This window comes from Alternaria novae-zelandiae (genome assembly GCF_023758075.1).
Source record: "Alternaria novae-zelandiae strain BMP 2774 chromosome Unknown scaffold_14, whole genome shotgun sequence".
Classification (NCBI taxonomy): Eukaryota; Fungi; Ascomycota; class Dothideomycetes; order Pleosporales; family Pleosporaceae; genus Alternaria; species Alternaria novae-zelandiae.
Genome location: NW_026056974.1, coordinates 7,464 through 116,811, shown reverse-complemented (window position 1 = coordinate 116,811; position 109,348 = coordinate 7,464). Strand labels below are relative to the sequence as shown.

Sequence of the window (109,348 nt, the reverse complement as noted above, 5' to 3'; positions counted from 1 at the left end):
CCGTCATCTTTTGGGCATCAGATGGTTCGTAAGGGACAGGAAATTGAGGAAGCTGGCGCTTAGTCAGAGGCCATGAGAGCTATCTTCCAAGTAGACACGTAACAGCATCGCAGAAGATACCTGAGCATAGTGGCTATGAAGATGCTGATCTCGATGACTAAGTCTGCTGACTGCACGAGACGCGGCTACTGCAGACATACCTTGTTTACGCATGTTGAGAGAACTACGAGCTCTTGCAGACCTATCGCACTTATATCTTCAACCACGGCGTCCTTTAGCAGCTCATCAACCATGACGTCTCAATACGCGTATTGTCTTCCGTAGTTGGCTGCCACCTCGAATTGAAGTCATAAAACAGTCTATCCAACAGCATTCTTTTCTATTGTCTCCGATTGACCGTCATGCTCCTTCACTTCCAACCTGCGTTTGCTCATCGCTCCTATTCTTCTCCCTCACCAGATACACAGTCACCACGTTTTGAACACAGCTTGGCGGCACGATAACTCAACTCTAGATCTCATGATATCTCAAAAGTTTGCTTCACAAACCCATCCACCTCATTCAAAAAGAAGCCGCATTACCAAATCCTCTCTCCTCTTCATATCCCCACCAAACACCCTACAATGTCGACCTCAACCCCCCACCCCTATGCCCAAATCGCCTCCCTCAACAACCGTCTCACCGCGCTAAAAATGCTCATTCTAGACTACCGCAAGCTAATCGAGCGAACCCTCCTCCCCATAGCCCACGACACCATCTCCGACGCCAACAAAGCCCAAGCGGACACCGAAGCCCATCTCGACGAAGCTCCAAACCGGAAAGAAACGCTCGAAGAAACCGCTGTGTGGATGGATGGCCGCACCCACGCCAAAGCCCTCCTCACCCGCTTCGAAGAGCAGATGCAGGCGTTGGAGGCATATCAGAAAGCGCAGCTAGATGACTTTTACGCTACTGATATGGGGTTTGGTATGCTGAAAGCTGACATTGCGCCGCATATGATTACCCAGGAGGAGACGGCGGTTGTGTTAAAGGTGCGTCAGGCTGGTAGGCAGCTGTATGAGTTGGCGAAGAAGGCGGATGAGGTGTTGGTGAAGGAGATGGTGGAGGAGAATAAGGTTTGGAAGGAGATCTTTAGTAAAGAGGAGAAGGAGGGGTTTGCGAGGGAGTTTATTGAGGTGGTGGCGAGGTGGAGTGGGGTGAATCCTTGAGGGGTTGAGATGCAAGGTAATTTCCTGATGGCCTTGTTAAGTATCTATGCGCTGAAGGAGGGTTCTATATGCCTCTCGGTGTCTTTTCTGTCATTTTGAGGGGACCTTTTGTCTTCAAACCTGCTGCAAAGTAGGTCAGATATTTTGCCTTCTATCTATTTCCACGATTATGTAAACGTGTGTACATGTTTGATATCGCTAGATCTTGCTATTTCAAATGTTTGAGCCATTCAAGAAGCTGAAAGAAAGCCCATCTTGTATTAACCATACCACTTTACCCATCCAATACGTATAGTCTACCCAAAGCCATCTAACCCAGTAAATAAGCGCCTTAATGACATGAATCCCTTTAACTGAACCTCTCTAATTGAACCCCTCAATCCCGCTAGCCCCCAATCCACCTAACCTTGCAGACCTAAGTCTCATACTCCGTACCACGTCTTCTCTCCTGGGAACTCCAACTCCTAACCGGCGGTTTATACGGCGGGTTCGCGTCTCGGGGGACTCGGCAAACAGGGCAAACGTACACACCATCGACACGCTCACATGAATTGATTGCGCGGCAGTCTCGGTTAGGGCAGATCCAGTCTCCCTTCATCTTCGGACAATCGAAGTAAGCATTCTGGCATTTTTCGGTGTTGGTCTTGTAGTTGAGGTAGTCGCACAGGCCGCATCGGTAGTGTTCGCTGTGAGGCATGGTGTATGTTGGCTGTTCGTGCGGTTGAGATAGGACTTGGTGGTCGTGATTGGGTATTGGTAGATTTGTGTGCGAATGTACTGTCCAGTGAACTCATGGCTTGGTTAGCTGGGCAATCTATTGTTGTTAGAGGATGACTTACGAGTTCGAAGTAGACTATTAATAGGGGTTACGGTTGTAGACCTGCTGACAACCAAGGAGGATAGATGATGGATATTCGTTGTTGTTGATAGTCTTGAGTGTTGTGTTGTATGCGTTGTATTGTATATTAATAGAGGCAGCCAGCGAAGTCTTTTATGCCAATGAAGATTCACATATCGTACTGAGAGGTGATAACCGCACTTCATAAGACACAAACGAGACGTGAAGTATGCCATCAATTAATGGCGGATGGAATGATATCTCGACGTCACAGTCGATTGCACCTGGCTCATCACATCATTCAGTGCAATCGAAACATCGAATCAACCTAGTATTTCAACGGTGTCACGACCTGCAGGGCATACTTCTGGCTTCAATGTCGTCAAAGTAACGCAAACCGTTTTTACAAGGAGGACTGGGTTCTTTACTCTTCACTTCTTTTCCAGTTCAAAACACAATTGTTTAACCATTATTACCATTATTACAACCAGTTAAAAGACCGTCATGTATGATACATACTACCTCCTCCGTTGACCAAGATGTATAAGGTACCCATATTCCGTCTAGTCCAACGCGGAGATACCCAACCGAAATGAATGACCTTGGCCGATATCTCCAACTCCTCTGCACCTTAATCTTTCCACCTCCGCCCACTCTGTTATTGTATTCAGATATTTGGCGGTCCTGATTGACCAGGAGGGTGCGAGGTGAAGGTGGACTTCCCGTGCCTGTCTATAGCACCAAAATGTCCAGGCGGCCAGTCCGGTTTGTGCGGGTTGTCCTTGTCTTCACGGGTACCACAACCGCAAACACCGAATTCATCGTCTGCACGTCGGTGGTCGGACCGTACGATGTTCTTGCAAGACGTGCAAACCCAGTCATACTTCGTTGCGGAACAGCTTTTCATGATAGGGTTCATACATTTTCCCTTGTGAGAGTCCGGATTGGAGTAATTGCACCAAGCGCAAGCCCATGTCAGTTCCCCGGGCATGTTTGGGTTTTCTTGCTGGGGGATTTGAGGAGACTTGGAGGACGAGGTAACGTGGTGGTAGCTTTGGGTGATGCGATGGCGTTTTCAGGATTTACTTCGTGAAGTGATAGGTCGCCTTCTGTTTTTGATTGAGGGATGCTCAGTCGAGAGCAGTAGTTTTGACAGGACGAATCAATGTCGCTACCTTGCTCGATGCAAATTGTAAGAGTGTATAGATGCTCGTGGTTGATAAGCAACTTCTGCTGCTGCGATGCACCTAGATAGAAGGCGCGCAAGAAACGCAATTTATACCGGTGAAGACTCACACATTTTGTATACTCACAACCACATCTGGCTCATCAAACTACTCATTACAGTCAAAAGATTGACTCTATCGAGGGTTTCGATGGAGTCGTTGCATTTAAGTCACCGACTGATGATAACGTCTGAGTGAACATGGCGGGGCTGTACTACCTACAACACAACCAAAGTGATGAACCCAAAAGACTCATAGATATAACACGTGTTGTATATAGATAACGCCTCGTTTCTATCCCGCTAGTTGGTCCGTGATGTCGCACTGACCGAAATGTCACTCATTGCTGTTGATGCGATCTATCATGCCCTTCTAAGTTGCCCCTTATGAACTCCGTATAATCCAATCCAAACTAGTACTGCACGGCTTCGTCGTGTACGTGTTTGGCGTTCGCAGCTTCGACGCTGGATAGCCCTTCCCTGCGCACTTAAGCGAGCCGTCTCCTGGACCCTGACTTCGTCATATTACGAAATGTTCCTTTGAATCCTTCGCATCCTTCGTACCGTTACGCCATGACTGCTCATCTCTCCCACTATATCCTCCAACACCACTACCACCACCACCACCACCACCACCACTCCTCTTGCTTTCAACCCCACGTCACTCACCCAAACACACCTATGAGAACAATCTTCAACCCATCCCCGCGTCTTCACCTCCCCTCATACTCCGTCCCCTTCTTCCTCTCCGCCGAGCTCCAACTCCTCACCGGCGGCGTATACTTGTACTTCGCATCAAACGCCGCGCCGCACTGATCACACCTATACACACCGTCCTTATCGCAGCCCAGTGTGATGCGCACAATGTTTGGGCATTTGGCGCAGAACCAGTCGCCTTTTGATTTGGGGCAGTAGGCGATGTTGTTGAGGCAGGCGCCGCTGTGAGAGGCCGGGTTGGGGAAGTCGCAGCCGGAGCAGCGGTAGGGGGTCGCTGATGGCATAGTTGAGTTGGCGATTAAGACTTGGAGGAGTAAAGTATGTAGGTAAAGGGACGCTGTTGGGTCGAAGTTGCGGGTCGGAGTTTAGCGGTGGTTTGATCTCTCGAGGTTAGTTGTTGTGTACGTGATGAATGTAATCGGTGTGTAGACTTGAAAGTGTGGACTGAGTGAGTGAGTGTGGATGTGCTCGAAAGTATCTCCTCTAACACCAGCGTCGGAACATCCAGTATTTACACTCTCAGACCTTCGAATTCGGATAACCCAATGGTTCTTTTGACCAAAGTTCTTTCTTTCGGGCTGTGTTCCGTCGTATTTCCATACGTATAGCGAGCGAGAAGAAGGTTTGTGCGCCGTGGGGTGTTCGGCGAGGACGAACAACTGCTAAACTACCTAGGTACCTAACCAAGACGCCGTCTCATCATGAACTACCCATCTAGCCAGCCATCCATTCCCATATTCCCTACCACACTCATCTCCTTCAGTACCCTGTTGCTTCTCATACTCGTTCTTCCATCTCATCATCCTGATGCAAGTACTTATCATGACTCGCGAGATTATACCTGCAGCGCAACTCCGACTCACTCCCCTCTACCCCATTCGCCACTTTTTTTCCATCTCATTCTGGAAACCAGCCTCAGCCTCACGCAGAGCCCGAAGACTCGGTCGCTGAAACACCTTTTTCTACCGCACCGTTCCTTGATGTTCCTTGATATTCACCTAGCGCCTCCAACCTGGACCTACCATTGGCTCTTGGCTTCAAAAAGCAACTCCAGCGCTGACGTGCACGCCGCTAGTACACGTGTACTAACCGCAACAAAGCCTACAACAGGTCTATCATTACATCTTGGCTTGTTTCCGCGAAGCTGGTTTTGTTCCCGGCCACGTTGTTTATGTTCCGTTCCACGTGGAATCTTCCATGTGGCAACCATGGCGCATGCAGATCTCAACGTAGAATGACAAATAGAATAGGTGTGGAAGGGGAGGAAGGTTCGAGAAATGAGGCGGTGGAGGTTGTTGTTTTTGTGTCATGTTGATGGGTGAGGATGGGGGTTGAGTAATCTTAATGATGCGGCCCAAGGTATTATGGAGGCTGTTATGGTGCGGTGGTTGGAATTTAGAAGGCACTTTGCGTACTTGTATCCATGAAACGCTTATGGGTACTCGCAATTGTGATCTCATCAGACCCTTGTCGAGTCTCCTACGTGAACCACTCTACCAACGACGAGAACTGCACCCTTACATGGTGTACCAAAACGCTGGAAGACTTTTGGTGCAATGCCAAACTATGATTTTCGGTACCAACGGAGCCAATGTAGATGGGAAGCTCCAAGGTGAATCTGGTCCGGGATGTACCCCAAGCCATAGATGGGCGTCTCCTTCTCCCCGACAGTGATGGGCAGAGGCGCCGGATCACCAAATTGAAGAGGCACCGAAACAGCGGTCTGGAGAGCGAGACGGGCGTGCCGAGGTTGGTCGGCAAAACAGTGAGGACACTTTGGGTCGCAAAGTGATCCGGGGTAGAAGCTTGAAAAGAATAGTTATAAACTAAGACGAAGGAAACGAAACCATTGCGAAGACCATCATCTCCAGACCCATGCATCAACAACCAAGCCACCTACACGTTGTTGTCGCCGACTACTTCTGATGCGTATGATCGCTCCGCGCCCCAGTAACTCCAATGTTGAAGTCCTCGCGTATCCTCGAAAGCGCACTCTGTTCCTCTTCATCCGCAACTTCATCGTCGACTTCAACTTCAGCAATGCTATGTCTGCTATCCGAGCCATCGCTACCATCAGCGTTGACCAACGCCTCCTGCTCCTCCTCATTATCGGACTCGTCATCTGTATCGTCGTCGTCGGCTTTATTCGATTCGCGAGGATCGCGGCCAAGCTCCGGTTTCGTCTTGCGTTCAAAGTCCTCAGCGTGGGCGTCGCGGAAGATTTCGCCGACATGAGTGAACGCGCGCTGGAGAGGAGAGGGGCGGAAGTCGTCTTGAGGGCCGCGGCGCTTGCGCGTATTTGATTGGGAGTGTTCGAGGTCTGCTCCTGAAGCTGTAGCTGGGCGGCGGACTTGGTTATTGTTCTCGGTTGGAGTGTAGGGACGAGCCTCGTCGGGCTGTTCTTCGTCGATGAGGGTAGGTGCTCGAGGGATACCAGAGGTGTGATCCTCTTCCTCCTCTGCGTCCAGGGGGAGGTAGTACGGCAGTGGTACATCTCTGCTTGCGCGGAATCGACCGACGTTCGTACAGTGCTCGTTCTCGACACGGAATACGGACCACATGCCTCTTCTGAAGATCTCACTGAGGGAGACACAGAATGAAGTAGTCGCTGAGTGCTGAAGCTGCAGGGGTGTGACAAGGTACATAACCCAGTTGTTCCGCAAGATTGGATCAATGCACATAGCAGTGTAGTACCACCACACTTTCTTGTATCCCAGCTCCTTGCGCAGGAAGGGATGCTTGGCATGTGGGTCACCGAGACTCCAGTCGTAGTAGATGTCCCAGAAGCTCGTGTAGATGCCGTTGATGGTTGCGAACAGTATGAAAACTGCCTTGGTAGATGGTTTCTGGTCCATGCGGTAGATGCTGGTGGAAACATAGAACAGGATGGTTGCGATGTACTTTCCGCCGTTCAGCAGATGAGGGAACTTGTTTCCGGTGTCTTTGTATCGTCGCAGACATTGCATCAATCGCCATATACCCGGCAACGTCGTCATAACCCCGGTAACGCGTAGGTGAGACGAGTTGCACTGGTTGGGATTGTCCCAGCCGTGCGCGTAGAGACAGAAAAACAGTGCGATGCCCTAGACGGGTCAGTGATTTGTAGCAGAGATGGGTTCGGCGGACTTACACTCATGCTGTAGGTCAGAGAACAGAACATATCGCCCAAGTAGAAGTCTCGCCATTCGACAGGGTATATACCGGCGAGCAACAGGCGCCACTGGCGAGCCATTAGCAGTGGTTTCGCATGAGTTGATCAACAAACTTACCAGGGAATACAGCAGCCACATGCGAGTACGGAAGTACATTATCCTCAGAGGATTGAACAAAAGCGCGACCGATATACCAATAAGAATGACGGGGTAGTAGAGATAGAGTCGATCTCCCCCAACCTGATGAAAGTTGATTTGCATAAACAGACCAAGCATAAACAAAGTCCAACAAGGAAGCTATGATACGTCAGTGTCGGTGTGCCAGATACGGAATGAGTACTAACCTCCGCAAGTTGCCTCCAGTCCAAGTGGTGGCGGGTATCATATTCGAAGATGAAGACGTAGTTGATCTTGTGCTCGTGCCAGGTCCGACACGCCAGAGTGAATAGGAGAAGAAGGAAGTTGATGAGGAAGTAGCCGGCATATATCTGAAAACATTAGCTTTGCCCTATCCATGGTTTGGATGACTCACCTGCAACAGATAGCTCGTGTTCACTGCGAACTCGTTCCCGTCAGTATTGTGCAGATCTGCAATAGTGTTTGCTTTGATGAGACCCTGGATGCCAAGTATGACGCCCGCCGACAATAGCAGACCGTTACGGAATGTATTGTCTGTGTAATCGCCTGCTCGTGCGATCTTGATGCGTAGCTTCCCGATGGCGACTTTGTGGTTGCCCTTCTCGAAGTATCTCGCGTATAGGTCCTCCGTTGCTCGAATGTGCCCTTCGATTACGTCGCTGTTCACGAACCAGGCTTGGTTGACCTTCTCATTCATGTACCGCGACGACGGTCGCGCGTTGACGGTCTTGTCATACTTCTTGTTGATTTTCCGGAAGGCAGTCCGGTTCAACAACGCGTAGGACTTGAGAAGCTCAAGCCCTCTGTAGTACTCCTGCAGTGCCACCTTGAGCTTGCGCTTCGCTGTCTGGTATGGCACGTCGGGCAGATCTGGCCGTCTAGCAAAGTCGCGACGGCTATCGGGATGGTCCTTGGGCTGAAGAGCCGCTGGGGTCGCAAGCTGTGTTATATTCTTGGTGCTCTTCCCGTACTTGCCCGCGTTAATAGCGTCCAACGCGGCGTCTATGGGGTTTAGGAAAGTGTCCTTGAGAGTGTTTCCAATATTCCCATTCCCGTTGGCCTGCTGATTTTCGTCGCCCGAGCTGCTGTTCTGACCGTTGCTCAGCACATGGTGCCCGTCGTGTTTCTTGTGGGCCTTCGCATTGATCTTGTCCGTTTGACGCTTGATGACCTCGTCGATACGTCGGTCTCGCATGATGTGGAGTTGGTCGCGTAGCACGTTCAGGCGCTTGGTAGCCTCGTCTTCCTTGTGCTTGTAGAACGACTCGATCTTATCCAGCTCGCCATCGAGGAAGTTGAAGAACTCGGCTTGTCGGAAGTCAAGGTCGCGGTAGGCTTCGAGGGGGACGTCGCCTGGGCTGTCCGGGGGAGTCTTGCTGCTCAGTGAGAATAGACGGCGTACCGATGGGCGCGACTTGTGCTCGGTGATAGGGCCGGGCAGCGAGTTCATGCGCTTGGGGGTGAAGACGCTCTTGTATCGGTTGGGCAGCGAGCTGTGATGCTTGTGGGGCGACACCGTCTTCCCAACCTCGAAAGCATTGTCGTTGTCGTTCTCTGCTGGCGGAGGAAGCGTGACTGTCTTCTGCTTTCGCAGCGATGCGCCAGACGCCGCTCCTCCTTGAGGGGAAGGGTTCTCAGGGTCGAGCGCAGCCCCAGGCAGCTTCAAGGACGGCGGTGCCCGGGACTTGTCTGCAGAGGTGCCTGTCTTGGTGGCGCCATCAGATGTGCTTCCCTCAAAGCTGCCGTAGTTGTGTGCCCAGTCTCGGCGGTTCGTTTCGCTCTGTGCCAATGGCTCTTCTTCGGGCGTGCGGCCGCTCTGGTTGCTGTTCGCCCTCTGGCGCAGGCTGTGCTGGCTGCGGCTGTTCGTGATAGCAATCGCCCTCAGGTCCTCGGGGTCTCTGGCGCTGCCCGTCTGGTCGCGGTTGAGGTACGTGTACTTGGGCGCGGCGTCGAAGGGCGAGGGCAGGATCTGGGTGCCGCGTCGGCGGAGGCGTGGGGTCGATTCGACATTGCGGAGGGCGCGACTGATGGCCTTGAGCTTCTTCTTGCCCACCTGAGGTCTCGTCAGTCGTCTGTGGTATTAAGCGTCGGCTAGCGGAAGTCGGCATCACCTTGTAGTCTAAGTACTTGAGCCGCCACTCCGGTACCAGATCGCGCTCTAGCTCTCTACTGCAGTCAGTCCCATGGCCGGAGTTATTTAGGTGCGTCGTCTCACTTTGCGAACTTCATGACCGTCTCGTCGGCGCGTCAATACCCAAACACGATCAATGGGGGGCACAAAAGCGCGTTCGCGTTTCTCGTCGATGCATGAGGTTCCGCGCAGACACACTGTAAAATGTTTCACGGGCGCGATAAGGGTTAGTAAATGCGAAGATGGTCGTGTGCTACCTCCAGCAGTTAAACCGTGGTTGCGAGGGCCGTCACGATGAGATTGAGTATACCGCGGAGGAGATTTGCACGAATCATGTTCCCCTTGGCAGCTATTGGCGCATTGGCGACAACGTCATACCTAGGGATCCTGTATTCTGCAGGTGTGGAAGCCCCTCAGAAGCCTCCAGCACAAGACCGGATAAACACACACGTCGATAGAGACATACAGCTGCCACTGTTCACGAAACACGTTGACGATACCGAGGGGCTGGCCAGAGCACTGGTCTCAAAAGGATTGAGCTAGTCCTTCATTGGATTCTTGGTTGCTTCTATGGGTCTGACCAATCATAGCCGTCTCTCCTCCGCTACCACCCGCGCCTCTCAAACTTCTCTGGGCGACCATACTGCTGGGGGTCGTACTGGTCCGCGCCATGGTTGTCGATGTAGTGCTCGTCGTACATGCGCTCTGCATGATGCTCTGCGTCGCGCTTGGCCTTCTCGCGGTCGAACCAGTCCTCGCCCTTGGTCTCGGCGAGCTTGTCAACCTACAGACGTCCAATTAGCCGCCATCCCATACACCGTCACACGGTGATGCTTACCTCAGCGCCTGCGAAGCCGGCAAGAAGCTCTTTGGCGAACTGATGGGATACCGGCTTGCCTAAGACGACGTCAGTGTGCGATAAGATCAAGTATGTGAAGATACATACCTTCTTTGCGCTGGTGGTCTTCAAATGCCTTGAAGCCTGCGAAAGCAGCTCCTCCAGCGATCATCTCGTGTCCCAGACTTGACTTGTTCTCTTCGAAGTTGTCATTCTCGTATACCTGCTGGTAGTTGTCTTCGTTCCTGTCTGTAATGGAGTCAGTGGGAGACATCTTCGATAAGTGAGACAGACGAACCCCAGAAACCCATTTTGATAGTTGATGATGTGAAGACGAAAAGATGAGGGGTGAGATTGGACTTGTCTGTAGTTCAGCAATGGTAGTTGAGTGTAGTGTCCATTTTAGAGGCGTACTTTGTCAGCCTTTAAGTATCTCTCCTCGGACAACCGCTGCCACGCGGCGTCATAATCGGCCAGCATTCATGCATCTGTTGGCAGTAACAAATCACTCATCGAGGCCGATCGTACCCCTCTCTTCTCGCGCTCAGCCATCCAGGGACCACTTGTGGCTCAGCTGTGAAGCACATGCAGGGTCCTTGAGCTCATTCTTGCGCCACTTTACGCACCAGACCGCTGACATCTTGATCTGAGTGGCTCATACTTCGTGTCGGCACGTTTGAAAGTATATTGACGAACCTGTTGTGGTATAGACGCGTGCGTAATGGGCCAGGATGTGGACGTCAGATCAACGGGACGCTCGGCACAGTCAAACAAGCTTCCTTGGTAAAGCTTAGCCTCGCATGACGGAGCGTCTAGGCTCGGGAGCTGAGGGGCTGCGCCTGCAAGAGGTTCCAAATACTCATTGAACAGTACCACAGGATGCGAAACGAAAGTTGAGTTCTCTTGCCAATACTGTAGCTTGGCCTCAGGTAGGATACCTAGGTAGTTGGGGTTGTTGCTTGTTCCGTGGTAGAAAGCTTGGCTAGTTAGCGCGCGATCATCTCCCGTGCGACTCTCAGGTGCTCCAACTCCACCATGTACTCAGCCACAACCCCATCTTCACGACAACATGCCGGGCCGACTCCCCACGAAAGCTGACTTTCCATCGTCGGTGACCTTGAGCATCACGCCACGTACGTCGCAATCTCCAGAGTCGCTCTTACCCTCGCTAACTCGTGCAGCGCCGGCTTCGCAACCACCCACGAACATCTTGATCCTCCTACACGGCCTCGGCGACACGAATGCGTCCTTCACGAAGCTCGGCGAGCAGCTGAACCTCCCAGAAACAGCATGCATTGCGATACAGGCGCCGAACCCTCTGCCGTTCGATCTCGGTGGAATGCACTGGGGTGAAGACATGATCTTTGACTCCACCACGGGCGAAATGGATATGGATACCGGCGTCCAGAAGTCCACACTTCTGGTCCTAGATCAAGTCATTCGCGAAGGTCTCATCGGCAAATGCGGCTACAAAGCACGCGAGATCATGATCTTTGGGTTCGCGCAAGGCGGCATGGTCGCACTGCAGGCTGCTGCCCAGCTTGAGGAAGAACTAGGCGGGGTAATCAGTATCGGAGGACCTCTATCACAATCAGTGCCGCTGAAGGCTTTGGAGAAGAAGAGCAAGACCCCGGTGCTAATCTGTAAAGCAGACAAGAAGTCTGCAGTCACCGACAGTGCGACTATGAAGCTAAAGGATGCTTTCCAATATATCGAGTTCAAAGAATGGAAGAAGAACGGCGATGGCATGCCGAGCAGCCGCGACGAGATGCTGCCCATCATGCAGTTTTTTGCTCGTCGGCTACGGAGTACTAGAGGAGTTCCGGCAGGTAGCGTCGAGATTGCATAGGCACGTCACTGAGGATATCGCGAAATGTCTTGTCGAGGTCAGTCAAAGCCCCCTTGGGCCACTACGCGCATGCGGCGCCTTTCCAAGTGCTGGGTAGGTAGCAAAGCAAGGACACCAAAGAATATAATCGGCTCCCCAAGCATCACGCGATCTGGACTTGAAAAATCTTACACCCACACACATTCAACGTCGCTTTCCCCACCACATTCCTGTCATCGTGCCTTCCTGCCCTCGTGATGCACGTGGCGTGGTCCGAGCGCCTTCTACGTCACTTCCATTCTTGAACACCATTCGCTCATCGTCTTCCACCTCCCGAAACCTACACACGCTTCACCGCTAAACACAGCCATGGCGGTGCCGAGGAATTCTTTGCGAGCCTTTCTCACACACGCGAGAGGCGCTCTCCGGAGCGCCATTGAAACTAGTCAGAAGATTACATTCGTCATTGGCAATGAGTCTGCGGGTGAGCATGACTCCTGCTCCACAATGGCGCTGCATACTCATGAAATGCAGACCTTGATTCGATGTCATGTTCCATTTTGTACGCATACCTCCGGTCCATGTCGCCGCCCAAGAATGCCTTTAGCCCACTTTACGTACCAATCACAAATATTCCAGCGTCCGATATTCAGCTACGACCGGAATACTTGGCCGTGTTCAAGCACGCCAATATTGAGTCAAAGCACTTGATCACGTTGGATGACCTTCCTGCTTTGTCAGACATACAGTCGAAGCTCGCGCCTGAAAATACCAAATGGATCTTGGTAGACCACAATGCGCTGCAGGGCCAATTGGGCAAGATCTATGCAGAGCGTGTCGCTGGTGTCATTGATCATCATGACGATGAGAAAAAAGTACCGGAAGACACAGGCGACGAGCCGAGGATAATCGAGAAGTGTGGCAGCTGCACTAGCTTGATTGCAAACTACTGCCAGCCATCATGGGACATGGCTTCCGCGTCTGGCTTGTCTTCGGGGGCAGCCCATGCGCAGGGTGACAGCATGTCCAACGACGCTGCCTTTGTCAAGCGCTGGGATGCAGACGTCGCCCAGTTGGGACTGGCCAGCATTCTCATCGATACGGCCGATCTCCACGACGAGAACAAAACGACCGAGCATGACCGTAAGGCTGTCGAGTACCTGGAAGCTAAGATCATGCTCTGTCCCCCGCTGGCTGCAAGCTTCGACCGCGCCAGCTTCTACAAGGAGATCAACGCAGCAAAGAAGGACATTGGAAGCCTAAAGCTGCAAGACATACTTCGGAAGGATTATAAGCAATGGGACCAGGGTAGCCGAAAGCTCGGTGTCAGTTCTGTTGTCAAGCCTATAGAGTTTCTCCAGAAGAAAGCTGGCGACGAAGCAGGTGCTCAGGCATCCGACGCGTTCCTCAAAGCGTTGGAGGACTTTGCAAGGGAGCGTGAATTGGACATGTATTCCCTGATGACCACGTCGTCGGGTGCAGATGGGCAATTCCAGAGAGAACTGTTACTATGGGCCTTCAACGACGGCGCCGTGTCGGCTGCCAAAACATTTGCCACGAATTCAAAAGATGAGTTGGGATTGGAGGACTGGCAGGGCTCCGACGACATTGACAGCACGAGCGAGTGGAGAAAGACTTGGTGGCAGCGACAAGTGCAGCACAGTCGGAAACGTGTCGCTCCTCTACTCAGGGAAGCCATGCCTTGACTATGGGTTCTGGGCAAGCTGTGATGGAGTCGCGGAGGCAGCGATCGGGTACAATGGTGCCGGTAGAGCGCTACGCTGGCGCGTTGGTGTCGGATTAGCGGGGATCGCCACGATTTCGCATGTCTTGCATTGTAGATAGGCGCTTAGCAGCGATTGGGCAGGGCGACCGTCAGCCCAAATGCCGTTGGGTAGAGTACGTGGAATGGCCATGGGTACCTGAAGAAGGAGCGGTCTGTATGCGGCAATCGTGTGGCGGGGTATTACACGCGACCGGCAGATGGTCGACGATCTCCGATAGCCAGCTGGAAACGAAACATGTTCAGTGTAACATTTCAACGCCCACGCAGGATATTCTTATCTCGTAATATTACGATCGCGATTGAGTTGCCATGCACCAGGATATAGCGGCAGACGCACTGCGACTGCAAACATGCAAAAGGAACGAAGCTCCGCAGCGACTGCAGCGATAGCCCCAAGCAGGAGATGCTGCAGAGAGTTTAGTATGTGGTGTGACGGTGCGGCTCATTGGATGGCGACTGGATATGCATGGCGGAGTGATGAATGATGTCGAGGATTGCGAGGCACTAGGCATGCACTGGGAGATGAATGGGAAAACATGGGTTCACAGCGGTGCAGCGCGATGCTTTGGCGTGCAGCATGTTGCATGGCATGGTCCTTTTTGACAGCCATGCGCTGGCAGCGCAGGGGAAGAGGGCGACTCCACTCGCCGGCCGTCACGTCAGGAGGGCGAGCAGAGCTGCGCGCAGGCGATTAGCTGAGGGGCGTCGTCTGTATTGGCGCTGCAGCTGCAGCGGCGAAGCGTGTTTGAGAGTTTACGAGTTGCGCTGCTCGTGAGGGCAGTGTGCCGTGGTGAAGGGAGGAGGGGTAGCGTTGAGGGGCGGTCGCAGAGGCGGCCAGCGATACCGCCTAGTCTCTCTATGGCGACATCAACACGGCCAGCACCAGCGGCGGGAGAGCGTCGCCGAAACTTCTACCAGAGCGACGACGGCGCCGATCCAAAGCGTGCGTTGTCGACGAGTCTCTGTGCGAGGCGGGGATGGCTGGTGTGGGAAGGCGAGGGTCTGAGCTGAGGCATTCGGCGGGCTGGTCCTCATTCGTCCCACTGCGATGTGCTGTTCCTGCAAGTCATCGCCTGGACGGCTCCATGGCGACATGGAGGCCGTGGGCAAGTCTGGCGGTCTGGCACGGCCACCAATCTGAAGCAGCTCCCCCGCTGTATTTCGCACACGGTAGGCTCTCTAGGCGGCTGGCGGCTTAGCAGTAGTATGGGATTAGTCGGGGGCCGTTGAGCTGCAGTCGTGACTTGTTACAGGGACTCGAGGACGAGGCCCAATCACGCTTCTTTTGCCTCGCTTCTGTATCATTACCACCTAAAGAGTCAAGACGCGCCAGCGCATACGTCGAGCGCGGTGGAGAGGGCGCGCCCAAAGCAGTTCTTCTTCTCCCAAGACTACCGCCCCATCTGGCAATGCCGTAGGGGATCTCTGCCACCTTTCTTGAGGTCCGCACCTTCCGTAGGGCTTCCATGGGGCTCTCTCATGGCGACATGATGCGACGAACCCAACTCACAGCCTCGCCGGCGCAGGCTGGCAGCACTCCGCGTAGGTGCCCATCTCCCTCCCCGTGCTCTGCTATCCCCCCCGTGCGCGAGCGCGTCTCCGGCCAATAGCTGGCGCGGGCATCAATGCGCTGCTCTGTGCATGTACGATGAGCTGGCAGGCGAGCCGACGCTGACTTTCTCGTAGCCGTGTCGCCCACCGTCACCCATGTGTCGTCCAGATGCCACACGCCCTCGCACACTACTTCTCAAGTCGACGACCCGCCCGCTGAGGCTCCGCCTAGGTCTCACAGCCCGCCCAGGTCGCCCTCACCTCGCGCTCCCAAACCACCACCGGCCACCATGGGCAGCCGACCTGGCGGAACTCCAGACGTCCACGCCGACCGCCATGGCCACCAGCAACTCCAGCGCCCCCAGATACCCGCCTCCATGTCTGCCCCCGCCGGCCGCCTGCCGCGCCTGCTGCCCGCGGATCTCTCCTCCTACACCGACTCGTACCTGCCGACTGCAGCCATCCCACCGTCCGCGACTTCCCTCGCCGAGCTCGCCCACCTGATCCGCCTCCAGGGCTACCAGGAGCAGCGCAAGACGCATGCCCGCGTGCGCCTGCACCGCTGGCTGGTCTCGAGCGCCCTCTCCGCACGTCTGGTACACTGCGGCGAGCTGGCCTACCGCACGCTGGTCGACAACTTCCGCTCCGACGACAAGAAGTCGTTCGCCTCCCTCTACAACGCCCTCAACGACGTCCGCAACTCGTGCGATGCCACGCGGCAATATGCCCTCTTGGAGCCGGATCTGGAGTTTGGCAAGTCCAAGAACTTCCGGAGCGAGAAGCCCCTCTCTGCATCCACTTTCCTCAATGAAGTCCCGTCCAAGATTCTGGACAACCTTCTCGATTTCATTTCCGAAATCCGTACGAACCCAGAATTTCTTGCTGCTCGTATTTCCAGTCTTTCGCAGCAAGAGCTCACTTCTCTTACGTCTTTCCGTCAGACCATGGACCCGATTGACTCGGTCATGTTTGCAAACGCCCGTAGCCGCAACGCTCCCTCGCAGAAGGCCCAACAGCAAGGGACAAGCCCGGTAGAACGCCTCCTATCTTTCCAGCGCCACGATCCGCTGTCTGCCCTCGTCTACACCATCTTCGCTAATTCATCCGGACCCGACTCGGCAGAGGACCTTCGCCGCACAGATGTATGGGCCACTGTTTGTGCCAAGCTCATCAAGAACAACAACCCTAACTTCATCCGCACTGTGCTCGATGTCTGGGCCGGCATGCGAGAATGGCCCGGAAAGACCAACTTGGAGCTCTATCTTATGCAGACCCTCCAGGATGGCCAGTTTCTGCTCGAGAAGCCCGAGGAGCAGGCCGCACGACCCGGAATGCAAGCGACCCCGCGCTCCAGCAAGGACACCATTGCAGCAGACGAGTTCTTTGACAAGGCTGTCAAGCGTCTGTTCGAGGTCGTTGACGATGAGCCCAGTGCCGGTGGCATTCCAGAAGGAGTCTTGGAGATTGGAAATGCCATCCTTCGCAAATTGGAGGACGAGAAGAGCCTGCGCAGGGCTTCGCAAAATTTCTTTGTCTCGCGTTGGCTCTTCTCTACCTTCCTCATGAACGCCATCATCCATCCCGAGGCATGTCTACCCTTTCTGACGCAAGAATTGCGAAACTAACACCCAACAGACCCATGGCATCATGATTGGCCACCACATCAGTGAGCATGCTCGCATCAAGATTCTGAAAGAGGTCGCCATCCGAGCGCAGAAATATGTCGTGAACATGACCTACAACTGGTATGGCGATATGCTGTAGTACCCTCTGGCTATCAGCTAACAAAATTGTAGGAAGCAGAAAAACGAAATCCTTCCTGAAATCCGCACACACATCGAGAACATCCTCGCTCGGTTTAAGCACACCAAAACACCCTCGAAGCCAATTTTGCTTCCTGCAAAGGCTATAACATCACCCAGAGAGACTGTGGAAGTTCAGCCATTCATTGTCTTGTCACCAGCCGACATTGTCACCCTGGTCAACGCTCTGTTCCCGGAGCGACGTCCGTCGTCCAGCCACATGGACAATGACAGCCAGCGCCGTACTGGTCTGGCTTCCTCTGCTTCTTCCATGTCTGGGATGTCGGTTCCATTCCGCAATGCCGCCGCTTCTGTGACTGACGCAAGCTCTATCCTGAGTGCCAGTGCTTCTTCAATGACCAGCGACCAGACCTCGCGTGAGCCACTTCTGGACAGCAACTTGGTATCCGGCGAATCACCGACAGAGATGAAGCCTGCACCAACAGAGCAATACGGAAGACAGCTGCGAATGGCATGTTCTGAGATGACTCGCCTCCTAGGTTTCGAAGCCACATCAGGCTCTTGCCATCCATGCGCAGAGCGATGGGCTGTCCTTTACATCTCCGCCGATGGAAAGCAGCTAAAGCCGCGTATGCGCAAAGACTTTGATGATGAGGATGAGCACGACGAGGACTCACCAGACAGCGACAGCAGCGACGATGAAGAGGGCGGAAACAGGTTCGATCTTGGCAACGACTACCACCAGCTGAAAGAGGCAATCGCCAAGCTGGTGGAGGAGTACGAGATTCCCAAGGATCTTGCGCCCGACAGCGAATCGAAGAACTTCAGCAACAGAATGACGACCCGCAAAAGCACTCGTGGACGTGGCCCAGTACGCAACGTCAGCGAAAATCTCGGATCACGCAACCCATACAACTCGACTCAGAGCCAGAGCCAGCTTACCAACATGATTGCCAGCCAAAGAAACGTCTCATCACGGCGCTCACCACAATTTCCTAGGAGTCACAGCAACCCTCAAGTCGGCGAGAAGCAAGAGAACAACTCAGTTCTGGTCACCATGCTTGAGACCGCCATGTACCAGTGTCAAGCACGATCCGATTTCGTCAATGCGCATATGTATTACAAGACATTGCAGAGTCTGAAAAGACTCAGCTCTCCGACACTGGTCAAGAACGGCTACGCAGCCCTTCTCAACTACTTCTCTCGCAGCCCGCGCGACCTCCTCAGCAAGGCAGCCAATGCCATTGAAGAGTTCGAGGCCTGGTTCGTGTGGCTCAAGCAGTCCCAGGAACGGTCAGATGGTATGGTCGAAGAGATGATGCTCACGTTCAGGAATCTTCGAGACAAGATGTGGTACATCACAGATGTCCGCACTTCCAAGCCATACGAGGACGCCAGGAACGTTGCGCTTGCTCTTAAGATCATGGACCAACAGTCAAAGATGCTTAATGTCAGAGGTCCGTCCGGTTCTCAACCGCGAAACAGCAACAGCTTCTTACGCCAGAACGAAGCTCAGCTGGTTGACCTAATGTCAGCTTCTCAAGATTTCGGTGGCCCGAACAAGCTGTCAGACGAGCAGTCGCAAATCACGCTGAAATGGCTTATGCAATACAGCGTGGAGAACTTCTGTAAAGGCGAAGAGCGGATACATCGTTTCTGTCTCGAAGTCGACAAGTGCGTCACCAAGGTCATTGGCGAGGGCGTTCTCGACGGGCCCGTGCTCTGGGCCAGCGATCTCTACAAACGCGACCAGCAGATTCTGGAGAGTGGACGGCAGAAGGGCGACCTGTTCTTGACTGGTGTTGGCACTCTTTCCATCGCCGGTGACGAGGAGTACGAGACCCACGGCCGACCTGGTTCTCGTAGCCATGACTTCTCACAACGACCAAGCCAAGGTAGTCTGCGTGCCGCAGCTAACCGCAATGGATCTTCCAGTTTCGACCAGAGCCCCTGGGGAAGAAACCCCATGGACGCCCCCGACTACTTCGGCGGGTCTTCACCCGTTCATGCAATCGACTCTATGGCTACTTTCTGGTCACCGTTCCAGACCCAAGCGCAGTCTCCTACCAACGCCACAAGCATCCGACCACGTACCGCATCATCATCGAAGGGTACGGTGATGCTGAAGCAATCTGCAATGGTCAACGAAGACAAGCGCCGCTTCATGCTCGATCTCAAGCAAACACTCACAGGCCTGCTTCTGAGTGACCTCGGAACAATGGTCTTCGCCAACGGTAGCGAGACCGACTCATGGTTCGGTGGTGATTTGCTAGACGACTGCTTCGAACGTAGAGATGAAGAAGAACGGAAACGCAAAAAGCAGCTCGCCAAGAAGAGCATGAAGAACATCCGGAAGCAGACCCTGCCCGATTCACGCAACTTGCCGCTGGAGACGCTCGGCCGCAACGAGCGTGGAACAGCGGCCCCGCCTGTTGCAACTTTCCAACACGCCAGTGCATCCGACGCTCACCAATCTGCCGGCGAGCAATCCTCGGCTTCCAGCGACGCGACTTCGCGTTCGGTTGGCAATGCCACAGCGAAGAAGGCTGGGCTACTCGAGTTCCCATACAACGTTGCTTTCCGACGGCTGTTGGGCAGGTTCCAGACACATCCCAACCCATACTCTAAACTGCATGCACTGTATGAGCTAGAGCTGCTCATCATAGCATCACTCTCTTCTCGAACGGGCCGCTCGTACAACAACCGTCGGGAGACTCTTCCCCCAGTTCCTCAATCACCCACCCTTGGCACCATGCCAGAGCTCAGTTCTCGCGAGCCAGCTACTCAAACTTCGCGTGCACAAAACCTCGAGGAAGCCATCGCCAACTGCGAGGAGCGCCGCTCCCACAGCATGAGCGTGGAACGCGTGAGCAACGCTTCCCCCCTGCCTCGCAACGGTGCACGCTCCCCAGTTGGACCACCAAGCACAGACATGATCGTCGAAGTCATCCAAGGCCTCTTCCGCGACGCTAACATCCGACCAAAGACCCTGTTCCGAGACCTGCAGTACATTGCATCCTTTGTGCCTGCGCAGATGCTGGACAAGACTGCACGAGGCAAGGCATTCTGGGATGTCGGTCTCGCTGCTCTTGGCCTCAAGCAAGATGTCTGCCGGATCATGGTAGAGCTCGTCGATGAGGTCATTACCCAGAACTCGAAGCGCGATGCAGGCAAAGTCAGCAGTGGAGCTGCTATCGAGAAAGCTGGTGCATCGTCCACTACACCAGCTCCGGTTGATGAGCCGCTATCCAAGTACACCATGGAGGATGCCGGACGCATGCTCCTTATCACTGCCAAGGAAGGCGATGCTGTAGCTGAGCGTGAGCTTGCTATCTTCTACCTCACCTCACCCGAGCTTGTCCATCGCACAGTCCTGCCGCTCACCAGGCCCAGCGAGGTCTTCAAGACTGAGCTTCTCAACCGTGAGAGGAAGGCGTCGCAAGACCCCGCCCGCAGCGACCCAATGACCATGTGTGTCGCGCAACACTGGATGGAGCAGTCCATGAAGGGCGGCGACCAGCTTGCCGCCAAGTACTTGCGCCAGCGCAGCGAGCTGGAGAACATCAACCCGAGCAGGGCATAGTATGTCTTTTTCCGCATTTGGTGTTCGACTCTGCATTGATACCCCCGACCCGTCGACCTATTCTTCATTACCAGCGATACTGCGCGAACCTTTATTCATGCATTTCCGCCATGCGCACAACATCTTTACGGCCTATATACAACCATGACGGCCGGTCAAGCATAGCGAGGAGTTTCCCCATTTTATGTCTTTCACATTACCATCAAGGTTTTCGACTTTAAGCAAGCATGATTCCCCCTGTCGCCTTGATCTTCTTCTATTCGCGTTCTAGTTCATGTCTTCATCATCTTATAACTTTACTCTTGTTTTTTTCCTCAAACCCGGCGCAAACATGAAGGCTTCGACGATATATGACGCTTGTAGATCCACAAGGAAAGGGTACAACGGATGGGGATACCAAATATACCAGGGCTCTTCTTCGGGAACATTTATGGAGCTCGCGCATGGCCAGTGCTCCATTACTTGTCTTCTCCTCGGATTGTTTTCCACCGATGGGCTTTCTATATGCATGAGAATAGGCTTCCTTCAAGGATACGACAACGAATCTCCTTGGACATGAACAATATCCCTTTTTTTGGGCTGGTATCTGAATGTTTACATACCATATAGCGTAGATTTCTCTAGCTCTGCTGGGTAGTATCGGCATTGGAATGGATAAATTGTGCAAAAGTACTGGACTGTGTGAGTTTGTTGATGTGAGCGTGATGGAGCGAATGTGATGGACAGTAAGATGGTGTTGCAGTGAGTTGGATGCCTGGTATAGTACATGCTGATGATGGAATATATTGACTATCCTACTCGACAAAGCATAGCTACCACAACAACCCCAATCCCGTTACCAACATCTCAATCTCCTCGATACTAGTACACATATCACTCAAGACATCAACTCTTCAAAAACATCCATCCACGAACCACCGGGAGCTGGACGAGGCGAACTCTCCGTGCTATCATCCGGGCTATCCTCCGCATGCGCCTGATGCGGGGTTATCCCACACACACGGTGCGTGGAGTCTTCGACACCAGTTTCGTAGCTAGAAGATCTGGCAGCTTCCTTTGGGCGCATGGGTAGACGAGTGGGTTCTTGGAATGACAGATTGCGGTGAGTGTCTGGTTTGGCGGCGAGGGTTGTACGGGGTGGGTTTGTAGCGATGGAGCGGGCGGTCTTGGGAATGAAGATCCTGGTGGTCTTCTTGGAAGGGTTTACAACGGGGGGCGGGAACAGAGGTCGAGATGAGGATGACGGTTGTTGCGCAGCTTTGGTGGATTGGGCTAGGATGTCTAGAAGCTTCTGGTCCTCAGCCGAGTACGCAGCGTTCTTCTTGTTCTTGCTCCTGTTCGCGTGCGCAGCGTTCTCCAAGTTCTCGCGCGCACGCTCCAGTGCAGCTTCCACTTCTCGGACATAGGCCTTCTTCAGTGGCTCCCTGCTCTCCCAAGCAGGGAGTTTCCTGGAAGCTTGGTAGTACTCATCGGCCAGGTTTTGGTACTCATCAGGCAGGTTCTGGTCGTCGATAATTTTGTTCCTGGTTGCGTGATCGAGTCCTCGGCCGTAGAAGCGGAAGGGATCGAGTTCGTCCCATGCCACAGAGTGGCTCAACCAGGCAGGACGAGAGCTGGGGTGTATATCCATGAGAGTGTCGAGCGTAGCCCGGGCTTTCGAGTGTGTTTTGGTTGTTTCATTCCGTGCCTCGTGTGCAGGTTCCCGGCCGTAGAAGCGGAAGGGGTCGAGCTCGGCGGCCACTGTCTGCTTGGGTGGTGATCCTACGCGCTTGAAGCTCAACTTCTGCTCTTGGCGCGGTTGCTTTCCTTGCTTTGCAGGGTTCTCTTGGAAGAAAACAATGGGTTTTGATCCTTGGTCTTCTTGGTGAATGATCACATTACGGCTTGGAGGATTAGCTGTGTAAGTGTGGGTTTGAGCAGGTTGTAGGTCTTCTCGGTAGATAACCATATGACTGCAACGATGATCAGCTGGGGATGCTTGAATCTGACCAGGTCCTACACGAAACCGGCCGAAGTGTTGCTGTTGCGATTGCTCGACCGGAGAATTGGAAGAAGGCGTGTCGGACCCGTGAGGAGTGCGGCCTGTGGGAGCGGAGTCATGATGTTCTTCGGCATGACCTTGTGCGTAAAGCTCAGCAGAATCGTTGATATATTCGACATAACGGCCGACCAACTCCTCACCTCCCTCAAAATCGATGACATCCCACAGCCACTCGAAATCGACCGGAAGGCCGAATTCATCATCGAATGTCGGAAAGCCATGACCAGACTCCCACGCGTACATCTCCATGTCGTCAAGGTACTGGGAGCCTTGGAGCCAGTCGCTGATGAGACCTCGCACGGCAAGGCTATTCTGGTAAATGGGATCGTCGGGTCCTTCTGAAAGATGTAGTTGAGTCCGTTCTAGGTATGCAGCAAGGGCTTCGAGATCTTGCGGCGGCATGGGTCGTTGGGTGTCCAAATCGATCGGTAGTGTGAAGAAGAGTTCGGAGCCGCTTGGAAGACGCACACAGTGCCCATTTGGATGCATGATGAACTCAGCGCAGCGCCTATCGCTAGTACGTAGGAAGAAAGGCATGTTCTGGAAGGTCGATAGTGAGATGTACTTGATAAAAAGTGCTCTTGTTAAGTTGCTGGTGTTTTGATGATGTGAGGGCTTAGTGGATGTGGTAGATTAGTAGAGGAACAGAGGACTTATATACCTACTGTATGTGACAGTTACTCTCGTGAAATTTGCACTCTTGAAGCCCGGTAGCTTACGTATCTAACTATGGTGTTTGAATCCAGCGCACCAAACCGTCGAAGACGTACTGTAATCACTCGTGGGGCTCTGCGCTGGCATGACAGATTCTACAGACATAGCTAGTGATCGAAGTATGGGTACTGTCAGTCGTGTATTCAGGATGTTGACGAGTCTTTTCATTCAACGGAGTAACTTTACATGGGTAGGACATGAATTTCAGACGTTATGAGTGGCTCATCAGCTCTACGTTCAGTATCTACCTGCGCAATTTCGCTTTCCTACTCTGCCACATGCGCTCTTCCCGCGTTGACGTTCTTTCGTGGAGCCTCGTTGACATCGCAAACGAGGTGTGTAGGCGCGACATACACATGTGAGATCACCTCTGACGCGTGCGCACCTGCAAGGCTTTGTGTAAAGACAGTCTCATTTACAATTATCTCCGGTTTGGTGGTTCTTGTGAGACTACTAATTCAACATTTCCAACATCTCCACCATCGTGCGAAAACTCTGGATCCGATTTTGCGCGACGATACCCTCGTCGGTTTTGCAGCGGATTCGGCGGATTGAGCCAAGTTCGTGTACTGGTGCGCATGCGTCCTTGCTCGAAGAAAGGAGTCTCCTCGTTGCTATGCTCCTCGTTGCTATGCTCCTCGTTGCTATGCTCCTCGTTGCTATGCTCCTCATTGCTATGCTCCTCGTTGCTCATTGGGTCCTCTACTTCATGTTGCTGGTGCTCTTGTAATGCCGTCGGGATAAAAGGTGTCGAAGAGTCATCACTTATACGCGAACCACTGGGCACGCTGAGTGGTACGACCGGGGCGTTGCTTTCGTTGTGTATTCCACGTGGTGTGATTGCTGGCGAGGATGAGGAGTGTGCTGTAGCGGATGTATCGAGCACAGCATTATGCGTTCCAGCGATGTTGCGCGTCCGCTCGAACGGGAATGTGGGGTGCCTATAGCTATTGTTTCTTGCATATGCAGAATCTGCGCGAGAGAGGACTGGTTTCTTTGTGGTATCCCAGGTCCACATGAGCGTTTTCCGTGGCTTTTTATCGGCACCGACCACGTTAATCAGTTTACCGATAGCGAAACCGAGTTTTCCTAGTTGAGCCAATGTGGCACGGGATATGCGGCGAGCGTGCATTGTCCGCAATCGATATTTGCGGGTCAATCGTAAACCTTCCATGGCGTCGTCGTAGTCTTCGGTTGAGAGGTGAGACTGCTGACACCATTCTACCGTGATATAGAACATAGATAGACCCATGACTGACGCGGTCAATGAGGTACCCGATACCCAGGTCAAGGTAATACCGTAGCCGTTCGACGTGAATTGTTGACTGAAATCAAGGTAGCCACCACCACCCGCCCAGTTACTGGTTATGCAGTTACAGGTTCTGTACAGCCCAGTAACCTGCGCCATGACGATATACATCTGTGAAAAAGTAGTCAGTAATGTACTTCTTACTCAGAGAACACAGGGGTAACTTACTAGCCATATGGTGTTGAATAACTCTATGGGTCGGAAGAAGACAAGGTCCCACTTTGCCTGCGTCTTCTCTAGGGACTTTTCGACTCTCTCTCTCCTACCTTCCCTGTGTCCCCATGGCCATTTGAGACAAATAGAGACTATACAACAAACAAGCAGGTCTCCCATGGTTTCGCACACATTGGAAAAGCCTTTTCCTAGTCTTTCCCATGTCGGCTGTGCATGCATCGTCCAATAATTGGAAATGCCATGTTTATGCAGGTAACCCTTAAGGAGGGTTAGCCAACGCGGAGTAATCTCATATGGCGAAAAGTACATCCAGACGGCCATTTCGACGATAAGCAGGCCCGTTGCGACGCTGAAGAATATGGTGTACCCTCCGCTACGACAACCGAGACCGATAGTGGGCGTGAAGTAGCTCAAGATAAATGCGCCTCCGCAACTTCCACCGACGATGACGATAGCACTGAAGATTTGCCAGAACTCTCGGAAATCGAACCAAACCAAACCCTCGTCGTTGACGGCACCCAATACCAGATAGGCTCGTGCTTCGTGTTCGATTGCCAGCCAGTCACGGCCCTTCTTTTGAATATAGCAATCCTCGATGTCACACAAAATGGCATGTGCGGCACCATAATGCCACCTAACGCGTGCTTGACCAGCGAAATCCACAAAAAATTCGTCCATGCACCGTTCTTTCTTCGCTACATTCTCGATCCTGTCTTCCAAATCAGGGTAGTTTTCCTCTCCTTGGTAGAGTTTAAGGTACTCCCTACGATTCGGCGGGTCACGTAAAGAAATGCGAACGTGGTCGACCAAGGTGTTCAGTTTCTTGCGGATCGCTTCTGCTGCGATTGGGTTGCGGTCTACGATAGAGCTCATGATGAGGACGGGGAACCAAGCCAGCAGACAGCCCAACGCTAGATCGTGAGCAGTGGTATTGGCTCCTAGTTCACTAAAAGCATCCTGGATGGAAAGTGCGAAAGCAAACAAGAACCACAAGATGGAAATAAAGACTATGATACTAGTGAGCGCGTGCGATCATATCGGATAAAAGTGATTACCTGGTACAGTGCCTCTTCTTCTCGTTTCGCGCACCTCTTGCGCCAGTATACGTCTCATCTCACGAAGCGTCTTGTCAGCATCTTTTAATATGAGGTCTCTGCTGAAGAGCGTGATGCGCAACAAGCACTCCGCCTCTTTATGATTATCCTTCGACATGACTGTTGAATTCAGTGTGTACTGGTTCAGGACCAGCAAGAGGTACATCGAGTCTCGCATGCTGGCAAAGTCGGTCGTGCGATGGTTCGCACAATGAGCCGTACAATTGGTCGTGCAGTCTCTTGTACAGTTGATCTTACAATCGAGCGTACAATCGAGCTCCTCGTATTCGGGCGTCTTGTCGTCGTATTTAACAGCCATGTCGACCATCAAGGCAGCTTTGGCGGAGACCTTGATGTTCCAAAGTACGTAGGACAGCGATGCGATAGGCGAGCCCACCCATCGCGTGATGGCCAGCACTGTTCTTCGAGCTGCGTTGCTCTCAAAGGGTGCTTGCAGGAGTATACCGATGGTCGGTAGTACCCATGTGGTTATTACTCCAGAAATATCTCTCCATGCGTAAAGATCTGCTTCGGAGCCACACACGTGTATGCACCCTTCTCTGGATATCTGGGTCATGTTATTGTACACAATGCCAAAGATGGTACCATTCCATCCCCATTGTCTGCGAAGTAACTCTCCATCGGGGGTGTTGGCTGTGAAGCGCGCTTCACATTCCGTGAAGTTGGTCATATCGACTGGAAGGCGCGCAAGGCAGAACTCGCTGTGGAGTTTACATGGCGGGTGGGCATGTCTTTTATCGGAACAATAGAATGGGCCTTTGACTCAGAATGCGGTCTGGTCCTGGTGGCAGGACTCACCGTGGAGTTGACATGGCGGGTACATATCGCCTTCATCGCCCAGTGCGGTTGCCAGGCTGCAACGCCACCCTGTGGTCCCCAAAGTGAATGCCTGTCGATAACAAGGTATCCAGTAGAATGGTACGGATATCGAGCCTCATTGTGAACCGGTGAGCGTTTGAGTATTGATGTCAGCTCTTGTACCACCTCACCTACCGTTCAGGTGGCTTGAATTTAGCCCAACCCGTGTCAGCCACGCATGGAGGGCGTGACGTGGTAGCTAATCCAGGCAAGTGGGCAACAGCTTTTTCCCGGGTTTGAACAGCTTGATATGTTATACCATCAATGTACTGGCGATGGCGCAGAAGTTATTGGTGGTAGGACGTTGAGACGTCCGTTGATTTTGTGGCATGAGGATGAGACCGCACGGGCAGCGGGTGTAACGCAACAGATTCCTAGAGCCGAGGTAAATAAGCGCACGTTAATTTGTAGACTGTAGTATGCTATCGACATCGCCATGGTTGGCGCGCGTAAAGAGTAACATGGATATGTCTCTGTACGGGTGCGATACTTCTCTCGTTCGTCCTAGCGGATGGGCCGTATGGAAAGCGGAAGTTCTGATTGCCTCGGCGTCTCCGGGCCTCCTCTGGGTCATCGCAGTACTATAGGATGACGGTGGCGCAAAGAAGGCGTACAGGCAATAGAGATAACGCTGAGATGAAGACACGATGGGGTGGTTGGGTGGGGGGCGGTTTATTATCCCAACGACGCGTTCGTGATTTCGCGGCGGCAACCGCGCCCGGCAAAGCGCGCCTGCCCGTCACTGCCCATCACGTGCTTCTAAACAATCGATCCACGAATCAACAATTCGCTTCCGATTCGAGCAACAACTCCAAAAAATACTCAATCAATGGGGTCAGTACTACCGCTTCGTCATCGATTGAAGAGACGGAGTAAAGTTTCAATTACGGCTCTTACAGGCCTCGGGATGAAGCCACACCAGATATACGGTATATCACATTTGTGACTTCTCTCAATTGTGAGAGTATCTTTTCGTCTAGGTCGTCGATGGTGCGGAATTTGTGAGTGGCAGCGCGAGATGGAATCATGGTAATATCAGCTGAAATCAACAGACCCTGAATAAACAAGTGAGGTCAGCACGGACTGGAATAGGCGGAGTAGTAGTACATCACGTGTCGATTATGAGCCCCCTAAGAATGGCTTCAGCTGCTTCTCAATTCTCGGACACATTGGACATCGCGCAGATTTACATATGTATATCAATGACGTAGATATTTGATAAGACAAGCTTCGTAAGCGTGGTGCTCATAATGCTCATAATACATAAATAGGGTATCGTTTCCCTTGGTACAGCAGGTATATACAACAAAGATTTTCCCCATGTCCAACAATGCCAAAAACACCATGCGATGCAAATATTCCATGCAAAAACCCATGAACACGCCGGCAACATCAGTTCAGACATGCGCCTTCTTCCTCCCCCTCTTCTCACCCTCCTTCCTCATGCGACCCAACCTGGTCCCGCTACCAGGTTGGCTCGCCCTCCACCACGTCAGGGGTTTAATCTTGACATGCCAACCGCATTCCTCCACCGATTCGATTCTTTGTTTCGAAACGATGTTGCGGATCTGTTCCGTCGCAACGAGGGGCATGTAATGTCCTGGTGCGAAGAAGTCGCGTTCGGCGTCGCCCCGAAGCGCGGGACTTAGTCATGAGAAGAAGTACTTCGATTCGCGGAGACGAGATACGTCCCAGCCGCCCTTTTGCGGAACGGGCGGGAAGCTGAGTGGGATCCATACTTGGATCGTGCCCTGATCATATGCGACACGGGATGCAGATTTCTTCTTTGTCGCGTAGCGACCGCCTTGGGGATCTTGCTGGGGATCTTTTGCAAGATCCTCGGCGTCCTCTTCCACAATGTCCATGGTGGATTCAGTGGTGGTGACGGCATCCTCCTCTTCGCCCAAGGCCTCGTCCTTAACCTGTGTTTCCCTGTCGGCTGACTTCTTATCTTTGGTCTCCCCAAGAAGACTAAGCCTGTACGAGTGGAGTGCCTTGGGATCCTGATTCTCAAGCCAGATGCTGGTAGGTGTGACCATCTCTTCACCTTGCTTCCTCTTCTCGGGATCTTGACTATTTAGAAGCTCTTGCCGCTTGGCCTCGAGCGCTACTTCCTCGAACGAAGCATCTCCGTGCCGTGAGCCATTAGCTTTCGAAAGAATGCCCTTAGCTTGACGGCGCTCATGTCTCCACAGGGTAATCTTCCGACTAACGTCCGCGCCGATATGAAGGGTGGCACGGTACATAGCCCCTGCATAACGCGCAGTGAACTCTGCGGCGAGACGGTCGACGATGTCTTCGGTGTGCATTCGTACGAAGGCATCGCGAAGAATGACGTTGAGGTTGGGGATGTCGGAAGCGTGTGTCCAGAAACTGTCGTGTACGGCGGCGAAGTCAAGACCCATCTCGCTAGCCTTCAATGCCGAAAGCAGCATGTGGCTCGCATCGAGAGAGTGGATGAAGTTGGGCGGAAACGCTTGAAGCTGTTTGCGTTTGTCGACTTCATCCTGCTGAGACTTCTTGGCGACTGTAATGTCTTGAATCTTGGTCTTGATCTTTTGAAATCCATCTTTCCGGTAGGGCTGCACAATGGGCATCTTCAGTGGGGTAGTCCAGATAATGCTAGTCGTAAAACTCTCCATAGCCTTGTTGAGTTGCTTTAGTTGACCTGCAGAGACCTTTTGTGGCGCCTTAAATTTCGGATCGTAGAGTGCTCCAGAAGGGTCTGCGCCATCGAAGCGGTCTTTGATCCGTTTGATCTGCTCAGCAGTGATTGATGTCGTTATGCGCTCGCCACATTCGCCAAGCCAGTATTGGATTTCCTGAGCACCGTTGAAGATCTTACCCAAAGCGTCAAAGATTTTGTAGGCAATGTACAACGCGACGCTTCCGAGCGAAGAAACCTGTTTTGTGGGCTCGAAGTTAGGGAACAAGTTGCGTAGCTCGTCTTGCACCTGCTGCTTCGCACCCATGAAGGTAACTCCATAAACATTAGTCATGACTGTTCGCTTCACAACTTTGCGTGTAATGTGGCCGTTGATGAAGCAAGCTTGTGCTAGACCTTTCTCGGCGTCTTTTGCGACCATCTCTTTGACAAGTTCAGCAACACCAGTGTAAATATCCTGTGGTCTGTCGGAAGGCTCAAGATTGACCTGACGAGCACCGGCGTAGTCACCACCGAGCGCTGCGTAATGTTGGAGTCCGTTACATGTTCCATCCTGATGAACAGGTAATTGTGAAACAAAACGGGTCGGATCAGGCAGATCATGGGCGTTCTTCAGCTCCATGCAGCAAGACAAGCATTGCCATGGGTCTTCCGCCTGAGTCCACCACCGTCTGCCGCCCAAAGGATTTGTCGCAGAGTCGTAGATCTCTTCCAAGTTATCCATGGTGAACTGTTCACGTTCTCGCAGACTAGCCTTATCGTAGCCGTAAAGGTTGGCAAGATGGATCTTGAGCCACTGTAAGCCGACAGTACCGAGCTCTTTGCCATTCGCGAACTTGAGAAGTCCTCTCGAAATATCGGATCCGATATGATTGAGAATAGGCGGGATTGGATAGGCACGACCTCGGAAGTCGACGCTGTGCGGGAAGAATATCTGCTTTTCGTTCACGTATGCTCGTGCCGTTTCTAGCTGGAAGTTTTGGAAACACCGCTGCGAATGCAGACCACCCACGCTGTTCTCATATTCCTTTAGAGCCCTGCCCCACTTCGCCCGTTCCTGTAATGTGGCATCTCCAGAAGGTTCTTTGGGACGTTTGAGGTTAGTAACAGAGTCTTCTCCTACAAGAGACCCAATACTCTCGCCAGAGTTCCACGCCTGAGCCATGACCTCGAAGACAGGAGTGTTGATCTGCCAAGGTACACGACCGAGCACGTCCAGACCAGCCATGACTTTGTTCATGTCACCGTTTTCGATGGCTGACTTGGCATAAGCACGCTGTGCGCTATCACCCGCCTTTTGGCGCACGACCTTCTGCGGGATGGTGTAGTACCCTCCATCTTCAAAACTGGACCATGGTTTGGGTTCTACTACCATTGGTAGCCTGACTGAATGGATGGCATGCACAGAATCGGTTCGTAACTTGGTGACGAGCTCATGGTGAGGCACGAGTAAGCCGAGCTTTTTGCCTTGATGATATCCGACTGCATGATGGAAGGCGGCCATATTACGGGACAGCGTCTTGCCAGTTCTGGGGTCGTTTGCGGTCACAGTAAGGGTTGCGCTTTGAAGCAAAAGCTCTAGACAGAGAGCCCCAATCCGGGTTCGTACGGATAGTGGTATGTCGGCCTTTTCGATTTGATAGCTCATTTTCGGAGGTGCTGGTGTAGAAGAAGCCCCTTCGGTATCTTTAGTCTCTTTGGAAAGTTTCTCAACCAAATTCATCCTGGTCTGCTTGCGCTGCTTGCGGAGGAAAGCATCACGTCTCGTTTGTGACTCGGCGTTGAGGTAGTCTTGGACGTCAGTACCGATGGAAACAGACAGAGCGGCGACTTTATAGGCGGAGTTGTCTTCGTCTTTGCCCTTTACTGCAGCCTGAGTAGCGCGAGCAACCGTGATTGCGGCCAACTTTTCAGGCCTGCATCTCTCCAGCCAAACACCGTAGGAAAGGGCTTCATCACGCGTCTTGACCTTTTCGGGATCGGACAAGGTGTCCTTGACGTTTGCAATGCGCTGCTTGAACAGCGGTACGAGGGCCAAGTACCAGCCGTACATGATGGCCTGTATGGGCTTGGAGTTCATAACGCCATATATGCCAATCTCTTGCATCTTCTCATCTTCTTGCTTCCATCTCTCAACAGCAGCTTCTACTCCATCTTGTTCTATCTTCAGTTGTCGTGCGTATGCGTAGGCCCTGTCCTTGTCTTCTTGGGTCCCAGGCATATCATGAGGGTAGGGCACGCTCGACCCGTCGTCGAACATGGTGAGGGCTTGCTTCAGCGAGTCGAGACCCATGCCCTTCTGCCTCACAGGCTTGATGGGCTGTGCTGGATTGGACACCAGGCCGTGGTCTATAAGATTCTTGCGACCGGAGGGAGTGGCGACGTGGAGATCCTGGACCTCTTCGACCGAGGGGGGTTCGTTGAATGACTCCGGTTGCAGGCGGATCAATAAGTCCCACTCCTCGTCGGAGAATTCGGGAGAGGCGTTGATCTGGTCGAGAACATGGTCGCCGTGTCTGCGTGCGGTTGCAATGTATTCCCGTACTGCGTTTTCCTGCGTGCCCTCTTCTAGGAAGCTCATAGCCGCCCGGATCAGGGTAACAAAAGTCTGCGCATTGGGCTGGATGCGCTTGGCGACCATATTGTTCTTATACCAGTCTTGGACCTTCTGCATGCCCTCGGCACTTGGGTCCATCTGATTGCTTTCGAGCAGCGTCTGCAGATAGACATTGTTGGCATCCAAGAGCTCTGCAGCTTCGGGATTGAAGACGGAGGCGAGGCGGGCGATGATGCTGGCAGCGCGGTCCAGGCGGCCAACCCGCAGACAGGCGTAGAGATTCTGGTGTAGCTCGATCGGGTCGGCACCGAGGCCGTAGACAGAACGCATCGGTGGGGATGCCGCTAACGTGTCACGCACGACGAGAGGATTTGTGGCGTCCCATGGCTGGAGCCGCGACAGCTCGGGCGATTGGAACTGGCGTCCCAGCGACAGCGCAAACGGGTCGAAGGGGAGGGCCGAGGGCGGTGGGGGTTGCATCTGCGCAGACGTGGCGAGGGAGCGTGTCTCGTGCCGTGACGACAGTGAAGTCGGCCGTTGCCGCTGCCGTTGCCGTTGGCTCGCATCATGTGGTGTGTGTGAAGTCTTGCGGGAGAGCGCTGGGCAGAGCCATGGCAGCGTCAATTGCTGCGACAGCGTCGAGGGCGTCGTGTAGGCATTTCTGCGGATGTTCCGCCCTAACGCTCGTGAGAGCATGTCGTGGGAAGGAGCGTGGCGCGTGCAAGTCTATGGGGTATTAAACAGATAAGAAAGAAAGAAAACCTAGACTGCGCAACGCCAGAAGACAAGTGGAAGGGACGATGCAGTGAATCGGGGGTATCAACTGGACGTCGAGTTGCCTCGCAGTTGAAGTTTCTCTCTCATGGAAATTTTGGCCGACCATCAGATCCATGCCCGCGTCATCACCGAAACGGCATCGCCCCACCTTGGCGCCTTCCTCGCCACCCGAGCCACTAGCCACGGCCCTGCGCCTCTAGTCAGAGATGATTACATAACACGTCAATCATTCGCATCAGTACCAGGTGAAAGTGGTATTATACAAAGATTCATTCGAAATGGACTCATCGTGCTTCTACACTTTCAGCTGTAGGTCTCGTGATCGTCCTCTCCCTCGTCGACGTCGCAATAGGTAGCGCATCCTCGATCAACTTCTCCAACTCATCATCGATAGGCGCATCAAACATTTCCACCTCTCTCGTCTCATCATCCACCCAGTCACTACCGTCCTCGTCTCCAAAGCAGAACAAATCGCTAGCTTCACCCGCAACAACCTTCTTATGCTTGCCTTTGGGTATCTTACAGCCTCCAATTTCCGCGCGGAACAAGTCGGCATATTCTTTCGCCACGGTAGATATGTTTGCGAGAGCAATCAGTTTCCCGTCATAGAGAAGGTGGGGTAGGTGAGGTATCTCGGGGAGGTCGCCTTTGAAAGGCAGCGCTTGGTGGAGGGGCACTGAGCCTGGGATGACTGGCGGTTCGGGGTTTTGGGGTGGCTTGGGTGGTGCGTCGGCACGCAGGAACGGTGCATCTGTCTCCTTTGGTACGGCTGAACCTTCTTTCCCATCCTCAGATGGCGTCGCGGAGAATTCCTCGGGGATGTGATACAACTCGTTGTGGATGGTGACCAGTGCATTGTCCATCGCCGCAGGATACAGGAGCGAATAGCCCCGCGCGCGCATAAACTCGAGCATGTACTCTGTCCATGCCGGAAGGGTCTCAGACACCAGCTTTCCCCGAGATGTTGACTTGGTCGACTGCTGATGTTTCACAACACGGTTGCTGAGGAATGAATGCCACTCTGCCCATTTGTCCCCCAAGAACAACACCGCGTGACTGTTCGGAGCTTGCCACATGTAAGGCACGCTTTTAGCGTCAGGATACAATTTCTTGTACCGATCCGTGTGCATGTCGCTAGTCGAAGGAGCCTCCAGCTTTGTCTTGCCATCTAAAAGCGTTGGTGGTAACTCCAGGCTCATGCCCATGAGCTTTTCGTTATCTTCTGCGCCATAAGTGGAGTACTTGTATTCCAACAACGCATACTTCACGAAGTGGAAGTATTGTGGCGATAGCTGAGCCTGCGGTGAGAGCAGCAGCACATGCGAGTTGGCTGTGCTTGCAGGGTAGAACAATTCCAAGAAACGTATCGCCGCTTCCTCTTGATCATGGCGATGGGTTGAGATGCGGCGTCTGATGCTGAGACCGCTTCCGCTCGTTGGGTTGTCACTCTTTGGGGGCCATTTGAACTTTTCAACGTGCTCTTTGACTGATACATCGAGCTCGGCTGGTAGCTCGATCGTGATGCGGGGCAGTGTCAGACCGCTGTAATCAGCATCTTTGATCGACTCTAGCAGCCGAAGAACACTGGATGAGCCCGACGGGACTTGGATCAGAATGTCTACGGTGGGATCGTGCCAGTGCTTGAGCGAGCCGGCGTCAAGTCGCGAGACCCAGGCGAAGTCCTCTAATCTGTCCTTTGGTACTTCGACAAGAGGCATCTTTAGCGCACCAGTTTTACTTCGCATGCCTCGCACGAAGAATGCGTCTTCAGACATCCAGTCGTCGATAATGACTGCTTGTGGGTGCAGGAAACTGTTGATGTGCGACATGGCTCCTGTCACCGCTGTCTCAGCGCGTACATCGGTACTGTACCTATAAGCAGATTCTGATTAGCCCCGGCTATTTTGAAATAATAAACGTGATCCAGACATGTGCTTCCCACTACGACATTCATTTCATGCTTGGGCGAGTGTACATACTCTGTATAATCCGGTCGCGCATCATGCCACACCGCAGGACACTTAACCTTGTCTATCCCATTTATCTCTAGCAAATCTTCTATTGGTATATCCTCCCTCCCCATGAAAGTCGCGTGTACGTGGTTCCTGTTCCATTGCGACATGTCGCACACTATCGGCAAAAGCGTCGAGACGCTCTTCAGATTCGACATGGCAAACAGTATATTCCTATTCTTCTTCTCGTAGCCACCCGTTGCCGAAGCAGACGAGCGCAGCGAGCTAGCGAGACGGAAGAAGCGGATCTGCCCATCGTATGTATGCGGGATTGGGTCCCCGCGTCTGGGTTTTTGTATGCCCAGGGGCGATCCCGTAGGTTCGTCGTCGTTGCCGGTCGCGCCCGGCTTCTGATATGTCGATGAGATGGGTCGTCCGCGATATCGCTGTTCGACCACGGGGTCTTCGAGATCGTCCGAGCTGCCATGAAAGGTGTAATACAAGAGGCATAAGGCTACTATCGCGAGTAGTATCCTTCTCCGTCGCCAGCGGAGTGTGTGGTTCCACATCGACCAGCTAGACTGGCGCGCGGGCTTGTATCGGTGGTCATCGTCTTTCTTGCCCAGCTCTTCATCGCCTGGGAGCGTCGTCTTTCGATACATGGCGCCGCCAATGGAGTTCCGCTGTAACAACGCGTTTTAAAAAGCTTATCTCTCCGCTAGTATTCATCCATGGCGATATCGGAGTGAATGTCGCGTGCGATTCTACGTGCGGGCGGTGGAAGCTGTGTGAGCACGCGACGGGTTGCTGACCTCAGCTATGGGGGTAATACGGAGGGTTCCAAGTCGAGAGAAACGGATGCGCGTATCCTGGTATCATGAAAACAACATAACGGGCGGTGTGAGGTCCCTTCAAAGGCGTGTCGGAGGCAAGGGAAGAGGACATCTGGAGTTGCGATAACCTCGATTCATTGTCCTCTCGGAAAGCACATCCCTGCAACGCATCATCCCGCTCGCTTGCAGCTGCCGCCACGTGCCGTCTACGCTACTGCGAACCCTCTCCTGCTTCCCTCGCAACTGCCATCTCGTCCCGAAATCACGCGTGAGCTGCCACTTCATCGCTTCCTCGACTGTCTGTATAGACGCGCTGCATACGATCATCACGCCAATTCGCAACACAGCTGTGGAGCTTTACGGACGCCAAAAGCCATTTAGATTAATCAATACGCCCACACCGGACCAATCTATCCATCCACTACTCACACCTTCTCATGCTCAGCCAATCGCTCATCTGCCGCCTTCAGAGCCTCACGCAGAACTTTCTCATTCCGCGGCTTGAAAAGAATTTGGTAAGGCCGGCACATAGTCACCAGACTGGTAGGGTCCGAGCTGCCCCGGACAGGGTGCACGTCTACCTCCGACTCCGATACAAGCTCAAAGCTGTTCAGCATGCGCAGGAAAACGAGATACAGCTCGCGATTGGCCAACAATGAGCCTGCGCACATCCTGTAACCCAGCCCGTATGTGTGCAAAGGTGCATCCGGTTGCTCGAGCCAGCGCTCTGGGCGGAACTCGTCTGGGTCGCTCCAGACTTCGGGATCTGTGGGTCAGTCAGTATCGCTGTTCCTAGTGTAGATGGAGAAGATTGAGAATGGCTTACCCATGTTGCACGCCCACGCGTTCAGGTATATCGTGCTACCAGCTGGGATGAGCTTGCCCTCATACATGACATCCTTGATAGTCGCACGGGGCAGCGCCAGACGTAGTACAGTATAGTAGCGCAGACACTCTCTGACCAGTGCGACGATATATCCGCACTTCTGGTCGTCATACGCATCCGCGAGCGGCTCGTCCTCCGAGTAAAACTTGCGGATCTCCCTGATGGCTTTTTCTTGGATATCCGGTCTTTGAGCCAGCAACGCGACACTCCACTGCACAAGGGTCGTGATTGTGTCTAGACCGCCAGACAACATTGTCAGACTGATGGACGTCAACTCCTCCTTGTTCAGCGCGGCTTCTTTGTCCTGGATGATATTCGCCTGGATACATGTCTTGTGGGTGCCTTTTTCCATGCGTTCGTCTAGCTCGCGATTCAGCTTGGTCAGATACACATCCCTTCGGCGACGATGCTCTTTCGCAGACTTTGTGCCAGAGCTGAAGGGGTTGAGTCTCAGCAGTGGAATGTAGTCCTGCAAGTTTCCAGTCGTACTACGGAACTTCGAGATGGCAGCTTCAACTTCGCATATCTCATGGAACATGGGGTCGTGACGACTGCTCATCCTCGTTCCCCAATTGAGAGTCAGCGCAAGAGAAAGAGAGAGGCGCTCGATCATGGGCATTGGGTTTACTCCAACGGTACCGGCCTGTCCTGACTCGAATCCGTCTTTTACAAACTCCTTCGTTTCAAGATCTAGGTGGTCGATGTATGTCGCAATCGAGGGCTTGTTCAGTGCGGCAGCCGCGCCCTTTCTCCTTCGCTTGAGCGAATCGTTGAAGGGTGAAGTTCCGATGGTCGTACCAGCAGTGTTTGAAAGAACCTGACATCTATCAGAGACATGTCAACATTCCCGTTTCTCTCCACTCACCTTATGGAACGTCCAAAAGACCGGCCTTGAACTCAGCGCCTGGCTATTCCCACCAAAGATCTTCCTTGCAGCCTCAGCGCTGTTCACCACGATCACCGGCTCGTTCCCCAGCTGTATCTGGTATACCGCGCCAAACGTCTTACTCCATTCTCGGTACTTCTCCGCCGCATTGTACTTGATATCCGGGATATTACCAACCAAAGGCCAGTTCGTCGGCCCAGTAAAACCCTTGATGCGCCGCGAGTATCGCACATATTCGTTTCCGACAAGATAAGATATCGGAAAAAGTATCAACAAAACAAACAGAGTGCGAACTGGATGATCTGCAAACTGCGATGATAGCAGCGGGAGGATAGTGGAGATCATGGTGTTCGCTAGTGGCTCCTTGCAGCGCTTGCCGAAACCAACGAGATGGTCAAAAGTTGGTGGTGGGCCACGACGCGATAGTGGCCTTTTACTAGCAAGAGCCGGTCATTCTATATATCTACCGTTTCTCGATCATGGCGGCTTCCCCGGGCTTGATGTGGGTGAGGCCGGCTAATGCGGGGAAGAAGGTCCGCTGTTGGGGCCGCGGAATTAGGCGACTGGAGTGCGGAACTAGTGCGCGAAGGCGCTACCACGCCATTGTCTGTTGCTCTCAACATTTTCGGGGACAGGTTGAAGTTATCGCTTTCGCAATCCGGGACGGAGGTTATGTTTTCGAGCGCTCTACACGCTCGTGTTGGGTCTACGTCACTGCTGTCTGCACTCAAGCTTCGCCCAAGGACCACTTCCCACATCTCCGCCTCTCGTGGTCGCATCACACCATGACAGCTCCACAGTCATCTTCGCGCAACTCCTGCAGAGCAAGCTGTTGTTATGAATCACTCGACTCGCACATTGACGCAGCTGAGTCGCCCTGACGGCACACACGGCTCAGCGTCAGTGCGCGACGATGCCGTTGCCGTCCATTACTCGATATGGCCACTGTTGGACTTCACGGACTCACCAACATGACGAGCCAACATCTCTGACCAGCATGATGATCCATCATCCTTTCGACTTCTGACTCTAACATGTATTTTGTGGTAATCTGGGTAGACACATTGCGAGAGCCTCAGCTCTTATGCCCACTATGCGACTCACGAACGGGAGATACCCGTGGGCATGTGGGTATCGTAATGAGTCCTGCCAGAAAATTGATTCATCGGCTAACCATCTGTTGCTCATTCTTTGGAGTCATGGACTGGTATAAATTGCTTTGGCTCTCGTGGTGTTGTTCGAAATCACAAACCACTCAAACCCCAATCAGTATTTCAACAAGCCCTTACTTTTACCACTTCAAACCATGGATCTTTCCAAAATGATGAACCCGAAGGATGACACCCCTCCCACCGAAGTGGGGAATCCGGAGGAGAGTACTCCTCCCACCGGGAAATCATACGAGGAAATAGCGAAATGGCTCGTTATCGATCGCCACGAAGTCCAATTTGCGAACGACGCCACATTTTGGTTGATCGAGTTCAGAGATAATATAGTCATTGACAAGGTGCTCCAACAGTCGGGTATCGGCTGGGGTCTTGACAAGAGCAAGGCAATCTTTTGCGGGAAAAATTTGTACGAGCGTGCCTCGGGTCAGATTTACCGTTGGGTCCCTCGAAGTTATAAGTTGCAAAAAGAGGATCTCGACAGGGTGATAAAACAGTGTGAAAAACACCCCAAACGTTTTGGGGGGAAGTTGAACACGGAGACGTTGATGAGCGAGGATTGTAAGTCGTTCTGAGCTATGAAGCATTCATCCGCCCATAAACCCAATCGTTTTTCTTACCAGAATGCAGTGGGAGAAAAGTTTCTCGGGCCAACTCCTCGATTCAACCCAGAGGGCGAGGAACTCAAAAAGCACTTCTTGCAGTGGACACCGAAATCGAGCGGCTCTGTAGACAACCTCGCCAATCTGCTAGATAGCCGTGCCAATTTCTGGGTGATTAAGGCTGAGGCATGGCCCACTTGGCAGGAATCAATAAACCAGACGAGAGGTCATAGAACCTATTTCCGGACTAATTGGATTTGTACTACAAATAGAGAGTCGGCTGCATTGGCGTTGCGTCCGTTCTCCGGGACAGAGGCGCTGGCAGAATTCAGGTTCGATAGCGACTGGGAATTTTACGACTTTACGCAAAAATACGCCGACAACCAAGGTCATCCCAAAGACGGTCCAAATTGTCTACATTGGTTCCAAGGAATCAAGTCTTTCGAAGCTCCCAAAGATAAAGATACTATAGAGCCAATCAAGGGTGTTGACTATTACAGCGGCAATTGTAAGTCAATTAGGAAGCCGTTCTTGCATTAATTAACGAATGTGTAGTTCAGAACTGGTACACGATATTGATAGATGCCTCGTGGTCGATCACAGCGGAGCCAGTATCGGGAGCAGAGGTCGAGCGAAGATATGAGGCTGAGTCTGCCGAAGACAACAAGCGTAGGATATCTCGCGAGGCGTAGTCTTGGTATAATACCGGTGGCCCCGAACATCCTGTTTCATTCGTTTTATACATACACTCTTTGTAGCTGCAATGTCTTTATGAGTTTTCTTGTCAAATTTTCGAATAGCTAGAATCTCCTGCATGCTGAAGATCTAAATACACATCTTAGATACTAGCATTCGTTAATTGGCTCCTGTGATAGTTCTGCTCAATTAGAAGCAAGAATGATTGATCATGTCGTCAGTTGCTAAATCAAGGAGATGTACTCTGCCTCTCGTTTAACTGCATTAACGATGCATGGGAACAGTTGAGCTTTTTTCAACGTCGTAATATGCACCAGACGGTCTGTAGAGTATCACAACTAGCCAATTTGTCCGGGGGAAGCAATGCGAGTGCAGTTCCCTATGCGAGCTGTTACACGTAGCAAAACAGCTGATATTCGTTCTGGTACGACGGACTCTTGCGAGCCTTCATTTTCTTCTATTATATAGTTGAGCGACACACATCTGCATCGAAGCCGCATGGACTAGATCAGGACTTCGTGATGGATAACATCTGCCTTAAAGAAGACAGTTCGGATTATAAACCACTGAAAGTGTTACTTAATTTGCCTATCCGCGATTTAGGCATGATGGTAATGACGTTGGAGTTCGCGCGATGCGATGACTTTGTAAACCACGCTACAGAAGATAACCTTACAACAAGATGATCAGCTTGATGCCCTGTCGCTGACTTTACTGAGATTTACTACTAGACTCCACACAGTTGCCGAAATTTTTGTGTCATCTTCGAATGAGCAGCAGTCTTCCGCAAGATTACTTCACGTGAGGATGCACACAGGCCGTGCGGGATTGTCACCGCAGCGACTATGGCGACATATGACCTAGCAATGAACAGTCACACCCAGTTCATTCCAGACTTGTATAGCCCCAGAGATGGTTCCGTGTCACATCAAGGCTATGCAAAGGTGAATACCATAGCTGAACAGTCCCACGCAACTGACGAAGAGTCAAAGAGACGGAGAAGACGACCGGAGACAATCACAGCGAATCACAAGAGCCTCGTTGCTAAGTCTGGACAATGGCATCGCCGCTCCGATGCGCGGCCCGCGACACGTGAGCATCGCGGCACCGGAACGAGCTGATGTTCAAACACGTACCTGAGCTGCACATGGCACATGCAACAAACGTGTGGGGGTTTGAAGTCCCCGTCACGAACGCATTCCACATCTCCAGTAACCCCACGAGCTCCCAACGCACAGCCTGATCACAAGGCATCGCGAAAGGCCATGAGCATCAACGGGTATTTTGAGCGACGGACCGACACAGCGGTTGCGGTGAGCGTTCGTTCAATGTATAAAGCCCGGCTCTTCACGATACGTGAAGGTACATTCCCAGTCCTTCTTCACATTATCCCCGATCACATATTCTTGCATATCAGCACCAATACCCCCTCGATTTCTTCTCTTCAAACCCTACATCACACTCAACACTCTGTACCTGCGAGAAGCATCAGCACTTACATGAAGGAATCTCCGCGCCAGGCGGAGAAGTCACTCCGCCAGAGCGAACACGAACCTGGCGATACCTTTGCCGAACGGCATGTCTATACCCCGCTTGACATCGAAGGCAATCGCAGCTACTTGAGAGAGGCCACACACAGTCCCCAGAACGCGGGATCCTCGCATGGATCCCGCGGGCCTCCCGGCCAACGCTACGGTCATGCAAACGATTTCAGCCAATCTTATATGTCGGATACCGGATTCGAAGCGGCCACAACCGTATCGCGCGATCCACGTATTGCCATGCAGACATCGCGATTTGTTCCCCACAGCGACAACAACCATCTGCGTGGCGTCCATAGCTACGTTGATCTGACCAGCCCGAGCTGTCGGGACAGCGAACTCATGAGCAAAGGTCCCGCGCATGCATACTCGATACATCAGCGGTCTATCTCCAGGGAAGGTCCTTCGCTCGCGCCTATGCCGTCGACAGAACGTTCTAGCATGGCACCGCAGGCGGCACATCAGCTTTACGAACCGTTCCGGGGCCTTTTCAATGACTCCGGGCACGCGAAGGAGTACCGACAGAACAAGATGCGATTCAACCGTGAGCCATGGAGGGATCCTGCCACTGACCCGACTATCGAGATGGTTGAACGTGATCGCGACCGCAACGTAGAGCGCATCTACAATGCGATGGTCAGCGGCGATCATGCTAGAGACAACCCCAAATCAACCGCGCGGAAGAGATGGATCGAAGAGCCACATTACCAGTCCGACTTGGTGGAAGCATACGCGCACAAGGTGTTTGACTGCCTGCTCGAGCAGGTAAGGAAAGGATTCCGCGGTTGGCAGCAGAACGACTATGTCAACGATGAGCGCAAGGGCGAGGACGAGGACAAAGACACCGACTGTGCCGGCCGGCTAGATAACATCGTCACCGCCCTCGCACAGGAGAAGTGCATTTGCGAGAATGTCATGTGCTCAGCGTGGCAGATCCGCATGTTTGTCAACGCACCCAAGGCGTATTCGAAGCGTAAGGACCAGAACCGGGTGGGAAATAGCAAGAGGCCGAACGCGAAAGGTCACAGTGTACCTGATGACAATCCGCGCGCATCGAAGAGGGCTCGCACCAGCGCTGCTCCACGGACCGGACAGGCGCGTGGTCACTCTTCACCAGCTTCCGAGCTGCCGTTGTCACGTGGAAACACACCGCAAGAGTCCTCGGGACCGACAGGCTCACCGTACTTCACTACGCCAGTAGCCCAGCGAATGACGGCCTTCAGTCCTCCGTCTAGGTTTCTAGCACCTCAGGCCCCGGCTATGCGTCCTCCACCTCGATCGTATCATACCTCATTCGACCAACGTCTTATCTCCGCATCGTCGCCTCCTATGCAATCATCATTCACACAAGCGCAGACTCCACAAGTTCAGCCTCTCTCGCCAATCACCTCAATCTCACCTACCCAGCATTCGCCCTTCCCACCTCCGCCGCTGCCACGGAGCAGGTTCTCAGCTTCTGCCAGTCCCGATGACGTTAAGCCACCGAACAGGAACACAGACCCGTTCTTCAGTCCTTGGGGACATGCAATTCGGTCAGATGCAGTCTCTCCTGACGTGTTCGCACACTTGGATCCAGTCGGCAGCTCGGATTTCCCAGGAGTTGAGGACTGGCAGCATGGTGTGGAACCGTTCCCGCCAGACGACGCGTCAAGCAATGCCAATCTCTTCGCGCAACATCCCGAGATGGGTGTCTGCCTTGCCGATATGGAGCTTTTGCCCTCGTTCACCGTCAACGATGTTGTAGGTGGGAACGTCTTCGACCCCTGGCAGCACCAGGACAGTGGGCACTGAGTGTAAGGTACCCCCAGCAGCTGTCAGAATCAGGCCTTATACCATGAGCACATGTCAACCTAGGAAGAACTTGAACAGACCTGGAGCCTACATCGACGTTCGGTTACCTACTTTCCTTGTTTCCATGGTTGATATAGGCTACAGATTTGTTCAGTCTTTTTCTTGTATAAGATGGGTGTGTACTTTCCGGATGGCGGGGCGACGTACCTTTGCATTCGCAAGCGCTAGGAGACGTACTTGAACTTGCAGTGGTTCTTTCCTCCCTTCCTTCCTCTACTTGTTGACCACCTGGGTAGTGTGGCAACTGGTCCCGATCGATTCTTTCCCAGTATACGTTGGCGCTCTACGAATTTGTGGTACTGCTTGCAATTGTTGTTCTATACATTATCCTTTGTAGTCGAGAGTCGTTCGGTAATGAAGATGGGAAGTTTTGGCGGCGCTGTAGTTAGAGTGTGGACTTCGGTCTTGGAGACGTCATTCGCGGAGCTGTGGAAGCTCTATTCTTATGTTGTAATCTATTGTTAGCCCGTAGTTTAATGAATCATCAATACTATATCATTCGTTCCGCAGCCATACGATGATATATTTGGATAGTGGATGCGCATGCGAGAAGGGTGGTGGATTTAACAAGTACCTAGGTGGCCGACACGCCGGAGACGCGTCGCGTGTTCTCGGTGATGGTGACGTCATTGGCGGAACCGCGAAGCCGATAACTCTGTTGCCCTACCTCCCCATTCTTCTTAAGGACAAAGCAAAGCAGCCAAGTCTGATCACCGTTCGCGAAGCTGCAAACCTCCAATTTGTCACCGATAATCACGAATCTCAGAAGGTTAGTAAGAGATGAAGTAGAGGGCACATCACAAGCAGCACGTTTCGACAAGGTTTATAGCGCCGCGCAAGGCGAGCAAATATGTGCATCATTGAATTGTATATTTACAACAGAATCGAACAGTAACTCTAGCCATCTTCTCCTCCCTACACAATAAGTTTTGTATGCCGTACCGATCGTACAAGGCGTCCGTCTAAGCGATTTAGACGCGGAAAGCACGGGGGTGAGCGCGCTGGGCAGCTACCACGCGGCGGACCTTGTCAGCGACACCGGTGCCAGCGTTGGCGCGGAGCCAGGTGATGAAGGTTTCCATGGTGAAGGACTCAGGGAGGCTGGAGTCGGAGCCAGAGTCGGAACCACCAGTGGCGACAGGGGTAGCGGCCTCCTCAGCGGCGGTAGGAGTGGGGGTGGCAGTGGCCTCAGGGACGGTGCTGGAGGGAGCAGCAGAGCTGGCAGCCGGGGCGGAAGCAGCAGGAGCGCTGGGCTTGGGAGAAGCTGAAGGCGCGGGAGCAGAGCCGTTGCCGGAGCCGGAGCCACCACCCATGGTGAAGTCAATGCAAGACTCGTAGGTCTGGTCGATCTTGGGGGCGTCCCAGAACCACTGAATGACACAGTCACCCTTGTTGGCGCACTCCTTGCTGACATCGGGCATAGTGATGTCGAACGAGGTCCAGTCGGGGTGAGCAGACATGGGAGACGAGGTGAGGGCGTATTCGTCCCAGCTGATGAGAGGCTCGCCGATGACCTTGTCGGTAGCGATGTTGACGATGGAAACGTTGGCGACACCGTCGTGAGGAGCACGGATCTCAACCTTCATGGGGATGACCTGTCCGGCGGTGTACTCGAAGATCTCACCAGCATCGGAGAATGGCACACCCTTGCACTGCCACGGGCGGCAGTCGGGGTGGTCACCCTGTCCGAGGTTCTGGAGAGCACCCTGGACGTTGCCGTAGTGGTCAGACGACTGGGTGTTGTAGAACTGGTCACCACAGGCAGCCTTGAGGCCATCACCGGGCATACGAGGAGCGGGCTCGCTGATGAAGCCGTGGGCGGCGACGGAAGAGGCAAAGCCAGCAATGGCGGCGGCGACAGTGTAGGACTTCATTGTGATTGTTGTTGGGTTGTTTGAGAAGAGCGAGAGTTGCTGTATAGATCGACGGAAGACTAGCTTCGTGAACGAGTGTGATGAATGAATGTGGTGTTGAAAAGAACGTGAGGTCTCGGACCTAAGATGCACAAGGAAGCTGTGGTTGGAAGTGAAGAAACTGTTGTTTGATGGAGGAAACCCAAGAGTACCAAGATACCTATATACGATACGGCGGCATGGCACTATTCCTGTTCACCACTCAATCTGTGGGCCGTGTCATTAAACATGCGAAACAAGTGACCGATGGATTGCAGCCTCGAACAGCGCTTACTGTGCCCCCGATTCAAACGACTCCCACGCCCTGCCTGTTCCTGAGATGTCAGACGTGGCGTGGGTCCTCTTGTCATGCTTGAACCGGTTCATCCACCAGTCACAGGAAGCCCTGTCGTGACTAAGATCGCAGGGCGCCGTTCGATACTGCAGGCCAAGCAAACAAGTTCCCGCGACAGCGGCCACCATGCCTGTTGACAGGAAACCAACCGGTTCTCGTAAGTGGCTAACCCTAGACGGCAGTATAGACGAACCGTCCTACCTGGTAGAAGCGCCCATGATCCTGGGTTGAAACGGTCGCGAGCGTACGGTGGGTTTCAGGTGCTCCGAGGCTTAATGCATGCGATTGTGGCGCTCCCCACCGACCTGGTCGGCCATATTGCAGGATCTTCAACTGCGTCATGTGTATCGATACCGCGCGCTACCTTTTCTGCGATGCATTGAACGCCATATGAAGAGTTCGAAGAGTTGTTGTCCTGCGTTGGATGAAATCAGACTGAACCGGTGGCAGTGGCTTGATCGAAAGGCGGCTTCGGTGCGCGCTAGCCCTCGGAAATTGGTGGAGCCGCTCAATCTCGCGTGCGATGATGCTGAGTCGCCTCGATCCTTCGTCAACACCACGAGTTTATCTCCGAGGTTATGAAAAGCTCAGTGAGTGGAGATCGGTGTCCGGTCCAGGTGTCAGTGCTGTGTGTGTCCGGTCGATGCGAAGTGCTCGCATGTATTGCATAGCGGATCTGGGTCATTCCCATGCATCCTTCTTGCCTTTTCGCGGCGCCGGAGACCGAATAACTTCGCGGTAATTAGACGGTGCCACATTACTTTGGAATAGCGTTTATTGCACAGCATGGCTCTGTAAGAGTACTGCTAAGGGTGGACCGGATGCCGTAAAGAAGGTCGCTTGATCTAGTGTTTGATACAGAGTGGCTCCTAATGCGAAGGTCTCGCACGCGGTCGGCCACAAGCTACCCCTCTTCATGAAGGCCACACAAGCTCTGCGCTCTTCGAATAGCTTGTCTGCTCGTAGATTTCTCAAAGACATGGGGGATACCGTTGCCGAGAAAGCTTAGCCATATCTCATTATAGCCTTGGGCATTCGAATATACCCTCAACTTCCATCTAAATGTGAGTAGTGTAGCGATCATCGTGCGGGTTCGATTAGCTTCCGCGTGCACTTGTACAGACCTGGACAACGACTGGTGATCGTAGCGATGCCGAGGCACCTGCATACGAACAATGGGGAGAGAGAGACAGGCAGCGTGAAAGACACAGCCCGTGGCACCTGGTCGCAAAGCGCATTGTTTGAAATTTTCACTCGTTCATGTATTCTTGACTGGTGTTGGGGTCAGAGATGCCCACAGTCGAATGCCCAGTGATCAAAGCGCGCTAGCGGCTCGTTTCGGTAAGCGCGTCATGCCCACTTGGGCAGCCATTCGGCCACAGGCCAACTGCTCAGCTGTCTCTTCACGCTCTCCACCCGACTTGCAGGTACACAGGAGATGATGGCAGACTGTTCATTACTGTACTAACTATGCGTCGCTGACACGCCAGACAAGACGCTCCATGCTCGCTTCTTTGCGTCTCAGCATGTCCATCGCCTTCTGCGCCCTCTCCAGCAGCGTCGCGCCCTCAACGATCCTTTGCTTTTGCGGCGTCACGACTCCATCCTTCAACAAAGTGGGCATGATGTCGGGCTGAAGATGGTGTTTGAAGAACTCATTCTGGGGAGTGTTAGCTGCGTTGCTCTGACAGGAAACCAGGATGACTCAATTCTTGGTAGAAATGTGTTCGAACGCCTCTTATATCGACCCCGTCGTTCCACTTGGCCACTTTGCCTACGTCCATTTCATACTCTGGATCCTCGGTGTCGGTCGAGTCACGAATAACCACGGGTAGGAGTATGGCGACCTTGGAACCCTTCTTCGCCAGTTTGGCGATTGGTGCGATGCTACCCTTCAGGCTGCCGATGCAGTCATAGACTACTGGAACTCTGTGGTCACCACCAGCCTTCAGGATAGACTCGACGACATCTGGATTGTTGTAGTCGAAGACCTTGTGCGCGCCAAGGACGTGTAGCTTCTCGTGGTGTTTCTGAGACGCTGTCGCCAGAATGTTATTGTAACCGTAGTAGCGCAGAATCTGGATGGCGAATTGACCCACTGACGAGGAGCCACCCCAGACCAATATCGCAGAGTCGGCATTGTCAGGCACATAGTCCTCGGGTTTCGGCCAGGGTGTTTCGAGGCCCAGATCTGTCGTAAGAGAGTGGAACACAGTTACGAAGTTATTAGGAAGCGTCACAGCCTCCATCGGAGTGAAGCCTTCAGGTAACTACAACACCTCAGCATTTACCTGACAAATCGACAAGATGGGGTGTAGCTTACCTTGGCCAGAAGCCATTCGTCTGTAGTACAGAAATCCTGATAGGCCTTTTGAGCTTGGGTCTTCCAGGTAAAGCCGAACACTTTGTCTCCAACCCTGAGTCTCTTGGTTCCCGCTCCTACTTCGACCACGGTACCAGCGACACTGTCGCCAAGGACCTGAGGGTGCTTTACGAGTAAGGCTCCGTCGTTTTGATGTAGATCGAGGGGCGTGGAAGCAGTCCACTCAACACGAAGGCGGACCTGCTGCGCTTCCGGAGTTTTAGTGGGAACTTGGATGATCTCAAGAGGCGCTTTCTTAGCCACTGTTGCAACGGCGGAGTGTGTAGACATGGTGAGCTGATGACAAGACTTGGCTTTTAACTGAACGTAGAAGGTTGTTAGGGAAGATCAGAGGATAGGAACGACTGTTCTGCGAAATGCAATTCTGCAGTCCGTACCTTTACTTATACTCTCTCGAAGTTCTCGTGCGCATCTTGAGTATTACAAATGCTAGTCGCATCTACAGACGCTAGCAAATATTTCCAAATTGGGGTTAGTTCCCATTCCTCGGCGAGATCGCACCAATCACGATAAAGGAAGATGATACGAATCATAACAGGAACAACTGATGCTGCAATCCGAGGTTCTGGTGGATGGAAATCGATGATATTACTTTTTCTGGTCCATAGTTCCAGCTCATTGGTACGCGGCGTTGTTGGGTATGTTCAGCAACCATGGTCCACACCTCGCTTCCGCAACATGAACTTTGTCCAGCACTTCATCAAGTCCAACTATATAAACCGGTCTCTCTCTCCCTATAGAGATCTCTCATACTACCCAACTCAAATAGCCATACTAAAGAGATTCAGCCACAGAAATCACCACCGCCATACCAGCCATCATGAAGTACTTCACACAACATCTTCCCATTGAAAGCCACGCCTATACTCTTCCAACCAAAACTCAAAACGACATCTCAACTGGGCTTCAAGGACCTATAGGCACCTCTAACCGCCCTTCTTGCCAAACGCCCACCAAACAAAGCGACGACGCATACATCAAGCGCATCGAAGACAGAGTCGCCGGTGAAGCTGGTGAAATAAGCACCACGCGCCACTGCCTTGATCAAGCAATGTGGAAACGCCTCAAGAAGCTGGCAAAGAAGACATCGCACTGCCTTCAAAAGGAGCCGGATACCGCTAAGCAAGCGAAGAAGCCAAAGCAAAGTGCTCCGGCATACGGCGAATACTCGATGCCATACATTTTCTGTTAGATTCCAATTCCGATCATATCCAACGCTTGGGGTGTCGTCCATTACCGAACGCCACATACTACCACGGCCTATTTGATCCTGGAGATACAACCATTCGGGCTTAGCGTGCGGTATTTCTCTACAACCATAACGCAACTGGAAAGGAATTGGTGGACGCCGTCTTTGAGGCATATATTGGTCATGAGCTGGAGAGCCCCTCTGGTTCCTGTTTGCATTTTGGATTCGCGCTCGACTTTCGTGTGTTGCTGTTTTTGCGTTCAAAAGGCCGATTGCTTTGGTATGGGCTCGCCGTCTGAGCAACTTTACGGCAGTCATGGATCTATTTACCATGATTTCGGGGGAGAGGAAGAGTCTGGTAGTGACGGGGCTGTTGTATCGTCAAGCGGCGACGAAATCTCCGCTCGCGGTGAAGTGCCTAGCCACTTTTGCAACGCACACAAGTCATCACAACAAAGAAGAAGAGCGGCGCGAGAACACCTTTACGCTGATCAAGCGACACAAACACCTCTTTCTTATTCGAAGACGCCACATATTTGTTCAACACTCACGCCGTCCATTTACTCAACATTACCATCCGCTATCGCAACCTCCTTAAGCACCACCCATGTCGACAACAACACTCCTTACAAAACCCAAAAGTCAGACTCGACCGTGCCACACAGCCGACTGAATTCGTTGAAGTCGTGCACACGAACCGACAGCGTCATAGAACTACACACCTTCATGCCTGCGCATTCGAGTCGCTATCCACCCGGCATCGTGGTCATCAAAAGACTTGACGAACAAGGCAATGAAGTAACCGAATTGACGGATCTGACGCATCAGATTACACCGTTCACCGATCTGAAATCTACAGTAACTATAAGGGTCGAGCAAACTGGTGTTGTGCAAAGCACAAAAAGAGTTGGATTAATGGAGAGGGCCTGGGAGAGGATAGCCTATGCATTGGCGAGGGGAGATGAATGACGTGGTGAATATGTGAAGCATAGTATCGGAAACGCGTTTATTGTGCTGATTTTAGGATAATAGTAGGATCTCTAGAGACAATTCCACCATTGATAACTCATCCACTCATTCTCCTGCCCACCCTCTCCTGCCCACCCTCTGTGTCCACTCAACCTAATGTGATCCGAAGCCTGCGCACCTAATCGTGCATCTCCAGCACAACTCCGTGTGGACCTCCATCGTTGGCACCGTAGTTCAGCTCAAACCAGTAGAGCTCCAAGTCTCTCTTGCTAGCCGGATGAATGACGAATTGCGCGGCCTTCTTCATGGGACACTCAAACCATTTGCTGACTACCTCGGATGCGCCGTTCGCCGTCAGAGTGTAGGCATCGTAGTGTTCGGTGATGGCGGGCTTGTTGTTCCAGGTACTGCGGCCGTTGACGAGCTTGGCTTCGATGCGAGAGATGCTGATAGCCATAGGAGCTTCGCCCTTGAGGGTAAGTGGAGCGTTTTTGAAGGGGTCGACATTGATGAGGAAGCGCAGGCGGCAGATCTTGACGTTGTCAATTTGGGGGACGTCGAAGTTGATTGCTGTCCATTGTTCGGTGTCTGTCTTGTTCTGACCGACGGGTCAGTAGCTGGCACGCTCATGTTGTGGGTCTTGTAGACACTTACATTGCGGCTGACGGTCGCGTCATCCTGGGTATAGAAAGCGGTGTCCGGCTGAGAGCTTTTCATGGGCAGGAGCAATGTCGGGAACTTGGTTTCGACAAGGTCCGCAAAGGCTGGAAGGCCGAAGAGGACGGGAAGGAGAGCGAAGATGCGCATTTTGATGTTTGAGGGGTCGATGATTGGGTGGAAGATGCTGATGTGTGAAAGCTGAAGCTGTCGATGCTGAAGTAGTGATGCTTCGCAGTGATGCTCTTATACTTGGGGAAGAAGTGCAGTGGTATTGAGGTGGGACGCTTGGGTGATGCTGGCTAACAAGCTAAGATGACGGCTGTGCCGTCCTTGCAGATTTTCTTGTGCGAGGCAAGTGACTGCCTACCAGCAGCTAGGAAGTCGCATTGGCTGTGCCTGGGGAAGTCGCGGTCTGCAACACACCGAGCAGTACCAAAACAAGATCCACCCAAGAAGGCAAGAGCGACTCCAAGACCAAGTAGCACGATTACGTGGTCGTTTTGCTCAACAGGGCAGCGATGAGTCCACTTTTGGAAACAGTACAAAGTACGACGAACCTGTCATTCGCGTGTCGGCAGGGCACGCTGGTATTGGCGACCGTGATGTGGGTATTGTCGGGGCACCAGACGGGTAGCTACAGCAATTGATCGATCGCATTTGGTGGGTTGCCAAAGATGCTGTCTTGGGCGGATGTCTCTGCTTCTCCAGATGCGCAAGCTTGTTTCTGCTAACTGTGAGGACGTCCGTTAGCTCTTGGGGGCTGTCAGCGACTAGGCCCGACAAGCTCCATGTTGGGGTAGCTGTGCAGATCTGTATTCTCATACCACTTCCTCTGAGTATCAAATTAAGCTGTCCTACCTGAATCCTCATTATCATAGTAATAGAGGATGAAGATGACGCAGAAGAGCGTGATGTGGGCGTGAGTGATGGTAATGCAGCTCTTTAGTCTGTTCACACCGCTCTGTCAGGGCGCACGATGCTGATTGAAGTGTATTGGCTTGTGGTTTGATTAGATCGTACTAGAGTATTGCATTCGTATGGTCAATTGTCGCTGGTGTTCCCGGGCTCCGGGCGGGGAAGATATCACGAGACCATGATATGGTTCCAGCTGGTAGGTTCGTCTGAAACCCATTCGATCGTTCCTGGATATAGTGCAAAAGCAAACCACCGGCCTAGCATTGGTGTAGCAGCCTACGGCCATTCGCAGACTAAGCTTTCGGCGCGGAGCTATTGCAAAGAAGAAGTACTCTAAACGCGTGAGATGTAGTAGTACGGTAACGTGGGACGAAGGCGGGGATGAAGGCGACAGTACACGGAGGCAGGTAGTTGCTCCTGGAAAGCGTCCTGATGCTCTTCACAGTAAGGGGGGGTGACAATCCGGAAATAGCGCGGCTTTAGAGCCTCGGCAAGTGGGGCTGTCGTCATCGCTATGGCTGCAGCATCTAAACCTCAGAATCGCACCACGCGTTGACCCTACGCGTCGTTGTCTGATTAACTCAATGTCCTCTTCGGGCCTGCTAGAATGGCTTCCAGCTGGCGAACGCGACCCGCCTTGAGGCTTGGTGCTACTGGACGCCCCTCGTTCCGTGCCCGAGCTGTACCCTTCCGACGAAACCTCTACCTCGCGCCGCCTTACCTACTGGACGAGTATATACCGCGCTATCAGCTGCTCTCCTCAGTAGAAGCCGCCAAAAAGCGATCACTGGCGTATGCTCACCTGCGCGAATGCAATCTCTGCCCCCGACAATGCGGTGTCAACCGTTACGAGACGACAGGCACGTGTCTGATAGGAGCCGAGACGGTCAAGGTCAACACCATCGCTCCTCACTTTGGTGGTGGGTTGAAGTCGGCAAATTTTTGGCGTGTTCGTGCTGACACCGATCAGAGGAGCCCTGTTTCCAGGGACACAATGGCAGTGGGTCTGTCTTCTTCTCTGGGTGCAACCTGAGATGCGTGTTCTGCCAGGTATGCTGCCTTGCTCTTTGTCGTAGCATGCGCACTAACGCCGTGTCCAGAACCATGATATAGCCCACCAGCGCAATGGCTTCGACCTGACACCAGAGCAACTTGCCGAGTGGTTCATGAAGCTGCAGGACGTGGGCCGCGTCCACAACATCAACCTCGTTACACCCGAACATGTCGTACCCCAGGTCTGCCTATCGATTCTGCACGCGCGAGATCTCGGTCTGCACATACCCATCATCTACAACACGTCGTCGTTCGATTCGCTCGAGAGCATACAATTGATGGATGGCTTGGTAGACATTTACCTCCCCGACTTCAAGGTGTGGCGTGACGCGACGAGCCGTCGGTTACTCAAAGCAGACGGATACACAAAGGTGGCCATGGAGAGCATCAAGGCCATGCACGAGCAGGTGGGCGACCTTTGCTTCACTCCTGACGGCATCGCCAAGAAGGGAGTGCTAGTGCGACACCTGGTGATGCCCGGCATGGAGGACGAGGGACGAGAGATCGTGAAGTGGCTTGCCGAGAACGTGAGCAAAGACATCATGGTGCACATCATGGAGCAGTATTTCCCAAGAGCTCACGTGGGCAAGGAGCGACGCGGCCGTGCAAGCCAGGGCGTTGTTGAGCCAGGCGGTGTTGAAGCCTCACCGTCGACTAAGAAAGACGTGCGATATAGTGAGATTAATCGCGCTGTAGACCTGGATGAAGTCGCATCAGTCAAAAGAGCAGCCCAAGAAGCTGGCTTATGGAGGTTCGTCGAAGCATCGAGGCATGGCGGCTTCAATATCTGACGACGCCTGGCGCAACTTACAGTATGCGGGTTCCAGGGAAGGCGTGACCAGGACCCATCCACCGCGCCTGCTCTTCGTAGGTTGCGCTTGCTCTAAACATCACCTAGGCACCAACTCGTCTGTAGCCGAGCCAACAGTTACATCCACCCCGTCATTTTGGACACCACCACAAACATATTGATTCGTGCATTCCTACGATGCCGCCGATCAGCATGGAACAAATCTCCGAAATCGAACGCATCGTCCATGACCTCAAGGTCGACCGAGATACCTGGCAGGCTGTGGCGCTCCAATACAAAGCGGCCTTCGAAGCTCAGACATCCCGCCTACACGAGCTGCAAAACGTGTGCTTTGCTACGCAAGCCGAGTTGGAAAACGAGCGGGCTCAACAACAACGTCTCCAGACAATCTCTGGCGAGCGCGAGAACCACCGTCCTGCTACCTTCGACGGTACTGAGGACCTTCACGTCAACTTCACTTTTGGTACCGCCACTGTATGCTTACCGAAAGAGATCGAGCCAACTCACTTGCGACGGCCCTCCGAAGAGTGCACCCACCCCTTGTTCAAGCGCGCACAAGAGTGTACCGCTCAGCGTAACTACGGCACTGCCCTGGTCGAGGTTGAGCGACTCCTGAAAGGCCCGCTTAGCTACAAGGCTCGCGCCGAAGGCTTACTCTTGAAGAGCAATATTCTAAGGGCCTCTGGCCCCGATGAGCTCCTTGACGCGCTAGCCACGTGCAGCGAGGCCGTAGAGCTCTGCGACCGTCTCTCCGAACTTCAGAACTTTTTGCCGCGCATACAATACCAGCGTAGTCTGTTGTATTATGAGCTGCGTCAACTCCACCAAGCCCGAGAAGCCTTCAGCACCGTTTGCGACGACGACCTCTCCGCTAAAGCCAGGGAGTTTCGCAAGTCTTACGATGACGAGCTGGATCTGCTGCGCTGTACCAAGCGTCGGTCGGGCTTTGATGAGAATCGCACTATGGAAGGCTTGCTCGCCCAACTGGAGGATAAGGGCACAGAGGTAACGCAGCGTCGATCCAAACACCCTACAGCATACTGACCTCTCCTAGAACAAGCGCCGTCGAACCAGTGCGCAACTTAGGCAGCGCGCCGCCGCGAAAGCGAGACGAATGTCGTTGCCCTACCGCTGGGTCAAATCAAAGAGCGACGAACATCACCGCGAGTAATACTACCATGTCACACTGGTCTGTCATCCTGGGAAGTCATGGCAGCACTCCGCCGTTCAGGGGATGAACTTTTGGTACCGCGCTTCTTTGTTCGCACAGACATGGCGGCTCAGCCACCACTTGAGGGGCCGTGCCATTCTTTGTGTTGACGTTTTCCGCTTTCTCGCAAGGCTGCAGGAATTGAACAAAGAGTTATCGTAGACAACGTTATGTCAAATGCGGCGCGGCTTGAGACATCCCCAAAGCACGAACATCTTTAGTCGGAAAGTTGATAGTTCTATGCCATCGCAAGACACATTTGCCTGAGATTACTAGGAGCTTTGTTCTTCTGATTATCTCATCGCGATGTTCGCAAACGTTCAGCAGCCCCTAGAGGTCGCTGCCCTCGGCCATGAGTCCCTTAACGGCGTCGCGAATCGTACTAACGATGTATCTGCATACATCAACAGTCTCCCAACTCCCCCCAAACACGACAAATCTTCCGACTGCGCATCGCCATTAAGTCAACCCCTTCGAGAAAGAGATCAACACATCAGCAACGAAACCCATTCGGATGTCACGCCTGAATCCATCGCGAATGGCGTCCCCATTGAAGAAAAATCCAGCAACGAATTTAGGCTAGCCATGGGTCTGATCCAATGCCAAACGTACCTCAATCGTTGCGTAGTTTTGCAGTCAATCATCAACTCCATGGAGCGGACACCCCGGGCACAACAGTCTGAGGCTGAGGCCGAGGCAATCGTACGGTCCTACTACAAGAGAATTCATAGGTTTGCTGTCGAAGCATACCAACTTGCCGAAGCTAGATCTAGCCGCAGCCTACTCGCACGTTCCGAATACTGGTGTGGCCGTGGCTGTGGTGGTTTGCGCGAATGGGATGCAGCTGTGAGCCACTTCACGTCTGCTGTGAACATGGATTTGTCAGACGTCTATTTCAAGGGTTTGCCACGTCAGCAAAGAGGTCTACTGAAGAGTGAGAGGGAGGACGTCGACTTCCTACTCCAGAGCGTAACACAACGTTGCAACGAATGGATTCTAAACGGAGGAGCGCACAAGACTGTTGATGATAAAGAAGCAAGCCCCAGTCCTACCGATGTGATCCGAAAAGAAGCATTGAAGGGACCGCGTTGGAGGCCACATCAAGAACGCTTGGTCTATCTGGCAGAGCAGCAATGTAGTACAGAAGGGTCTTCCGACAGACAGCTCAGCCACCTTCGATCGAGTGAACACGCAGGTGTCTCCTTGAATGAGAAGGACGTGGCAGCTGCTGAGGAAAGGCTGAGTCTGAAGGATGATAAACAAGGGATTCGAAATACATTCAACGCTGATGAGTGGTACTATGTCCTCCGCGGCCACAAGCCCACCAAGAAGCGTACGGATCGCACCGAGCATAGCAGAGTTAGTGATCGAGGTCGCCAACACCATAAATCATCCCAAATTCTACCATCCGTCGCGTCAACTCAATCCGGAAGACGCTCTCCACCTGGGCTCTCTCATGACCTACGCAACGCACTCGACACCGCCGGCTACGAAAGCAGCGGAGCGCCACCATCGCTCGTCGGAAGTGGCGTGTCGCCCTCATCTGAGGGAGAGCGCGGACTGCCATCACCTACGGCAGGGTATTCCCAAGGCCGTCGCAACATGAAGCTGCCTGCTATAAATACGAGCGCGATTCGGAAAGATGCTAGACTTGGCGAGGCGGTCCTTGGCTACACTTCGCCCACAACTTTGGAGGAAGACGACCCCCATAACGAGGATGAGACAGGGGAGGTTGGGTCCGGCAACAGCATGGTCACATCGGCGGGGAGGGATTTGTCGGCAACTTATTAGTGGAGGATCGAGCGAGGGTGGAGATGTAAGGTCCTCTATGGGCGTGGGTGGGAACTGAGGATCGCGCTGCCTGTAGGAGGTGCAAATGGTTCACATACCCCGGGCGGATGCGTTCATCAGGCTAGTGATTTGGGTTGTATACATATTCAATCATCTTCTCATTTTGGCGTTACTGTTCTCATGTGCTATCACGCATTTGAAGCATGTTTTGCACTAACATTGGAAGGGATGATCAGTGTGTACAACGCTTTTCTCAGTAGACCTTTGTCCATTTGTCCCGATCATCAAAGAATGTCCGCGCATTCATCTTACCTTTGTCTGCCCACGTTCACATAAGACGCCTAATCCGTATGTGCTATGGTGTCAGACCTTCGAAGAACACAACCAAATACCGCAATCCCATTAGCAAATCTACATACACATCTCGTTATCAGCTTGAAGCAGCCATGTCATACATACCACCATCAGTACCGTCAGAAACCGCCCCACCAACCCTCGTCGACCTCTGGCTCACCGAAAAGCACACCTTCGTACACAGCAACGCATGGCGTTGGACCGACACCGGTTTCCTTATTCTCTTCATCCTCCTCTTCCTCTTCATAATCGGCCTCGTCTGCCAAGACGCAGATCTAACAGCTGAGCTCATAGAGCTCAAAGAAGGCACATATGCAAAGCACATCGGAGGCACAGTCATGGCATACTTTGATGAGGGCATTCGCAACGACCTCTTGCAAAAGTACATCAGGACAGGGCTCGCGAGAAGTAAGATGAGATTGAAGCGCGAGATCACGGCTGAATTGATCGACGCATACCGGAAACGACAGCGGAAAGACGATACTAAGAACGATCCGCACGGCGAACGTCCTGTACCACGGGATGGGGAGGAGGCCGGTGAATATGCTGAGCGCTTGAGGGAATGGACAGAGGAGGATTTACGGCGTGAGACGGATGCGAGGGTGAGCCTTTGGTTGAGGAGGCCAACGGGGGAAACTGTTGGGTTGTCGAAAGAAGAGGCTAGGGTTATTGCTCAAGCTGCTGGTGGTAGTGCGTGAGATGTTGGGGCTTCTTTATCTGAGTCGGATTGGCTGGCGAACTAGAACACAACGAACCAGATCTGAATAATTCAGATTATGTATCTGTTCAAGACGCATGCATTTCGATCTCAGTTATTCCTTCGACCCCAGCCGCTGTTTTGAGTGGTATGTCACTCGCCCCGTTGTTGGTCATGCTTGAGCTCCTGCTTTCTCCTTCCGCAGGCCGCCAGTATACATGGCTGGGTCCACTGTTGTCCGGAGATGGAGGTTTGTTTCCAAAATAGTAATGATAAACAGATCGAGAGAGCGCGAGATTAGTGGCTATAATGCCAAGGCACAACTCAGTCATGGCCCAAATGGCTACGGCAGAGTACTCGTCTAGTCAATCTTAGTCAGTACGGCTTTGATGCAGCGCAAGAAACTTCACGTACAGGCAATATCCTTTGCTTTCGAATTAAGTGTTTCCGCCCTGACAGCAGAACATGCTGTGCAGATCAGTCCGAGAGCCATCAGCACCCAAATCGATACCTTCCTTCTTGTGGGCAACTGGATATCCCGCGTAATGATGATAGGAAGCAAGGAGCATATGAGATCGGTGATGATCGATATACCTAGGTGTGAAGTAAGCTTTTCGATCAGGAATTGGCTTTCGTATGCCTTACCAGCTTGTGCATAGATTGAGTAGATTCGTACTTCTGTAGGCCAGCACGTGCCTGGTCCCGGGCGCCAGTAAAGGCTAATAGGTTGACATTGGGCCAACAGGACGATGATGACCTCAAGGGCAGCAATAACTAGAACAGAGATGATGCAGCCAGCAAGCCATTTCATCTGGCTGGAGTGTTTGATTCGAGTCATGAGCAGGCAGACCGAGATCTTGACCGAAGCCATAGCAGCAAAGAGAACAAGCTGGGCGTACCAGCTGTACATGTTGATAAATTCCTTGTCGCTCTTTGAAAGCGACACACTGGGTCTTCCCTTGCCTCTCGTCACTGCCGTGATGGTAATTGCGGCCTCAATGACCGTGAGCATCATCGCGACTGTGATGGTGTGGTCATCCCAGCCGAGGGCTCGGCGCTTCCTGCGAACCCAGAGCCGGAGAACGGTGGTGAAGAAGGCAATTGTTGTAAATAGCACCGAGGCGGTGATCAATGCCGGACCTCTGTCTGCGATCATCGGGAATGGCCCTTGAGGCTCAAGTGACGAAATGGATCCAAGATAGTCACTGTCATAGGGGTACTTGCAACTTATCTGTGGCACGACCAGACCAGCTTTGAATCCTTCTGGACAGCAACTTCAGACGCATGATCCACAGTGCTTTCCGCAAAAATCACCAACAAGTACGAGCTCAGACTCTGCACCAAAGTTACGCCCCGATCTATTGCGAAACCTCGTATGGCGAATAGCTTCGCTTTCAAAGGATTGGGTCAACGCTGAGAACGCACCGCGCGGCCGAAGAATCGCCCAGCTGCAGGGGTCGACTGGGAATAATCGTTCTTGTTGGCTCGCTTCGCACCGTCCATAGCCGCGACGCCGGCGGTTTACCTTTGTTTGAGAGCTCATGGATCTCGATGTACCATTGCACGACGGCTCAGCATGACCATATCGACACATGACAATGGCGGTGTTATGATGTTTTGATGTCAATCAGCAGGTGGCGTAGCCATTGGGAAGACATGGCTACAAACACGGGGAGTGTAGCAATCGCGCTCCCGAGGCGAGCCCGGTAACGCTGCTGATTTGGGCATACAAGGTATCTGGTATGGACAGCGTTACCGGGGATCGAACCAAACGGTCTTCCCGCCTTGGCGCAGGAAAGGATTCGTATCCATGCGAGCGATATGCAGGCGCATGCATACCGGCTGTATTCATGCGAGGCGTTGACCAATTGAAGGGCCAAACAGATCTCGTCAGACAATCCTTCCCTGACTGGATAAGACGCCTTACAATCTCAACATCTTGTGTGGACTATCTCCGTGACACGGCAGCGGTTCTCCGAAGGATCAATCTGAGCTCCATTGCCGTGTCTGTAAGGCGCATACTGAGCCGTCTTCGCTGGCCAATAATGGATCAAAGTGGGCCTGGCTGAACAGTGGCCAATACAGGCTTGCTCTGAACAGTCGTGCAGTATTTCGGAATCTTATGCACCAGGCCTCCCGCTTTCTTTATTCCTAAAGGATTCTCGTCTGAGGCGTTCAATACGCGGGAGTATCATTGCAACGACTTCTCTTGTATACGAGAGCTGAGCACCGATGTGGCTCATCTCAGCTCTGCTCTCCGCGGTCGTGCTGGGTCTCGTACCTGCAGCGAGTGCGGGGACATGCCAGGTACCTGATGGCAGCTTCGACTTCGTATGTAGCTTCCAGGCCGCGATATTGAACTTATAACGGAGCTGACTTTGTGTTTAGGTCATCATCGGAGGCGGAACAGCCGGCCTTGCACTTGCTACGAGACTCAGCGATGCTCTTCCAAACCGTTGTATTCTAGTCATCGAAGCTGGACCGGATGGACGCGACGAGCAACGAATCTATATCCCTGGACTGAGAGGCTCGACCTTTGGTTCCTCGTACGATTGGAGTCTTCCCACTGTGCCACAGGCTGAAGCAAACAATCGGACTATAGGCCATAACCGCGGCAAGGTCCTTGGTGGTACTTCAGCCCTGAACCTGCTTGTTTGGAACCGTGCCACTGTCAAGGAATACGATGCTTGGGAAGAGCTTGGGAACCCAGGTTGGAACTGGCAAAATATGTTTCCAAGCATGCTGAAAGCGGAAAACTTCCAACGACAGAATGGCTCCCCACAGTACGGCGTCGATGGTGTTGGATATGGAGGCCCGATCCAAGTTGCTCTAACTGAGAATCCGCCGCCCCAACTCCAGGCTTGTATTCCAACGTTGACCAATCTTGGCGTGCAAGAGAATCTCGAATCGTTGAATGGAACGAATCTTGGCGTCATGTATCAACCGGCTACATATCGCGTATCCAATCACACGCGCTCCTATTCCGTGGACTATCTTCCAGAAGCTGGTGACAACTTAGTTTTCATGTTCAACACTACCGTCCAAAAGATACAAATCGATGAGGATGGGTCGAAGGCTACTGGCGTCATTCTCATGGACGGCACATTGATCCAAGCCAGGAGCGAGGTAGTTGTTTCCGCCGGAAGCCTGCTTTCTCCAAAGATTTTGGAGCTTTCTGGGATAGGTCAAAAGTCCGTGTTGGGAAACGCCGGTGTCGAGCACATCGTTGATCTTCCCGGCGTCGGAGAGAACCTACAGGACCATCTCCGCATTCAGACCACGTATGAGCTCAAACCCGACATTCTCGGAGTGGATATCCTAAAGTATAACACGACGTTGGCGGCCAGTGAATTGGATCTGTGGAAGCGCGGCCGTACTTCGCTCTACCAATACGCCGGAAGCTGCTACGGCTTCGTGAAGTGGAGGCAGGCTCTTGGTGACGACAGCAAGCTCATTCAGCTGGCAACGCAATCCGCGAACCAGTCGAATCCTGTCGACCGAAAGAAGCTTGAACTACTTGCTGGTCCGGACTCCGAAGCACCAGATCTGGAGGTCGTCTTCAGTGACGGTTATATAGGAACAACCGGCTACCCCAAGAATGGCACGGCTGGCTACGGTAAGCAGTATGCAACGCTTCTGGCTGGTGTACAACACCCGCTTTCTAGGGGATCAGTCCACATCAACGGATCCGATCCAGTCAACAAGCCCCTCATTGATCCGAGGTATCTTGGTACGCCGTACGATCTAGAGTCTTTAATTCAGGCCGCAAGGTACACACGAAAGATGGCCATGACCGCGCCCTTCAGGGACGTGTGGGTATCCGAGTTCGATCCTGGCATGAGCACCGAGACAGACGCAGAGTGGGAAACGTACATCAGGAACAACGTCTTCACTTTCTACCACCCACTAGGAACCTGCGCGATGTTGCCGAAGAAAGACGGTGGTGTGGTCGACCCCCAACTGAGGGTTTACGGCGTAGATAATCTCAGGGTGGTGGACGCGAGCGTCATTCCGATGATCATTTCAGCGCATATCCAGACAGCCATTTATGGCATCGCGGAGAGAGCTGCAGAGATGATGGCGACGAAGTACCGCCGAGGAAACGCGCTGGGTGTCGCGTCATGTGCGGAGGCTGGGAAGCCGAGGCCCATCCCGATTAGGAATAGCTGAACGCGTCGCGTGTCGTCATGAGGCTCTCAAACCTCATCGTTGCTTCTCTATCAGCATCCAACTATCGTCTTCCGCGCTTGACTACTTCACGTATAAAAACACGATGTCATCGCGATTTCAGGCCTCGTGGTTCGATCAATGACATGATTATTCTCCAATTGGAACGCAGCCAGAATCAAGCAAGTGTGCATGAACGGCATACCCATCCCGATACCAAGATCTCGGCAGTACCTGCATCGCAGCATTAAATGCCCAAACTCCTAAACATGAAGAAGCGCGATATTGAATGGCACCCCTGCCGGCACCCTCGATGGGTCACAATCAAGTCTGGGAACGGATCAAACGCAAGACGAATGGACTAAAGCAAACTCCGCCAACTCCAAGCTCCCCGTTTCCCTCATCAGGTAAACTTGTGACCCCAATTCGTTCTCAAGAAGAGTGGCTTCTTAAACTCAGTTTTCAGTAGATGCATGGAGAGCCTGTATTGATGTGTCGAATTCCTGATGGTTTCAGGAATAGAACTCAACCGTGAGACAACGAGACGGTTGGGCGTCTACTTACCGCACACTCGGCAGTAAGGTAACCTGTGCGCATAGCACAGTTCAGGCTCTGAGTACGCCGGCGGATGAACGTGGAGCCGCTGCACCGGTGCAAGCACTTGTCGAGTCTGCGGAACTGGTGTTGTGTACGCTGGAAACTGGCCGTTCGCACGCATCTGGCCAAGCATGCGCTGGTGGTTGTTCATTGCAGTGGTCAACATGATGCCATACGCGCCCAACATTCCCTCAAGGTCATCCGGCTGCATGTCCACCGTGCGTTGCTGGAATCCATTGTCGGCTTCTTGATGCAGGGTACGCATGTTACTGAGTAGACCGACTGCTTCCCTGCGTCTTGCGGCACGATAGGCTTCACGCTGCTCCAAAGCTTGAACGCGGTCGGCGATGTCGACAATCCTCTTCGCGAAGTCCTTGAGATCTGCGTTCTCTTGCTCCAACTTGGCGATGCGCTCTGCCTGTTCCTGCTGCGCTTCTTGTACGGCTCGGAGCTGCGCTGCAAAGCCCAAAGGCACGATCATTTGAGCACATCCTTGGCTTGGAGTTTGCGCAGATTCCCGGCTAGGCTGCGGAGTGAAATCTGGGGTTGTCATCGTTGGAGGAGGGTTTCCAGTGCATGCGCTATTGGTATTTTGACAGTCGCCCATCGTAGCTTTCGTGTATGGTGTAGTTCCTTGCTGTTGCGCGGCACGCCAGAGTCGATCAGCGCGTAGAACAAGACAGAAAACAGACGAGCTGAGCAAGGGAAAGCTGATGGAGCTTTGCGTTTGCGCGCAACTAGCAATTGTTCGAGCAAACGATCTGTCGCAAATACACAGAAAGGGCCTAGCGGCGGTGAAGTGCCGCGGTGAGCGATGAAAGGTGCGTTGACAGGCGTCTACAGTGTTTGCGGAGCACGGCAAACGAACGGCCGTCTTGATTCACTCCCGCGTTCGAATTTATGATCGCTTTTGGACCACTTGATACTCAAATGGGACAGCTGGGATGGGATATACTCACCATCCTCGCCCACACGACGGGCGTAGACGAAACTACGCACACGCCATACAAGCTCTCTTGTGGGGCACACTCAAAGACAGCTCGGTCGAATGATACGTTGACCGCCTTCCAGACGATTGCTTCGGCGCTACATCAGGCCAATGATCTTTTCACAACTTTGTAGGATATGACCAGTCATGTTTGGCAGGAGGACAGTATTATTGGACTAGGCTAAGATTAAGACATCTAGGATCGTATCCTACTCCAAGAAGAAAGTAGTCATACTCCTGGGCGGAACACTAGCTACAAACACCGACCCATTAACCCCATACGTCCCAACCATCGTGTTATTGTGATCATTATCCGCCAAATACGCATTCGCGACACCCATCGTAAGATTACAGCCTTTAACACTAACCTCAACCTGTCTTTCATAGTGCGCCTCATTGATAACAGGGATAGCCAGCGTACCATTCGTGTTCTCAAATGCTGTGACCTTGAGGTTCTCAGCAGGACTGATAGCATCGATACGAACAGATCCCGGACGTGCGAAACGGAAGTAGCCGGCAAAGGCCCAGAGGCGGCGGGATACTTCGAAGGTGTTACCTCGGAGACGTACGAGGATGGCGTCGCTGCCGGTTGTGTTTCCGGGGTTGTCTTGCGCGCACCACCAGTGGAGGTAGCCGGATGTGTCGCTGTAGACGAAGGCTTGGTGCCTTTTTGCACAGTCAGTTGGGTGTGTCAAAAGGGAATGCAACGTTTATGACTTACATATAGATCGCCCATTGTAGACCCTCTGCCAGCTGGCCCGTCGTATCCCAGGTAGTGTTGAAAGGACCGCTACCGTCTGACCACTCAGTCTCCATGTTTGGCTGACCATGCGTATTGAAAGGTCGCTCAGGCATGCTTTGATAATTGTGCCATGTCGCCACATCGTACATCTTGCCGCCACCAGCTTGGTCCAGTTCGTAAAGCAGGTTACGTTCCTGACGAGCACCAGTAGCGTCGCAGCAGGACACCTTCAAGTCCTCGCGATACTTCTTGACAGTGGGATAGAGGACCTTGAGGAAGTCGGCAGCCTGGTATCCGTCGGAGTCCATGCTAGCGTAGGTAACGGGATTGAAGTCGGGCTCGTTGTAAGCACCGATCAGGTTGACATTGATACCCTTCTCTTCATACAATCTGACGTACTCCACGAGGTAGTCAGCATATGCTTGTCGCCAGTCGTGCGTGCAGTTGGTTCCGCGCACGCCGCAGATCAGGCCGCCGTTGATGTCCGTGGCATCGGTCTTGAAGCAACCCGGAGCAGACCAAGCGTCTGCATAGATGAACAGATCCGGGTTAGCTGTCAAAGCTTGTTGTGTGAGCTTGAGCTGGCAACTGTCGGCGGTGGAATCGTTCGTTCCCAAGCCTGAGTAATTGGCAGGTGCGGATGGGCTTGTAGGACAGCTGCCGAGGATGCCGTCTGTAGGGCTTGAGCCAACGCGGTTGCGCAAAACAGAAAGACCTCCAAGATTTTCATTGAATAAATAGTCGCTGACGAGCTGTTGGTTTGAAGGCGAGAGACCTCGAGATCCGGTTTGATCGCAGGCGACACCAAAGGCTCCTGAGCAGCCACCTCCGATCATCGTTTGATGTCGAACCGTAGCGTCAACGGTGACCTTAACGGGTGGCTCATTTTGTGTGTATGCCCACGGCACGGGAACATACTGAGCACACGCTCCACCGGCATAGAGCAGTGGTAGTAGGAATGTTGTCGCCATCGTCGCTATGTTCGAATGGCTAAGCCAATAAACGCCTGATCAAAGCCTTTCAGGCAGCTTCTTTTATACATCATAATCATCTGCTAATTGAAGCTCCTAACACAAAACCAGACAATCACGACTGCATTCCCATCAATGACGACGCAATGATCACGACACACATCTCATTTACCCAGCCGGTATGAGCTAGGGTAAACTCACTAGGGACGTTGTAGTTTCCAGCCCGTCAATATTGCGGAGTGACGTGAGTATCCCTCGGGTCTCGGACGTAAGCCTTCGAATGAGACGATGCGCTAGACCAACATGTCGGAGAAGGTGGGGCTGAATTCAAGCTTTGCGGGATGGTTAGCGGGGAAGGACTTGGAGATAAGCGCGGATCGGCTGAACTATGAAGGCATGGAGATATTAGCCGGTCGACTTCTACCAGAAACTCGGTATTGTCGAACGACCGGGTCGCGCGGACGGGCGACGGATATTTGGATGTGGTAGTGTATGAGATGTATTGAGGCCTTTCGTTCGTTAATACGCGACCAAGACGAGGGCATTGCGACGGCTTAATCTCCTGGGCCATGTCCATAATATATCTCGTCATCTCTCAATGTACTCGACACAACCCTATAACTTGGACTTGACAGGCGCAAATGTGCTTCCCTGTCCACCGCCGAGAGCTTCAACAAGCTCATCGACCTTCTCCAGCACCCATGTGCATCCTTCATCGCTGACTAGCCATTTGATCCCCTCCTCTTCTCCCGCCTCAGGCTCTTGTTTCCAGGTGCCGTCTTCCCAAGCCTTCCTCAGCCCGAAGACATGACTGAGGACCTGTGGTCCAACTCCTTGTTGTGCCCTTAAGCATGTGATGGCAATCAGGCTGGTTGTTATGCGGCCCACGGTCGCTCCTTCCTTGCGGGGAGGGTCGGTGAACAGACCGCCGTATTCGCTGTTGATGATGAAGACGGGCAGATCGGGGTGTGCCTCGCCGAGTTTGTGTTCGAGTTTGGTTTCTAATGGGCGGTAGATGGCATTCCAAAGAGCGCGGCCGCGGTTGTTGATGTGCTCGACGTTGGAGGGATCGGGAAAGCGCGTAGGTTTGGTGTTTAGCTTGGAAGCGATTGACGAAGGAAGTTCGGCGCGGAAGGCGTTGAGCATGTTGATCGTGCGTGGGATCTGTATGATGTCTTAGTACGCGACGCTGTTTCCCTTGTAAGACTGGCTACTCACGCCATTGAAGCCTATGCACTTGAGACCAATTTCGCGCATGAACTCCGCTGTCGCAACGCCTTCACTCTCGGGTCTGGACGCAGTCGAGCTGTTGTATAAGGCGACCATGGACTCGGGCGAGTTCATCGTCATGGTTGCGGCCGTAGAAATGCCCAGCCATGATGGTCGCCCGAGTTTGCGCTCTGTGGCCTCTTCTTCTATCCGTTTGTACACAGCCTGGATCCTCGGTGGTGCTGGTACGGGGCCTGGGCGCGAGTGCGCGGCGTTGATGAGCGACTTGAGCGTCGGCGACAGCTTCGACATGGTGTGCAGATGGCCAATGACGCAAGAATAAAAGATAATGCGCAAAGATCACGAGACGAAGGATAAATGCTACGCAAACATCAATGGGTATCAAGGTGCAGTGCGCCGTTGACAAGGCCAGAGTATTTAACGTCGACGAACATGCCATGACGCGAAGCCGACGCCGTTCCGAGGCTCCACGTTCGGCATTTCTTCAAGTCCCGGCCATCAGGTGTTGCCCGCCAAGCCATGCTCTAGAACTCACGCCACCAACGAGCAAACCGTCGCCGTGCCTAGGGACGTTTGAGAATAATATAATAAATCAACAGAAGACATGAGAGACGAGTGAGAACTCTTCAAAGGTGTGGCGACTCAACAAAAGTGTTGGGAAGGTATCTAATTCTTGCAATTGCAATTGCAATTGCATATAGCTAAGCAATTAACTACCCAGGTCTATGGACGCAGCGCAGAAGAATGTTTCAAGGAGTGAGGGTAAGCGCTCCAGATACTGACAGCCCAGCAATCAAATACTCTCTTCCGCATTAGTTACCCCCGCCAGAGATGGTAGCATCGAACGGCTCAGCAATAGAGACCTGTCCAGCAGCCGCAGTATCCTGATCAATGTTGTTCTGGAGCTTCGTCATTTCCTCCGCAAGCTTGTCGGCAACCGTGTCATCTCCCTGAGCTTGCTGAGCCTGAAGCTTAATAACAGTAGCCATGAGCTTCAAAACCTTGTTCTTGATCTTTCCGGCCTGTAATAGTATTAGCTTTGTAGCGCAGTTTGTGTAAAAGAACACATACCTGGATCTGATCGGCTTCATCGCCAGTAGCAGCCTCGACCGCTGGATTGAAAGCCTCCTTCTCCGCATCGTTGGCGACTTGGTTGACTTCATTAAGGAAGGTGAGGTCTGCCGGGTCGATGTTTCCTGGGTTCTGCAAGTCGAGTGCTGAGAAGGCTGCCATAGCTTCTGCCTGCGCGTTTCCAGCCTGTCCGCCAGAGATCGAGATGTCGTTGTAAGTCGTGTCGGCGAGGACAGGGCCGGCCTGGCGGGCAACCACTGCGCGCTTGTTGGAAGTAGGTGCGGCGACAGAGAACGCAGCGAGCGAAAGGATGGCGAAAGATTGGAAGTACATGGTGAATATGTATGTATAGATTATTCGAGAGAAGAGTAAAAGTGATGGTAGGTACAGCGCAGCTGTTACGGTAGTAGAAAGAGGGTATGAGAAGTGAATCTACAGCGTCAAGCTGGATATTGTTTAAAGTACTTAAAGATGATTGAAAACGCTTGATGATAGTAGGAAACTTAAGACGGCGGGTTTGCAATGCGTTCTTATACAATCGCTCGACGAAGCGCAGCTGTAGGCCAGACACACCCAAAGCAGCATCTCCGATCCTGAGGTTTCGTTCATGCCGAGCTGTTCCGCCTGAGCGCCTCTCTCAGGCGCCATCTGGTACACGATCTCGGGCGTGGGGCTCTATGCGCCGACCGCCAAAACACATCGACTCAGCGCCAGGTGGAATCTTCCCACGAGTAGGAGAAATCGGCCTGAAAGTTACAAACGTTGCGCGTCGCCAAACGATGGATCGCGCAACCCTGCCAGGCCTGAGCGAAATGTTCGTTCCTGAACGGCGAGGCTGTGAAACCCTTTGGACGTCAGAACCTGCGACTGAGGCACCGCCGCGCATGAGCTTGGCAAAAGCTTAGCATGTACAGTACCTGTCACATTGCCAGAGGGAGTTTGGCGTCCGCGGTTTGACAGCAAAGAACGGCGCGCAGAGAAGCGATGATTACTGATGTTGGTGTTTGAGCGTGGTCCGTGTTTGAGGCAGGAACGGTTGGTGTGGGGCATTGCTCCCAGCTCCATGGCTTCCGCCATCAGAGTGATTTATTGATTACTTAACAACGGCCAGAGGGACGCGAGCTTCATGCTCCGCCGTCACGTCCGCTGAGCATCGCTCCCCTCTTGCGCATACGCTCCTCGATCATCCTCTTGCTGTAGCCCGTCTCATTTACACTTGAACCAGCACTGAACAGGCTCTCAGCCTTGCTATAAACCGCCTCTGTGTACTCAATGCTCGGCGCTGAGAAGTCCATGGTGAACACACTGACACTAACACCGCCGCCAGCCACAACCCAAGTCTCGCCCGGCAGGCTTGTATCGCCATTGTACGCGGCATTGATTCCAGCAGCCAAGGGGTCGACGTTATCCCACGTGAAGAGGCCGCTTGTCTCGTTGTAGACTGCCACGTCTGTGTTGGCCTCGCCTGTGAGCCTGGTCTTGACCACTGGGGGCATGGTGCTGTTGACAAGATCGGGAATGTTGACGTTGACACCATAACCCAGAGGCAGCACTTTCTGTCCTTCTGGTGTGTTCTTGATGAACTCGTTCACTACCTCGAAGGAGACCTTGGCAGCCAATGCGGCGGGGTCCGAGGCGCTTGTTACGTTGAAGTAAGGCACCGCCTTGTTACTTGCGCTGGTGGCGATCCCGGGTATAGATCGCGATACAGCAGCGAAAGTTGAGCCTGCGGTGCCACTCAGGAGCATCACGAAGGGACCGAGGTTTGTGCCGTAGTTCGGTCCGGCAACGAAGAGATCGGCTGTCTGATGCCAGTCGGGGTAGTAACGCGGAAGCACGTAGTCGAGCGCCACGAAGGTACACGCCGCAGGTGTGCCGTCGTAGTACCAGATGTTCTCGTCATTTGGATCTCTGCCGACTGCAGGTGCGCCTGCAGGGATAATGTCGTACTGGGACGCAATTGTGAGGTTTGCTGACTCTGCCCAGATGACGGTGCTGCCCTTGCCGGACTGTTGCTGCGCGGGCGCGACCACGAGCACTGGATGATGCATTAGCCTTGAGTACTCCTTGCCAAAGAATATTGAGATCTTTACCCTCATGGCCGGCATCCACCAGCAACTTGTATAGTTCCCTCAAATTTCCACTGCCAAATCCATCATCATTGCCCATGAGAATCTTGAGCGCATCCGAAGATGAGGCAAGGCCCAGTGCTACCGCAAGGGCGGCATTCAGAGAAAAGCGCATGTCGACGATTGGCTGTAGAATTGATGTGCAGGTTATGAAGGACGTAGAAGCAGCGTAACAAGCCTCCTAGCGTCTCATCAACTATTAAGAAACCACAGCTTATATACACCCTCACAGACCTAATCCGATTGAGCCGGTACCAAAATCCGGTTACGCCGCAAACCCAGAAAATGTACCGCATCTGGCAAGCATCTGGGCACCCTAATGATAGTCGCTGCAGGAACAGGAACCGAATCCATGAGCGCGGAATCTCCGATATCGTGTCGAATTCTCACCTGAGTTGGGCGCGCGCTCTGATTCGGTGTTGATAAAGATACGCGGAACGCCTCACAGCTGGCTAGGACGCGTTGGGAAGGAGGTATGCGCGTGTCGGGATAAGATACCAGGATGCATCGGAGTACGGCGATCGCGAAGTACGCTTCGCATACCCATGGCGAAGTAATGTTGGGGAAATACTTTGCAAGACTTCCCCAGTGTTGAAAGGGAAGGATCGGCGATACTGTCTGGGTGGAGGCGAAACCGAGGCTTGTGCACTAACGCGTCACCACACCCAACTTCGGAAGCAATACTTTGCATAACTAACTCGCGAGGTCTATATCACTTTTAGACACAACTCAGATTGTCAACTTGGTGGTGCCATTTCGTACTGTTGTGTTTAGGGGTTGAAGGCTCTACATAAATAGGTTGATGACGCCCGATCGGTCAGCTGAAATCACCATGCCATAAGGCTGCTCAATCAAGGCCACGTCCATTATACGATCAACATGACCCTTGAGCAAGTACTGTTGCTGCAACGCGATGGCACCTGACCTTGACGATTTGGCCGGTGGTTTCTTTGCTGAGGTACTTGCCCGGCTGTCCCTAGCATTACCCACTTGACCGGCCGGCTGCTGTAATCTCTCCGTAATGACGATGGTATCTGGACTCGGCTGCGATGCGGTATATGCTGGTTTACCTTCATCGGGCTCTAGGCCACTCACCACTGTCGATGATTCTGGCCGATTGGTGTCCCAGTAGCGGACTTTCCAGTCGGGCCCTGCTGTGAGAAGAAATGTGTGTTTCGACTCGCCTTTCTCGTCCGTTGCCTGTGTGCATATGGCTAGTGCTCGAATGCCGCGGTCCGCCGTCGAGCTAGCCGTCGGTTCGACGCTGGTTGAAAAGCGGCCAAGCATACCACCAGCTTTCTCCTCGTCCAGGTCGATGAGGGTGGTGCTCTTGGTTCCAGTATCTTTGCACAGTCCCGTACGATAGACTTCTTTGCAGATGTGCTTCTCGAAGTCCCACACAGTGACCTCACCCTGATCGCTGCCACCGCTGATATACAATCGGGTCTTCTTCAACTTGGGGAAGAAGACCTGACGGAGGCGGTGTATCGGCGAAGCACCGTGGAATACCCAAGCCTTGAGGCGAAGCTTGAACCGAAGATCCCAGAGATCGAGGACGCCATGTGAAGTTCCTAGCAGCAGCCAATGCGCTCTCTTATCAACGCAGAAGCACGTAGGGGTGCCGTGGTCCAAAGGATTGTTAAGCGTGTACAGCAGCTCCATTGTCCTGAGATCCAGCGCAATGACCTTTGAGGTATCAGTAGCTAACAAAAGGACCGATCTGTTGTCTCCATTGTAGTGTTCCGACCACACTGCACAGTCGCCCTTAGGAAGTTGATATTCGCGAAGAAGTCGAGGACGCCCGAACTTGGCACTTCCATCATGACTCTGGATGTAGTCCACGCGGACCACATGTACACTACCATCATCACCCGTTGCGACAAACGAGTAAGTCTGTTCCACAAAAACCAGACTCGTGACCTTGACATCCTCACCCAGTCTGTAAGTCTGTCGTGATCTCCGGGTAATGTTGCGCTCGAGACGTGACGTATCCCAAATCTTCACAGTCCCGTCGTCTGACCCACTGATGAAGAAAGCTTGGTCAGGCGAGACCAAGATGCGCGTCACTGCAGCAGTATGCTCGCCAAAGCTCGCCACCAAAGTGCCTTCCGGTCTCCACGGTATGCCGGCTGGCGACTGATGAGCGTCTTTGTACCTGATGGGCTGCCGCCTAATTGGAGATTGTATGCGAGGGCCAAACTCGATCTCATCCGTAGGGAAGCGCTCAAGAAGCATGGAGTCTAATAGCTTGAGAATCGCCGGATCGTTACCTGTATAGTTATGTGCATTCCTGAATCGAACTCTCATTGGACTACGGTCGTACCGTTCTGTAGCGAGAGGGGAGTTGGGAGGTCGCGATCGAGAGGAGTCTCGAACATGAGTACCGTCGACCTTCCCGAACGCGTTGGCAGATGTGGTACCAATCTCAGCCAAGGCTTTGTTTTCTCCTTTGCCGAGCAGTCCCAAAGCACTACTACGATGGCGAAGGCTGCTGGATAAATCTGTTGAGCCGACGGAATTGGATGGAGAAAGAGATGGCCGCGTGATCTGCAATGACCTTCTCCGCATGTCTGTCTCGGAAGGTGGTGAGCCAATGTTGGAATGTACCTCGTTGGAAGAAGACATTTTCGATCGCAATGGGATCGTGATACCCCTCTCTTCGCGTATCAGTCGCCCAGCTTGACTTTCAAAATGCTCGGCTAGCCCATTAGCCTCCGTAGTTGATGCATCCAGCAGAGCGTCCTTGATCGTTCGAGGTTGAATGTGCTCCTCTGGAGCGCTGGGTTTCCTAGTTTGTTCCATGACCTGACGGACGTCTTCATCAAAGAGCACTGTCTGAGCCTTAATACCAAGGTCATTCAGTACGACAACGCTGTTGAACTTGGTGGTCGGAGCGGCGAGACCATCAGAGCGTCGGCGATTGCTCACTCTCCAAATGAACTCCCGTAGAGCAACAAGCTTGAAATCGTCTTCTGCTGTCATACCGGCGTTGCGGAGTTTTCGTAACCATAGGTCGTCCTCTTCGTTTTTTGGTAGCCGCTGTAGTATCTTTTGGTCTAGTTCGCGCCCAGAGATTGTAGGTAAGCTATCCTCTGATGACCCAAAGGTGAAGGTCTGCTGCTGCCTGGCTGCAACCCAAAATTGACCCTTCTGAGCCTGCAGCGCCCAGTTCGAGGTCATATCTAAAAGCAACCGTGACATGGGTGGCTTTAACGACTCCAAAATCCGTACTTCAGAGAACTCAGAGGGTATGACTTTAAGGTAAGGTCGAATGAGATTGACCAGAATGCTGTGCGTATCGGCGACCGAAAGATATCGGGAAGCAGCTGAGATAAACTGTGCGGCTGCCTCTCGAATCCATAAGTTAGGATGCATTGTGAGGCGTGCAAGTATATCCACCAGTTCCCATGTCTTGGACCGCTGAAATAGACCAAGCTCTGCCATAGATGAAAGCGCTCTAATGGTCTTTTCCACCACAAACTCTTCCGGATCTGTTAGGGCCTGAACCATGAGCGGTAGAATGTAACCTTCCAAGCTAGCACCGCCAACAAAAACGGCAACGCCGACGATACCTTCAAAGAAGGCACACTTGAGCATCCAATCTGGGTCGTTCAGGTACGTGTTAAGATGACTAAGAACGACGTCGTTGGCCCGTGGGCTTCCAAAAAAAACACACAAGTCAGAGACAGAACGTAGCATGGCTCGACGGACAGAGGCATCGCCATCGGTAAGAAGGGCTTTCGTGTGTTTCTCAAAGGCTTCCACAAGGATGCGACGATCCGAATCGAACTGGTTCCGGTGGGCGGATGAAGACATGTCGTCTTCGGTTTCGGGATCTGCATTGGGTAACGACCCCTCTGCGCGCAGAGCCTGGATCATATCCAGATACCTAGCTGCAGTGGTTGCTAGAGTACCGATACAAAACGCATACTGCATTCGAACAAGGGGACCAACGTTGGTAGAAGAGTCAGGGAGGTATGCCTCTAGACGGGGTAAGACATATTCCGGGAAGATGTAGGCGTTGATAGGAGATACAACCTGAACCATGGCGAGTATCTGTGTCAAGGTGCGCAACGCAGCAATCTTGACCTGTTCAGACTTGTCGACTAGCAATTGAGCGACGTAGGGAATCACACGGTCCAGCTTTGCTTCATCCGTTAAGCGTTCGGAGAATGCCAGGAGCAACTCCAGGCCTCGGACACGAGCGGAGGATCTAGCTGTTCCTCGCAGACAAGATACGACGATGGTTAGAAAAACCAAATTACCGTCATCGATAGCCAGACTCCGCGCGGGAGAGGCTTGGTGCTGATAATTTGGTATGTTGACGAAGAGCGGGAAGAGCTTGGCATGCGGTCTTGGAGGGGTGAATTCGGGTTTGATGAGTTCCTTTCCTTCCTCGTTGGACAACAAGTGAGAAATCTTGTCGTAGTCGCTATATATCTGGTCTATGCGCTCATCAGGCTCGCCAAGGTGTTCTGATCCGGTGGTTACTGGCTTGCGCCCTGACGATGGGTCGGTAATGGAGTACATATACTGTTGTAGAAAGCCGTAAAAGTAAGTCGGGAACACCTTGCCTTTCCAATGTGTCAGGTAGTCTTCGGCAGTCATCCGAGAATTGGGATCCACTTGTATCATGTGTAATATCAACTCGCGTATGCTGCTATCCTGGATCTTGCTGAGATGAGAATGCTCGGGATTGTATTCGCCTTGTCGGTACTTGAACAGTTGACTGAGAGAGAAGATGGGGGCTTCCAGGAATAGTTCAGCGATGACGCAGCCGACACTGAAAACATCCATGGCCCAGTTGACATCGCCCTCGCCTTCGGGTTGCTGTCCAGCAGCTAGGAATCTCTCCGGTGCAAGGTAGCAAGTGCGGCGACCGGAAAGGTCGAAGTAGAAGGAGAAGTCGGCAGGGTTGTCTTCGGGTAGATGTGCTGGCTTGTATGATGATGAGAAGTCTGCAAGATACAGCCAGTTCCAGGACGTGACAAGAACGTTTTCGGTCTTGATGTCACCATGATAGATGTTCCGCGCGTGGCAGTCTCGCACGGCGCAAAGGAGCTGAAAAGAAAGCCATTTCTTCTCAATCTCTTCCAAGAATGGACGTGTGCTGTAAGACGTTAGTGTATTGGTGTAGGTAGTGAAGTGTCAGATTATACCTCAAACGATCGTACAAAGAACTGTGAATATACTGGCGCACGAGATAACCGCAAGCTGCCGTCTCGATCACGCGGTGGTATGCAACGGCGTTGGGCACATCAGCGAGCACTTTGCGTTCATCTTGGAACAGTCAGTCAGTCCTACGTGTGGAGAATAGTGACTTTGTTAAACTCACGGAGTAGCCGTTTGACGTGTTCTTGGAAGTCGAACTGAGCGTAAGGCTTCATCACCACTCGGGCTACAACAAGACCGTCCTTGTGGCGGGCGCGCACGGCTTTCATAAAACGCGCCGCTCCGAGTGATTTCTCATATTGCAGATCAGCCAGCTCGGGCACGTCGATGTTGGCCGAGCCAGCCGAAAGCGTAGTGAGGGAGAAGCCCTGACCCATGATGGTGGTTGATGTGCGAGCGTGGTTGTGGTGCCAGGGTGTGGAGCTATATCAAGGCGCCGCGACGAACATGTTGGAAGGGGCGATGCAGATCTCACGCCGCAGCTGTTGAAGCTGTATTCACTGCTAGATGATGTTGTGTCAGACGAAACCGAACACGCACCTGGGTATTGTCGAGATGTACGTCGGGCGCGTCAGGTGCAGCATCCCAGGTCATCTTTCACCTGTCGCGCTCGCCTCGGCACTAATCCCAAAGCGGAAAGGTGTCCCGCAGCCCACTCGGTCCCATGCCGCGCCTGGCAACACGTAATTGTCGTCTCTCTGCGAACACACGACCTGCATGGCGGACACGAAAGAGCATGTCGTCTTCTTCCACCCCGACCTGGGCATCGGCGGGGCGGAGCGCTTGGTCATCGATGCCGCGGTTGGCCTGCAGAACCGCGGGCACAAGGTGACCATCTTCACATCGCACTGCGACCCGGCCCACTGCTTCGATGAGGCGCGCGATGGTAAGCCTCTACTCAGCACCCCGGAACCACGCATCGCTTCTGCCTGGCCTCGCAGCTGAGACCTGACGCGATCCAAAGGAACCCTCGACGTGCGCGTGCGCGGCAACTCCCTCGTCCCCGCCGCCTTCTTCGGCCGCTTCGCCATCCTCTGCGCCATCCTGCGCCAGGTGCACTTGATACTCCAGATCGCCCTGTTTACCGAAGAGCTCCCCAAGCTCGCGCCTTCCTCGTTCTTCGTCGACCAGCTCAGCGCCGGCATCCCGCTCCTGCGATTCCTCCAACCACGCCCGCGCGTCATCTTCTACTGCCACTTCCCCGACAAGCTACTTGCGAAGAAGGGTGGCCTACTAAAGACGTTGTACCGTGGACCCTTTGACTGGCTGGAGAGCTGGAGTACAGGGTGCAGCGACACCATTGTCGTCAACAGCAACTTCACCAAGAGCATCTTTAGCGAGGCTTTCCCCACCCTGAAACATCGTGAGCCGGGCGTTGTATATCCCTGCGTAGACATCAACGCAGGCGGGTCGGTCGAGGAGGTTACCCCGCTGTGGAAGAACAAGAAGGTGCTCCTCAGCATCAACCGTTTCGAGAAGAAGAAGGATGTAGCGCTTGCCATCAGAGCATTTGCGGGGTTGTCGCCAAAAGAACGCGAGGATGCGCGGCTTGTAATTGCAGGTGGATATGACCCCAGGGTGGCCGAGAACGTCTCTACATACACCGAGCTATGTGAACTCGCAGACTCTCTCAAGCTGAAGCACGCGACTGCTAAGACTGTCATCACCGCCCAGGCCATGCCCGACGACATCTCGGTTCTCTTCCTCCATTCCGTCCCGAATGCCTTCAAGGCCACGCTACTATCTACCTCGCGCCTCCTCGTATACACCCCACTACATGAACACTTCGGCATCGTACCACTCGAAGCAATGCTAGTAGGCACACCGGTCCTAGCTGCCAACGAGGGCGGGCCTACCGAGACAGTTATAAGCGGGCAGACGGGGTGGCTGCGAGACGTCACCAAAGTGCAGGACTGGACCGAAGTCATGCGCATTGCGCTCGAAGATGGCGAGGGCGAAGAACGGCTCAGAGAGATGGGCAAGTGGGGTAGGGAAAGAGTCATCGCTGAATTCTCGAAAGAGAAGCTGGCTGAACGACTAGAGACGGAAGTCAAAAATATGAAGTCGAAGAGCATGCGTCCGCCGCTCATGCCATTCGCTGCTGTCATACTGGCTGTAGGCCTGATGGGTGCTCTGGCTGCGGCGAGCATGGTACTAGCTCTGAAACAGTAGATACATGATCTTCAGAGGAAGAATATCATTACATGTCAACTACGTAAACTACTTCTTCGCGGCCTTGACACTGGGCACTTCGTCGTCCTTCTCGAAAATATCCGGCAAAGGCCCAATAGGCGTAATCTGGAACTTGTTGATTTGGCCATGGCTCTTGGTGTAATGCTTCTTGATGTGCTCAAAGTCTGTGGTTTCTTTGAAAGCGGGGTAGTCCTGTTCCATTCGTGTTAGCAGAAGTCCATAACGATCATTGAAAAAGGGGATAACGTACCCAGTACAGATGGCGCATCCACTTGTGAAGGTGCGGGTATCCCGATCTGATATCGCGGATATTGCACTTGAAGTGCTGAACGTACACAGGATCGAAGCGGATGATCGTGGTGAAAAGGCGGACATCGGCTTCCGTTACGTGCGGGCTTGACAGTAGATATGGCGTGGAAGACTGGGCCATGGACTCTTCCAACCGATCAAGAGACTTGAAAAGCTGCGTCACGGCCTTTGTGTATGCCTCCTCAGTGCTGCGGTCTCGTTAGTCAATCCTGCTCAACATCATGTGAGTGATTCAGAGTAACCTACGTAGCGAATCCCGACTTGTAAACACCGTTGTTCACATCGTTGTACACCCAGTCGTTCATGGCCTCGATGTCCTTCTGGAAGTCCTTGGGGAATAAATCCACCTTCCTGTACTTCTCCTCGACGAGATCGTCGAATTCGGTGTAAAGCATCCTTATGATCTCCGCACTCTCATTGCTGACAATCTTGTTGGTCTTCTTGTCGTACAGCGTCGGCACCGTGAAGCGACCTTCGTAGTCTGGGTTCTGCTCAAAGTAGATGTCGCGTAGATGCGTGTATCCTTCATGAAGCGGATCCGGTGTGGTGTTACCAGAGACTTTCTCATCGGAAGCTGCGAACCGCCAGCCCTTCTCCGCCATGTGCCAGTGGACGCTGTTGTAGGAGATGATGTCCTCGAGGCCCTTTAGGTGGCGCACGATGAGTGTGCGGTGCGCCCAGGGACAGGCATGGGAGACATAGAGATGGTAGCGACCTTTCTCGGGTGGGAATTCGGCATCGGGCTTGTTCTGGATCCAGTTTCTGAAGACGGATGTTTGGCGCTTGAACTCGCCGCTCTTGTCACCGGGTTTGACCTTATTCTGTAGTCAGTATGCTGGTGCAAAACCCAACATCCACTGAATTTGACTGTAAAGCTGGCTAACAACTTCAGTATCACTTACCCAGTCAAGGATAGATCCCTTTCCATCCTTGCCATCTTGTTGTGGTGCTTTGTCCATGGCTGCGCGACTTGAAGTAGTGGAGAATGACCGAGTATATCTTATTGAGATTGCAGAACACTTTGTAATTGTGCTGAGTCGCAAAGCGCGTGAGAACATAGAATAGCGATATAAACTTCCAGAGATGCGTTGCGGCTATATAGCTGTCATTGAAAGCAAGCAGCTGGACGATGGTGGAGACGTCATAGCTTCCTCTGGTCCCGATCTGGTGGGGCGCGTGTTCCAAGAGTGGACTTTACTCAGCATTGAAAAGCTTGACTAACGTTTGGCGTGACAAAGCGCTTCGCGATGGAATTCCGCGTTACTATAGTATGAGCAATCACAGTGTAGGGTCACCAAGACATTCAGAAAGGCTCGGGATATGGAATAAACAATCACATAGGGAGGAAGACCCAGAATTCGGGGGTATCTAGTGCTTTTGCAAGTTCGTCCAAATATGTACATGTGTAGGATGCCGTCCAGGAAATCGTTGCGCCTGAGCCATGTTTAACAAAGCGACCTTCCCAAAATCTCAATGCTACAAACTCCGAGGACAGATTATTGTTCCTTGATGCGCTTTAGAGCAGGGCGGCACCGACATTTCCCAACGTCTGCTTCGTTACTTCGTCCCTGACCTGTCCCACCTTCTTCGCCGAGTCGAGAATGGCACCCTCAATGGCTTTGAGCGCTTCGACCAGCTCACGACGCTGATCGCGTGGTGCGCTTCGACTGCCGGTCAATTGCTGAGCCTTCTCCACGGTGCCGGCCTCCATCGTTCGCAGGTGGGTCTCGATCTCGCGAATCTGGCGCTGGTAAACGTCTAGAGTACGGCCGAGCTCATCGGTGCGGCGGTTGAAGTAACCCATGAGGTCGACAGGCTTGGTCGGATCGTCATCGTCCAGAGCACTGGCCGCAGGAGTCTTTGCGCTTGACGCTGTGAGGTTGGCGTTGTTGCGGTAGTGGAACTGCGCCGGTAGTCGCTGGTTCTCAATGGCACGGAAGCTGAGGGTCGCGTCGTCGGCATCCTTCTTAACGAGACTTTTCAGGTGCGCAATGTTGGCGGAATCGTTGTCCAGGCCGACTTCAACGGTGGAAAGGAACGTCTCGATGTAGGCCACGTCAGGCGCGATGGTGTCAATCTCTTTCTCGCTGCCAGGGAGGGCCTCGCGAATCTGACTACAGAAGTTGACCTTGCGCTGGATGCCCTCGTCGAACTGCTGGATGATGTTTTGCAGTTCGGGGTGCAGGTCGTTGAAACGCGTGGTTCCTCGTATCGAGTCGAGGGTCATCTGAACGGGCTGTGCGCTTGAATTCATCTGATTTCCTCCCAGAGTAGAGCCACCGAGCGTATTCGACCTGTTCTGTGTGTTCATGCTGCCACCGAACAAAGTATTCTGCTGCTGGGGCTGAGCTTGCTGTTGAGTCGAACCGAAGAGCGAAGGGGCCGATGTTTGATTTTGCTGGGTGGAGGCGTTGTTCCCGAACAAGGAGGGTGTTGTTGTCTGCTGTGTGGACGAGGCGCTAGGACTTTCAGTTAGCTTGTGTCACCGCGAGCAGCCATGGGCACTTACAACAGTGATGGCTTTGACTGAGCGCCGCCGAAGAGGCCACCGGATTGGGGTGTGCTTTGGGGCTGGCCCTGTGCGGTTCCGCCTAATGCGCCGCCGAAGAGGCCTCCGCTCGTAGGCGCCGTTGTCGCAGGCTTGTTCAGGTTGCCAAACAGGCCTCCACTTGTAGGCTGCGAAGTCTGAGGCTGAGCCTGACCGCCGAAGAGCGAGCCCGACTGTGCTTGTTGCGGTTGTTGGGCAGACCCAAAGAGCCCGCCGCTGCTCTGGGGCTGGCTGGCCTGCTGGCCTTGGTTTGCATTGTTGCCACTGGTATCGTCAGTCTAATGCATCGAGCAGTCGTAGTTGCTGTGTGGGCTGCATCGCATGCACTCGGAATGGTAGTAGCAGAGGCTGCTACCCAAGAGAGCGCTTGGTACAGAATGTGGGAAGACGTACAAGAGACCACCACCACCGCCAGTATTGATACTCAGCGAGTTTGATCGCCCAAAGCCCGCCATTTTGTTCCCGTCTCCTTCGTTATTCTGCGTCTAACTCGTCGTCTGTTTGCGATCGTTCACGATGGCTTCGCAGGTGCAAAGTCGCGGCGTAGCTCCACTTTCTCAAGCTGAGAGACTTGAGGAGGTTATAGCGAGCGTTGAAGAACACGACGCGTGGAAATGCGCGTGGTTGACAGTGCAGAAGATGGGTCGGTATGTGAAGGACAATGCCTGCGTCTGTTTGGCGGCGCGCCAGCAACAGCACAGGCCCAAACGCGTGCAGTCTACTCGGCTAATCATTCCCTCAACCAGCAACTCAAAGAAGCTCACGTTCACTACCAGAGGCTTCGTCACTACAAAAGCCGTATAGCAAGCGGATCCCACACGCGAATTTCGTGGCAACCCAAACACCCGCAAAAAGACGAAACAGAGGCTTGCGCGAGCGCGAGCAATTGTGCAGGCACTAGAAGGAGTTGGATACACAGTAATCCCTTGGGAGGGCTCACTTACTACGGGCGCGCCATTTAGCTGGTGGACCGGAAAGAACGACACCATGGCAGACGAATCCGACGACGATCTCTATGGCGACGAGACAGCCGCGCAACAGACCAACGATGCAAAGAAAGAGGAGGACAACTCCAGTGGTGATGAGCCAATGGACGAAGAGTCGGGCGATGAAGAAGACAGCGACTCGGTATGCCGCACAAAAAGCCCACAAAGAGCTCGCGCCAGTTCTAACGAAGCTGTAGGACATCGACATCATCATCGAGAAGGCGCCAGCACCCGCCAAACCCACAGCGTAAGCTTCTATTGAGCTCCGAGCCTCAGATTCTTGCCATCACTACAGCTACTGACACGCCGGTCCAGCGCGCAAGCACCCCAAGAATCCAAAGCCATAAAGATCGAAGCACCACCCACCTCTTCGACCACGCCCTCGCAACAAGTACCCCCAAAGACCGTTCCCACAACCGGCGGCACTGTCCCTCAACTGTCCGCCTCAGCCCTCTCGGGCACCGCCTTCCCCGCGCAACGCACCTCAACTATCGATGTCAACGGGAACCCCGTCTACCCTCCACAAGGCAAAGAGATTCTCAGCGTAGACATCGATGCCGATTTAGCGGAAGAGCAGAAGATCTGGCGTCGACCCGGTGAAGACCAGTCAGACTACTTCAACTACGGCTTCGACGAATTCACGTGGGAGTTGTATCGCCAAAGACAAGTCAGTATGGCCAACACGCTGCAGGGTCAGAAGAACGACATGGCACAAATGCAGGCCATGATGGGCGGTGCGCCGATGCCTGGTATGCCCGGAATGCCTGGCATGGGCGGTGGTCCGCAGGGCAATGGGGGGCCAGGTGGTGCGCCGCCGACAGGCCCAGGAGGAGGAGGTGGCGGTGGCGGTGGCGGCGGCGGTGCTATGGGACCTGGAGGCATGAACGAACAGCAAATGCAGATGATGATGCAAGAGATGATGCAGCAAGGCATGGATCCCAGTCAGATGGACTTTGCGTCCTTTATGCAGATGGCAGGTCAGGGCATGGGTGGCTTCCCCGGTGGGCCTGGAGGTCAGCAAGGCGGAGGTTTCCAGCAGGGTCATCAAGGCGGTGGGGGCAGAGGGGGACGCGGTGGCAGGGGAAGAGGGTGGTAACAAGAAAGTTGTCAGGACATGTCTCGTCTGGACGGCAGGACAATGTAGGCTCGAGATACGATGGTACACGGCATCACGGCGTTCTGAGTATATTACTACGATACCATGGGTGGGAAACGCCTTCTGGCGCAAAGCAGTCTGTTTCAATTCTTACAGATCAATCTACTTCCGACTCAAGCGCTTCGGTGCCATGCTCTGATCACTATTGTGGTATCACCAGGCCTTCCCTATAACCATTGCACGTTGGCGCGTTCCTTCGAAGCCTCATGCAGTGCGTGCAGAATCCTCCCGTGCGATACTGTGCTTGCGTGCTGCCTCTTGCTCGTGCACGCGCAGCGCTTTGCACAGTCGTGATATGTGCTACCCATACCGTGCGTGCGTTTTAATCCTCATCAAGATTTCCGGACAACACAGCGTCTATGTCTCCATGGGTTCTCCTCCTTCGAGGATATGTGCTGGTATCCGACCTTCCGCAAAGTCTTTCTCCAGCCTCGCCATCTCGGCCAAGCTGCTTGCGTTGAGGATGGCAGCGCGCATGCGCTTCTTCTCTTCGTCGGTGTAGATGCGCTCTTTGCCCGAATCGGCACCGTTCGCGTACGAGGGGACGACAAAGCCCTTGGACTTGTTGCTCGAGATCTGGGAGAGTCAGTCAGATAAAACTTGGAGACGGTCGTGATACACACCTGGTTTGCAAGTTCTGTAGGTTCCTCGACAGTTCCGAACAGTTCCTTGGCCTTCTTTCGCTCAATATCCCGCACCTTGCTGAAATCTAGGAAGCGCACAGTCGGACAGCGCCAGATGACCCAATACCGGTAGTTCTATGTGATGTTAGCATGCTGCGCATAATAGCCTCCATCATGCGATCCTGAGCCGGCCAAATCGCAACGAGTGGCTCACCCTGCACCGTTTCCGATCCCCAGGCTCAAGTTTGCTTGCACCATTAGGCTCAAACGTTCATGGCTCAGCAAGGTCAGACACATACCTCTTTGCTTGTGACTGGGTTTCCCATCAATGACAGGTACACCAGGTGCTTGAAACCCGCCAGCGGATCCAAGTCGGCCAGCTCTGCGATTCTGTTCTTGGTAAGGACTAGTGTGCGCAGGTTCGGTATGCTCGACGAAAGGTTGGGTTGGATGTTGGAGATGCGGTTTTGCGCGAGGAAGAGCGTTCGGAGACGGGGTTGGAGCGGGAAGTTGCCGAGCTGTGCGATGTCGTTGTCGGTGAGATCTATGGCGTCGTTGTCCTGTCACCTTGTCAATATGGCGGTTTATGTTCGGAGCAATGATGCAACTCACTCGCGCTGCTCCCATGTTCTCAATCGCGGAAATCTTGTGACCTAGATTATACGATATTGATATCAACTCAGCTCTCAAGTGTAGCATCTGCTCTTTTCAACGCACCTCGCAGATCGAGTTCACGCTCCGTGAGACAGTTGATGAAGGACAGGGAATTGTTGATGAGGTCTGTTGTTAACCTCATGTTGGCGGTAGTCTGTGGTGTGTATTATGTTGAGAAAGCGGTTTAAGAGATTCGCTGCGAGCCCGGGTATCGTTCAGTGTTTTGCGCGGAGTTGCCAAAGTTGGTCGCGTAGCTAGAGCTCCATATCTTGAAATTCGTAGAGCGCCAAGAACTTCCCCGCTAGCGCCACGCTCACTTGCTCGTCGCCTGGGCACGTGCCTACACCTTCCTCTACAATCTCCCAAGGTTGCTACCTAGGTAGGAGAGCACCGCAACTTCATGCTCCAACGACAGTTTCTGTTTATCATCTCTGTGGAGAAGATCGCAATCGGGCAGAACTAGGGCATGTACGACATCCCAGGAATTAACATCGCTCCTCTCAGGGAAACAACACAGTCCACCATCAACAAAAGACGACATCGTCTAATCATAGCTTAGACTGGTTCCCAATGTCCGAGGTTTTTAATTCTGCTTCTGTTACTCATACAACTACGCTGCTGCTGTCTATAGTCCTTGAAGCTTTTTACCGCTAACACATTAGCCATATCTCGACATCGCGCAAGGCTGGACTACAAAATCAGCAGCCACGTTGCCTGATCTCATCTCTTCGCAAACCGGTGAGAAGACCGTCTATCTCTACTGTCTCACTGTCGATATGCATTTTTTTCTTCTCATCCATTGGCTCTTCTCTGCCGTCCCGACTGCGATTGGGCCCGTCTCATCCGGTGAACCTGCACGCCATCAAGACCACTCGCATATGCAGCCTGGTGGTTTGTAAATTTTTCAAAAGGCTGTATAGTGATATAGTTTCGCTGCCCGAAATCACCTCCTTTCTGACCTAGCCTTCCACATAACAAGTCGACCCAACATGCCGCTGTGCACATGCGACGACTGGCATAGAGGCACTGGAACCCGATGCGCGCGACACCGCTCTACTACACGAGCATACGCCTACAACAGTGATTCTGCCAGCAGCGGAAATCGTCACATCGGCACCCGCACTCGTCATCGCCATGCTCATTTTCCAGACGACGACAATCTACTCGCACGTTATGACCCTGGCAAGGCTCTGGTACGCTACTCGAATCATGGCAACGGCTACATATCCAATGCACAATCGAACGGCCTCGCACAGTCCGTCGTCCAAGTTCTTGAGACTTCGAGCGAGACCCATGCTCTCTCGATGGCAGAATTCTCAGTCAACCCATCTACGGGCGCATACTCTTTTTCAGCCCAGCCAAACCTCGACCGCGAACAATGCACCGTCTGTAATCAATGGTTCCCCAGCCGCTACCAGCTGGAACGTCATCAACATGAGTTTCCAGTCGGTTGTGAGAAATGCAGGGTCTGTCTGAGGCGCGACAGTGTGGTGTGGCATGCCGACATGAAAAAACACGACAGATGTTTCGTGAGAGATTGTGAGAGTGAGGTGAGAAGGTTTGGCGGTTGGAGAAGTCACTTTGTGGAGAGACATATTGTAGAGACACATTACCGAGGCTACTAGCTGTGAAAGGGCGGACAGAGTTATCGCTGGGTAGGGCATCGTTGAAGGAGAAAAGGCCGAGCTTGAGAGGCTACGACTGAGTGCATGAAGAGTGGTTCCGTGCTGATTCGATTTATGTATTTTACCTGTATTTTGATGTGACCGCAACATGGCTGTTTGTATCAGTGATATTGGCGCGATGATGATACGTGTCCACGTCAACCTAGAAAAACACTTGAACTTCTTGGAGAGCCTACATCAACATTAAGTTAACTGCCTTGCATGTTGTCATGTTAATGTGATCGCTAGACCTGTTCTTCTTTTGTTCTTGTATAAGGTAGGCCTGACATACATGATTGCAGTGACGGTGTTTGCGGGATTTTGTATCATCACCCAGTCACATTGATCTGCTTGTCCCTGCGACCCTGGGTCAGACATTCCATAGAGGCGAAGACGAAGTCACGCCGGCGGCTAGGCGGTGTGAGCTGGAGCGGTGGTTTCCGCCCCTACACAACTCAGCTAGTAATATGGTCCAACGCCGTGGGTTGGAGCTGGAGTTGTAATTGACTGGCTTGAACTGATAGAGCGTAGCTTGACAACCTCGTGATGGCTATCCGAGTCGAGGCGATGCTACCCAATATGACAGGCGGTGTGGATCATCTGAGACATGTCGACATTCGGCTCGGGGCCTCTGGTTGCGCCCTAAACGCCCGGTATTACTTCGTTGGATTCAAGAGCCTCAAGATCTCCTAGATCGCCTCACTATGCACCTGTATCTATACGGATAGATTCCACGATCGTCACCCGATACCGGCGGGGAATCCAGCAGTAGAAGGAGGCTCGGAACGTCGCGTCACGTTGTTCCGAAGACACCAATATGCGTCGATCTCTTCCCAGCTGGACAAACGACGCGTATCGCGGAGGTTGGACATCATACCACGGCGATGGAAACCGGAAGAATGCTTTGGACATGGAAGCATGTGGTCAAGCATAGATGCATAGAAATAGCAATTGCACTGCATGAGCATGATCGGTATATGGGCAGGTGAGTGGCCATCTTGAGATGTCTGAATGTGTTATCAAGATCAAGATCCCTCAATGCAAATGCACATACGCGGGCACGGTTACACGATCTCGATAAGAGCCCGTTGATTGTCCAGTAAGGCAGTGTTGACAGAGATTACCGTTTGCTGGGCAATCTCATGTTCCAATGAGAAAGCAAGGCAAGTCCCTTCCGCCCCGACGACAATCACCCGCGGAGGTGGTCCGACGCGGAGCAAGTTGTTGATATCGAAAGTGCGGGTTGGCGTGCGTCAGCCTGTCAAAGCGAGGCGGCGGATTGCACCAGGACGGTTTAGAAAGACGTGCATGCCGTGATCTGGGGTACCCCGGGAGATCCGCAGCCACAGGCGCTGATGGCCGTCGGCGGGCGTGTAGCACTGTGATGACGGAGGGCGATGGAGCGCTTTCTCTCGACTGAAACCTATCACCGCGGCGAAGTGAGGGCTGGCTGTCCCACTTGGGGGACGTGTGATGTCGAGGATACTTGGGTGGGCCCGTGGTGGAGGGGTGACGTGCAGCGGTGATGTGCGTCGTGAGTCGATCCTTTCACGATAGTAGCAGAAGCCGCTCACCGCCCTTCTATAACTAAGCAGCGGCAGCTCTGCACTAGGCTACGCGCGCTCCCCTCACTAACACGGCCCACGCGACACGCTTCTCTTTGTTGTCGCAGCCCTCATTGCCCCGCATCACCTGTAGCAGTGCAGTGGAAGAACTACCTAGAAGACTGCCATGGGTCAACCAGCACGCCGCACTGCTCGAGCCCGCCATAATATCGACGCCTCACCCTCCCACTCCTAAGACTGGGCGCGCTTCCATGGCGGAATGCGCCCTCTCGACATGATCGGACACCTCTTCAGCAGCCGCAAAGGCTCCAGCGCCGCCCACGCGCCGCCGCCGACGGTGCTCGACTCGGCGACGGAGGAGAGCCACACGCGCCATCTGCTGTACCCCGAGACCAGCACCCTCTACCACCCCGAGGGCCAGCCCTATCCCCTCCACGCCGCGCCCCTGACGCCCGGCAGCGCCCACGACGGGCCTCTGCCGGAGATCGACCTCGACTACCCGCGCGACTGCCGCATCATCATCGCCCAGGATGAGACGCCCCAGATGCCCAAGGCAATCCTGTTCGACTCCAAGCCCGCCCCGCCGCGCGCCGACCCGCCCACATCGCCCACCTCACCCACCACGACACGCGCGCGCGCGGCGGGCACAGCAGGCCCGACGTTTGGCGGACTGCATGCCCGTCGCTCCTCCCTCGCCACAGAGCCCACGCCGCCGCCGCGCTCGCCCACGGTCGCCGGCTTCACGCGTATACGCACCCGCGGCAGCTCCATCTCCTCCATGCCCAACATCGACGAGCACGCCCAGGTCCAGGCCAAAGCCCAGGCGCGGGCCAAGGAGTCGACCGACCTGGCCAACATCTGCCTCGACTGCATGTTCGGCAACCTCGCCATGAACTACCGCGGCAACTCCAACAAGATCCACATCGTGCCCCTCGACACCAAGCCCGCCGATGCCTCCATACTGAGCACCAGCGTCCAGGATGCGACGAGCTCTCTGGGCCGCGCCGAGGGCCTCCGCCGCCGGAGCCATCTCGCCAAATCCTTCACTCCCGCCAACCTCCCGACCGACATGCCCCGCGCCGACTCGTCCGAAAGCATACCGAAAGAGCCCAAGCGACGGACCATCTTCATCACACGCTTGTTCTCCGTCACGATGCCGGACGAGGATCACGACGACCGCACGCCGACACCGCAGAGCTCACTGCCGAAAGGCAATGGGTTCCCCTTTCCATCCACAAACGTCAAGCCGGGTGCCCCTAAGCCGCCATACCCTTCACACGTGCGAAAGAGCCCCATGTATGCCATTACCATTATCCTCCACCTGCCCATATCGAACACGTCGCCGAGCCTGAGACCTTCGTCCCGTAGTGCCAACACTAGGACTCCTGGACACCTTTCAACCTCTGCCCCTGGACAGGATTCTCTTGGTTCGTCACTGGACTCGGATCGCCGCGCAGGATGGGCCTTCATTGACTCTAACCTGGGCGTCGAATCACTGCTATCCTCGTCGTTGTGTAGTGACGTCGATGACCGCGTTGATGTCGTAGGCCAGCACTGGGACGTCATCATGCGCGCTCTAAGCAGCCTCCAACATGTGGTTCAGGAGCGCATATTGGCTCAGTTCAAGGCGCCCAAATCGCCAGATGGCATGGCCACGCCTGTAGCCCACCACCAGAGAAATCAGCCTTCGCGGACGAGTCTTCGAGACTCCTCTCTGCAGGCCAGTCGACGAGCCCTACGATTGCAGCCGAACGCCCTCATGATGGACAAGGAGATACGAGACGCGGCGGAGCTGACCGGCAATCGCGTCGTGAGCGGTATGAGAATCCCCCGCGTAATGACAGGTCAAGGCAAATGGGGTGTGTGGCGTGAGGAGGCCAGATGGCTTGGTCGCTGGGCAGGTCGACGAGAACAGAACTTCTTCTTCTTCAACTTGCTGACTGCTTTCCTCGGTAACCACACTGAATGGCTCAATATCCTGGGCCCCAGGTGGCACCGCAAGCGTCATCGCGAACTACAGAAAGCGACTGCCGGAGAGAATCTAACCATTCCGAGTCGCACTGTCATTGTTTCCCCAGATAAGATGGCTGCTCGGAGACTCATCTTTCTATTGGCTGCCTTTCTACCACCTAATGCGTCTGCCATGGGCGACAGCACCTACGCGCGCCCTGGCACCTCGGCGTCACTGCGTGCTTACTCACAGTCGCCCCCGACCAACATGCCGCCCTCAAGACAGCCATCGCTAAGGAGACAGATAAAGCGAGGACCGAGGGGTAAGCAGAGCATGTCCAACATTCTTCTGCAGCCCCCGAAACCCCAGAGTGTGCATCAGCCCTCTACGCAGGCTCTAGACGAACGTTCCGAGTCGGCCCTGATTGAGACGTCAGAGCCTGTACGACCGCTCGGCCATTCGCGACGTTCCTCTGCACATTCAGTCCGGACCACTCTAGTCGTCCCCTCGATGTCGGAAGGCCCAGTCACAACGGGCAGTACTGTAACCACCTCAACAGCCACCCCACAAGATGCGATGCCTGTCGCTCACTTCACCTTCCCTAGAACAAAGTCTTCCGGCACCATGCCTGATATGAGACCAGAGAGCAGTGATAGTCTGGCGTCCACCAACTTGATCAGCACCCTACAACGGAGCGGTACAGGCCAGACAAGCCTTGCCAGCAACGATTCCAGCAACACTAGTCGCTGGAGTGGCTTCATGAATTTTTGGAGCGGCCGTCGCTCGTCCTCGACCGACCAAAGTGAGTACTTCCAAACGACAGATGATGGCGTGGGCTTTCGTGGGCAAGAGCGCCCTCGATCGCAGCTTGAGCACATGGTACAGGAACTCTCTATGGACCGTGTCTTCGAGAGCGATGCCGTCGATTCTCCGTTTGCACCTGACTCCGGCGAAAAAGACACTCTCAGTGTTTACTCTAATGGTGGCACTTCCGGTGTTCCTGCATCTGCAGCGCGGCCGATACCCGAGCGTCAGAAGACTTTTGAAAGTCATCTAAAACTGTCAGTCAATGAAAAGGATGGCGTTATTGATGTCGACCTCCCGCTCCCCGACTTCGACTCCCCTTTACAGTCTCCAATGCTGGGAGGATTCGGGTCAGCTTCAAGTCAACCGGGCTCCAGCTTTGGCGAGTCATCGGTTCTGTCGACGCCTCACGGAGAGCCAGAACAACCTGTCAACGTTGCTGGGTGGCTCAGTCAATTTCATCCTGACTTTGCTGTTCAGGCTATCAAACCGTATCGCTACCTCGAACGAGACATTAAGCGGGCAATGAGCGCGGAGCCAACACCTTTGAGTACCGTGACTACACCTAGTCTGGAGTCTGGTCCACTTGAACGCTGGATGGACATATGTTCTGCTCTTATCGCTGACACGAGTTCCTTTTCAATCAAGCGCATCAGCTTACGACGCCTTGTCAAGCTGATACCCACACCTACCTACCAGTCCTCGGCCATGACGCCAGGCGTTACTGGTTTGGCGCCCGGCCACTCGCGTTACGGCAATCCGTATACTTCAGGCAGCGCTGTTCCAATGATGACTGAAGTCCACCTCGCTGAGAAGTTCGATGAAGAAATCATCATGGACTTCGATTCTACCCTCATAGACGGCGTGGATCGTGTACTGGCACAGTCTGGTGAAGTGACTCGTGTCAACTCTGCCCAGTCATCACGATCAAGCAGCAGAAGGGGTCGGCCCCATACACGAGCGGAGTCAGATGCGGTTCCACACGTCGAAGTACCGCATGTTGACTGTAAAAGCGTGCTGTTCGAAGCGTTGGAAATTGTCGTCAAAGACGTAGCCACTGAGCGCGGAGGTCGACAGCCTCCTAAGGAAGGTGGTCAGACAAAACCGACAAAGACAACCAAGACTTCTCACCCAAGAACCGAGAACGACTCTTCCCTGAAAGAGGGAATTCGAAGGTGGCTGACAGAGGTTGAATGAGCGCGGCAACAGGGTGCCGACTCTCCTACCATGGCGACTTCAGATTTTGCCATCTATGTATTATATCTTTTGGACCTTTGCGTTTTTGTCTTTGCTGCGTTTTAGCGGGCGTTGGAATACTCTCACAGCAAGGTTGCGACCTTCGCTTTCGGCATCCAGGGTGGAGTTTTGCTTTGACTCGATGTGCTGCTGAGGGGATATCATCACATCTAGCAGACACAAGGCGTGGAGACTATGATACCATAGATAGACTGATCAGATCTACTAGTATTTTTACATTTGGTGCATTTGACAAGCATGAATGCCATGGCATGTGCAAGAAGAATATGGTGTGATGTAATGCCATGTAGTGTTGATTAAGATCTTTAGTTGATGACCACCTCAAAACATCAGCCGTCCTCCCCTGGTGTTGACAAGAGATGACTGTCCACGGCCCTCAGATATCGCCTCCAATGACAACATCAAAAACACAGTGCACAACACCAGGTGCGTACATCTTCACTTTCTCCACATGTTCCACCAGAACCTTCCTTCTGGTTGCGGCGTCCCTCTTGTCCACCAGACTCTGGAATTCCTCTTCTATAACCTTTCGCCTCGTCTCGACGTCCTTGACTCCAACGTTCTCATGCACATGAATCCACCCTCCAAGCTGCTTGTCAAGCATGGCAACTGCAACGCCCCAGGAGAGCTTCGACGAAGGCAGCAAGCCTAGATTGACGTGTCGAACAGGTGGCTTAGGCGATGGAAGCAACGCGTAGTCCGTCTCGGCACTCTCATTGCTCGTCTGAAAGACCAGGAGATCCGCTTGGTCGAGACAGGAATCGTCTCTCGAGGGACTTTCACGCAGTTGCGCTATGTCTGTATCCTTGAGGACTCTGCACGTCCACCCATTCATCTCTGCACCTCTCCGTAGTCCTTCCACACTCCACGGGTTTATCTCCCAACATGCGACTTGCTTGATACCTGTATCCCGTCTGTCTCCACTCTTCTTGTACGAGAAGGCGAAGTAGCCGATTCCAGCGTAAAGATCGACGGCTGTTGATGCAACATCCAGATTATTCACCGAAGCAAGATTCAATATCCTTGCTTTCTCATTGACATTGCCGCGACTGAACATCGTGTAGAGCGGCGCCCAGGTCTGCCAAATACCGTTTTGGCGCGCAGTTACCCATAGGGCGTCGGCGAAGTCTGTTGCTGATGGTGAGGTGATGGTTTGTGAGGTTGGTGCGGGACCGAAGTTGCCGTAGAGAGGTGTGAGATTGGTTGGGCTACGCAGTATGTTCTCTTCGCCTGCCGTGGTGGATAATGATGCTGATGTTGAAGACGTGGATATGGGTATGGGCGCGTTGATGGCGACGTGTGTTGCGCCCACTGATATCGCTGTATCTCGCCATACTGCTTTCATTTCGTCGGAGTCGGCTGGATAAGTGGTGCTGAGAGCTCGCCAGGGGGCGGAGGACAATGCGTTGTGCGGAAGAAGAAGCATGGGCTTGTACACTGAATATCCGTCTGGGAAAGCTGTGACAAGTGCTTCGACCGTGAGTGTGTGCGATACAGAGGCAAGATCCAGAAGCAAGGTGAGCGCGGTTCCTAAAGCCTTGTGAAGGGGACTTGAGTGAGCCGCACGCGGTGATGCTGCCGTGCTTGGGACGTGGTGTGAGATGGATATGTCTGTGGAGATCTCGCTCAGTGCGAGATCTTCTGTTATCTTGGACTTCAAACCCTCAGCATCCAGGATGTCGTTTGAGCTGTTTCTAGGCGCAGGACACGGGATGGTCGTGGGGATACGCATCCGATTTTGGTCAGGCTCTCTAGCCTTGTCAGCCTCCGTGTTCACGGTAGAACGCTCAACATATTCTCCTCTGACCACATCAAACTGCAGGGTGGGAAACCTGATATGACTGTCGCGATCACCAGGTGACTCGCCCGCCGGGCTCGAGGTCTCATTCTCAACTATCTGGCTTCCACGCTGAGTTCTGTCTTCCAAAGATGACTGGTCGACATATTCGCCGCGGGTCGCGTCGAAGTGGAGCCTCGGGAAGCGTGACTGCTGTGTAAGGTTTGGTGGTGCATGTGAGGCTTCCGCTGGTGATGCCGCAGTGTCTGCTTCAGGTGGAGATGACCTCGATAGATCAGCACTCTGTGTCGGACCAGTCGAATTCCCGACTGCACTTGATACTCTTTCGCTATCCAAGTCAGGCACGATCTTGCTGTTCCGGTCAAACTGTCCGGCCCGTTCTAGGGCTGATTTCACAGTCTTGACATGCTGTTTAGGTACAACAAGGACGATCCTGGAAGTTGAGGTCTCCATTCTTCCTAAAAGTCAAGATGAGTGTTGACGTCGAGTTTGTGTTTTGGGGAACATTGGAGAAACTCGATGCAACATGATGGATTTGTGCACTCGCTAGCTTCAGGCAACACTATACGAACACGAGATGCTTGGAAACTTTGACAGCTGACAATTGTATTGCATCGCAACTGCCAAATCTGCCGGATCGTCTGCGGAATCCTTCTCGTCTGTTCTTGGAAAGAACGTTTAGAGGCACGGACGAAGCTCAGCATGGTCGTTGCTGTTTCGAGACCCCGCCCCCACTCAAGCTCGTGTGGGTAAGCGTATGACGCAGCTCACAAACACCCAGCTGGCGCAGCACTTGCACTTGCGTACACAACATCCACCACTCAATCGCCCACAATGTCACTCACGAATCTCGATCTCATAAACCAATGCGACGGCTTCCCGTATCCCGACGTCAACTCGGAAACATACATCGCGTCCATCAACACGTATTACCAATTACGCGTCTCGGGCTACAATTATGCGCTGGGTTATATGCTCCCCTCCGTTGTCGAGGTTTTCCGCGGAGTACCCGGCTGGGAAATCGACGACGATGCTCGCATCCTCCATCTTACAGCCGGATCCAACGCAGACGAGCGGTCGAAAGCGGTAGAAACGACACTGTTGGCTATGCGACAGACAGGTCACTTCAAAGTGTTGGACAAGTGGCGGAACGAGCTGTATGCTGTGTATGGGCTGGGGAAGGAGCTGTTGTTCAACGTGGAAAGGAGTGCTAGTTGCCTGTTCGGCGTGGTCACCTACGGTGTGCATCTTACGGCATTCACGAGGAAAGACGGGGAGCTAAAGATTTGGACGCCGAGACGGGCGCGGACAAAGCAGACGTATGGAGGAATGCTTGATAACGCGGTTGCAGGCGGCATCGCATCAGGTGAGTCGCCGTTCGAGAGTCTTGTCAGGGAGTGTGGAGAGGAAGCTTCGCTCGACGAAGAGTTCGTTCGGGCGAATGCAAAGGCGTGCGGCACAGTCACATACTGGTACATTCGAGACGAAAGGGCAGGAGGAGAGACGAACCTGATGCAGCCCGAAGTTCAATATGTCTACGATCTCGAGCTTCCCGAAGACACAATCCCGAAGCCAGGCGATGACGAGGTCGAAGAGTTTTACCTGTGGAGTGTGGAGGAAGTGCAAGAAGGGATGAAGAAAGGCGATTTCAAGCCGAACTGCGCGCTGGTTGTGCTCGACTTTCTGGTCCGCCACGGCATTCTGACGACGGAGAACGAGCGCGACTACATTGAGATTGTGAGTCGACTGCACAGGAAGCTGGAGTTCCCTACACTGTGAGAAGGAGAAGGAAAACGTGATATTCCCGCGCAAGAGAGGCGGGTGAATCTATCGAGTCCTTTGGGGGTATCCAGACGCCGTGCCGAAACTTTTAGACCAGATGATACCAATACCAACACAATGCTACCAAACGCCTATTTATGCTTGCTTCCCTTGGATCGTGGTGGAGGCGAAGACACTAGTACTATGAGTGCTTGATGAGCATGTAAATGTCGTCGATCTTGAGCCCGCTGAGCTTCCGGTGAGGACCCTCCATGTACAACAGCAGCCCCCCGAAGCTGGCGAAATACTTTCTGTGTTGCCGTCAGCACCCGGTGCGAGCAGAACTCCCGCGCGAGCTTCACTCACATGATGTCGCCGTCACCACCCTCCATGCGGTAGTTCTTCCCATAGCACACGTAGTCGTACATGTCGGCCAGTGTCGTAACACCCTGCTTGCCGACGCTCCTCCACATAGAGTCGTTGTCGCCCTTGGCACTGCCGTCCAGCGCCAATGTCGTTGCCAGAACCAGGCTCAAGGTCTGGCCAGCTTCTACCGGGAACAGTTCGTGGTTGATGTCGAGCGACATGGTGATTTGGCTATCGGTCGAGGTGCCAAAGATGCGGGATACGCGATCGTATTTCTCATTGTTGATGGAGGTGACGGTGAATGTCTCTTCGAAGACCTGGGCGTCGGCCATGGTGAGATTGCGCGTGGGGTGGGCGCGTGGGTGAGAGTGCGGCGGGTGATGGTGTTGCGACAGATGGTTCGCGCAGGTAGAAAGTCGTCGGAGCGCGAAAAGCGACGCGTGTCTTGGCGGCGCCGCACTTCCGCACCCTCTCCGCATCGCCGCTACGCGCGCCGCCTACCAGCCTCACCATCGCGCCTTCCACGACTGTGCTTTCACATTCGCAAAACCCCCATACATGGCTCTGCACACACATGCGCCTCACCAAACCACTCGCCAGTCACTCGCTCACTCACGTGAACAGTCAGTTGCCTCAGCGCGCAACTCCCTACTTGGGTACAACTGCTGCGCCCCAGCCTGCCCTCGCTCCTCTGTCCCCTCTTCTCTTCCCACCTCCACTGTCTCTCACCCATGAGCTACGATCGCTACTTGATGAATCTCTTCAGCCTGCACGACCTTGACTATCTCTCGCCCGATATGCCCGACTTTACTTCAAGTCGTGACTGTAGCCCTGTCGCTTCCGATACACTCAACCAGCCCAAGTCCAAAGCTGCCGCGAGCCAGAGCAGCATGCTTCTCAAACTTCCCGACGACATATTCAAGTGTGTCATGGACTATCTCGACCGCGACGCTGCCTGGAGCCTGAAAAGGCTTTGCAAAGGCATGGCAAGCAGCGTCACCGTCAATCAGCTCCTCTACAAATACCCCATACAACTCAACGATGTGCGCGACATCAGACTAGGCGACTGGAAGTACAGAGGCCTGGGTAACATACGGTGGATAAGTTTCCAGGAGAGCATCACAGATGAGAACCGCCGACACGTACACAAGTTGGCAATGTCACATTGGGCGAGTATAGACGACTTCAAGTGGATAGAAGAAAACCTACCATGCCTGACGAGCTTAGACATCTCGGCCATCAAAGACTTCGTATGGACTCCGGAAGAGACGTGGACGTGGAGCATGCTGGCTGCTGCTTGCCCCAAGCTGTTCGGCCGCCTCGAAGAGCTCGAGGTTGCCAATTGGGCTGACTACACTGCGCACTCTCGGATTGAGTACAGCTACTCATACAACGACTATCGCTTCAAGCAGGGCTTCCGCATGTCCAGAAGGCACAAGAGCGGTTCTGTCGCCAGCATCATCTTTCCAATCTGCAGCAAGCTGAAGACGCTCGCGATACGAGAGCGCTACTCAGGCTTCCAGTAAGTTTTGTCCACCATGATTCCTCACCAACGCTCCTAGTACTGACATCCAGCCTAGCACATGGAACGAATGGGAAGTCCACCAGCGCGTCTGCTGTCTTGTGGATGGTGTGCAGAAGCATTGCCCAGACAGCATGACGAAGCTGAGGATACACGATTACGCCCCTTACCGATCCCTTTTCTCTACCGATGCCACAGCCTGGTCGCGAATAAAAGACGTCGAAATCGGCTTATACTCATGGATGGAGGACCGTCGCGATCGCGATGTAATTGGTCCCATACCGTATCGAATAACTCAAGGGCATCACCATCGTGATGAGGAAGAGGCATTCGATGACAAGACCTTCGAAGACTGCGGACGCGATCACATGGAGCTGGGCAATCATGTTGTGCAGGGCGTAGGAGCTTCATTCGAGGACCTGCTGCAGAGCCTCCAAACCATCTCCAAGAAGTATCCAAACATCAACATCAAGCCCATACACGGTCTTCAAAACATCGTCCTTCACCCATTTCATCTCATCAATGTAACGCAGCGCCGACATCACTTTGGCCAGACTACGCAGCAGAACAACGACCAAGCGATGAGTGACCCAAGCTCCAAGCCAGAGGTCCAGGAAGCGCTGCGGTGGATAGCTGAGAAGTGTAACTGGAAGCCCGTATTCACTTGGGAGACCCTCATGTCCGATGTCTTTCCAGCCAATCTCGAGCCCAACCGGACACTGCTTCCGAAACAAGATATTCTGTCTCGTATACAGACTATGGTATCCACCTTACGAAGCTTCGGTATCCCTATCCGTATTTCCATTGGCGAACGCACAAACATGTCTCCCGCGTCCGGTATTGACGGCAACCTATATTTCGGCGACTACAAGACCTTTGTTGGGGAAAACGCGGACAAGCGTGAACTGTTGCTTCCGACCCAAGCCGTCTTCAGTCTTACGCCCATCGCCGCCATGGTTGATGAACTCAGTATCCAATACCCCGCCGACGTTCCTGGTGTCTCTGGCTGGCTGCGTACAGCGAAGCGCCCTACACCCGCCGAGGTAGCCCTCATGAAACGCGAGATGATTGGCTGGAGGCGCTTCTGGGCTCGCTACGCTTCCCAGTTCAAGAATCTGAAGAAGTTGACCGTTAATGTACCCAACGACATCTACGAAGACTGGGGTAAAGGCGAGCTCGTTCAGTTACTAGCCGACGAACGGTGGCAGATGCTTGAGGTGGAGGACAAGCAAGATAACAGCATCTTCGGGAGCTACTTTCCATTCAGCAGTAGTAGCTCATCGTCTGCTCTACGACACAACCTTTCGCGTCGGCGTACAAGAGCCAAGTTTGTTCAGCGGGTCTTCTTCAGGCTTGACAATGGACCGTTGGACCTCGAGTGTCTACCTGCGGGATTGAGCGACAAGCAGAGAGAAGAGAGGGAGATCACAGACGCCGAGATCGCAGACAAAGAGACCTTGCCACATCGCTTCTGGCATAAGAGCGATGACGCAGACGAGGAAAAGGGCGAGAAACGCAAGCGAGACCCTGCCGAGGACGGCGGTAGCAAAGAGGATACGGAGAAAAGACGAAAGGCCGATCACGAGACTTGCGCCCGTGCCATTCAGTACATTCAGCTTCTAGCAACTACAACAGAGTAGCAATTGTATTAGTAGTCTAGCATACAAAGTTTATAGTAACCATCCATGATAATGCCAGAATGTCTCACCGATTGAAAGCTCTGCTATCTTTCTTACAAAAAGACACTACACTGAGATTGTAGTGTTTGCTCGTAGGTCCTTGGAGCTGAATCCTGACAAGAGAGTAATCTGCCCTCTCGGGATAACCCACTCTTTCTCTTCAACGTCCCAGTAGCTCAGGTCCCTTCTCAAGAGCTCGAACGTCGCCTCTTTCGTCTCGCCTTTGCGGAGATGTAGTTTGTTGAATCCTCTCAGTACCTTTACAGGTGTGCCTGGGGGCGTCGTGTCTTGGGGCAGTGACACGTAGAGTTGCGGAACAGTGGAACCTGCTCGGTCACCTGTATTAGTGACGTTGACTGTCACTACAGCTACGTTGGTCCACAGATCGACCATCCCTCCTGGAGCTATACCCATGGACTTGTCAACGTGTTGGTTCAACGGGCCGCCCGTAAGTTGCACGTTCAGGCTCGGTGCCATGTCAAACTTGGTGTATGACAGCCCGTAACCGAACTCGTAAAGGGGTTCTTTGCCAGAATTGGCGTCGAAGTACCGGTAATCGATCATCTGACCCTCTACAAAGTCTTCCGTCCATGCGCCAGGATCTGTTGTGTTCTTAGGCACCACTAGAATCGGAGGACCTGCATCTGCTTCGTCCTTGGGAATGGAGTAGGGCAGCCGGCCGGAAGGCTCAACGGTTCCCCAAAGGACGTCGGTGATAGAATTTCCAATTTCTTCTCCTGGATAGTGTGCAGCCAAGATGGCCGTCACGTTCTCGTTGTCAGCCCATGGCATCAAGACTACCCCCGGACCATGTGTCACAACGATAGTGTTTGGGCATAGCGCTGCTGTGCTTTCGACAGCCCTGGTAGCATTCCACTGGAGGTTCAGATCCGGTCTATCGGCGCCTTCGGTCGCCCAGGCCTTCAAGAATAACAAACAGACTTGGGGTGTTGGATAGATGGTTGTGAATCGCCCCGCTGCGATCTCATTGTTGTCGAACAGCAGTTGCACTCGGCCGCCAAGAGCTTTGACTTTGGTCCGAATGGCTTCGAGTGGGCTCACAAGATTTGTGTGTCGCACAGAGCCAGATCCGCCACCAATGTCAAAGGCGCCGATCTCAAAGCCCTCTGGAGCGTCTTCGGCAGGCACGAATGCCGATCCAATGGTTGGATCTGGGAGGCCGTTCCCAAATAAAGCGAAGCTAGTCTGGTTTGTCAACGGCAGCGTCCCATTGACATTCTTCAGCAACACTGTGCCGGCTGCGCCCAGCTCGCGAATGCCGCGCGCATGATCGGCGCGAACGTCTATAGCTGGGACCTCAGTGAACATTCCTGCCATTGAAGGTACCTGGACATGTCCAAGCTGAGTAACAAAGAGTACGGGCCCAGTCGCAGGATCTATCATCGGAAAGTCCTTGTCTTGATGAAGTCGGAAATAGGGCGTCATAACTCTTCTTGCCATGTCTTCGAGGCGTTCTTCTGATACTTTGTTCGCCTGAACTGCCTCAAGGAGCTTGTCGCCAAAGTAGCATGGGAAACCGGCTGCAGTGACGTTTCCGGGCATTTCCATGTCCAGGCCTCCTTCCGCGAAATCCACTGTGGAATGCGTGGCGCCAAAATCAGAGACAACGTATCCAGGAAAGGCTAGTTCGTCCTTGAGAATCGTGTTCAGAACTTCCGAGCTGGCACAGGAGTATGTCTGGTTGAAGCGACTGTAGGCGCACATGACTGATGCTGTTCCAGCCCGGACGGCATTGGCAAATGGCCAGAGGTAGAGTTCATGGAGTGTCCGATCGTCGATGTTGGCAGAGATCGCTTCGATAACTGTTCCATCATCCTTGGTACTGGGGTTGCGCTGGGTTTCTTGCTCGTTCCCAATGTAATGCTTTGAGCTTGTCTGGACACCAGTTGCTTCGATACCAGTAACAGACTCATTCATGGCGACACCAGCAAGATATGGATCTGGGCCAAAGCCTTCCCAACCGCGACCGCCTCGAGGGTGGCGGCCCATAGGTCCAGTACTAGGTCTGCATGGTTGTGAGTCTAAAATCAGAGAGTGTAGAGCTGAAGGATTGACATACCCTAACAAAACGTGAACGCCTTTCATTCTGAACTCCTCTCCAAGAGCGAATCCTCGCTCATACATGAGGCGTCTATCCCACGTCGCCGCCACCGTGATCCCAGACGCAAACACACTCACGCTGTCTTGTCGATTGACACCGTTCGGGCCGTCGGACATGCATAGACCGGTGTAATTGAGGCGTTCGACGGCTGCGAGTGTGCCTACACAAGGTAGAATCGGGCCGCTACCATAACTCCCGGTTACAAGGCCAATCTTCTCCGACATAGTGAGCTGAGACACAAAGCTCTTGGCCTTCTCTGATGCTTCATTCCAAGCTGTACATTTGCCACCGGTCAGCCAGTCATGTAGGATAGTCGGCTCAAAGCAGCTTACAAAGTGGGGTGATGAGAGGCGAATCAACAGCTGATACAAGCCTGATGGCTGTGATGAGACACACGACGCTTGGGGCGGTTGCGAAGTGCATGTTTGATGCTAGCCCTGAAATTATCGCAAGGCTGGAGAAGGCGCTCGATGAGTCTGAATATCACTAGAGATCTGTCGGTTCAGGCCGCCTTGTTGGCTTAAATACCCCATGGCTGCGAGTAGAGGCCGCGTACTTTCGCAGCTTTGGCCTTCATCCAGATGCGTTGGTGGCGGGGAAACTCGGTAGCCTTCGACCTAATAGCATCGACCTAGCTCTCTAGGTATTCCAACTCCGATGCAAAGTACAGAACGACTCAGAAACCTGTGTAGTATTCAACCGTGGGGCGGCCCGATGCGAACAGACCCCCCAGGCGTGACTCGTGTACGCGTATATCGACCTATACGAAAATACGACGTATCGGGGGTTCTCGTATAGGCACTACCAGAGGCGAGACGATCTTGCTTCACGATGTCTTGCATACAAATTGGCCGTGACGTAACATCGTCTGGAGTCTGGTGGAGTGTATGTAATTAGACCGTGCCACAAGTCGATACTGCGATTGCGCAATTGCCCAGGTGGGGTTGTGCAGAGGTCGCGCCGGGCTCTGCTGAACACGTCGTATAGCTGAGAGGACGTCTAGCGGAACGCTGAAGTTGCTTTCGCCCGGTTGGGGAGCGCCTGACGCTCTGACCATGACGTCGCAAACCTCTAATCATTCTCGCTGCTTCGTGCAGATAGTGTGGCCGAAATCTTGTCCAACTTTGAACCGCGATGGGATGACAAGGGTGTTAAGACGACCCAGACAAGCAGACGTTCTATAGCTCTAATAACAGCGCAAAGAGCGATGCAGCTCTACTATAGAAACTTAGTTTATTAGTAAACTAATCTTACAGCGTAAACTAGTCTAAAAAAAGTAAGGTTTATTACTAGTATATAAAAAGATATATTTATAAAAAAGTTAAAATTTTATATTTAAAAGTATAAGTATTAAGTAAACTAAGGCTTAAGTTCTTAGTACTACTACTTTTAGCGTAGTTAAAGCTTTTAAAATTTAAAGTAGTAAAGTAACTATTTTATAAATACTAATATTTAGTTATAGTAAAGAAAATTATAATATAATTATATATTTTTAATAGCTTATAACTAATAGAACTATAGATTATAAAGTAATAAAATACTAAAATATTTAGTAAGCAAAATTATACTTCTATATATATACTTTTTATTCTCTATTTCTATTTTTATTTCTATCTCTATTTTTATTTTATAGCTTATAGTAAATTAGAAATCTAAAACTTATTAAAAATATAAATAGTAGCTTAAATTTAATACTAAAGCTATACTATAAATAATTTCTTAACTATATCTTTACTCTTTTATAAGTTCTTTTAGTATTAGTAAGTTTATCTAAAGCTAATTTTATTACTAGTTATATTACTTCTTTTTCTATTTATATTAATTATATTCTTATACTATATTATATTACTACTTATAAAAGCTTTTATAAACTACTCTAAAACTACTACTAAAAAGAAAGCTCTTAGTTAGACTATTCTAGTAATTATTATATAAACTATTTTTAAGGCTATTATAAAGGCTTTTATTAAAGCTTTTAAGACTTACTTTACTTATCTTATATTATATTTTAAAACTACTAAGACTATTACTACTATTACTACTATTAATACTATTAAGATTATTATACTACTACTATAAAGACTTTTAATATATAAACTAAGACTTTTTATAGTTTTTTATTATAGCTAAGCTTTTAAGTAACTTACTAGTAATATATAAGAGTTTTTTTATAAGCTATACTTACTTTAAAAAAAGTAATAAAATAGTTATTATATTACTAGTATTACTTTTTTTACTTAGAGTAATTTATTAATTATTTATACTATATATACTTATAACTTTATATATAAGATTAAGCTATAAATAAATCTACTTATAAAGATAAAAGTAGCTATTATATACTAGTATAAAGCGTTTATTAGAATTCTTAGCTAGAGTAATAATAAATAAACTAAAAATAATAAAGTATTTAAAGTTTATTTTTAGTATAATAATACTATTAAATAGATAGTAGCTATATTAGTATTTTACTATTATAGTTACTCTTAAAAGCTAAGCTATAATAGAGTAGTTATCTTTATTAGCTACTAAAGTTATATTATATTAATAGCTAACTATTACTAGTTAGTTTTACTCTATATATTAAAGTAAAGTTTCTTTTCTTAGTAAGGCTTTAAAAGTAATATATTATTAGTCTATATAGAAGCTTTAGTTCTAATAGTAATATATACTAAATATATTAAAATCTTAAAATCTTCTAGTAGTTCTAGAATAACTTTAAAAGCTAAGTGTTTTTTTATATCTTTTTACTAAATAGAGTCTATAAAATTAGGTATAAGATACTAATAGAAACTTAGTACCTAGCTAGATAAAGTAATTCTTTTAGATAATATAGATATAAAGAAAAAGTAATATTATACTAGTATTAACTACTACTTAATCTTATCTAAAGAGTATAATTAATATTTATAGAATAAAATAAAATAATAATATATAAAAATATATATATATAAGTAGACTTATTATTATATAGTTTAAGCTATATAGATAAGATAATACTTTTTAAGTTATAGATAGAGAAGTAGATATTAAAAATATGTAAATTATTAAAGCTTAAATCTAGTAGTATAAGTATTAAATAAACTAAAGCTATATATCTAGACCTAAGAAATAGAGTCTATAGCGTACTTCTTATTTATTAGTAAACTAATTTTATAGTATAAACTAGTCTAAAAAAAGTAAGATCTATTACTAGTATAAAAAAAGATATATTTCTAAGAAAGTTAAAGTTCTATATTTAAAGGTATATATATTAGATAAACTAAAACTTAGATTTTTACTACTACTATCTTTAGCGTAGTAAAAGCTTTTAAAATTTAAAGTAGTAAGATAACTATTTTATAAATAATAATATCTATCTATAGTAGAAAGAATTATAATATAATTATATATTTATAATAGCTTATAACTAATAGAACTATAAATTATAAAGTAATAATAAATACTAAAATATTTAGTAAGTAAAATTATACTTCTATATATATTATCTCTATTCTCTATCTCTATCTCTATCTTTATTCTTATTTTATAGCTTATAGTATATTAGAGATCTAAGACTTATTAAAGATATAAATAGTAGCTTAAAACTAATACTAAAGTAGATAATCTCTTAACTATATTTCTACTCTTTTATAAGTTTTTCTTATATTACTAAGTTTATCTAAAGCTAATTATATTACTAGTTATATTACTTTTATTAATTATATTCTTATACTATATTATATTACTACTATTATAGAACGTACCTCTATATACTCTTTAAGAGTACAGCATATAATTATACTAGTATAGATTAAGATAAGCTTTTAGAAGCTTTACTACTTAAAAAAGCTTTCTAAGTAAGTTTATAATATAATAATTTATTTTCTATTTATTTCTATACTTCTAGATATAATAGTTATAAGCTTAGTACTTTAGAAAGATAATATAGTTTTATATTTATATACTTAAGATATAAGATATTTAATAAAGTATAGTAATACTAATTCTACTACTAATCTTTACGCTTTTATAAAAGTATTACTTTATTACTTATAATAAGTAACTTTATAATAATCTTTATAAAAGCTTTTATACTTACTAACTTAGTATATTAGCTTAAGTAGTTTACTTAGTTTAAATTCTATACTCTAAGTAAAGAAATTTAAGCTAATATTAACTCTAATACTAAAATAGCTACTTCTATTTAGATAAGTATTCTAAATACTTTAGAGCTAGTAGTAATTATATAAAATACTTTAGTTAATAAGCTTTATACTAATAAGTATAACTTATTTATTATAAAGTATAAAGTATAAGTAATAGAATAGTAGTTAAAGAGTACTTATATTAGATATTTTTAAAACTAGATTAATTAAACTATTAGCTTAAAGCTTTTAGCTCTTACTATACTTTTTATCTTTATAAAAAAAGAAGCTATATTATAAGTACTTATTAAATACTTTAAGTTTATACTTTTTCTAAAAAAGAACTATACTAAGAATTTTATATACTTATAGTATAGAGTATATTTTTAAAAAGTATAATAAAAATATATTAACGCTAAGTACTAGTAATAGAAATACTTTTATATTTTAGCTTAAGCTAAAGTATATAAACTTACTAAAGTTAATAATATACTTACTATCTAGAACTATTTAAAAGTAATTAGTATTAGACTTACTTTAGAATAAAGACGCTCTATATAGTAAAACTTTATTAAAGCTTTTACTATTAGTAAAACTTAAATTACTTTTAAATAAGTATTAAAAATTTTTACTATACTAATCTAAAAGTATACTACTTACTCTAATAGTAAAAGTAGTATATTTACTATTATAAAAGTACTATAATAAGTTTCTAATAAAAATAACTTATTTTAAAAGTTTAAGAAGAATTATTTATATAGATAGTACTATAAGTAGTCTACTACTATATATAAGTATTTAAAAATAGCGCTTATAAGTAAACTTTTAAAGCTTTTTAATAAAGCTAAGGCTAGAATTACTACTAAGCTTAAAGACTTAAAGTATAATAGTTTATAAAAAGCTTTTAATAAGAAGAGATAAACTACTTTATAGTAAGTATAAATTAAGAGCTTAAGCTTTATCTATTTAGAGTTAATTTAGATAATACTTATTAACTTTACTTTTATTATAAGTTTGCTAAGTATTAGTAGCGTATACTTTACTATAAATTTTAATATCTATTTACTTTTTATAAGTACTATCTTAGATAATAAAGTAGTAGTATATTTTATTAATAATATATTTCTACTTAAGCTAAAAACTTTTATAAGAATATATAAATTCTATACTATAGATATAGAAAGCTTCTTTTTCTAAGTACTTAGATATAGTATATAAAGAATTAGAAATACTTTAACTAGAAAAAAAAAACTATATATAAAGAACTTTATTCTAATAAGTATAGCGCTTATAAAAAGTTTTTATATTAATATTATTTTAGAAGTAGCTTTTAATAAAGCTAAACTATAGTACTTAAAGTTAGACTTAATACTTTATATAAAAATACTTACTAATAACTTTATACTAGTAAAGCTTAAGAAAAAGTATAAGCTTATATTTATTAAATATAATTTTTTAAAGTTTTACTCTACTATAATAAGTATAACTAATAACTAACGCTTATAATAATTCTAGAGAAGTTTTTTTTAGTTTAATTTAGAGAAGCTTTAGTATATAAAAGTAGGCTACTTAGGTCTAGAAGTACTCTAAGCTCTTATTAAAAATACGCGTAATATATATATTAAAAGAATAAGCTAAAGTAAGAATAAGTATTATACTATTACTTATATAAAGTAGTATATTTCTAGGTAACTATAGAAGAAAGCTCTAAGACCTTATTAGAGAATTTTATAGAATCTTTTTAACTTTTCTATTAGTTATAATAAAAAGCTTTAGATTATACTACTTAAAGATAATTATAGTAGAAAGATCTATTAATATACTCTCTAAGCTAAAATACTTATTAAGATTATAAAAGTCTTTTATAACTTTATAAGCTTTTTTATAGCTTAGTATAAGCTTAATATTTATATTATTATTTAGAATAATAATATTATAATACTATTTTAGAAAGATAAGTTATACTTTAAGATATAAACTAAAGAGTAGAGTATTATTATAGAGTATACTTTTATCTATATCTATAAGCTAAATAGAAAAGTAGAAAGAGTAAGTTAGAAGATAATTACTAAGTTTATTAAAATAAGAGTTAGTATAAATTTCTCTAAAAAGCTCTAGCTAGAGATTATAAAAGTAGTAACTTAGCTATATAATATAAGCTTATTATATACTTATAATTTCTTAGTATCTAATACTATACTTAATATATAGTATATAGAGTATAGTAAAAAGGTCTATACTATTATAGGTAATCTTTACTTAAATTAGAGTACTATCTACGCTTATAGCTATAAAGCTTATCTACTAAATAAAAAGTAAGTAGCTAAATAAAATAAGTATAACTTTAAAGTTATACTAAGAGACTATATTAGATACCTAGTAGAATATAAAGTATCTAATATTTATAGAATATAAATTCTAAAGCTTAATTAAATAATTATAATAAGAAATATAAGCTTTTATAAAAAGCTTTTCTATAAAAGTAGCGCTAAAGGTAGCTAGAAGTACTTAGTAGAAAAGCTTATATATATTATTAATATTTTATATAAGAATAAGCTATATAATATAAAAGAAGTATATAAAGATATCTTTAACTAACTCTATACTATAGTAAGTAAAATATAAAACTAGTATACTTCTAAAAACTCTATCTAAAAGCTAAAGAGTAGTATATTATAGCTTACTATTAAATAGACTAGCTAGCTTAATTAATAAGTAGTATATAATATATCTTTTATATAGATAGAAAGCTTAGCTAGCTAACTACTAGAAATCTATATAAACTCTTAAAAGTATACTAGCCTATTTACTCTAAAGTAAATACTAGAGTCTAGAGTATACTAGACTATAAGGTTTAGTTAAAAGTATAATAGTAATATTTAGAAAGTACACTAACCTAAAGAAGAGTGTCTACTAGTACTAAGTAATAAATAGCTTTCTAATATAAAGAGCTTTTATTAGAATAAGATATATAGTACTTATTAAAATAAAGTATCTCTAAGTATACTATATTTTTATATATACTTTATATTTAGAACTTTTTTAAAATAAAGTAAAATAAAACTACTATCTACTTCTAAACTAATACGCTAGAGACGTAATTATAAAAAACTAATATAATTAAGCTCTAGAATTAGAAAGTAATATAAAGACCTAGAAGTAAAAGAACTAAAAGTTTATATACTATATAATCTATAAAATAGTATATAAAATAATAACTTTCTAAATAGTCTTCTCTAATACTTATATAAAGTAGAAGAAGACTAAAAAGAGCTTATAATAGTTTACTTAATTATAGTAGCTATAATCTTAGGTAATATACTTCTATAGAAGTATAAGCTATCTAAATATATATACTATAATTAACTACTACTACTTTTAAAAAAGTATAAAAATCTTAGTAATTATTTATATAGTAAGCTCTTTTATGAAGCTTATAAGAAAAAGATTAATATACTTTATAGAGTAAGTACTTAGAAGAAAATTAAGCGCTTCTTAGTATAAGAGTATCTACTTTTACTAAAGTAAGTATTTATATATAAAATTAACTAGAATAGCTACTTTATTAAGTATAAAGCTTATATAGTAGTAAAAGAAGATTTATAAGTAATTAACTTTATATACTTTATATATATAGTAATACTTATTTTATACTTTTTTAGAATAGTAATAGTAATAGTAGCTAAGTTTAATTTAAAGATTTTCTAGTTTAATATTATAGAAGTATTTCTTTATATATACTAAAAGTACTAGCTAGTTATAGTATATAATATACTAAATAGCTTTAAGAAGCCTAGTAAGTATATAAAGATTAAGCGTACTTTTTATAAACTAAAAGACTTTCTACTACTCTAGTATAAAGAGCTTTTATAAATAGTAAAGAAAGTAAATCTTATTACTTTTAAAGAAGAGCTTTATCTCTTCTTTAATAAATAAAGAAAGATTCTTCTACTTTTTTATATTAATAATATACTACTTATATATTACTATACTAGTTATTAAAAAGCTTTATAAGTTACTAATATAATAAAAGTAGTATATAATCTAAAAAAGAAAGGCTTAGTTAAATAGTTTTTAGAAGTAAAAGTATTATATAATTATACTACTTATACTATAATACTTATATATAATAAGTATTTAAATAAGCTTACTAAAAAGTTTAACTTAGAAAGTACTTTATTAAGTTTTACTATACTACTTCTAAGTTAAGAGCTTATAAAGTTAATAAATAAAGTAGATAAAAAAGAAGTTAAAGACTACTAAGAGTATATTAGATTACTACTCTATATAGCTATTATACTAGAGCTAAATATAGTATACACTACTTTAAAGCTTTTATACTTTCTTATAAATCTAAGTAAAAAGTATATTAAAGTAGTTAACTAAGTAATTATATACTTATATAAAACTTACTACTAAACTATTTACTATAGAGTATATTCTAGAGTAAAGCTTATAATTTATAGTAATACTTTCTTTATAGATAATTTAGAGACTAGATACTCTTTATAAAGCTACTTTATTATACTTTTTTAAGATACTATTATTTAGAAAGTAATATAATAAGTAACTATAATAACTTTAACTATAGAAGTAAAGCTTTTTACTTTTAAGTATATTAGTAAAGAAGTAATAGCTTTTAAAAAGCTATTTTAGAAGCTTATACTTACTTTAGAAGTAGTATAAATAATTTTTTATAATAACTAGTAAACTATATACTTAGTAGTTAGCACTAATAAGTATATAATAATATACCTTAGATATATTAATATCTAAAATATATAGCTAAAATAAAAGTATACTAAAGAGTCTTTTAGAGTTAAGTACCTAGAAACTAAAAGTATACTAGCTAATAAGCTTACTAAAAATTTATTAGTTTAGTAATTTACTTACTTTAAAAAGTAGTTAAATATAAAGAATATTAAATTATTAGTAGTATTATAAAGCTTATAAAGTATAAAAGAGTTTTTAGCTACTCTTTTTAGAAAGTAGTAAAAAGTATATTTTAAGTATAACCTCTTTTATAAGTTTATAAAAAACTACTTATTAGAAAAAGCTTTTATTAAAGTATACGCTCTAAAAAGTATAGTAAAATAAAAAAGTATATATTTAGAACTATAATTAAAGTAAAGCTTTTTTAGTTATTTAAGTATAAAGTTAAAGAAGTACTACTAGTTCTTACTAGTAATATTCTTATAAGCTTAAAGATACTTAAACTCTAAAATAAAAAACTAAAAAAGTATAACTTTCTTTATAAATATAAATAGATAACTAAGTTTAGTAGTAATACTTTTATAAGTAATTATAATAGTATTATTAGTAATAGTCTTAAAAAATACACTTCTATTATTATTATTAAAAACTACTATACTATTATTAGTAGTTTTATTATAGTTAATTTACTTAACTACTAAATAAAGTTTTATAAAGCTTATTAGTACTAAAAAGTAAAAGTACTAAAATAAAACTTACTAGAAGAATACTACTTAGAAGTAAAAGTATTATTAGTTTTATTATTAAAGTTAGATTAAAAGCG

At 50.6% G+C, this 109,348-nt stretch overlaps 39 protein-coding genes across 39 annotated transcripts; 17 read left to right on the top strand and 22 right to left on the bottom strand.

Annotated features, from left to right (window-relative positions):
* Window positions 1-623: 623 nt before the first annotated feature.
* Window positions 624-1,208, top strand: J4E88_006905 (uncharacterized protein; the record flags this gene model as incomplete). The annotated part of the gene is made up of 1 exon (XM_049400527.1): window positions 624-1,208. One exon carries the CDS (start codon window positions 624-626, stop codon window positions 1,206-1,208), a length of 585 nt encoding a protein of 194 aa, XP_049253475.1.
* Window positions 1,209-5,904: 4,696 nt separating this feature from the next.
* J4E88_006904 (uncharacterized protein) lies at window positions 5,905-9,507 on the bottom strand (the record flags this gene model as incomplete). The annotated part of the gene is made up of 7 exons (XM_049400526.1): window positions 5,905-7,071; window positions 7,119-7,208; window positions 7,258-7,380; window positions 7,485-7,628; window positions 7,673-9,331; window positions 9,390-9,447; window positions 9,503-9,507. The coding sequence occupies 7 exons, from the start codon at window positions 9,505-9,507 to the stop codon at window positions 5,905-5,907; spliced, it is 3,246 nt and encodes a 1,081-aa protein (XP_049253474.1).
* Window positions 9,508-10,013: 506 nt separating this feature from the next.
* Window positions 10,014-10,558, bottom strand: J4E88_006903 (uncharacterized protein; the record flags this gene model as incomplete). Its single annotated transcript, XM_049400525.1, has 4 exons — window positions 10,014-10,193; window positions 10,248-10,306; window positions 10,356-10,496; window positions 10,546-10,558. 4 exons carry the CDS (start codon window positions 10,556-10,558, stop codon window positions 10,014-10,016), a joined length of 393 nt encoding a protein of 130 aa, XP_049253473.1.
* Window positions 10,559-11,316: 758 nt separating this feature from the next.
* On the top strand, window positions 11,317-12,096 carry J4E88_006902 (uncharacterized protein; the record flags this gene model as incomplete). Its single annotated transcript, XM_049400524.1, has 2 exons — window positions 11,317-11,380; window positions 11,429-12,096. The coding sequence occupies 2 exons, from the start codon at window positions 11,317-11,319 to the stop codon at window positions 12,094-12,096; spliced, it is 732 nt and encodes a 243-aa protein (XP_049253472.1).
* Window positions 12,097-12,444: 348 nt separating this feature from the next.
* On the top strand, window positions 12,445-13,781 carry J4E88_006901 (uncharacterized protein; the record flags this gene model as incomplete). Its single annotated transcript, XM_049400523.1, has 2 exons — window positions 12,445-12,559; window positions 12,610-13,781. The coding sequence occupies 2 exons, from the start codon at window positions 12,445-12,447 to the stop codon at window positions 13,779-13,781; spliced, it is 1,287 nt and encodes a 428-aa protein (XP_049253471.1).
* Window positions 13,782-15,702: 1,921 nt separating this feature from the next.
* Window positions 15,703-17,037, top strand: J4E88_006900 (uncharacterized protein; the record flags this gene model as incomplete). Its single annotated transcript, XM_049400522.1, has 1 exon — window positions 15,703-17,037. The coding sequence occupies one exon, from the start codon at window positions 15,703-15,705 to the stop codon at window positions 17,035-17,037; it is 1,335 nt and encodes a 444-aa protein (XP_049253470.1).
* Window positions 17,038-17,059: 22 nt separating this feature from the next.
* On the top strand, window positions 17,060-20,758 carry J4E88_006899 (uncharacterized protein; the record flags this gene model as incomplete). Its single annotated transcript, XM_049400521.1, has 2 exons — window positions 17,060-17,157; window positions 17,209-20,758. The coding sequence occupies 2 exons, from the start codon at window positions 17,060-17,062 to the stop codon at window positions 20,756-20,758; spliced, it is 3,648 nt and encodes a 1,215-aa protein (XP_049253469.1).
* Window positions 20,759-21,635: 877 nt separating this feature from the next.
* J4E88_006898 (uncharacterized protein) lies at window positions 21,636-23,288 on the bottom strand (the record flags this gene model as incomplete). Its single annotated transcript, XM_049400520.1, has 1 exon — window positions 21,636-23,288. The coding sequence occupies one exon, from the start codon at window positions 23,286-23,288 to the stop codon at window positions 21,636-21,638; it is 1,653 nt and encodes a 550-aa protein (XP_049253468.1).
* A 646-nt stretch (window positions 23,289-23,934) lies between these two features.
* On the bottom strand, window positions 23,935-26,575 carry J4E88_006897 (uncharacterized protein; the record flags this gene model as incomplete). The annotated part of the gene is made up of 4 exons (XM_049400519.1): window positions 23,935-24,874; window positions 25,304-26,003; window positions 26,361-26,540; window positions 26,572-26,575. The coding sequence occupies 4 exons, from the start codon at window positions 26,573-26,575 to the stop codon at window positions 23,935-23,937; spliced, it is 1,824 nt and encodes a 607-aa protein (XP_049253467.1).
* Window positions 26,576-28,618: 2,043 nt separating this feature from the next.
* J4E88_006896 (uncharacterized protein) lies at window positions 28,619-32,671 on the bottom strand (the record flags this gene model as incomplete). Its single annotated transcript, XM_049400518.1, has 1 exon — window positions 28,619-32,671. The coding sequence occupies one exon, from the start codon at window positions 32,669-32,671 to the stop codon at window positions 28,619-28,621; it is 4,053 nt and encodes a 1,350-aa protein (XP_049253466.1).
* Window positions 32,672-33,252: 581 nt separating this feature from the next.
* On the bottom strand, window positions 33,253-35,582 carry J4E88_006895 (uncharacterized protein; the record flags this gene model as incomplete). The annotated part of the gene is made up of 2 exons (XM_049400517.1): window positions 33,253-34,840; window positions 34,948-35,582. The coding sequence occupies 2 exons, from the start codon at window positions 35,580-35,582 to the stop codon at window positions 33,253-33,255; spliced, it is 2,223 nt and encodes a 740-aa protein (XP_049253465.1).
* Window positions 35,583-36,178: 596 nt separating this feature from the next.
* On the bottom strand, window positions 36,179-37,870 carry J4E88_006894 (uncharacterized protein; the record flags this gene model as incomplete). The annotated part of the gene is made up of 3 exons (XM_049400516.1): window positions 36,179-36,519; window positions 36,580-37,456; window positions 37,505-37,870. The coding sequence occupies 3 exons, from the start codon at window positions 37,868-37,870 to the stop codon at window positions 36,179-36,181; spliced, it is 1,584 nt and encodes a 527-aa protein (XP_049253464.1).
* A 3,618-nt stretch (window positions 37,871-41,488) lies between these two features.
* J4E88_006893 (uncharacterized protein) lies at window positions 41,489-43,321 on the top strand (the record flags this gene model as incomplete). The annotated part of the gene is made up of 1 exon (XM_049400515.1): window positions 41,489-43,321. One exon carries the CDS (start codon window positions 41,489-41,491, stop codon window positions 43,319-43,321), a length of 1,833 nt encoding a protein of 610 aa, XP_049253463.1.
* A 1,031-nt stretch (window positions 43,322-44,352) lies between these two features.
* On the bottom strand, window positions 44,353-45,255 carry J4E88_006892 (uncharacterized protein; the record flags this gene model as incomplete). Its single annotated transcript, XM_049400514.1, has 1 exon — window positions 44,353-45,255. The coding sequence occupies one exon, from the start codon at window positions 45,253-45,255 to the stop codon at window positions 44,353-44,355; it is 903 nt and encodes a 300-aa protein (XP_049253462.1).
* Window positions 45,256-47,096: 1,841 nt separating this feature from the next.
* Window positions 47,097-48,281, bottom strand: J4E88_006891 (uncharacterized protein; the record flags this gene model as incomplete). Its single annotated transcript, XM_049400513.1, has 3 exons — window positions 47,097-47,288; window positions 47,362-47,898; window positions 47,952-48,281. 3 exons carry the CDS (start codon window positions 48,279-48,281, stop codon window positions 47,097-47,099), a joined length of 1,059 nt encoding a protein of 352 aa, XP_049253461.1.
* Window positions 48,282-48,831: 550 nt separating this feature from the next.
* Window positions 48,832-49,203, top strand: J4E88_006890 (uncharacterized protein; the record flags this gene model as incomplete). The annotated part of the gene is made up of 2 exons (XM_049400512.1): window positions 48,832-48,836; window positions 48,975-49,203. The coding sequence occupies 2 exons, from the start codon at window positions 48,832-48,834 to the stop codon at window positions 49,201-49,203; spliced, it is 234 nt and encodes a 77-aa protein (XP_049253460.1).
* A 1,144-nt stretch (window positions 49,204-50,347) lies between these two features.
* J4E88_006889 (uncharacterized protein) lies at window positions 50,348-50,976 on the bottom strand (the record flags this gene model as incomplete). Its single annotated transcript, XM_049400511.1, has 2 exons — window positions 50,348-50,767; window positions 50,824-50,976. The coding sequence occupies 2 exons, from the start codon at window positions 50,974-50,976 to the stop codon at window positions 50,348-50,350; spliced, it is 573 nt and encodes a 190-aa protein (XP_049253459.1).
* A 1,375-nt stretch (window positions 50,977-52,351) lies between these two features.
* J4E88_006888 (uncharacterized protein) lies at window positions 52,352-53,588 on the top strand (the record flags this gene model as incomplete). Its single annotated transcript, XM_049400510.1, has 3 exons — window positions 52,352-52,664; window positions 52,715-52,794; window positions 52,845-53,588. 3 exons carry the CDS (start codon window positions 52,352-52,354, stop codon window positions 53,586-53,588), a joined length of 1,137 nt encoding a protein of 378 aa, XP_049253458.1.
* A 212-nt stretch (window positions 53,589-53,800) lies between these two features.
* J4E88_006887 (uncharacterized protein) lies at window positions 53,801-54,779 on the top strand (the record flags this gene model as incomplete). The annotated part of the gene is made up of 2 exons (XM_049400509.1): window positions 53,801-54,613; window positions 54,663-54,779. The coding sequence occupies 2 exons, from the start codon at window positions 53,801-53,803 to the stop codon at window positions 54,777-54,779; spliced, it is 930 nt and encodes a 309-aa protein (XP_049253457.1).
* A 624-nt stretch (window positions 54,780-55,403) lies between these two features.
* J4E88_006886 (uncharacterized protein) lies at window positions 55,404-56,609 on the top strand (the record flags this gene model as incomplete). The annotated part of the gene is made up of 1 exon (XM_049400508.1): window positions 55,404-56,609. One exon carries the CDS (start codon window positions 55,404-55,406, stop codon window positions 56,607-56,609), a length of 1,206 nt encoding a protein of 401 aa, XP_049253456.1.
* Window positions 56,610-56,959: 350 nt separating this feature from the next.
* On the top strand, window positions 56,960-57,661 carry J4E88_006885 (uncharacterized protein; the record flags this gene model as incomplete). Its single annotated transcript, XM_049400507.1, has 1 exon — window positions 56,960-57,661. One exon carries the CDS (start codon window positions 56,960-56,962, stop codon window positions 57,659-57,661), a length of 702 nt encoding a protein of 233 aa, XP_049253455.1.
* Window positions 57,662-59,892: 2,231 nt separating this feature from the next.
* On the top strand, window positions 59,893-61,830 carry J4E88_006884 (uncharacterized protein; the record flags this gene model as incomplete). Its single annotated transcript, XM_049400506.1, has 2 exons — window positions 59,893-59,991; window positions 60,049-61,830. The coding sequence occupies 2 exons, from the start codon at window positions 59,893-59,895 to the stop codon at window positions 61,828-61,830; spliced, it is 1,881 nt and encodes a 626-aa protein (XP_049253454.1).
* A 553-nt stretch (window positions 61,831-62,383) lies between these two features.
* On the bottom strand, window positions 62,384-62,905 carry J4E88_006883 (uncharacterized protein; the record flags this gene model as incomplete). The annotated part of the gene is made up of 1 exon (XM_049400505.1): window positions 62,384-62,905. The coding sequence occupies one exon, from the start codon at window positions 62,903-62,905 to the stop codon at window positions 62,384-62,386; it is 522 nt and encodes a 173-aa protein (XP_049253453.1).
* Window positions 62,906-63,621: 716 nt separating this feature from the next.
* Window positions 63,622-65,125, bottom strand: J4E88_006882 (uncharacterized protein; the record flags this gene model as incomplete). Its single annotated transcript, XM_049400504.1, has 2 exons — window positions 63,622-64,078; window positions 64,134-65,125. The coding sequence occupies 2 exons, from the start codon at window positions 65,123-65,125 to the stop codon at window positions 63,622-63,624; spliced, it is 1,449 nt and encodes a 482-aa protein (XP_049253452.1).
* A 615-nt stretch (window positions 65,126-65,740) lies between these two features.
* ALG3 (dolichyl-P-Man:Man(5)GlcNAc(2)-PP-dolichol alpha-1,3-mannosyltransferase) lies at window positions 65,741-66,646 on the bottom strand (the record flags this gene model as incomplete). Its single annotated transcript, XM_049400503.1, has 2 exons — window positions 65,741-66,289; window positions 66,344-66,646. The coding sequence occupies 2 exons, from the start codon at window positions 66,644-66,646 to the stop codon at window positions 65,741-65,743; spliced, it is 852 nt and encodes a 283-aa protein (XP_049253451.1).
* A 521-nt stretch (window positions 66,647-67,167) lies between these two features.
* On the bottom strand, window positions 67,168-67,759 carry J4E88_006880 (uncharacterized protein; the record flags this gene model as incomplete). Its single annotated transcript, XM_049400502.1, has 2 exons — window positions 67,168-67,377; window positions 67,427-67,759. The coding sequence occupies 2 exons, from the start codon at window positions 67,757-67,759 to the stop codon at window positions 67,168-67,170; spliced, it is 543 nt and encodes a 180-aa protein (XP_049253450.1).
* A 791-nt stretch (window positions 67,760-68,550) lies between these two features.
* Window positions 68,551-69,670, bottom strand: J4E88_006879 (uncharacterized protein; the record flags this gene model as incomplete). Its single annotated transcript, XM_049400501.1, has 2 exons — window positions 68,551-69,464; window positions 69,520-69,670. 2 exons carry the CDS (start codon window positions 69,668-69,670, stop codon window positions 68,551-68,553), a joined length of 1,065 nt encoding a protein of 354 aa, XP_049253449.1.
* A 671-nt stretch (window positions 69,671-70,341) lies between these two features.
* Window positions 70,342-75,104, bottom strand: J4E88_006878 (uncharacterized protein; the record flags this gene model as incomplete). The annotated part of the gene is made up of 3 exons (XM_049400500.1): window positions 70,342-74,665; window positions 74,715-74,835; window positions 74,891-75,104. 3 exons carry the CDS (start codon window positions 75,102-75,104, stop codon window positions 70,342-70,344), a joined length of 4,659 nt encoding a protein of 1,552 aa, XP_049253448.1.
* A 340-nt stretch (window positions 75,105-75,444) lies between these two features.
* ALG2 (Alpha-1,3-mannosyltransferase-like protein) lies at window positions 75,445-76,899 on the top strand (the record flags this gene model as incomplete). The annotated part of the gene is made up of 2 exons (XM_049400499.1): window positions 75,445-75,613; window positions 75,692-76,899. 2 exons carry the CDS (start codon window positions 75,445-75,447, stop codon window positions 76,897-76,899), a joined length of 1,377 nt encoding a protein of 458 aa, XP_049253447.1.
* Window positions 76,900-76,947: 48 nt separating this feature from the next.
* Window positions 76,948-78,188, bottom strand: J4E88_006876 (uncharacterized protein; the record flags this gene model as incomplete). Its single annotated transcript, XM_049400498.1, has 4 exons — window positions 76,948-77,112; window positions 77,171-77,417; window positions 77,476-78,050; window positions 78,132-78,188. The coding sequence occupies 4 exons, from the start codon at window positions 78,186-78,188 to the stop codon at window positions 76,948-76,950; spliced, it is 1,044 nt and encodes a 347-aa protein (XP_049253446.1).
* Window positions 78,189-78,745: 557 nt separating this feature from the next.
* J4E88_006875 (uncharacterized protein) lies at window positions 78,746-80,232 on the bottom strand (the record flags this gene model as incomplete). The annotated part of the gene is made up of 3 exons (XM_049400497.1): window positions 78,746-79,688; window positions 79,739-80,041; window positions 80,171-80,232. The coding sequence occupies 3 exons, from the start codon at window positions 80,230-80,232 to the stop codon at window positions 78,746-78,748; spliced, it is 1,308 nt and encodes a 435-aa protein (XP_049253445.1).
* A 532-nt stretch (window positions 80,233-80,764) lies between these two features.
* J4E88_006874 (uncharacterized protein) lies at window positions 80,765-81,859 on the top strand (the record flags this gene model as incomplete). Its single annotated transcript, XM_049400496.1, has 3 exons — window positions 80,765-80,905; window positions 80,961-81,010; window positions 81,079-81,859. The coding sequence occupies 3 exons, from the start codon at window positions 80,765-80,767 to the stop codon at window positions 81,857-81,859; spliced, it is 972 nt and encodes a 323-aa protein (XP_049253444.1).
* Window positions 81,860-82,276: 417 nt separating this feature from the next.
* J4E88_006873 (uncharacterized protein) lies at window positions 82,277-83,338 on the bottom strand (the record flags this gene model as incomplete). Its single annotated transcript, XM_049400495.1, has 5 exons — window positions 82,277-82,495; window positions 82,543-82,677; window positions 82,842-83,102; window positions 83,155-83,195; window positions 83,260-83,338. 5 exons carry the CDS (start codon window positions 83,336-83,338, stop codon window positions 82,277-82,279), a joined length of 735 nt encoding a protein of 244 aa, XP_049253443.1.
* Window positions 83,339-86,699: 3,361 nt separating this feature from the next.
* J4E88_006872 (uncharacterized protein) lies at window positions 86,700-90,377 on the top strand (the record flags this gene model as incomplete). Its single annotated transcript, XM_049400494.1, has 1 exon — window positions 86,700-90,377. The coding sequence occupies one exon, from the start codon at window positions 86,700-86,702 to the stop codon at window positions 90,375-90,377; it is 3,678 nt and encodes a 1,225-aa protein (XP_049253442.1).
* A 436-nt stretch (window positions 90,378-90,813) lies between these two features.
* Window positions 90,814-92,688, bottom strand: J4E88_006871 (uncharacterized protein; the record flags this gene model as incomplete). The annotated part of the gene is made up of 1 exon (XM_049400493.1): window positions 90,814-92,688. The coding sequence occupies one exon, from the start codon at window positions 92,686-92,688 to the stop codon at window positions 90,814-90,816; it is 1,875 nt and encodes a 624-aa protein (XP_049253441.1).
* Window positions 92,689-93,069: 381 nt separating this feature from the next.
* J4E88_006870 (uncharacterized protein) lies at window positions 93,070-94,014 on the top strand (the record flags this gene model as incomplete). The annotated part of the gene is made up of 1 exon (XM_049400492.1): window positions 93,070-94,014. The coding sequence occupies one exon, from the start codon at window positions 93,070-93,072 to the stop codon at window positions 94,012-94,014; it is 945 nt and encodes a 314-aa protein (XP_049253440.1).
* A 184-nt stretch (window positions 94,015-94,198) lies between these two features.
* On the bottom strand, window positions 94,199-94,694 carry J4E88_006869 (uncharacterized protein; the record flags this gene model as incomplete). Its single annotated transcript, XM_049400491.1, has 2 exons — window positions 94,199-94,307; window positions 94,363-94,694. The coding sequence occupies 2 exons, from the start codon at window positions 94,692-94,694 to the stop codon at window positions 94,199-94,201; spliced, it is 441 nt and encodes a 146-aa protein (XP_049253439.1).
* Window positions 94,695-95,093: 399 nt separating this feature from the next.
* Window positions 95,094-97,524, top strand: J4E88_006868 (uncharacterized protein; the record flags this gene model as incomplete). The annotated part of the gene is made up of 2 exons (XM_049400490.1): window positions 95,094-95,884; window positions 95,943-97,524. The coding sequence occupies 2 exons, from the start codon at window positions 95,094-95,096 to the stop codon at window positions 97,522-97,524; spliced, it is 2,373 nt and encodes a 790-aa protein (XP_049253438.1).
* A 105-nt stretch (window positions 97,525-97,629) lies between these two features.
* On the bottom strand, window positions 97,630-99,909 carry J4E88_006867 (uncharacterized protein; the record flags this gene model as incomplete). The annotated part of the gene is made up of 2 exons (XM_049400489.1): window positions 97,630-99,589; window positions 99,644-99,909. 2 exons carry the CDS (start codon window positions 99,907-99,909, stop codon window positions 97,630-97,632), a joined length of 2,226 nt encoding a protein of 741 aa, XP_049253437.1.
* Between the last annotated feature and the right edge of the window lie 9,439 nt (window positions 99,910-109,348).